The sequence below is a fragment of the Nilaparvata lugens genome, chromosome 1, assembly GCF_014356525.2.
Source record: "Nilaparvata lugens isolate BPH chromosome 1, ASM1435652v1, whole genome shotgun sequence".
In the NCBI taxonomy this organism is placed as follows: Eukaryota; Metazoa; Arthropoda; class Insecta; order Hemiptera; family Delphacidae; genus Nilaparvata; species Nilaparvata lugens.
The window spans coordinates 50,131,788-50,272,757 of NC_052504.1; the positions used below are offsets into that span (position 1 = coordinate 50,131,788).

The following is a 140,970-nucleotide window of genomic DNA, read 5'->3' on the forward strand; positions in this document are numbered from 1 at the left end:
GTGAATTCTAAACTTATAAGTTATGATTTTGTGGTGACGTGTCTGTAATGTTGGAGCGTTGTCTTCGTGACTTGCAACTTGTGGTCTCAACCTGTGTCTTCCTTCTTCTGAAAAATGGCTGGCTACAAGTATTGTCGTGGAGTTTTGCTCTAAATCATTTTCGTTTATTAATGTTTTAAATTGAGTTTTATATAAATTTTTGTGCATAATTAGCTATTAGTGTAGTAAAGCCAATAGCCACTGTGTTTCAACTGTAACTAGATAAGTATTTTAGTTCGTAATAACTCTGAAATAATTAGGCTTAATATATTTTCTCCTAGTATATTTGTGTAAATTCATCTGAAGATTATAAGTTAATTTGCTCTGAAAACTGGATTTCTCATTCATAGGCAATAGATCCATTCACAGTTTATCAAGAATCTATTTTATTGGAGCCGACAACTATTCTTAGGTTGATAGGTGTTAAATGCTATTCCAACCGTTTAAGGAAAAATTGGTAGCACGGCAATTCGAATGGCCATGGATAGGAGACAATCTACACTGGTGGTGTTGATTGACTTGAGCAAGGCATTCGATTGTATCTATCACCCGCTGCTTTTGAAAAAACTGAAAAATTATGGTTTTTCTGAGAGAAGTGTGGCATGGGTGAGGTCATACCTTCTTGACAGACAGCAGTGTGTTCGATTGGACAGCACGTCTCGATGGAGGGTGGTCAACAGGGGGTACCTCAGGGTTCAGTTTTGGGACCACTACTGTTTAGTTGTATGTAAATGATGTAACTGACCGACTCAGACACTCCAGATATCATCTTTATGCAGACGACCTACAGATTTATAGACATTTCAAGACTGATAACTTTGGTGAAGCAGTTACTCTCATGAATGAGGATCTGACTGCTGTCTCACTCTGGACAGCACAGCATGGATTGAAAATTAATGAATCAAAATCCAAAACAATCGTATAGGTAATAGGAGACTTTTGAACCAACTTGACTTTAACCATGGACCTTTCATCGAAATTAACTCTCATAGACTGGATTATAGTGAAAACATTACAAACTTAGGACTTACATTTAACAGACATCTAGACTGGACTGAACAAGTGACAAAGACTTGCAACAGGGTCTTTGCAGCATTCACTCACTGAAGAGAATTGGAGCTGTTATCCCCTTACGGGAGAGAATAATGCTTGTGAAGACCTTGATATTTCCGCATTTCCATTATGGAGATGTGGTCATACAGGACATGACAGTGACTCTTTCTGAAAGACTGCAAAGGCTCAGAACTACTGCGTGAGATTCGTCTTTGGCCTTGAAAGGGACGTCCACATAAGCCCTTACATCACTCAGATGGGTATTTTGAAGCTTCGAGACAGCAGAATTTATCATGTGCTGATGCTCCTCCACAAGGTTCTGGCAACTGGGTCTCCTCTCTACTTGAGTCAGAAATTTCAATTCCTCGCAGGAATCAACAGAAGAGATACGAGGCATGGCGCAAGCCTGTTGAGCATTCCCATCCATCACACTGTGACATATAATAGGTCGTTCTGTGTGACTGCTTGCAGACTGTGGAATAGCTTACCCGCATCTTTGAGGAGTGTGGAGAGGCGGACACTGTTCGGCGTGGAGGTCTTGGCGTGGCTGAGGGAGGACGATCGGGGCATAGGATGAGGAGGTGTGTATGCGTGGTGTGTTTGCTTGTGTGAAAGGTGTGTGTTTGCATGAAATTTTCTTGTTTCTTGCTTAAAATAAAAAAAAATTTTTTCCTATAACTCTATTTTCTAACTTTTTTTTTAATTTTATTCCAGTCCAAAATATATTCTACTAAATTAAATTAATTTTTTTTTTCAATTATTGATTTGTATATACATATATATATTTTTTTCTATCATATTACTTATTATTATATTTAAGAGATTATTTCCTTATGTTGTTTGCAATGTAGATGCATTAGAATTGTATAGGAGGGTTAAGTGGGAGAGAGGGCCGGCTGCGCCCTAACTTTGCCCTCCAGGTTAAAATAAAGGCAGCCTATCTATCTATCTATCTATCTATCCACTGATGAACATAGGAATAGGTACTACACTGCATACCTCAGACTTAAGAAAATCTATCACCAGGAAATTGCTAATGCCAAAAAATCCAGCTTGGAAAGAATCATAAGTCAAGCTACAAACCCCTCCAATTTCTCTAGAAAAATAGAGATCCTTTTTAAAATAAGTAATTTTAATGGAAGTAATTCTGAAATAACCTTTTAATTATTATTTATACCAGTACAAGTAGGTCTAACTCAAACGTGTAGGCTAACTGAAGCATGGATAAAGTCTAGGATGGTTAGTTATCAACGTTTAAAATGTAATTTCAAGTATTTCAATTTGTGTTTCTCATACGGTAATGTCTGAAAGTTATTTCATTGTTTCAAAAATACATTTTAAATCAATTATACAACTTGTCTACCAAAGTATCTTGATAGAATGAAGAAAACAAATGGCGGTTAAGAATTGTTTGTCTACTTTTGTACAGTCACTGTCAAAAGTAAAAATAAAATATTCTGGCAAACTGACAACATTACAAAACTAGAGAGAGATAGCGCTATCTATTTTGTTGTATGATAGAAAAGGGCAGCAGCAGTATTGTCAATTGTACACTGCCATTATAACGTGGACCTCACCATATTTATATAAAAGGGTCCATGTTATAATGGCAGTGGAGATTGGAGAAAGATGGAGAAAAACATTGCCGATCCTCTTTCTTCTCAATGCCTTCTATGGAGTGGAGGGTAACTTGTACCGGTTTATTGATTTAATATGACCTGTTTATTCTCGTTTAAAATGATCATTATGTTCTATAAAGCAAGAAATTATATTTTTCAAAAATTTTATAATGAATTTTCATAAATAAGATGAAATATTTTGTTAATTATCAATTCTACATTGTTAAAAGACGATCTGGCAGAAGAGCAAAACGAGAAAGAGGTAGTGCCACAGAATAAAGCTTGATTCAGACAATAATTGTTGAGTTCAAAGGGGCTCAACCAACTGACCCAACTCCCATTTGACCCAACCTACCACTAGACCCAATTTTTTAAAATAGAGAGAAACCGCGAAACCATTTGACCCAATAGACATCTGACCCAATATACCATTTGTCCCAACTCTATGAATATCAAAAAACCAACTGACCCAATTGACATCTGACCCAACCTACCACTTGACCCAACTACTGTGCTGCACTCTGGCAAAACGTCTGCAATGTTCCAGGCTTGGTTACTCTCTACCTACGGTCTACTCTTCAGGTAAAAGTCTAGAAGGCCTTGAAACCAAGCACAACTGTTTTGACAGTTCTTGCTATCTTTGAGGTTAGATTTGTGTTATTTTGTGATTTTGAGGTTAGATCTGTATTATTAAATTTGGATGAGGTTATTAGATTTGGTAAAACCACCATAAAAGCATCTTATCAATCAGTAAATGATTGATGATTATTCAATTTGATATATAGGTAACTTTTCACAACTAGATTTTACCTTACTCCAAGTATTGTAGTCTATTGTTGCTATCATAGTTTTTATTAAGTCAGAAAAAAGCTGTTGACAGGTATCCTACAGCCTACAATATAAGTTCTGTAAGACAATGGAATTGAGTTACTGTATTAGAAATAGAAATTGGAAATGAATATTTATGGACATTCCTTATAACCTAGGTTAAAACCTACAACATAAATAATTGTAGAGAATGACTTTGATGGAATCTGCCTTAAAAAATTTCCTCACAAGTTTCTTCCCTCAGTAAATTTGGATAAGTGTTTCTAGAATACATTGATTTAGAGTAGCCTACCTACATAGTTTTATGAATATTTCAGAAGCTATGTTTCTGGTTGAACTATTTATTTACTGAGAAATAAACAATTTGCACAACGAAATTTGTAAAAAAAATCAAATAATCTCCATGATATAGTACCCTACAATTCTCGGTTACCGGTACTTATGAGAGTTATGAGACTGCATTTCTCAGTTGAGTTATTTATTGAAGTTGTCGAAGGAGTACCACTCATCAAGAAGGCATTGATGTTTTGCGCACCATAAACTATGCCACGAGAGCGCAGCACAGTAGTTGGGTCTAGTGGTAGGTTGGGTCAGATATCAATTGGGTCAGATAGTTTTGTGATGTTTATAATATTGGGGCAAATGGTATATTGGGTCAGATGTCTATTGGGTCAAGTGGTTTCGCGGCTTTTCTCGAATTAAAAAAATTGGGTCAAGTGGTAGGTTGGGTCAAATGGGAATTGGGTCAGTTGGTATGCACCCGAGTTCAAAGCCACTGATCGGTGAGTGAACGATGAGATTGGTGAGTGAACGTGGCTCTGAACGAAGTACTGTTTTGTTGTTGAACGATGCATAGACTCACATGCAGCGCTTTATTATTTGGAATTGAAATCGACCATTAAGGGTACAGCCTGGAAGATTATTACATACTAAAGATCTTGAATATTTTTGTGATCTATAATATTACAAAAAATATATATTATATAATATCTAGTGCTAAAATACCTCAATGGAACCTTCAATTTCAAGTAAGAGCTAGCATTGAGAAGGCATAGGTATTGTGCGTTTATAGCCTTGTACACACGTCCGTACAGATTCGCGCGAACAATCGTATGTACATATGCCTCAACATTCACTGTACGTCCTTGTGGACGCGATCCACGTATGCCTCAGCATTCAAAAAGCTATCTGATTTGCAGAAGACACGAAGACATGGTAGATGTAGATTTTCCACAACATGACAACAATGGCGTCATTCCATCATTGAAGATAGTTATCACAAATTGCAGCAGTAACATTTTATTTTAATGACTTATATAATAAAATCAAAAATAAAACTTGACAAACAATGTTGGTGGGTTGAACGATTGTAGGTTGAAGTAAGGAAATAAATTGCTACATGACATAATATTGACAATTCAATCTTTCTTAGGTTGTCAAAACATTATGTTGTTAATATACTGAATCTAATTCAACTAGTTATCTAAACAAAAATGATATCATCATGAGGGAAGCAATAACTCCACAAGAACGATTGGCTCTAACTTTGAGATTCTTGGCATTAGGCGATTCATTTGTTGGTTTCCAATATCTATTCAGAATCTCAAAAAAAGAAAAATTCTACAATAATTCCAGAAGTTTTGATGACCTAATCAAAGCACTTAACACTGTCTCACAAAATTGACAGTCTTCTTTAAGGAAATTAGCCATAAATTGAATCAAATACTAAATTGCTGCCCATTTTAAACTAACTCTGCTCATACACATGACAAAACAAGATTCTCCAAAAGATTAGCTTCAAGATTTACCTTCAAGGGAATACTAGTTCAAAGTTTGAATAAATCTCTCTATAGATAGCCTAGCTATCTAAAACTTATAATATCATATTGAAGATTACAATTTTAATTAACAACTCTGATTGATAACATGAAACAAACACAAGATGATTTGATAGCCACAGTAAAATAATATTTGAGCTATACTTTCTTTCAGGAACCCTGTAGAGAAGCTTTTTTCACTTAAATTATGCAGTTCTAAATTTGTTAATCATGATACGAATTATATACTCCATGCATGTTTCTATTTAAATATTTGACAATCCACATATCCTACAAAATTACAAAAATCCTACAATTTACAATTAGTTATTGGATCACAATTTGATTTGTCATTCATTAACCTAATTCATTGGAATTAGGTTATGACGCCTTCAATGTTTACGTTTTGCCTCACCCGTATGGCAAAATCGCGTCCACACGTACATTCAATGCTCGCCCGAGGCGCCTTTGAGCACGCCAAAATACCGACAGGGTTCCGGTTCGCCCACATGCCTCAGCGAACAGTGTCCACACGTGCGAATGCAAGCCCATACACGTATGCTCACCCGAGGCAAACGTACGTGTGTACACCGTTTATACCTCTTCAAGGTCTTTGGTCTAACTGATAAGAAAAAAAATACATCATATCCGGTTCGTTCACTGATCAGTTAATCGTACTTTTCCACCGATGGAAAAGAACGTAAATAGAGTAGCTGAACGTAAACAGACATGGCTGAATATGAGGTTGTTTACAAATGATGGACTCCATTATAATGATTGTGTTCATGGGAGGCTGCGGTGCATGTACGGCTTCGGCGAAGTGAGCAGTAACCAGAAACCACGTGACTGGTGCACCAGTACTTGCTCCCACCGAACGAAAACCGAATTCTGGTTCACCGTTTTTGGCGCGTACTTTTGAAATTAATCGTTTACAGATTGGTGTTGACAAAATAATAAAGGTGTTATCAATATGAACATTTCAGCTATTATATATTATTGAATCAATAATAATAATTAATTTATAATTTGAAAAAAAAAATTTAATCTATTATACAAGCTTGTCCAAGCCAATATTATCTTTTATGTAGGTTGCAACAGACCTATGTTATCTTATCACAACAAAGCTGGAGTATTGATTAGTTCTTATAGAAGCACTAGGCTAATCATGTTTTTCCTTATAAAGTTTTTTTTTTAATAATTAATGATGGCTCGTGCTGTCATCAATGAAAATTTGACTACCTACTTTTTCTATGCAATTAGTGTTAATGAATAAAACGTTTTATGGAATATTAGCAAAATGTTAATACCTACGGTAATTGAAGTTTCTTGATTTATGTCTACTATCCAGACATTTATCTGGATAGATCCTAGCCTAGGAATGAATCAACAAAATAATTATAGTATTCCGACTAATAGATAATAACATAAACACATCTTAGTTTAGTAGAATAGTCGATGAAGCTAAAAAATTAATAAACTTTCCAGCCAATTAATAATGAATGAATTTCCTACTTCTCGACTGTCCTGTAATTAATTCCATCAATGGAATAAAATACTTTGTTCGCCTCATCCTTTTTTAGTCTATAGATTCTGGATGTGAAGACATAACCTAACAAAACAGCAGACAACCAACGCTTTAACTCTCGACCAATAAGAAGCATTGATCCCGGTACCGGTTTTGTGGAACATACTTTTCGAGCGGTGCAAGTGAGCATGTACGTGGTGCAAGTGAGCATGCACCACTCCACTCTGTTCCAAGATGGCGACCGGTACCTGAACTGTCAAAAGCTCCCACCGAACGCATTTTCGTGTCCTTGGTCGAAATCGTACATGTACCACAACCTCCCATGAACACAATCAATGTATTTGGGAGCAAAGAAATGCATGATTACATAAATTCAATAACATTTGAAATATTTTACAAAGCATTTAAAACTACTCCAATCACCTGATGGTTTTCCATTTTAATTGATTACAATGAAATAGGTTAAGTTCTAGTTTTGTTTACAAAATATGATCAACAGGGGAAACATCTGTCAGTCATGACTCATGAGCAACGAGCGCGCCTAAAGCCTTGTACACACGTCCGTACAGATTCGCGCGAACAATCGTATGTACATATGCCTCAACATTCACTGTACGTCCTTGTGGACGCGATCCACGTATGCCTCGGCATTCAAAAAGCTATCTGATTTGCAGACGACACGAAGACATGGTAGATGTAGATTTTCCACATGACAACAATGGCGTCATTCCATCATTGAAGATAGTTATCACAAATTGCAGCAGTATCATTTTATTTCAATGACTTATATAATAAAATCAAAAATAAAACTTGACAAACGATGTTGATGGGGTTGAACGATTGTAGGTTAAAGTAAGGAAATAAATTGCTACATGACATAAGATTGACAGTTCAAACTTTATTAGGTTGTCAAAACATTATCTTGTTAATATACTGATTCTAATTCAACTAGTTATCTAAACAATAATGATATCATCATGAGGGAATCAATAACTCCACAAGAACGATTGGCTCTAACTTTGAGATTCTTGACATTAGGCGATTCATTTGTTGGTTTCCAATATCTATTCTGAATCTCAAAAAAAGAAAATTTCTACAATAATTCCAGAAGTTTTGATGATCTAATCAAAGCACTTAACACTGTCTCACAAAATTGACAGTCTTCTTTAAGGAAATTAGCCATAAATTGAATCAAATACTAAATTGCTGCCCATTTTAAACTAACTCTGCTCATACACATGACAAAACAAGATTCTCCAAAAGATTAGCTTCAAGATTTACCTTTAAGGGAATACTAGTTCAAAGTTTGAATAAATCTCTCTATACATAGCCTAGCTATCTAAAACGTATAATATCATATTGAAGATTACAATTTTAATTAACAACTCTGATTGATAACATGAAACAAACACAAGATGATTTGATAGCCACAGTAAAATAATATTTGAGCTATACTTTCTTGTAGGAACCCTTTAGAGAATCTTTTTTCACTTGAATTATGCAGTTCTAAATTTGTTAATCATGATACAAATTATATATTCCAAGCATGTTTCTATTTAAATATTTGACAATCCACATATCCTACAAAATTACAAAAATCCTACAATTTACAATATTAGCTGTTATTGGATCACAATTTGATTTGTCATTCATTAACCCAATTCATTGGAATTAGGTTATGACGCCTTCAATGTTTACGTTTTGCCTCACCCGTATGGCAAAATCGCGTCCACACGTACATTCAATGCTCGCCCGAGGCGCCTTTGAGCACGCCAAAATACCGACAGGGTTCCGGTTCGCCCACATGCCTCAGCGAACAGCGTCCACACGTGCGAATGCAAGCCCATACACGTAAAAGTGTATTTGTATGCTCACCCGAGGCAAACGTACGTGTGTACACCGTTTAATTGTAGCAAGATTCGAAGGTGAACTTTGGTGTCACATTGTAAAAATTTCATATCAAAATCCTCAGCATAATCAATCATTCAACTTCAATTTATTTTGTCCACTCAAATAAATTTATTCAACCGTCAAAATATTAACCGTTATATTTTTATATGATTTTGTCATTGCCATCTCGATCATACTGTTAACTGTTCCAAGGAGGATAATAAACTGTTCCAATACTCTGTTACAGAATGTAGTATCTGTTCCATTTCCAATTTCCAAATAATTATTAGTATGGAAGTTTTGAATAAATATTAGCCTACAACTACAAGCACAACAGACCTTCACCTTCCAGTCTTATGTTTAGTTAGGACCTTATTATGTGATGAAAATGTAATTTTATTTAGTATTATACTGTTGAGTGTTTTTCGAATGAGTGATAATTGAGTTTCTTATCTAAAATATTGAAAAGTGAATCTAGAATTATCCTCTTATTATCAATAATTGCTGTAATAGCCAGTCTTGAACTGTTCTTGAAGCTAAAGCTAGTTTTCTTTTAATTCTCTATAATAGAATGTTTATGCAGTCTGTTGAGATTCGACGTATTTATTTTTACACTTATTCTTTCTTAAATGTATTTTTTAAGGTAGGCTAGTTTATAATACAAATACCACAGTAAAGCTAAAGTTTATCTGATAAGCTCAATTTTTATGTTGTGTGATTCAATTAAGCCTATTTAAATTGTGCCAGCAATTAAATTTTGTAGAATTTGGACAGCAAGGATTACAATTTTCAAATGAAGCTTTCAGTTGGGTACCTATTGAATTTACGTATAGAGATTTGGTGAAAGACTCCAATGTTGGCCATAAAATGTAACTTTTATTCAGAAGACAAAATATTCCAATAGAGAAGTAAAAGTAAAGAATAGAATTGATGTAATTTTTTATAATAATATACAAAAACCATTTGAAGTAAATGAAAGGTTAGTCAATTTGTAGGTTAGAATTGGAGTGCAAGGATGCTAATCTATTTAAAACTCTTATATATTTATTGGATAGAGCAAACAATACAATAGTCGGTAAAGAAAAAACAGGCTAATTTTTCAATCCAATCAAATTTTATTCACCAATTAGTCAACAACCGTTTCACATGAAAATTAATAAATAATTTGTAGTTAAATAATTGGCGTGGCTAGAAAAAGAAATCTTGTGCTCTAGCATCTATTGCCTAAAACTTCTTCAATTCCCTAATTTTGTCTAATTGTCCAAATATTATGTAGGTAAGGTATGTCCATTTCAATTTATACACTAAATGATCAATCTGAATATACAAATCAGAATAAAACAACAATTGATATGAATTCAAGTCAAGTCGCACTTCATACAACAATATTATTAATATTTTTACACGAGTAACTTGAGCATGAAGAGTAACATAAACTACATTCTACTTGGAACTGTGCTTTAGTAACTAGGCCTATATCCTGCTTAATTATAATCTTTCTATTGCTTGAAATTTATGAGAAAGTGCACTATGTGGGTGTCTATCAATAAATCTTTATGATTTAAATAGGTAGTTCTTCTTCAGATGAATATCTTTCCAAATGGCAATAAAATACGGTACACCTTTTTCCAAATGTATGAATCTACAGTAATCAATTGATCGCTTGGAAAGATCATCAAAAAATCATCTGGTTTGTTCATACTAATTTAAAACTCACGTCACTTCTAGAAAAGCTCATACACTGCAACCTATGGGAGTAAAATAATATACATAGACTTTTGTGATAAACATTGATCAGTACGGTACTGTATGGATTTTAAACCTACACAACCCATACCAAACCTAACTAACTTGAGTGTCAGAAGCTTTAAAATCATTTTATTTCAATTTACTTCCCAAAGTGCTATTCCCAACAACTTTTTTCCTCTGCGCGGCTAGAGCCGTCGCTAAGGAATTGCGCCTTTAGTGAGCAATTGTAGAAACCAATTGATTAACAACTTCTAAACTTGAATTATTCTTCTTTATAGAATGGAGTGCAAGAATATTCCGGCTAAGTTCCATCGTGAAAGAGTTGGCGTTGCATCTAGTGCAGATGCTCCATTCACCCATAACAAGATCGAAGGTAAAGGTCTAATTTGTTTTTCATTGAACATCACCATTATAACGCAAGCTACAAATGTCACGTTGAATATTATAAGATTCAGTGTAGGCTATAACAAATGTAAAAATTATTGATCACATGACGCTAGTGTTCACGCGCATCTCAAGTCTACTATCCAAAGATCTGAGCCAGCTGGGGAGAGGACAATAACGCTGGAGACACACGAGGTCTGCTATCTCTTCATAGTGAATGATTTAATAGAATCAACAGTTTGCAATTGAATAATCACATTTTCTCGAATTTCAAGCTTATTTTCAATTTTAGGTGAAAATGTTACTGAACATTAATTTTAGAGATTTTTATTCTCAATCGTTTCCATTTGAAATTTTATCTGAAGCCTGATAATTGGGAATCTAAAATCAAACTTAGCATAGATGGGCGGAGCTCCTGAAATTGCTACAGATATGGGACTTGTGGCAGTTGATAGAGCTTATCGATGACTATTTTTGGTATAAACTTGATGGCGAAATGCGAAAACCCCTGTTTTTTAAAACATTTTAGCCGCCATCTTAAATTGCAGTTGATCAAAATAATTGTTCGTGTCGGATCCTTACTTACTTGTTACTTGTTCAGTCTTCGCCACAGTCGGTGACCGGGGAATTGTCAGTATTTCCTCATTCTTGAGGAGGTCAGTGAATGTTGTCAGCCGCACGTCCTGCCAGATGCTGATAGGTGTGGTCCCGGATGTACTCTGACAGCGCATAATACGGCCTGGCTGTCAGATAATGCTTCAATGCAGCAGAGAAGAGCCTTTCGTCTTCCAGGGCCTTCAAGGTAGCTGGTAGCAGGATATAGAAGTAGGCTCCCGCATAAGCTGATGATCTTTTATATTTTTTCAGTCGGTGTTGTGGAAGGTACCTATGTTTTTGGAATTCCTTGTTCTGTATCCATGCTTGTCGCCCCGCTGTTGTGGTTTAGCTTTCCTTGCCAGAATCCTTCCAGGATGTACAGAGAGATCACGGTGAGTAGTTTGTATTTTTTGAAGAGTGGTCTACAGTGCTCTGTTATGTTCATTCCAAGAATAGTTCTAAGTGCTCTCTTTTGTAGTATTAGTATTTTGTTGAGATGTATTTGTGATGCTGAGCCCCAGGCCACTATGCCATATCTCATGTGTGAAGCGAACAGGGCATGATATGCAGTTAGTGCTGTCTTTTCACCTGTTATACTTGTCAGGCGTCAAATTACATAGATTGCAGACGATAACTTCTTACTTAGTTGTTCAATGTGGGGCTGCCATGTTAGGTTCTGGTCGATGATTATCTTGGTCTTGGTCTTGACCCTCAATTTCAGACTTTCACAGTAATCCTCCTAGCATTTTATTTTGTTTCTCATGTCGGAAGGACTGTCTGCAAGGATGACAATGTCATCCGCGTACAAGAGAATTAGAATATCAGTGGAATCATCTATAGGTATGCCAGATAAACCTTTCTCTCTAAAGTAATGTTCTATGTCTGAAATATACAAAGAGAAGAGAAGTGGACTGATAGAATCCCCCTGTAAAACGCCTCTATCTACTGGGATAGATACATTCATATGGACCAGCTCTGTCTGTCTGTAAGGCTGACTAAGGAATCTTATAATCTTACCACTCACTTCCACCCTTCCCAACTTGTACCACAGATCATAATGAGGTACTCCATCGAATGCGGCTTCATAATCCACAAATAATGCATAGATAGTCTCATGTCAGAATTCTACATTTTGAAATAGTATTGAGTGTAAGACGAAGATGTTATCAATGCAGCCTCGACCTTTTCTAAACACACTTTGTCCTTCTGGAAGAGCACCGCTATTTTCCGCCCACAACGACAAACGGATCTCAACTATTGTTGTAAGAATTTTCACAATTGAATTAATTAGGGTAATAATTCTATAGTTGCTAGGCTCATTGGGATCTCCTTTTTTGTGTAGTACAACATTAGTATCTTGCACCACTCATGTGGTATTATTTGACTTTTGAAAACCTTATTTAGAAGGTTCAACAAATATACTCTCCAACAATGTGGTAAAGCTTTATAGAACTCATTAATTACATCAGTAATTAATGAGAAGCCATGATATAAGGATTAGAATGTTCACCACGACGCCCCCCGCCAAACAACTTTAGAAATTCGTCCAATTTCAATTTAATGGAAATGAGCACATTTTTTAAAAACTTCATATTCTGAAAATGCATAACGAGCACATTCATTTGATACCTTGTTCTTAAGATTTGCTTCACTAGTAGCCATGATATTAAGCTCAGACTGTTCACCACCACCCCCCTCGTCATTATTAAACTCGGTTTCACAGTGAGGGTGATCAGCACATTTTTTTCAAAGTGCATATTCTGAGAGCACATTTTTTTGGTACCACTCTCAAATCATTCGTTTGAGTGGGTGAGGCTGGCTTGAAGCTGGCCCCTTTTCAGGGGCTTTTTTTAGGACAAGGGAATGAGCACATTTTTTTTAAAGTGCATATTCTCGTCTGAAAAACGTCTCATATGGCGTGGCTCTAAATCTTACGAACGGCCCGTTAATTCTCGGTTTCTTTCTCTCTTCAGTGATGTCGTTATGTTGGTATTAAGCGTCTACTTGATGCAGCCATTATACCTCACTACTTACCGTATTCAATACAAACGATACTTTGATTACTCACGTTTCTTCATTTAGTACTTGGTACTCAAAATAAATGCATCTGATTTCCGGTAACCACACATTATGAAAATATTTTTTAGATTTATGCTGAACTTTTGCATTTTGCGTGCAAAAACTAATAACGCTACGTAACTAGCACTTAGCAGCAGACTCAAGTTAGGCGGCCATGTCTGTGGTTCTATAACTCGACAAAAATTGACGATCCGGCTGCATCGATCACAGGGCGTTTGGTGGGAATGATATTTAACTGTTCAGCTCTGTGAAAGTTGCCCCCCTATCGCTCGTCTGTGTCTTATGATATGAGATCGGAGTTTGAAAAAGATTACCCTGGTATAATCCTGCTTACAAACAATAATAATTCATTCTCTTCAGCGACCACTCAACTTCCTATAGTGAGGTCCACGTTTTAATGGCAGTGTTTGATTAGCAATGGTATTGCTATCCTTGTCTATCATTCAACAAAACAGATAGCACTATCTTTTTCTCGCTTTGCTCTGTTGCCAGATCGTCTTTTAACAATGTTGAATTAATAATAAATTTACAAAATATTTCATCTTCATCATTAAAATTCAGTATGAAATCATTGGAAAATATAATTTCGTGCTTAATAAAATAAAATTGAATATTTTAAACAAGAATTGACAGTTAATATTATATCAATAAACCTGTATTAGCTACCGTCTATAGAAGGCATTGACAAGACAGAGGATCGGCAACGTTGTTTTGCTATCTTTATCCACTGCCATTATAACGTGGACCTCACTATAGAATGGTTGTGCATATCATAGAAAATATATGAGCAGTGATGATAAACGAAAGATGATGGGTGAGCTCATTAAGCTTACTACATCCTAACAAGAATTTCTTTCCTACTGTAATCACAACTTACAAAATTTCATTCAGTTGGCAGTGTCAAAAGGGAAATCTTTATACAGTTTTTGGATATCTCATATTGTAGTTTGGTAAGTTTTAATTGTCTGTATTGTGAATATTTCATACTTATATTGTTGAAAAATGTAATAGTGTTATATTGAGTGGATTTTATTGTAGTTGTTTTATCTGTGTATCTTATATTCTTTTGCAGGTTATTGAACTGAATGAACTTTGATTTTTACCTTGTGTTGAACCTTGAGCTTTTAGTGTGAGAATTGACCATGTTTTTATTGAATTTGCTAACTTGTTGCTTAGTTGTCGAAATTAAAGCAATTTTCGAGCATTTTTCAAATACAATTTCAATTTCATGTCGAAAAAGCTTCTGTATTTGGGAATTGTACAAACGTTGATTTTTTGCAGCTTTGGCTTTTCCACTGAAAGTTATGCTCAACGCTAGTGGAAGGGGAATAATTTTCAGTGAAAAGGCCACAGTCCGAATTGAGACGTAACCGGAAAAACATCGTGTAACGGTGTGCGAGCCTCGGTCCTCTGAATGGGTCAATTTCCCATTCAGAGGGACAATTGACAAATTTCAGTTATCAGTAATTTTTATCTATATAAATAGGAAATCAAATTTTATAGAGTTAGTAGGAGAAGAATCAGGAAATTATTTGTGCCTGTGAGTTCAAAGTGAGTTTTCTTAAATCGTATGTGAGTGTTTCTGAAGAGTCCAAGTTTGAATATTGTTAAAATGGTTAGTGCCAAACTCTTGTTGTTTTCTTATATAGCTCAAAATTCATAGAATGACCGAGGCCCAAACCTACAGTAGTTGCAGCAAGTTAGCAAGTACCCAAGTATTGAAATTAAAAATTGAATATGCCTTCTTGACCTGAATTGATTGCTGAATAACTTTGTTTTGTTTGAAAATTTGAAATGTGACATGATTTTATTTATTAGTTTTGATTAGTTTAATAAGCCTGAAGTTAAATTTTATTAATATTTTCCATTGTAGTTCCTGGCTCGTAGTTGCTAGTTGCTAAACTAGGTGACAATTGAATAATGATAATAATCTGTGCATTTGAATGAACGAACCCACTATAAGCTCCCAAACCAATCAAGGATTCAAAAGATATTTCATAGCAGTATAATTTTAGCAAATATTATTGAAGAGAAGAAACATCCCCTCGATATACCTCGCGCAGCAGTAGTATAATGTCTATCGAACCACATGTATTTTTATATATTTCATATTTTGGAAAATTAACTAAGTCATCGTATAGAGAGATTCTCGGCTACATAATTTTATGTACGGTGTGAGTTGAAGAGGCTTATAAAACCCTCCACCGGTTACAAGAAATTTCATATATTAATATTTCATATTCAATATTTAATAATTTCATCACTTATATGCCTTGTAATGAAGTAATAACAAATTTCATTGAAAGCTTATTATTCCTTGGTATTCTGCTGTTGTTTCTACTTGTTTTTTCTCCTGTTTCAGTTGAACTGGTTTGTTGCCGCTTCAACGGAACTTGCTATTATACCACACAACCTAGAACATCACCATCTAGTGATGTCCATCACCATCATCATAAACCAGGCTCCATCATAGATTACTTCTGCTCAGACTTGGATCACCATGTCAATTGATAACATCTCCGATATGTCAATAATCCTCATTTTATAGTAAACCCTTGAGATTGAAGTGCTAGATGAATTACTTGAAAAGGTGACGGTCAACCCGAATTTATGTTTCTTGAATTATCTTTGTCCGGTTGTGAATCACCCAGCATTGTGCATGGGTTTTTGCCAGATCAATGCGAATGAAGTTTACCATAAAAATATTTTAAGGGACGGTTTCCGAGCTCGGGATTTAGCAGAGTTCTAGACTTTAAACAGCTGGAATCAAAAAACTGGCTTTCTGAAACGGGGCCTCGTCGTAGTCCACGTTTAAATTAAACTTCGAAAAACTAGAAAGTTGAACACAAAATAAAATAACAAGTAAATTGTGTAAAGTTTCAGCTATTTTAATTATTTAGGAATGCTTCATTTAGTCAAGAAAAAACGTTACCAATATTTTAGAAATGAGAAAATAAATATCTTAAAAACCATGACTACGCTCCATTTCGGAAAGCCAATTTTCTGACTCCAGCTGTTTAAAGTCTAGAACTAAGCTAAATCTCGAGCTCGGAAGCCGGCCCTATAATTATGTCTCCTAGTTGCTTTACTTTCAAGTTACTTAAACATAAATTTATTCTAATAATTTTTTTTTTTATACAGTGATGAAAAATCGTTAGCGATCCATACCGATATTTCCATCAGTCAATAAATGAAATTAATATTCATGTAATAGGAAAAAAGACTTACCACTTTTGTATTAACTTATTGTTAACAAGATAGCTGACAAACAAGGCTCTCTGGGCCGCTTTTGGTAAAGTGAGGAAGTTGTTTTTCAAATTGATAATTACATTCTACTGGAAGCGGCTGGAGAGGTGTCTACACGAAGAAACTATTATTCTACACATATCATATAGTTAAGTTAGTTGAGTTGAAAATGTATTTATACAGAGTAAGTCATAATGTATGGGAACCCTTCAATAAGTTGGAGACTGTTGTAGTTATAATACTGTAACTTTCAGGATAAGTTATTGGACGAATACTCTACCTTTTGACGTACAACTGAATTTCAACCCCTCATAAGGAAGGGGGTGACTTAGGGGTTGTAACTCTAATATTGTTAACACCCATTGTGTGCTACATCATTTTAAATGTTTTTTTAAAACTAGAAAGATGGCATCAATAAAAATGTTCTATGATACTTCTACCAAAAATGGCGGCTGATTGAAGTTTTAGTTTGTAAAGAAATGATAGGTAAAGTAATGAAACTTAAATCAACACTTTTTTGAATGAATAACGAAACACATTGAAAAACATGGTTATTTATTTAGTAATCTGTCTGCTACTAACATTTCATTTTAAAAGACGCTTGAAATGACCTCCTTCTCTCGTTTGACAGTGTGCCAGTCTGTCATGAATGTAAATGAAATGAATATAGTAGTATGTAAAATAAAATGTAAATAGTAGCAGACTGATTACTAGATAAATAACCAGTTTTTCCAATGTGTTTCGTTATTCATTCAAAATGTCACTCGTAAATGTGGATCTTCTAGAGCTAGATTAACACTAATTCCACTTCTGTATTGAATTGCAACTAGCATTTCGCTTCTGGATAATCAGTGTGATTTTGACTTATTGAAAATATTGTTCCCAATAAATATCCCAATTTAGTATGGCTGATAATTTATGTTTCTTCTGATGATAAAATTAGTTCCTTATATGTGTAATGTGAACGTTGTGTTTTTACTTGAATGTTTTGTGTTGTTGTAAGATACAGAATGACCCAAAAAGGATTGTCGGTTTTTAAATTACTATAACTTGAATAATTTCCAACATACATTTAGTTTTCTATATTTCTGTGTTTGTTCAATTGTCAAATTTCAGAAAACGTCATAATTGACATACGTGATACTGTAAAGAAAGAGCGGCAAACAAAGGCCAAAAGATAATCACGCCACCTAATGGAACGTCGACGACTTTGAAGCAATTTTGTTAATTATGACGTTTTCTGAAATTAGACAATTGAACAAGCTCATAATATATAGAAATAAAATTTATGTTGGGAATTATTCAAGTTATAGTCACTTAAAAGCCGACCATTCTTTTTGGGTCATTCTGTAATAACCTAAATCTCTTGAATTGTATAACCTACAAGTTGATAAAATCTAATATTTGGGCACTCTGTTTGTTGAAGTAGTGTAATGGTGATCTTTTTTAACAATTTGATTATTTTGCCTCTAAAATAAGTGTTTTTGTTTAGAATTATATCGTAAAATTGTAATTGAGTCTATTTTTACTATTTATGAATTAAACAGCATTATTATTATAATTATTGAATTCATTTCATTTTTTCCGTTTTCTCACTCTAAGTACTCTATTGTTATTATTTAAATCCACTTTTGGCGTCTACTAGACCTGGTAGCGGCTACTGAAAATCGGTTTATTATCCCTGTGAGGAGGGATTCGGACGGGACGTTGCTAATTATATCCTGCCAAGAGGTGGAATCATATTTTTTAATGGGTCACAATTTATCAACTTCGTTAATTCACTCATACATACAGCTGAATGGAATGAACGGACTGGAATAATTATTGGAGTGATTTGAAAATATAAAATATTAGGGCCAGTTTCTGAGCTTGGGATCTAGCTAAGTTCTAGAATTTAAACAACTGGAGTCAGAAAATTGGCTTTCCGAAACGGGGCGTCGTCGTAGTCCACATTTAAATTAAATTTTGAAAAACTATAAAATTTAACACAAAATAAAATAAAGAGAAAATAGTGTAAAGTTTCAGCTATCTATTTTGAATTATTTAGAAATGTATCATTTCGTCAAGGCAATAAACGTCTCCAATAATTATAGAAATGAGAAAATGAAGATTACCATAAAAACTACCAACACCCTACGCACTTTTTCGGAAAGCCAATTTTCTGGCTCCAGCTGTTTAAAGTCTAGAACTTAGCTAAATCCCGAGCTCGGAAATGAGCCCTTAAATTTACTTGACGAACAAGTGGAAATGTGGCAGCACATCCACCAGAGACGGCACTCTTATTTTAAGGGACGTGAGTTTTTTTGTCTTATTTACAATTGCATAGATATAACTGTGATTAATTATTTTGAACTTTTTGTGTAGTTGAGAAGTTGATATTGTGGTAATTATTCATATTGAATGAAAAAAGACTAAGAAATTGTCAAAAAAACCACTGATTTATTGATAATTAGAAAGACCGGTTTCGGTTATTACACCACTGTCAATCTCTGACAAATCTCTGAGTTTATCAGAGATTGACAATGGTGTAATAACCGAACCGGTCTTTCTAATTATCAATAAATCAGTGGTTTTTTGACAATTTCTTAGTCTTTTTTCATTCAATTATTTTGAATTTGAAGTTGCAATGGGCATTGAGATTTTATTCAATAAGTAAAGAAGATGTCGATATAAAAAACTAAGATATAATTTTTTAAACAATGAATAAAGAGCGCAAATGATTTATACGTTATTAAGAATTAAAAATTTTTATGATAGTCTGTTTTTCCAATTTTTTGTGGAAGTTTTTTACTGAACGTGTTCCTTGAAAGAGCGGGTACAGTATGTGAAATGATGATGTGGACATGGAAAGGATATAATATAATTATCAATATTTTTTATGGATATGATATAATATTATTCCAAGGTGGGGTTCGATTATTAAGCAGAGCCAGTTCAAGTGCGGTCACTGGTTTAAAGGAGTACAGTAGCAGCCGTGAATCTTTCATCGTTTTGAGCGATAAGATATAATATCTTATATAATAACTGCATTCTATATTGTAGGCCCTTACAGGTAGGCTATATAATTATGTGCATAATATTTTTTTAAATAGAAATCTAAAAAAACATAGTTAATTATTTGATACTTGACACAAGAAAGTACCGGAGCTATGCTCCGGGAGGGTATGGAATGCCTCCCATGTGGAAGGGAGTATACTGTAGTCTTCCCCCGGGAAAATTTTTTCTTTATCTAATAAAATTGGCCAATTTGTATCAATTTTGATTACTATTCAAACGAAATTTTTCCTGTGTCAGGTTTAAATAAAAATCATCAGCATTAGGTCAATAGTATTTTATAAATCATGATGACGATTCATTTTCATGTTTCAGTTTTAGTTGAAAGACAGCAAACATAACATATACAGGATAGGAATACAGGATAGGAATAACATATACAGGATAGATTAGAATAGGATTTAAATTCTCTTAAATGTATTAATTGGGATAAAATTAAACTGCTGAATATATGCCTAGGTAGGTACTAATAGTGTTCCGCTCTGTTGTGCACCGGTTTGAATCTAGCCCTGCTTGGCAGTAATATTAATGAAAAAAATCCTCATAATATTACTGAAAACGGAATGAAATAAAAATTCTTATTGCAAGTAAGTTACCTATATAGCTTTCAAAAAGTTTCATCAATTTACCAGGACATGAATCGACTATTTTTCTTTGCCATTTTCAATTAATTAAGTTACTGTAATTGAAAAATTAATCAATAGGCCTATTATAATCAAACATTTCAATAAATTTCTTAAGAATTTTCATTCATTCTATCAATTTTGATGGCCATATAAGGAGAAGTGAATATATACGGTAACTTTGTTTCCATATTGCAATTAGTACTGTTGCAGGGGGACGTAGTGGGGAGTCATTGGCATCCTACACTTCCTCTCCAACAAACCAGTTCACACCACTCTCTCCCCCCAACAAAACAACTGCTGACAGGATTTATGGCTTGAGGCATGCATGCATGTCATTGTTTTGCTAATAATACATAGACTAGACATTCATTTTTCTTATTCTAATCACTTGCTACTCTCAACTCTCCAGATCGCATGAATGCTGCGTCTCCAGTGACAAAGAGGATTAATTTTTATTTCTAATCAACAAGAACTAGAAAACAATAAGTGAATGAGTAGCCATATAAACTGTTGTCCATTATAAAAATGTAATATAATCCAAACTTTATTACATTATGTACTTCAATTCAATAATTGAAAAAAATTAAATCAATCTAATTTAATCCATAATATTGCGATTTTGAACTTAAAAATTGAGAAAGAGCATGGAATAATTTTAATCATGACATGTTCTTGAGGTGCTGTGTAATGCAGCATTATATTTCTCTATTATTGTTCTAAAATGATTTTAATAAATGATGTCAAAACTGCTCATTAACAATAATATTGTTTCAGTTACTTTTTTTCATTGAATAGCCAAAGATTGTTAACCTTAATAATATTATTTCAGTTGCTTTTTGTTTTCATTGAATAGCCAATGGTTGTCAACCTTTTTCATGGACTGTACCCATAGTGGAAAGTTCTAATTTTGCATATGAACTAAATGCTGTTAGGCTAGCCGTCTAGCGGGAGATTGGGGAAGAGGGAGTAATTTGAAAATTCAATGAATTTCTCTCATTATAAACTTATAAGAGTTATAATCTTCTTAGCATTCAGTAAAATAACATCCAGTTTCATTGTATATTATAAGGAGGAAATTGATTGATACTCTTTAAAAAGATTTACCTACCCCTGTTATTATGTATGTGTATTTTTGTCGTAAATGTATTTCCTTTGCTTGATATAATACAAAATTATAAGTAGAGCAATAAAGAGCAAAACTAAAATCGTAAATCGATTTTGAAATAATCTTCATGACCTTTTAGAAGAAACTTTGTGGCTGAATCTGCTAATCAATTCCGACCGTGTTGATAAACTTGAAACGCAAAAAATGCTGTTGATTTTATCATTTTTATTCATAGTTCACTTGGACGCACGGTACGATTCAATCACTTGAAAATATCAAGAGATTGAAGATATTCTCCTCATATTCACGATCTCGGTAGTTCTAAGATGGAAAACAGTAGTTGAAGATAAATATTTAAGGTAACTGAGCTCCTATAGGATAAAATTTAGAACCAATCATGAGTTTCTATGATGTATGATCCTCGTTTAAGAGACTCTTGATTAACAGTGGAATTGCGAAAAAATGGTAAAACTTTAATCGTCACTTTTTCAATCGGTTGCAACTTTCTAATGGTATTGAAATCGAAAGTATTGTTGATTGGAGTGAGAAGAGGAGGAAATTCCTCACATCCTTGACTAGATTTTGATTTTATATCTGAATTATTTCATAAGATATGCAGCATTGAATAAATAAATTGTCATTATTTTGTTTATGGAATATGGGTTGAAGTACAGTGTACACTCAACAAAAAATTTCCCATTTCTCTTGGGAACTTGACTCATGATATATGATTTCCAACTACCTTGACAAGCCGAAAAGAAAGAGCGTACGGGAAGATCCGAACATTGTATCAAAAGTTATGAATGAAATTTCGATCCTTGAGGTGTCCTGAAAATCTTTGAGATAGAGCGTTCTACCTGTTCTCAGATTGTAGAGCACAACATTACGCCTAGTAGGATGTTGAATTATACATTTTTGAATTGTGACAGTCGGAAGATATTGTTGATTAAATACTATAAGATTTATCAAAATTGATTTTTCCATGAAATTGTACTCGTTTTGGAAAAACTGTAGGATAGAACTGATTGAAGTTAGAGAGGTCTGAATGATTTCATTTTATTCTGAATTTTATGTACAGTAAAAAAGGAGAGAGACGATTTTTTTTGTCCAATGACTGGATTTGATTGTAATAGCTCAGAACTGGAGAATGAACCAGACATATTAGGTATTTGGGCCACTCTGTACAAGAAAATTTTGCATGCGAAAATTGGTTCTGGACTTCTCTTATGCATACAAACCCTAAAAAATCAGAACTACAATGAATATAAAATATTGCCTCTTTTTCATGTCTAAATTGACTGGACTAATTATAATGTTATAACGTGAGTCACATCTATCTTCTATAGAAGGTGGCGACAGGCGCGGATCGCCCCGATCCCCCCCCCCACCTATTTCACAAGTGGTGTTTGAAAAAACTACAGTTACTATAGTTCAGTCACTATAGACATCAATAGGGGCTGTGCTTGCATTTTATATTGTAGATCTGAATTCTCAATTTGGATACATGAGAGAAGTCCAATTTTGTCATGCAAGATTTCCTTGTGCAAGATACAGAATGGCCCAAATATACCTAAAATATATGGTTCATTTTCCAGTACACAAAGAAATGGCCAATTTCTATATTCAGATAAATTATAGAAAAATACTTGATCTTGAATTTTAGAACAGAATCTCCTCTTTTAGTTGCTGAAAACGATTCATGGGAGAATATGATCCTAGTGTAAAATTAGATTGTTGAAAAAATCATGAAATCAAAGATACTTTCCCTAGTATTATTCTTTGTATTAGTATTACTCATGTTCATTCTTATAGAACATGATCTAATGAACTTATATCATGGTGCAAATTCTCAATGTTATGACAAGATTATGGAGTTGCTGGTGATGATTGAAGCTAAAAATAAGGTATTTTCCAAAATACAAGGAGCATTGTTATCAGGTGTACTTGAAAATCTATATGAGAAAGAGCGCTCTACCTTGTCTCAAATTGTAGAACACAAAACTACCCTTATACCACACACTCGAGTTTGTGCCACTGTACAAGCTCTTTATTACTGAAAGAAACCTAGTGGACATTCCCATAGATGATAATTTATAAAACAAAGCTCCTCTATTCACTGTTTCGAATGCAGCCCGGTAGTCCACAAAGAAGGCATAATTATAATTTACCACCTTTTTTGCTGTTTTCAATTCCGCCAATGAAATAAGATTAAATGAATTATCTGCTGTCGAGTACCCTTTTCGGAAACCTGCCTGATTTTCCTTCAAAATTTTATTACTGTGTACCCAGGACTCCTGTCGTGGTACTCATGATAAATTCTTCTTCTTTTGGCTTTACAGCTCGATGTGAGCTTTTGCCTCTCGCACAAGAGCCCTCCACACATCACGGTCACATGCCTTTCGTCTCCATGCTCTTATCCCCATCTTTCGGAGATCATCCTCCACTTCATCAAATCAAATTCTTTATTTACACATTGTTGTACAAAAAGTTAACTGTATCAAATAGTAAATCGTCAAAAATAAAATCAAAACATAGAACAAAAAACATATATGCCATACAGTAGGCTACCACATCAATCATTATAGTATGAGTAATTTCTTATATTATTGTAAGGTTCCATTATCAAAGAACTCGTCAACACTATAAAATGCCCCTTCCACCAAAAAAGAAAATACATCTTTTTTGAAATATCAAAATAGCCATAGGTGATTATTGGTCAGATCAGCGTTTTGTAAATGTTCAGTTTGGTTGCCCTATATAGAGACCTAGGTAGATGATAAATTAAGCTTAGTAAATATGTTTTGTTCATTTATAGTGGTTTTGAATAAAATAATGATTGAACTAGCGTTAGCGAGTTCTAACTTTTGACTTACTGAAGGACAAAGTCATTGTCCGTCTATTTGTATGACAAAACTTGTTGGTAATTTTGTAAGCTTCAATTTTGCACAGAATACAAATGTTCATAAGATTCATAGTTTCCGAGATATATGCGAAAAATGAGAAAACGGTACTTTCAAACCACCCCCACCCCATTAACACAGGGGGTAGGGGTGAGGACTTTTGATATGTTATTCCTCTAACTATCCGTAAAAGAGCTGTGCAGTTGAAAATTGTGTTCCAAACTTTTCCCTCTATAATCTTTTGTTGACTGCACTATTTTTTATTTCTCATAACGGCAAGGAAAGTTGTGTGAGTGCGCCACACCAGATTTTTCTATTTTTTCTTTCTACTGATTCACAAAATTTTGATGCAATTGATTTGCATCACAGTTTTGATTCACAAAACTTTGCATGCAATTACTACAGTTTTTCCATTCATTCATTCGTAACATCATCTGAGGTTATTTGGGAGCAAAGTTAGTAGACTGTCTACTAACGTTGATTTGGGAGCTATCACACACGCTGACATATGATTTTAGCTGGTTCTTTATACTTTACAACTTTTGTATCAACAAAATGATACGGGTTGATATAATTATCAATTTGCGGTTTTGGCTATTTATTTTCTCTTGGAACTATGTATCGAAATCATGTATCAAACATTAAAAAAAATGATTTTGGATCCATATGAGTGTCAAAGATGTTGAAGCGACAGAGTAATATTTTTAGAGTAATTTTTCATTTCAAATAACATTCCCAATGGAAACTGCTGTCAAATTATTATTGTAAGAGAAATATTTAGCAGCTTTATTAATTTTCATAAACTCTGTATAATCAAAAGTTGAGGGTTTTAAAGATTACAATGCAAAACAGTTCTTGAGCGAGTTCTCTGAACCACGGGGGTCACAAGTTCATACAGATAGAAAAAAGATAAATTCTTTTAACCGTATATTATCATAATATGCTAGAATAGTATCAGTAGTTATTAGTAATTTTTCATATAGTGATAGCTAATAGTAGGTTATAGTAATTGCAAAAATAATAGACTATTTATTATTTGATATAGCCTATTACTAAATAAGTTTCATAGAATGTGTAAATTATTTATTTTGCAGATTTTTATATAATTTGCATTCGTCAATTCCATTGAATTAAATTCAATTTTAATTCTGGGATATATTATATCACACACTGTCAACAAATTATTACTTTATATTTCTTTACTTTGAAATATATTATTGAAAGGAAATAAATTATGGAGGTTTCTGTTTTCTTCGTGATCTATTCATTATTTGAGTTTATGAATTTTGTACTCAGAAATAAATATGGCTGTCTAGCAAGTAGTCAAATAGAAAAAAGCATGAAATATTTTTTTCTGTATACCCAGTTTCCAGTAAGTTACAATTAATCCAGAAGATATAAAAAATAATTTTATTTGACTTTAATTTTTATTAATGGACTAATCATATGAATAGATGGTATGGTGATTTAATAATAAATTATTTGATTTGAAGTTTCACTTTGAATTGAAAAAAAAGTATAACAATAATTGATGGAGCCTCAATTTAATCATTGATAAAATTATTCTGGAAGGATCTCATTATCAGATTATTTGTCATGTGTAATAGAATCGACTCATTCATTTATTTATTTATGCATTCATAGAAATAAAATAATTCCAAACTTATTATGAATTACCTATATTGGAAAAGGAACAACAGCTTTTATGTTGATATCAGCAGCATGAGATAATACTGAGAGGGAAATTATGGAGTACTGTAGTATCACACAGAAAATATATTTTCCTTTCTCCTCTCTGAGAAGTTCTGTACTAGTGTGTGATTCACTGTATGGTGTGTGCATGTGTGCGTGTATGCGCTTCATAAAATTGAAAAGACAGCAGAGCAGAGCAAGCCGATCATCTACTAGTAATATTGGATAATTGCCAATCGTGACTTGTTTTTATTTTGTTGAATGTGGATGTGGAATGACAATAGCGGAGCAAGGGGAGGAGGTGACAGAGTACTACAACTGTTGGTGGGGGATTTCTGAATTAGCGGGGAAGGCCTGTCGATGGTACTGATCTCTCGTAGCGAGTTGAAGAACTAACTGTTAGTCACCCACTTTACCCCCCTCCACACCCACTCCACACTGCTGGTCACCCATTTAGCGAAACATTAGATGAGTTCTCTGTCTCTTCTCTGTGTACCAACTAAACCTGGTAACCGCTACTGTAGTAGCGGATGGATAGCGGTTCTTGTTAGCTGTTACCTTTTTATCACTTCCTATTCCTACTTAACCGCGAATTTTTAATTTCAATTACGAGTTTCATACATTGCGAATTATATTAATCTACTAGGAATAAATTGTTTGATGGATGAATTACGAGACTAAAATTTTGATAAAATATGCTGTTACGACCATGCTGAAATGAAAAAAAATATGATTTGACAGACAAAATTGATCTTTTGATAATTATTGAGATTTAGTTTTTCAAATGCCAGGTTCGATTATTATTTTTCATCAAGCTACAAAACTTAGCCTACTTCATCGAATAAAATTGAATGATGGTGGCTAATTCCTAGATAAATAATATCCTTCCTTATTCATCCAGAATATTGTTGAATGAAAATTAGAAAGATCTAAGCAAGTAGATAAATAACATTAAATTTTAAAAATAATAATTGCAATATGGAAACAAAGTTACCGTATATATTCACTTCTCCTTATATGGCCATCAAAATTGATATAATGAATGAAAATTCTTAAGTAATTTATTGAAATGTTTGATTATAATATTGATTAATTTTTCAATTACAGTAGCTTAATTAATTGAAAATGGCAAAGAAAAATAGTCGATTCATGTCCTGGTAAATTGATGAAACTTTTTGAAAGCTATATAGGTAACTTACTTGCAATGAGAATTTTTATTTCATTCCGTTTTCAGTAATATTATGAGGATTTTTTTCATTAATATTACTGTCCGTTCATTCCATTCAGCTGTATGTATGAGTGAATTAACGAAGTTGATAAATTGTGAACCATTAAAAAAATATGATTCCACCTCTTGGCAGGATATAATTAGCAACGTCCCGTCCGAATCCCTCCTCAAAGGGATAATAAACCGATTTTCAGTAGCCGCTACCAGGTCTAGTAGACGCCAAAAGTGGATTTAAATAATAACAATAGAGTATTTAAAGTGAGAAAACGGAAAAAATGACATGAATTCAATAATTATAATAATAATGCTGTTTAATTCATAAATAGTAAAAATAGACTCAATTACAATTTTACGATATAATTCTAAACAAAAACACTTATTTTAGAGGCGAAATAATCAAATTGTTAAAAAAGATCACCATTACACTACTTCAACAAACAGAGTGCTCAAATATTAGATTTTATCAACTTGTAGGTTATACAATTCAAGAGATTTAGGTTATTACAGAATGACCCAAAAAGAATGGTCGGCTTTTAAGTGACTATAACTTGAATAATTCCCAACATACATTTTATTTCTATATATTATGAGCTTGTTCAATTGTCTAATTTCAGAAAACGTCATAATTAACAAAATTGCTTCAAAGTCGTCGACGTTCCATTAGGTGGCGTGATTATCTTTTGGCCTTTGTTTGCCGCTCTTTCTTTACAGTATCACGTATGTTAATTATGACGTTTTCTGAAATTTGACAATTGAACAAACACAGAAATATAGAAAACTAAATGTATGTTGGAAATTATTCAAGTTATAGTAATTTAAAAACCGACCATCCTTTTTGGGCCATTCTGTATCTTGTAACAACACAAAACATTCAAGTAAAAACACAACGTTCACATTACACATATAAGGAACTAATTTTATCATCGGAAGAAACATGAATTATCAGCCATACTAAATTAGGGTATTTATTGAGAACAATAAGTCAAAATCACACTGATTATCCAGAAGCGAAATGCTAGTTGCAATTCAATACAGAAGTGGAATTAGTGTTAATCTAGCTCTAGAAGATCCACATTTATGAGTAACATTTTGAATGAATAACGCAACACATTGAAAAAACTGGTTATTTATATAGTAATCAGTCTGCTACTATTTACATTTTATTTTACATACTACTATATTTATTTCATTTATGACAGACTGGCACACTGTCAACACTGGCGCCGACTCCATAAGGCCTGGGTGGGCTCAAGCCCCCTCAAAAATAATTTTCGGGGGGCGGGGCCCCCCCAAAATTTCATCTTGTTAGAAATTAAAACTACTGCTGCATTACAATGCTACACTTTCTTTCAAGATGGCGGATTATGGCGTCAAGATACTAGCCGACTTTTCATTCTGTGGTTCATCTGTTATCACTAATCTGTGATCAGGTTTTTTACTGAACGTAAGAAAACCCGATGGAATTGATCAGTGGCTTTGAACTCAACCCATGTGGGACTGTGCTGCATTGCAAATGCGGTGGGACTGCGGCCAGTCGATTTTAGATGGATTTGCCAAAACGGTCTCTCCATTTGAAATGCATGGCTACAGCCTAGAGTCATTCACACATGGGGGACTGTGCTGGTAGTGTCATTGACATCAGTGTCAGCTGAGTTGAGACCCCACCAAATATCGGCGCCATTTTACCTAAATTTTCACACAGGTGCAGGTCCGGTATTTAGGAGGTCCTGACCGAACGCCCCCTCAACACGAATAGGTTTTATCATATTCTAATTCATTGCTAGGAAACCGGAAATAAAAATAAAACAAAGTAGCTTGCTTTCGACGTGACAATGTCTTATAAATTGGTTTGCCGGGTGACACTTCAAGAAACTGCGTTACGTTCCCACGTTATGCGCTCACAATGAGAGCGAGTGAGAGCGTTCGTTTCGGTTCACGGTCGTCTGGAAAGAGCACGAATAGGAGCAGTGGCAAGCAACCAGCAGCGACCCGAAGCATTCACCTGGAGAGAGAGTGAAACGGAGTTGTCAACCTGCGCAGGCGCCGCAAGCAATCTCCTGCGACTGCGCCACTACTTGCGCCACAAATATCAGTGCGAGATTCTTAGTATAAATAGATGTTTTAAATAGGCTATAATTCTTTGTATAAATAAATGTTTTAAATTGTTACTATTACTTAATCCTTCTTCCTACTATACGAATGAATATTAACATTAAAATTATTTTACCACTCTAAGTCGTTGTCACGTAAAACTTTCGCCCGTATACCGACTTTACAGGCAACCAGACTTTTTTGTTTTTATTTTAACCCGATATCATGATTATCTGTTTAAAAATCTTCCATGTCAAAATCATATGGCCAATTCATCTATGTTAGTTCTCTGAAGCATTGCTAAAAAAAATATGAAGATAAATTAAAACTCAGGGAGAATTTTTATTTTTCCATGACAATTACACAATTTTATTAATGGAGAGAAGAGATGAACTTTATGTACCATGTCTCATAATCCAAACAAATTTTCAATTCAAAAAAATAATCACTCTGAACGTCCAAAATGTTCAATTGGATTGAAAATTTTGTTGTTCAAGAAATCACATCTTACTATATTTGAACACCAGCTTTTATATTTTTTCACAAGCATGAATTGTAACAATCCAGACACAGCTGTGTTTGAGGAGAAAATACCTAATTAGATCTGTACAAATTAAAACCTGATATGTAAGAAAGCCTTATTCCTCTTCTGCAAGGAACTGAACCAAAAACGAACCAAACCGAATGAAACCGAACTGAATGGAATCAAAAGTTATGTGTTTAAAGTTTTGATCCTTCATGTATCCTTATGACATACACCCCCCTCCCACCAACTAGGAAATACTGAAATAGAATGTTTTTAACGGGTGATTCTCATAGAAAATAACCCTCGTGAGATGATGTTAGCCGGAATATGTATTTTTTGTTAGGAAAGCTTTTAAAAGGTATTATAATGAAATTTTTTTTTGTTTTTTTTTTCACGTGATGTGTGGTTTTTTATCCATACTAGAAAAATATCCAAGTTGTATAGGGTAGAAGTGTGTAATGTCATTTTTCTATAACATGTGCCCTGCTTGGCCACAGTCGGTAGAGCAAAGATTTTTGAATATATATATAATTTTCCGTGACTCCTGAAAGAACAATAGTACCAGTTTCTCAACAGCTCTTCTAGGAGCTCAAACAATTCTCTGCTTTCGCTGGCTGCAAACGTCGGCCACCTTAACAGTTCACAGTTTTTGTGACTGATTTGGTAGACTCCACAGATATAGATGCAGTAGAGGTAGACAGATATAAGTGCTCTGATTATCATACTAGACAATGCGGTATCGCCACCAATGCCACTCACCACCATTCACCAAAGTGGTCAGCAATGAAAAATGATACTGAGCGGAATCAAAGGCGACACTCTATCACAATACCTTATAAATTCTATTAATTTATATTGCTGCTGCAACTAAATACTATGACCTTTGAGTTTTTTCAAATCAGATATGCTGGTCCTGGATAATTTAAATAAATCTCGGGAATGTATTATTTCCAAAGATTTAACAATCACTGCTGTTTATTGCTGATTGATCAAACTTATTTGGTGAGGAATACAGTTGGTTGATAACTTTAATAATATATCAATAATAATAAAATAGAATATAACAAGATTGGTCATGCATGGAGATAGGATAATAAATCAAGGGTACACCATTCAATAAACATAAAATATATAATTAAATGAAAAATTCAACAAGCAATAAACAAAAAATATAGAGCAACAAATATAAAAATAATATGAGAATAAATATATATCAAAAAATATCACAGATAGCTCACGACTTTGTTTCTTAGTACGATTTATTACCATGTGCTTCTTTAATCAGCAAATATATACTTTCAAGTTATACAGCTCAGTTATCGACTTGCTGTTGCTTGTCAAATAATACTTTATAAATCTTCTTTCCAAATTAATATAAAAAATTTAATATATAACATAAATCTCAGAATATATGTATCTCTCAGGGCTTGGGTTTGGCCTCTGGTGGAAATTAGATAAATCAATTTATCTTATGAACATGAGCTTTGCAAAAATCTAATAATTTACTAACCAAACATATAATGAGTGAGCATAAAATTATAATGAATCAAATATTAATAAATTTCCCTCTGTGCATATTTAACAGTTAATCTCATTAATGTTTCTTAAAAAATATTCCCTTTATATTTAATACTTGTGCAAGTTTTGATATTATTTTTAAATATTTAAACAACATTTCGACGAGCTAGCTTTATTTAATCGTGATAATTTCGAAGCACTGAGGGCCCTCTCAATAATTTTTGCAAATTGAACTCACATGTCAAAATTCACAATTTTGATAGCGATCCGGATTAGTTTCGATGTCCTTGGCCTCCTGGTGGGCTGCTTCAAGGGGATTATTCAAATTTAATGACTCCTGTTATAATACAACTTCACTGAGTCTTATACAATTAATTTCTAATTATTTAACTTTGGATTTCTAAAAATGTTAAACAAGGGATCAAGTCTTGTGCTCTATGAATTGGTGGCTGTCCCCAGTGACCTCTAGCAAGCAAGTGGGCTTGGACCTACCCTATTCTTTTCACAACCATACTTCCGTATTTTTAAATTTGCATATATTTTGAATATCCACTCTCATTGGTGCTTTCACTAGCCTCACTACTACGCAATGATGTGATTCAAAATTGTCAAAAATAGTTCATACTAATCTGCTATGTTACAACATAAAGAGCGAATATTTTTGTTTTAAATATTTAGTTTATATTTTTGTTACAATAAATCTGGGTACTGCATAGTTTACAATTTCTTGCCGTTTATATAATAAATACATGTATATTTTGAATTAATTCGCTTTTACCGCCTGTCAATTACTGTATTCTGATTGACGTATCCTAAAACTACAAATATATTCATACTCTGAATAAAGTTACATCCCATTTCCTTATTAAATTCTTTAAATTTTCCTTAAATTTCCATTTCCTTAAATTTTTATTTATTTTATACATTTTGTTCATGCTCGTATGATATAATAAATATTTTTGTATTTTATAAAATGCTTTTTCTCTCACATTGACATGCCATGTTGTTACTAACCCTCTGATTATAGTTTAAGCGAATGCTATTTGTATGCAACTAAATTTACCACAGGTGTCTGGCTAATTCTCAATTTATATGGCTCGACTGATTATTTAGGTCGCCGACTAGTAAGTACCAAAGAACCTAACCTCAAGTATTATTATTTTATATTATTAAATAAATGGCAATAATATTTTCCTGACATTTGGCTGTTCAAAACTGTAGCCAGGAGAACCGTTATTATCCAATCTAGAGTTTGTTGACATCATATCTAGTGACAACAATACAGCCGTTTGCTCGAGACTTATCATTTCTTTTCATTCCATGATTTCGAGAACTATTCAAAAATATATTCTTACAAGTGGTAGGTTTGCATAATTTTGAAAAATCCTCAAAAAATACCCATTTTTTGAAAAATTGTAGCTCCGGAACCAAAAGTGGTAGAATATTCCTGTCAAATCCCATCGAATTCTATCCACACGTTTGGCTGAAAAAGAAAATCTGAGTTAAAACCTATACTCTGGTGTTGGCCAACATATTATCAAAACTGAAATAATTATCAATAGTACATCAAAAAATCAAACCACACATCTGTTCAGAACCTCAAGTGTTCTTTTTGATAATGTTTAGGTTTATGATATTTATTTAATCGAGATACAGGAACAATGTCATCATCATTTGTAATGTAATGTTGCTACATTAAATTTTTCAATATCAATAATACACAGATACGGAACTGTCCTCTTAATTTATTTCAAAACAACTTCATTTATGACTCAATTCAATATTATTAAGTGGAGAAAAGTGATAAAACTGATAAATAGATTCTATTTATAATCTGATTATAGTACATCTACAATAGCAGTGACATCACAGAAAAAATCCATTTTAAAAATGGTGGGTTCCAGTCTGTCACTCCATGAACTAAGCCACTAGAGTGCAGCACAGTTGTTCAATGAAGTCTTAGACCAGTTATAGAATAGACACGACCCATTGTGATTGTATATTCATCATTGATATAGAGAATAAGATTAAGAAGAGCAAAGTCCGCTATGATGCCACTGCGCTAGTGTAGCTACCAGAAATTTCGGGCAAGAAGTCGGGTATTTGTATTCGCTGGTTAGAAAAAGAGCTTTTTCAAATGATAATATTTTTTTATTGAAGCAATAAAAAATATTCAAAGTATGGTAGTTTCATGCAGTGCTTATGGATGTACGAATCTGCATGCACCAGATAAAAATATTCTTTCATACATAAGTATTTTTATATTTTCATCGGTCATGTTTCATGAAGGCTAAGCCTAGTGCCAAATGATCGTTTCAAGGAATATTGTGCTTAGGTTGATTCATTATCATTATTTGCCAAGTAATAAAATATAAGTTTTGGTAATATTATAATAAATATTTTATTTCATAGATCCAATATAGGTAACCATATTCCATTCCATTATGTGTCTTATATTGTAATATTTTGTGAACTATGAAAATATTTTATGCTAAATTTGTATTATAAAAAATATTATCTGCTAAAATTGCCTATAAATTCTTCATCATTGCTATTGTTTTATTTTTCCCGTTCTTATAATATGTAGTTATTTATTATCTTATATTAAATATAGGAGTATAGAGTATAGTTAGGTACCTATACTTAAGTTGCAAAACGAATGAGAAAACAGTTTCACGAAATATTGTGATAATGGTTAATTTATTATTTGCCATCTAATAAAATATATGATAATATAAGCGATCTATAATATTTGTTTTATTTTTCCCGTTCTTATAATATGTAGCTATTTATTATCTTATATTAAATATAGGAGTTAGAGTATAGTTAGTACCTATACTTAAGTTGCAAAACGAATGAGAAACAGTCTCACGAAATTTGTGATAATGGTTAATTTATTATTATTTGCCATCTGATAAAATATATGGTAATATTAGCGTTCTATAATAAATGTTTTATTTTCCATATTCTAAATACATAGTAATAGGAAAATATTGTAAAATGAGATTCATTTGCTAATAGAATGGATCAAAATCTGTAGTGAGGTAGGTTCACTAAATTAGATGTTGGTCGAGTTAAAAATAATGTTCAATGAACAAATCATTGTATCATATGGTAATGGAAATGACGAAAAGTTGAAAAAAAAATTATATTGAAATCCATCAAGTATGTCGAAAGATATAACGCAATGAAGTCGATGTTTTCCGTATAAGTCTGTCTGGGCGCCTGACTTCTTGCCCGATATTCAATGGCGACGAGAAATGAAGGAGGCATCATGCTTCCAAACGCTTGTAGGTATAGCTTAGTCATCTAACTATATATATATCAATGATATTCATATTGGAAGTCGATGAAGCCAACATCTACTGACATATCACCATATCGTGACGTCAGCATCGGATGGAAAACAATGTAAACTAGGGAACTATAAATAAGTCTTCCCAGCGTGTAACTGGTCTAAGGATGAAGTGGTCGTATTGGTTGGGTCAAGGTCTATAAATAAATACAGGTTATGACAGTCCTGTGATGCATTGCAAAATCGCCATTTTTTGGGGTCATAGTTCAAAAATTTTCAAATTTATCAGCTGTTATCATTATGGATTGAACAACATAATGTATTATTTTGTAATATTGTTCAAGGGATATTGCTTGGCTTTGAATTGTAAAATAAATTGTTCTGACAGAATAATAATAAATAAGATTCCAACTAGTAACTGAATTGTTGATTTTTAGATTTAATTGATAAAGAACTTGAAACTCTTTTTGAAATTGGCCTAGCATATTATTTCTGTATTGTCCCAATGCCTTTTGGATCATAATCCTTGATTTACAAAAACAAGAACAATTTTTAATGGCTGCACTTTAGTATATGAGCCGCGGAATCTAGCATTGAGACCTACATAGATCGATAGAGGAGATCAAGACGAGATCAACCATAACATTGTTGTCCATTCCCAAGGGTTAGCTGAAAAAACATGGCGGAAAGTTCAAAATTTTTATATCAATTTTTATTTTTAATAATTTTTTATGGCTACAATATGTTTAAAACTAGTGCTATCTTATGTAAAATTTGACGAGGAATCCAATAATTTAAGGTTCGTAACTTCAGTAGTTTTTGAGATATTGCAAAAAATGTGTGAAAAAGTGCAAATTTTGGTTTAAAAGAGGTGGACCTGTTTGCATGGTGATTGATAGGTATTTTAAACTACTGGATTTAGTAGAATGATAAATTCTAAAGAAAAAATGTCCAGTCACTTGACTACCTAAACTCAAAATTGTTCGAGATATTTGGGCAAATAAAAATATCACAACTCCATTTTTTGCTACCTAGGGAGAACTTAGGTTAGAAAAAGCTTAGATTGGGAAAAGCTTAGGTTAGGAGGAGCTTGGATTAGGAAAATATTAGGTTAGGGGAATCTTAGGTTAGGAAAAGCTTAGATTAGGGAAAGCTTAAGTTAGGAGAAGCTAGGGTCAGGAAAAGCTTAGGTTAGGGAAATCTTAGTTTAGGAAAAGCTTATATTGGGAAAATAAGCTTAGGTTGGGAAAAGCTTAGATTTGGAAAAGCTGAGGTTAGGAAAAGCTCAGGTTGGGAAAAAGCTAAGGTTGGGAAAAGCTTAGGTTAGGGGGAGCTGGGTCTGTGAAAAGCTTAGGTCAGGGAAAGATGGGTTAGGAAACCTTGCATTAGAAAGAGCTCAACTTAGGAAAAGCTTAGGTTAGGAAAAGCTTAGGTTAGGAAAAGCTTAGATTTGGAAAAGCTAAGGTTAGGGAAAGCATAGGTTAGGAAAGAGCTAAGGTTAAAAAAAGCTTAGGTTAGGGGAAGCTGGGTCTGGGGAAAGCTTGGGTTAGGAAAAGTTTGGATTAGAAAAAGCTTAAGTTAAGAGAAGCTTAGGTTAGAGGAAGCTGGGTCTAAGAAAAGCTTGGGTTGAGAAAACATAGATAAGGAAAAGCTTAGGTTAGGAAAAAGTTGAGGTTGGGAAAAGCTTGGGTTAGGTGAAGCTTAGGTTAGGGGAAGCTGGGTTTGGGAAAAGCTTAGGTTGGGGAAAGCTTGGGTTAGGAAAAGCTCAGATTAGAAAAAGTTTAGGTTAGGAAAAGCTTAGGTTAGAGAGGGCTGGGTCTGAAATAAACTTAGGTTAGGAAAAGCTTAGGTTCGGGGAAGCTGGGTCTGAGAAAAGCTTAGGTTGGGTGAGCTTGGGTTAGTAAAACTTAGATTAGAAAAAGCTTAGGTTAGGAAAAGCTTAGGTTAGAGAAAAGCTTAGGTTAGGAAAAGCTTAGGTTAGGAAAAGCTTAGGTTTGGAAAAGCTTAGATTAGGAAAAATCTAAGGTTAGGATAAGCTTAGATCAGGAAAAATCTAAGATTGGGAAAAGCTTAGGTTAGGAAAAACTTAGGTAAGGGGAAGCTACATTTGAGAGAAGCTTAGGTTAGGGGAAGATTAGGTTAGGAAAAGCTTAGATTAGGAAAAATCTAAGGTTAGGAAAAAAGGTAAGATTGGGAAAAGCCTAGGTTAGGGAAAGCTTGGGTTAGGAAAAGCTTACATTGGGAAAAAGTGTAGGTTAGGAAAAGCTTGATTTGATTCAATTATTTTTACAATCTTTTAAAGCTTCTGAATTGCATTGGAAGCTGAATAAAATGTGATCCTCAATATCGGTCTGCACTATGCCTATGCAAACATATTGAACTCTTCTGAAGCTAAAATACTACATTCTCTTGTATTTTTTCCAAATATCTTAATAACCTATAAAATTTTCCAACCTCAAATCTATTTTAATGAATTCCCTGCAAAAATCCCAATGAGATTTAGCCAATTTAGTAGTCACTAAAAGTAGTAAAAAAATTAAAAAAAAATTGAAGAGTATTGAGTGTGCAATTTTTTTTATTTTCCCAATATCTCGAACAATTTTGAGTTTAGGCTATCAAGGACTGGACATTTTTCTTTAGAATTATCATTCTACTGAATCCAATAGTTTAAAATACCTATTGATCATTGATATGATAAACCATATGTTTTCATTGTCATTGATTCATTCATAAATATCAAATGTTGTTGATCCATTACTAGTAGAAAGTCATGTTCAATTTTATTTGATTAAAGCTCTACAAATGAAGAGTTTACTTATTTCAATTTAATCAAATAAAATTGAACATGACTTTCTACTAGTAATGGATCAACAACATTTGATATTTATGAATGAATCAATGACAACGAAAACATATGGTTTATCATATCATTCTACCCGGCTAGATCTTCGTGTTATCTTAGGGGCAAGATGACGGAGCGACACAGTGGACTCAATCACATATTGACAAGTTTCTCAAGCCAAAGGAATTATCTATCGACCCAGATTCGCCTACAGCAGAGAGAGAGTGGAAACATTGGAAAAAGACGTTCAAAAATTCTTAGAAGGAACAACAACCAAAGACAAAATGAAAATATGGTAAACTTCTTATCACCTGCTTTATACGAAATTGTGGAAAGCTATACTCATATGAAGAAACATATCCATGTTGGAAGATATGTTCGTTAACCGAAGAACGAAATTTATGCACGATACTGCCTTGCTAATGCAAAACAACAAATAGGTGAGTCCATTGATCACTACTATTCTGAACTAAAAAGATTAAGCTTATCATGTAACTTCACTAGAGTGTTAGCCGAAGAAAACAAAAACGAGCATATTAGAGATGCTCTTGTTTCAGGGTTATGTTCTATTGAAATTAAAGAGAAACTTTTTCAACAAGGAGATTTGAGTCTAAAAGAAACCGTTTCCCAAGCACGTGTTCTTGAATCCGCAAAAACATATGCCGACTCCTTTAAAAGTACTTGTTATACAAACTCTGTTGAAGAAAATAAAAACATAAGCTTGAGTGAATCTTTCTCAGATGTTAATGCTGTAACCCAAAATCGACAGGCAATTGTAGAGAAATCCGTTCAATGCCAACGTTGCGGATATAAAAAACACTCAAATTCTCAAGAATGTCCTGCAATAGGAAAGACTTGTCATAAATGTTCCCGAATTGGACACTTTTCCCATGTGTGTAAAAGTAAAACGCTCAAAGAAAAACTAACTACGTCAACTATTACTGCAGCTGGTATAGCCAGTAATCTTCTAAAGCTACAATTATTGTTTCGGTGAATGGAATAAATACACCAGCTCTTATTGATACCGGAAGTGTTGCCAGTTTTATTGATGAAAAATTTGCAAAAACAAATAAATTTAAAACTGCATCAGATTCTTGTTTTATAAGATTTGCATCTGTTCAACATAACACCGCTACAAAAGCATGTGTTTATAGCAATATTGTGTACAAAGGAAATGAATACAACAATATTAAACTCTTGGTATTAAAAGAATGCTGTTGCAATGTGATACTTGGTCACGATTTTTTTGATGAATCACTCTACAATAAGTTTAGCATTCAATGGTAATAAACAGCCTCTTGTAATAGATAATAATTCTACAACCACACCACCCTTGAAAGATTGCCTCTTGGTGGAGGCCATGATAAAACCATGTTCCCTTTTCAATGACTTGACTCCCGATTGCCACCCAATAACTACCCGATCCAGAAGACACCCACAAGATGACTATGAATTCATGAAGAATGAGGTCAATCGCCTCCTTACAGAAGGAATAATTGAGGAAAGCCAGTCCAGTTGGCGTGCCCAGCCTTTCATTGTAACCAATGGACAGAAGAACGAATGGTCATAGACTATTCACAGACTATTAATAAATTCACAAATTTAGACGCATACCCTCTCCCATTGATCGAAGATCTTGTAAACACAATTGCCAAGTACAACTTTTTTAGTACTGTAGATTTCAAGTCAGCTTACCATCAAATACCGATTCTTGAGAATGAACGACATTACACTGCCTTTGAAGTAGGCCGAAAACTTTATCAGTTCAAACGAATACCATTCGGAGTAACCAATGGAGTAGCTGCCTTCCAACGTACAATAAACGGACTTATAGAAAGAGAGAATTTGAACGACTGCTTTGCCTATTTGGATGATGTTGTCATTTGCGGTTCAGATCAAGAAGAACATGACAGAAATCTTAAGAAATTTCAACAAGTAATGAATTGTATGGCTTGACTATAAATGAAGAAAAATGTAAATTTTCAAAAAAATCATTGAAGTTCCTTGGGTATGAGATAAAACATGGAGAAATTAAACTGACCCAGAACGCCTTGCACCACTCATGAACTTTCCACCCCCAAGAAATGCTAAAGAAATGAAACGACTCATGGGATTACTGGCTCATTACTCCCGATGGATTAAAAACTTTTCTCAAAAGATTCACCCCCTTGTCCACATACAGAAATTCCCTCTATCTCAAGATCAGATGGAAACTTTGGAATTGTTGAAAAATGAAATTGCTTCCGCGGTACTGCTCTTTGTTGATGAAAATGTACCATTCATAATTGAGACAGATGCATCAGATTTTGCAATTGGTGCAACATTAACACAAAATTCTCGACCAGTAGCCTTTTCTCACGAACTTTGTCCCAAGTGAAACCAGGCATTCAGCTGTTGAGAAAGAAGCCTATGCCATTGTGGAGTCTATAAGAAAATGGAGACACTATTTACTACGAAAACAATTCACTTTGATCACTGACCAAAAATCAGTCACATTCATGTTTGGCACTCAACACAATAGAAAAATAAAAAATGAAAAGATACAAAGGTGGCGCCTAGAATTATCTGAATACAAATTCAACATAGTCTACAGACCTGGAAAAGAAAATGCACCAGCTGATGCACTCTCTCGTATATGTATTACAGCTGGTTGTTCAACATTGAACTCAGCTTTGGCAAAATACCATGATGAACTTTGTCACCCTGGTGTAACTCGTCTCTACCACTGGCTCAGAATGAAAAATCTCCCCTATACTGTAGATGATGTAAGGAAAATTTGCTCCAATTGTGCAATTCGCTCTGAAATAAAACCACAGTATATGAAGACAAAAGGAAATCTCATAAAGGCAACAAAACCTTTTGAACGAATTAATATGGACTTCAAAGGACCATCAAAAACAAGAAATAAATACCTACTGGTGATGGTTGATGAGTACTCAAGATTCCCTTTTGTATTTCCTTGTCCAGACATGACTGCGAGAACAGTCATAAATTGCCTGGTCTCATTAATATCAATGTTTGGCCTTCCAAGCTATATTCACACAGACAGAGGAACATCCTTCATGTCAACTGAGTTGAAGAGCTTTCTTGGCTCAAAAGGGATAGCAACTAGTAGATCAACGCCTTACAATCCGAGAGGGAATGGTCAAGTAGAGCGATATAATGGAATTATATGGAAAGCAATAACACTAGCTCTAAGATCACGAGGACTTGATTCAAATCGATGGGAGGAAGTGTTGCCTGATGCACTTCACTCTATTCGATCTCTTTTGTGTTCTACAACAAATTGCACCCCTCATGAACGAATGTTCCTACACATGAGATCCTCAACAAATGGACAGTCACTACCATCTTGGCTAATGAGCCCAGGACCAGTTTGGCTGAAGAAATGAACCGAAATTCAAAGCAAGATTCATCAGTAGAAGAAGTTGAATTGATTGAGGCAAACCCAGAGTATGCTCACATTCATCGCCCTGATGGACAAGAGTCCACTGTGTCGCTCCGTCATCTTGCCCCTAAGATAACCCGAAAATCTAGCCGGGTAGAATGATATGATAAACCATATGTTTTCGTTGTCATTGATTCATTCATAAATATCAAATGTTGTTGATCCGTTACTAGTAGAAAGTCATGTTCAATTTTATTTGATTAAAGCTCTACAAATGAAGAGTTTACTTATTTCAATCATCATGAAAACAAGTTAACCTTTTTTAAAGCAAAAAATTTGCATTTTTCTGCACATTTTTTGCAATATCTCAAAAACTTCTGAAGTTACGAACCTTAAATTAATTTCATTGGATTCCTCGTCAAATTTTACATAAGATTGCACTAGTTTTAAACATATTTTAGCCATAAAAAATTATTAAAAATAAAAATTGATATAAAAATTTTGGACTTTCCGCCACGTTTTTTCAGCTAATCCTTGGAAATTGACAACAATGTTATACATGGTTGATCTCGTATTGATCTCCTCTATCAATCTATGTAGGTCTCAACGCTAGATTCCGCGGCCCATAAACTAAAGTTCCCCCTTTTTTATAATAAATAAATGAATGATTGCAGTATTTATTATTGAAATTTCATTATTAAAAAATTGAAAACCTGAATTCACATATTATCTAAACTAGAATATTGTTTTTAAAATGCATAATTCTGTTACGAGCAAAATGAATTAGATTGGATTTTCAAATGTACCGCCATAAATACCCCATAAAATGGCCGCTCCATAAGGAACATGAGTTTCATGACCTGTATTTATAGACCTTGGGTTGAGTTAGTGTTTGGATAAAAAGGCTATGGGAGAACTGTCGGTTGGATGAAGTGGATTTCAAAAAATTGGGCGACATTGTAGATTGGGTGAAAAATAAACAAACGATAGTCTGTCGTTTTTATAGGTTATAGTATAACATAGCGTATATAATATAACCTCTATATATTATATTAGATTGATTAGCAAATACATGTGTGATGTAATATCACACACATTAAGGCCTTGGTATAGCCAGTTAATTTGGTATAGCCAAGTAAGCTTAGTAAACTTGGTATACCAAGCCGGTAGCCTAATAATGCTTGTAGTGAAAAATGTAAAAAGCCTTTTCGTGCTCAATAAGCAGGAGGACGGGCTGCCAATAATTAAAAAATGTATGGAGTGGGCTATATACAGGTACGTTAAGATAGATTATTTATTCTTTTATATTTGAGCACCCTATTCTTTGAGTAGCCTATTTTGAGCATACTGTTCCTTAAATAGTCCTTTTGAATAAGGTACCGTAGTAGTTGCATGTAGTATAGCGGGTATCGACATGCGACATCAACTGAAACTGAGACTTCCTTGTTATAAAACGCTCCATCATGAGTTTTGAGAAATCATACCTACATAATATAATGATTGGGAACTTTAGTATATGATCCGCGGAGTCCAGCATTGGGGGACCTACATAGATTGATAGGGGGAGGTCAAGACGAGTTCAACCATGTATCTATCACATAGTTGTCGATTTCGAAGGATACCTACATGGATAAATTCCTCTTGACCTCCCCTTTCGATTTATTTAGGTCTCAATGCTGGACTCCGTGGCCCAATACACTAAGGTGCAGTAATAATGAATTTCATAGATAAAATGAGATTGAAAAGATGAAAGCTGAAATTCACACACAAAGTAGGCCTACTGATCTGAATGAAATTTTTAGAACGCTTAGAGAGGAGAATAGACATTTGTCTGGAATAGTTACGTCAATTTCTGTTTCTATTGAAGCACTAGAGGCAGCAACTTAGCATTAAGATATGAAAAGATTATGGTTGGAGAAGAGAGAGATAAGTTGAGAACAATTTCACCTAAAAGGCGTCCTAGGCAGCCCGATGATAGATGCGAGACTCTCGGCGATGGTGATGTTGCTGCACTTGAGTGTGAATCCAACTCACCCCTCCCAATATCAAGGTACATCACTATGCAGACAGAGTAGAAATGTTGCACTAGAGTTCATGAGGAATTGCAACTATAATTTCACTTTGTTCGTGAAACCAGGAGCCAAGTTATGTGATTTCATGCCGGATAGACTTGCGGATTTTGGCAGTAATGATGTACTGGTGATCCAGGCTGGGTCCAATGACGTCAGCAAAAATGAAGCGAAAGACGTCCTGACAGCTCTAAGAAGAAGTTTAGCGTCATAGTTTTCTTATTCCACACCGTTTTGACTTGGCGGACTGGTCTTGTGTAAATAGATTGATAAAAGAGACTAATATAGCATTACGTAAATTGTGTAATCCGTTTCCTAATTGTAAATTTATTGAGATAAGTAATTTGGGGAGAAGATTCCATACAACTCACGGCCTTCATCTCATAAGTTGGGCAAAAAAAATTTAGCGATAGTATATCAGGTGCGTGAAATATATTGTAAGTAATGTAAAATCGTCTCCGGCAATTCCGCTCCACTCTTCTTTTTTTGCTTAGACGGTCTCCAATTGGAGCCAACAGGTTTTCATTTAGGTATTAAGCAGACAGGCATTTTTAATGTTGACTTATCGCATACTTCATTTGTAACTTTTCGTAATGACAATGACTATGACAATCTTGAATACAGCAATGTAAATAATACTTACGTTGGAATGGCAAGTAAGAGCTCCACTCATAACTGCCGTGATAAATTGAATTTTCTATTTTGGAATGTTCAGGGGATTTGTAATAAATTTGATTACTTATCGATTGTTTGGAAAAAGTATAACATCAAGGTTCTTGCAGTCGCTGAGCATTGGATTGGAAAATCGGATTTAAACTTTGCAAACTTACCCGGTTATAGAGCTAGTGTCTATTGTAGAACAAATCAAATAAGAGGAGGTGCAGCAATATTGTGGAGGATGGACTGGCATACAGGGTGCTTGAGCATATTAAAGGTAGTCTATTGAAATGATCTGTGATATTGCAGCCATTGAATTGATTGAGGAAAGAGTGATAATTTTATCTGTCTATTGACCATAATAGGAATGAATATTAATTAATTTAAGAGTTTTATAGACTGTTTATATATGTTCTAAGTGCAATTTCCACTAGTAAGAGTAGTTTAATCATATGTGGTGTTTTTAATGTCAATTTTATTGGAATGATTGTTGAAAAAAAGATTTATTGATGTTTTCGCTGTTTGCCTTGAGTATTACTGTTATGGACGTTACCAGACCTTGTTATAATGAAACTATTGTCGGGTCGTATATTGATAATAATATTCACTGACATCCACAAGAGCAGATGGTCATCTGAGATTGTACATACTGTGTTTCCTGATCATGACGCTATTTTGTTTAGGTTCAATTGTATTGTTAAGTTTGAGAATAATTGTAAGGAAGGCACTGTAAGTAAAATTATGTACAGATTACTAAATAATGATAATATAAGATACTTCGATTGTCTTGTCAAGTCGATTAACTGGATATATACCTATAAATATATATTTTATAAATTGAAACAGGATACACACGACACGGATGGATTAAAAACACTTAAAAACTTACATTTAAACGAAAATGTTCGGGAGCTGGGCCCTCTTTGTCAATCAAAGAATCAAACAGGAAGTGAAGTGGTGCAGATTTGAATATTCCAACGGTCGTGACCACAGAGACGCGGTAGAGATGTTGTGTAGACCATAGAGCACAGACGAATGGTGGCGTACTGATTGAAGGAGTATTATGGGATTAGTTGGTGGGCCATTATGGGTTACAAGCGGGAGATTTCAAATTTGAGTGGGTTATGGATAAGGAAAGGTGTAGATTATCAATTGATAGAAAAAAGGAGATTTAAAATTAGAAATCCGAAATGAAGTAGAATAAAATTAGAAAATGGAATTATAGAATTGAATTGGAATGAAAATTATTTTTATTTTTATTGAAAATTTATTATATATTTGATATCTGTGAATTCTTTTATATATGATGAAATTTATTTCAATTTAATTGAACAGTTGGTGTAGAGTTGACAGCTATGGTACTATTGCTGTCTGTTGAGACCAGGACTGGAAGCAGCTCCAAGCACCCAAATAAAAGCCAATTCTTTTGTCTTGACATCATGGAGGGGGCTGTGGGAGGGAGGGTGACAAGGACTTTGACTTTGAAGCATTGGTCAAAGTTCTTGTTCTGCTCAGAGCCATGGGTGGGAATGGGTAGGGAAGTATTACCTTTAAAGGAAGCCCTGTGATTGTTGATCCGGAGACCCGGAGGTTTAGGGCAGTGGTGGTTTCACCTATGTAGAAGGCAGGACAGAAGTTGCAGGAAAGGAGGTAGATGCAATTATTGGATTGATGGATTTGATGGGTGTAGTTGGTGATAGGACTGGTAAAGTAAATGGAAGGATCAGTGATAGGGCAGGTTTTACAGCGGGGCGTTTGCAGGGTAGGGTACCAGGTGGAGTTCGAATTTCATCAGAGGTGAGTGATTGGTTTTTATTAAAAATTCTTTTGAGGTTAGGAGGCTGCTTGTAAATGAGGGTGGGTGGTTGCTGGAAAAGGTGTTTGGTAGAGGGATTGGAGGAGACAACATGGAACAGATCTTTAAGGACAGGTATGAGGTTTTCGATTCCAGGGAAGTAGGTGGTACAGAGCTTTGGAGTTTGTGGGATTTGGGAATTTTTTGTGGTTGGATTAGTGTCTGTTTTGGAGGAGATTTGTTTCTGTAACAACATTTCAGGATAGTTACATTTCAGGAGGGATTGGTGGAGTTTTTTGAGGTACTGGTCAAGATGGTGGGGATCACTGCAAATTTTTTTGCCTCGGATATATATTTTCATATAGATGTGAAATTTAGATTTAAAAAATTCATGGAATTATTCCTAGCTGCTGTGAATGGTACTTTTGAATCAAAAACTAGAAAATCTAATGATCTCAACTGGAATAACAAGTGGTATAGTAATGAATTGATGAATTTGAAAAATGAGTGTGATAAAATGTATCATTTGTACAAAACATACCATGAGCCTGAAATTCTTGCTACTTATAAAGAGTTCAAGAAGTTGTATAGGATGAAAACTAAGGATAAAAGAATGAAATATTATAGCGATTTGATTAGTGGTTCAATTAATAAGAGTAAAACCTTGTGGAAAATTGTTGATAATCTCACAATGTAAAAAGTTGTGCTAGGGTATATAATAATGATATAACGTCGGAAGACTTCAACAATTTTTTTGTGGAGAGTGTTTCTCAAATAGCAATGAGCATTCCTGCTAGTATCAATTATACCTCCTATCCTATTACATATGTAAACTAGCAGGGTACCGTGCTTCGCTACGGGAATTAAATGTTCAGATTATTTTTGTAAAATATTTATAACCTGAATTCTACCAAAGCCGTTATAATCGTTTTTGAGATCCATCATACAAACAAAAATTGCTTGCTGAATATAACTTGAATAATAAATTAATATAGTCTCGTCACTGTCATAGAATTTTGTATCTGAAAAGGTGCTCTCCCTTTATGAAAATGTTATTATATATAGGACCGTTTCAAGTTTCATACGAATACATTTCTATAATACTTAGTTACCCAAAAATCGTTTTCAGTAAGTGTGATGATTAGTTGCGTTGCTATCTCCTCAATTTGAACAACACATTCAACTCTGTTGAAATATACATTCAACTGCGTATTTTAAAAGCAATCAAAAGTTAGTGATGTCTTATGGTGTCACCCAGTTGCTCTTATGCACTCATCTTGACATCAGGAAATATTTTTATTGAATCATGTAATGTTTTCAAATTATATTGCTAAATGTTATAACCACAGCTGTTAATTTTCTCTCTTCCTCTCTTTAGTTTTCAACAAACAATGGAAATTTCTGTTTCAATAAGCTGCCACTTGCATGATCAATTTTTCCTTCAAGTTATCTCAGAGATGAGACTCAGCTCAAATTTTTGTATCACGGACATACTATTTGCTAGGAGCATCTTATGATCTGCCCTCTATCGGTAATAAATAGAGAAATTGGGCCACAGCTTGGCATGAAAATTATTGAGTCTAATCATTTGAATTATTAATTGATGTATTGGAAGTGCTCTGTAGAATAGTAGACTAATTGCAGCAAATTTTGTAGAATATTGGGCGGGGCTTAAGAGTCGACCTCGACTTTATCCATTGGCAATTAATATTTCTCGTTGACAGTTATCTAATTAGCAGTGATCATGTTATTTTTGCTTTTGCTTGATGCAATTGAAAATAGAACTCCAATTCAAGTTTATTTGGAATTGGTTGACTCTGGTATCCATGGATCTCTTGCTTATTCTGGAATTTCTGGCATAGTCTATCGCTTAAGCTGGTTTACACCGAAGCTATTGACAAAATGTTGATAACTTAATCCTTATGGATTCTATTAGATTGAACGGAACTTGACTAACACATATGTTCATCAAATGTTTACATTTTGTTAATAACTTTGGTGTAAACACAACTTTATTCTTCGTTTCACTTATTCAAAAGTGCAAAAGCAGCCAATCCACTGATTCTTTCTTCCATGGAAGTCCATTTATATAAGAGTCCATTCATAATAATTAGTTAAACATTTAATGTGGCTGGTTTCTCATGTCCTAAACTTTACTACTGTACCATAAATATTGAAGTGGGAATTTCCAAGTGGACATTTTAATGTTAATTTGAATAATTGTGAATTATTACAAAATAAAACAATTATTACAAAAGAAGAAATTATTATATAATTCATAGATCATACAGAAATGTTCTATCTAATCACAGTAAATTGAGATTAATTCCAGAGGAATACAAAAATTTCCCTCACAAAGGCCCGGTTGCACAAAAGCCGGTTGAATTTTAATCCTGATTAATTTCACGTGAACCAAATCAGAGAAGACCATTTCAAAAAGATGGATCTACTGGAATTTATCAGGATTGAAAATAATCCAGCTTTTTTGCAACCGGCACTAAGTACCTGATTGAATGATTACAAAAGTTCAACAGCTGAGTCATAATTTTGACACAGTCCCACACACATGAACTCGCTCACTCACTTCCATCATCAACAGACGACAAAATAATTATTATCAGCTGTTTTTCCAAGGATAAATAATAATTACCCTTTCAATGTCCTTCAGCGAGTTTTCCCAGGGATGAGACCTAGTGCAATCGAATTTTTATATTATAAACCCACTATGCTCTGAATTTCGTGAGAATCGTTAGAGCCGTTTTTGAGATCCGGTGAAATACAAACATATAAACATCTAAATATCTAAACATCCAAACATCTGAACATCTAAACATATAAACAGAAATTGCTCGTTTTATAGTATAGGATGAAAGGAAATAGGACCAGATGATGGAATATTATGTTTTTTTTATATAGTTTTTAGCTGATTTTGAAACATGAATATATAAGGTCCAGTAGCTCAAAAGCCTGTTCAATTTCAATCATGATTAAATTCCATGAGAACTAATCAGAGCAGGGGTTTTCTTCAATAGAAGGCTTCTCTGATTGGTTATCGTGGTATTTAGTCCGGATTAGGAATTAACAGACAGGACAACTGGCTCTCTCAAGGCCATGGCTGCATAGAAACATAGAGCAACAGAGGAACCAATACAACAGAAGCTGAAGAAATTAGTCGCATTTCTATCACCTCACAATAAACATCAATTCAACTACCATATGTTTGGAGAGATCGATTTTAAATTTATTTTGCTATCATCCGGTCACTTTCTCTACCTATTCTTCCAGATGTTCCATGAATACTGCAATGTTTTAAAATAAGATCGCTAAATTTGGTAACTCAACTACAGCTATTATAAAATTTTTCATTTGCTCACACTTTCTTTCTCACGTTTTCAACAGAGTATGGCAACTTTTTTTGATCAGCTGCTACTTGAGGACCAATAATCCTTTCCGAAAGAGCTTCAGCGATTTTTCCCAGAGTTGAGACCTATTCCAAAATATTTTTTTTATCGCAAACGTACTCTATTCCTGATTTAATATAAAAATGTTAGAGGCGTTTTCGAAATCCGTCAGACATACATACATATCTGCAAACACACATATTTGAACAGAAATTGTTCGCTTAGTATAATTGACTTCAATGATTATGATTTCATTTAATGAGAGCTTATTTCACATAATAATAACAACGGGTATAAAAAGTGAAAATGTCAAACATGATAAATTGAAATTGAAACTAATAACAGCTGGCATAAGAAGCAAAAATGGCAATCATAATTTTGAAATCGAAACAGTAGCTATCATCTTATCTCCATCTGATCTAATGTAAACAAATCATAGTAAGATTCGCATCAATGTGTCAGCATTATTTGAATGGGGAGCATTGATGTTATTAATGAGGTATACTGACAGTTTCAAGTGAATATCAATGAACTATTATGCATATTCTCCAATATTTTTATCGAAAGCTACCTTCTATTTTCTTTGGTAACACAACTAATGTTTGGGAATAATTGATTCATGGGAAAAGTGCCTTACTTCTATTGAAGATATTTTTACATTAGGAAAAGCAACAACAGCTATTTGGCCGTTTTATTAAATAACCCCTTTCTTTCGTCAAGTTAAATTCTGGCCGAATTTCCTCATTTTTTGCACACAGATTCCACAACGGACACTTCTGAAGTTTTAAAAATAAACTCCATTCATCATACTGAATAATTAAAATTTCATCGAATTTTTTTAAGCTGTTCACGCAATCTGTCAGATATACAAACAAAATTAGTCTTGATAGAATAGGATCAATTGATAGAACTTCCGTCATAAAAGTTTGTTTTATGAAACATAAAAATTATCTATACTCCCAGGAATAGAAATAAAAATATTTATTCTTATTATTATATTCTAATATTTATAAATCTGATTACCCTCTTTAAAATTATTCAACACAACATGTTTCGGCTATAAATAATGCCATTATCAAGTGATTGGAAAATAAATAATAATATAATATTCTCAGGAATAGCTCTGATTGACGTAGCAGTGCCCAATCAATTTTTCCGCGATAAATGCATTTTAATCTTCAACTTGGTGCCAACCTAAGAAAGTACTATTATTTTTTGTTTACAATTACTGTACCTGTATGACTGTATCTAATATAAACTATTAAATTTTAAACTCTAATTTATTTGTCAAATCAAACAATTACAATTAAGTTACAATTAAATGAAATATATTACACTTATCCAAACTTCCTCACACAAAATATTGAAATAAAATGTAATGACATGTGAATAGTATATCAGAATGTATACATAACAACATAAATACTAATAATATTGTAAATGATTTAACAAATATTACTAAGCGGAAAAATATAACATTTTTGTCCGCGCCTGAGTGTTAGGATAAGTTTTCATGCCAAAAATTCTAAGAACCTGAACATTTGGTTTTAATCAATCAAAATCCAAAATTTCTTATTTTTAAGTGTTTGCACTAAAAATTGGTCTCAAATTCAAGAGTGAATAGAAAATAGCTTACTTTTTGGACTTGATGTATCAATGAAAAATCGGCGAAGGAAAAGTTTTGAGCTGTGCCTGTTGATCCTTCCCCAATCATTTAATGATTTGTGAATAAATACATAATTAAATAAACGAAGATCGAATAATTATCAAGAAGTAGGAAAAATAAAAGTGAGTGAAATCTGAGAACTCTGTTAGAAAAAGTAGAATAATACAGATAAAAATAGGCATTCATACTCTGTTCAACCAGTAATTTAAGGAAAATTCAATTATTTAGGAGTTATTACATTCTTTAGAGAAAACTGTAAGTCAATTTAAATATTTTCTGAAAAAAATGTTGTAAAACACAATCCAAGCAGAATAATAATACGGTACCCAAAATGCTCTGTTTTACTTTTTTAAAAATAAAATTCATAGTTGCATAGAGCCATTTGTAACACCATTCATATTCGTATCATGGTACACATATCTTATCATACACCTGTATCAGACAAGTAAATATGATTAAATGGAAGTCTGAATTCTCCAATCTCAAGTGACTATCCTGATTAATGAAATCAGTTCAGTTCAATCATACTTGGTAGTATAAAAAATATTTTTTTTCTATAATATTTATCCAGATTCAGGATCACACTTAATTATATTTATTCTTATAACACTTGATAATATCTACATTGAAAAAATATGTTTTTGTTGCTTTTTCAGATGCTACATCTTGTTATTCATTATTTGCCATGATATCATGAATGAATAAATTTTTATAATTATCACAAATTACTATTATGAAGTTGCAACGAAATCAATTCTCACTGTCATCAATCAAGGTATCATTAGATTGAGAACCGTGACAATACTAAATATAGGCCTAATGTGTTCAATGGAGAATAATATTTTATTCAATATAATATTATGTTTCATGTTTTGTTGTTTTATTAGACGGCACCGCTTGATATTCATGTTATAATGAATGAATATATTATTTGTATAATTATTGCAAATCACTAATATCAACTTCTCTCAATCATCAATCAAGGTACAATTGTTCAAAAGTTTCATTAAAAAAAGAAATATTCCAATCAAATCTATCATCAGACTATGGCAGAAGAAAATACTTTATTGTGAATACGATCAATTGAGAACTCTTTTCAATCAATCAATAATTTTATTCAACACAAACACACAATAAAGATCAAAAGACAAAAACAATACAATCAAAATACAAATTTCTAATGAAAATTCAAAAACAGGCTTCATGTTGGAATTCTTCTTATCAAGATTTCTGTTAGAATTTTACCTTAAATATCTAATTCTTCTACAGACGGACCTTATATGTACATCGACAGGCTGCCCTATTTTATTTACTGAGAAGGTGATGTGGCTATATTCAAATGTATTTTTATCTAGCCAATTCTTAATTTGTAATATATTTGTTCAGCTTTAGTGTAAACTTCATTCCAAGTTTTAATGTGGAAAATAGCTGCAGTATCATATGCAAAGGATATCACAGATGAATTAGAAGCCTTAAACTTAGAAGTTCGTTGACATAAAGAATAAAGAGGATGGGTGATAGCACATTATCTTGAGGAAAACCATATGTAGTTACTAGAATGATCATTAATGATTAAAGACTGGGTTCTTCAACTCCGGTACGGTAGCTTTTAAAAAAGTCATTGGGGACTCTCCTTAACCTATAGTACTCAATTTTATTCCCTACCTAGGTTCAAAAGGGTTTCCAGCATATGTGTGAATGTAAAACTACTTGATGATCTAATCATCCAGATAGATTGTTCTAAATATCTGTTATTGAATATTTTTTATTTCTCTACCTATTGGTTTTTTCAGATTGACATAACGGCAGGACCGCACATAATGAAGCTTCCGTTCAATAATTCTGTTCCATGAACAAATACTCTCTATTATACCTCACAATATCTGCAAACCTCAAATTTTGAGGTGAGTTAATTTATGAATCAATTTCATTGATAATTATAAAAACTCCAATCATCAAAATATTATGTTTTGACTTTTTAAAATTTCTAAAAAGTCTATTCATAGAAAATATATTCATAATATATATATAAAAGTCCTGACCGGCCAGGTTAGCCGAGTCGACTAAGGCGTTGCACTCTTCAGTCTGCTAGTGCTACCTGGTCGTGGGTTCGAATACCGCAGAATCCCATCGAATAGGCATGGACGTTTGAAAATTTCATTAAATCACGATCGCACTTTCTCATTACCCATGCACAAGCAAAAAGCTCACGTGAAAATTAATAAAAAAATCTGGTGTGGCGCACTCTCCATCATTCTGATTGAATTTAACTGATGTATGAAAACTACAGTATTCCTCTTAATTTGTTATATTCTCATCAAGACTCAACCAGGTTTCTGTCAGTATAATTATAACAAATTTGTGTTTAAGACATTCCAAAAGAATGATAAAATCAAAATTTTTCCGATAACTCCTAATATTTAAATGTATAATACTTGAAGCATTCATGCCGTTCTCTCTCAAATAGTCGGCATACACACCACATTCATCAAACTCCTCACATCCAACGCGTCTGTAATCACTCAATTCATCCAACACATTCATTCAGTTACTGTACTCCGGCTGGTAGCCTAATAATTATACCAATACTAATAATGATGATAGTGAACAATACTACATAATATTGTAAATGCAGTAATAATTTGAGAAGAATGCATGACAATAATGTACCAGTCCAAGAGTTATTTAGTGAAATCAATAAACCCAAACTACGAAAAAATAATTGTTTGAATTATCAAAGAATGAAAATAAAATAATTAAAAAAAATATAGTGCTTCAAAATTCAGCTCAAAAAAAGATAATAGCGATTGAAAAAAGGTAGCATTCCTTTTCTAGAGAAAATAAAGTAATACATAAGAATATATTGAACATTTTTTGCCAATTAGTTCTTGAAAAAGCTAAGCAAACGCAGAAAAACGCTGGGAAAACGCAGATTTTGAGTGTATCTTTGATTTTTTTTTTCAAATCTGTTCTTAATAATAAAAATAATAATTCCTATAAAAATAATAATAATAATAATAAAATGTATTCCTCTAAGTATACAGAATATACAATAAATTGGAAATGTCAGCCATGAATTAAATGAAGATCTAAACAAATAATCACGTCAATTCCTCAAATTCTATGTACTATAATACAATAATATTACTTTCAAGTATAATGTCAATAGGAAATATGAATATATATTCAGAAATAATTGTTAAATATCCCTTCATCCATATTAAAATACTCAGCTAGTGAATAAAGAGGATTTTCCATTAGAAGTATTTTTGATCTATTCTTGAAAGCATTTATTGGGGTACGCGCCCCCTTAATCCTCCGACACACCCAGAACCTGACAGGAGTAAACAGCGACTATCTCATCCATCGACACCGTACGCCAGCGACAGGGAAAGACTGTTTTGAAAGAGTCTGGAATTGGCGTGTGCGTTAGGCGACAAAACCGGACACTTTTACATTCGTACAGAAACGACAAAGTCACACACATCGAATCTCTGACACTTCCAAAACAAGACGGTTAGGTTACACTTCTTGGACGGACTGTACTATGCAGAGCTGTCTTGTTTTATTCAAACAATGGTCATTGTTTGATGAATCCCCATGTGTAGGCTATTCTTAACAAGACCATTGACAATTTATTTCTGAAACCTATCACTCATTTCTATCTCTCTTAGTAGTTATATAAGGCAATGACTTATCTTGTAACTGTATAATTCGTTATATATCATTCCTATTTTGTGCAGTTGTCTCTCTTTTCTGCAGTTATTTGGAGCATAAATAATAGAGCTGTTAGTGAATTTCTTGACACAAAACCAAAATAACTTCACTTCATAGTTAAATTATCAAGATTAGTGAGTACACTGAAACCTCTCGATAACTCTATAATTCGTAGTTTTGCCATCAAAAACACTGTAATTAGTATTCCCATAATGATAAATACACTAATATGCAATTTTAACTGATAACTCCAGTTATGAGTTCATTGAAAGCTCTATCGAATCAGGGGTGCCAGCCCCCCCAAGGGCAATGGCGCATGCCCCCCCCAATCCAAGTGTAATGCCCCCCCCAATCCAAGTGTAATGCCCCCCCCCAAAGTATCCCAATTCGCAACCCGTTAGTTTTTAAAATTAGTCAGTGTATGACAGTAAAATTCACATCTTACATTCTAATCTTCCAAAGGACATTATTCACCTTTGTTCTTGTGGGGAATTCTTTCTGTTTTCATTATATTATGAAAATATATACCATCGTTTCTTATCTCTTTTAAAATAGGAATAAAGTATCTTTTTGATATTATTTTTGAGACTAGCAGTGCACCCGTTCTTGTTCGGGAGGACTAAAAAGTACTACATTACATCAGGAAAACTACATGACAAATATTTTAATAGGATATTAAAAGATAAGTAAGGGAGGCTTTGCTTTTTAAATGTAAAGGTTACTTATAAAAAGTTGAATAATAATATCATTGATATTCTTTTATTGCAAAAGAATATTGCATAGCAATTTTGGTGAACATTCATACAAATTTGGAACGATTTTATTCATACAATATATAATGTCGGCAAGTTTAGGTATTCTAAATCCTATACTATTAAACGAGCAATTTCTGTTTAGATGTTTAAATGTTTATAATCATATTATGTTTGTATTTCACCGGATCTCGAAAACGGCTCTAACGATTCTCACGAAATTCAGAAAATAGTAGGTTTATCATATAAAAATCCGATTGCACTAGTTCTCATCCCTGGGGAAACTCGCTGATGGACATTAAAAGAATTTATTCATCCTTGGAAAAACAGCTGATAATTTCGTCGTCTGTTGATGATGGAAGTGAGTGAGCGAGTGCATGTGTGTGGGACTGAGACAAAATTATGACTCAGCTGTTGAACTTTTGTACCTAATTCAATCAGGAACTTAGTGGCAGTTGTACAAAAGCCGGTTAAATTTTAATCCTGATTAATTCCAGTAGAACCAATCAGATAAGCTATCTTTTTGAGATGGTCTTCTGTGATTTGGTTCACGTGAAATTAATCAGGATTAAAATTAAACATGTTTTGTGAAAGAAATTTTTGCATTCCTCTGCGAATTAATCTCAATCCACTGTGATTAGATAGAACCATTCTGTATGAACTATGAATATTTATTATAATTCTTCTCTCGTAATAATTTTTATATGCTTTTGTAGTTTTGTAGGTACTCCAGAACGGAGCTAGGTGCCCCGATATTTATCATAAATTGGAACAGGTTGTCACTGATGTTGTGTTGTTGGTAGTATTTACTTTTTAACATTACAGGAGTAAATAACACAAGTCGAACAAAATGTATCTTTAAATGGTTTGATTTTTGGAATGAAGATATCATCTGAACAAATACATCTTGTATATTCTATCTATTAATACCAAATATCGGGGCACCGAGCTTTGCTCGTTATTCATTCATTGATAAACAGAACTCAATTCTTTGAAATGATTGGGAAAGGACTAACAGGCACAGCCCAAAACTGTTTCTTCCCCGAATTTTGATTTATACACTATAAAATTTATAGTTGGAATATTTAATATTCCAAAAAGTAGGTTTTGTTTCATACACTTGAATTCAAGTGAAATTTTCAGTCCAAATATTCGAAAACATAAAATTTCTAATTTAGTTTGTTTACATACCAAATTGAATAACAAAATAACACTCACTAATCACTTAGAACTGTAAAATAATGATTAACTTTGAATATTATGATATATACCATCTCATGTCAACAAATCAGATTACTGTATTTTGATCGAGTCAATTAAAATTTCTAGATTTCTCGCGAGATACGATAAGCTAATTGATTACATAGCTGATCTCCCACACAGGCACACGCATCTTCTGTTATCGACAGACGACGAAATCATCATCTGTTTTTCCAAGGATGAATAATTATCATTTTCATGTCCTTCAGGGAGTTTTCTCAGGGATGAGACCTAGTGCAATCGAATTCTGATATCATAAACCTACCATATTCCGAATTTCGTGAAAATCGTTAGAGCCGTTTCCGAGATCCGTTGAACATAAATAACCATATAACGAGATAGCCAGATAAAAAATAGAAAAATATGAACAGATATACAGAAATTGCTCGCTTAATATAATAGGATAACAGCTTCTAGTCCAGTCAAATGATCGTTTTTCAGGAAACAGCCCCGAAAGAATTTTTTTTGATGGTTCTATCTGTATTTTGGGGCGCTAAATTCTAATCTGAAATTTGCTGACACGCCAGAGGGCGACTTCACCCCAAAAATTTTGGACTTTTTTAAGTTTTCCATTTAATCTCGAGAACCTTGAATTTATCGAGAAAAAGCATTCTCTTATAATATTAAAGATAATAAAATTTACAATGAATTGACTGGTCGCGCTGGACTACTCTTTGGATTTTTTATCTGAAGTGTTCCACAAGATACACAACTTTGAATGTGCGAGAAATTTGTGATATTTCCCCCATTTTCACAGTCTCGCATATGCAACGTTGCGTATCTTGTGGACCACTTCAGATAAAAAATCCAAAAAGTAGTCGAGGTTGTGATGAATTTTCTCCTCTTTTCACTCCCATGAATTATACTTCTGTTTTCAATACCGTTAAAAAGTTACAGCCATTTGAATGATGATCTTTATTTTCTCATTTTTCTTGCGATTTTACTGTTATTAAAGAGTCTCTAAAATGAGTACAATACATGATAGAAACTTGCGATTGGTCTTAAATGAGAGAAAATTCATGCTTTATAAGCTGAGTTGTCTTAAATTGATCTTGCATCACTGTTTATATCGAAAAACTGTCGAGACTGTGAAAATGATAAAAATATCGAAAATTTATTGATTTTTTTAATCAAACGTATCTTACTTCACGATTATATTTTTATAAAAATCATTCACCTCACATATAAGAGGAGATTCTTTACTTCAAATCAAGACCAAGTATTATTTTGAGTTACCAAGACACACAGTTTTGAATATAGAAATCGGTCATTTTTCTATGCATTGAAATATGGGCTAAAATATACTAAAGGAGGAATTTCCTATTTTTTTAACAAATTTTAGTGAGATGATACATGATTTTCAACCGCCTTGACGAGCTGATATGAACGAGCTGTAGTACGAGGAGATGTGATCATTCAGTCAAAAGTTATAAGTGCTTAAAAATTCTTTCGGGCTGTTTCCTGAAAAACGACCATTTGACTAGACTATTATACAAAACAGAAAAAAGTAATGAAGTATTACAATAATTACTTGATTACTGTGTGGTAAATAGGGTGTAAATTTGAAAGATTGAAATTGGCTTCATTTGATATTTTTGACAAAAGAAGTTTTTTCTTCTGTCAAATTCACTAGAGTTTGCGATGTTGTTTATAATTGCATTTTCATTTCAGAGACATTAATATCATCATGAAACGCCTTCGAAATTAAAATAATTATTAGATTAAAATGTACATTACAATACAACTTATCATTGTGCTTTTAATGTAAATTAGGTTGCAACAGCAAGGAAACTCAAACACATGACCATTAACAATTAAAATTAAGCAAAGGAAATCAGAATAATAGTGGATGATGAAGTTATAATTTATTTTTGTCAAAGATTTACCTTCAAACTCATAGGCTTAAAATTACTAAAATTCCTGCATACAACATATTATCAATTGTATTTCTCATGCTTTATATTGAGTTACACTTTGCAAAATATAACATTGTAAAGGTGGGAAAAAGTATTAAAATTAACTACATTAGGATATATCTATTTAATACCTTGATTTTTTAGCCATGATTCAAAATGTTGACATAAAATGTAAAAAAAATCGTGCCCCCCCAAAAATGTTGATGGCGCAAATTGCGCCATGCCCCCCCCCCTTGTGGGCACCCCTTATTATCGATTCACGTATAATAATATAACTAGAGACACACTGGGTTAAAGAACTCGCTCATGAAAAGGTATTGATCTCTGAAATCTTTTACAAGTTTGTCAAATTAATATTTATAACAATATTTTCTAATATCCATTCATAGAGGCTATATTATGAATTATATGGGTAATGATGGGATCAGTATCTATGATACAATTTTTTCGTATTTTGTTCTATCAGCCACGATATTGCAGAACCTGATATATAATATATATTGATATTGCAGAGCTTGATATATATTCGTCACCCACCAAAATTTGTATTCAACGCTTGGTCCCGTAGGCTACAAATTATAGAGGTTCTACTGTGTTGAATGTAGTCTACTGGAGGGTGAATATACTCGAACATTGAGTATTTTGAAGATAATAATTTTTTTTTAGTATTGTTTTTCATTTTGAATTTCCTTTTATTTGAAAACCAGCAATAGAACTTTGAGATAATTGGTCTATCTTTTCATATTCCCTAAAAACTACCTGATTGTTATAAGCTAATTTTAGTATGTGCTTCCTCAACATAGAAATACCATTTTCTTGGAATACGGGGATGTAGAGGCATATTTCTATAAGATAGAATCCCTGGAAGATTGGATATGAGAGCATGTTGTCAATGGAAATGAGTAGAATACAAAAACTTTGAAAAGTATAATAAAGTTGAATGAAATCAGCTTCAATTATTGTATGGTAATTGTATGGCAAGATTACGATACCTACTCATGAATTCTACATAGAAATCCTATTATATTTAGCGAGCAATTTCTGTATATATTTTTATATTTATCTGGCTATTTTTATATCTGGTTATTTATGTCCAACGGATCTCGAAAACGACTCTAACGATTTTCACGAAATTTGGAATATAGTAGGTTTATGATATAAAAATTTGATTGCACTAGGTCTCATCCCTGGTAAAACTCGCTGAAGGACATTAAAAAGATCATTCATCCTTGGAAAAATAGCTGAGATTTTCGTCGTCTGTGGATAATAAAGTGAGTGAGCGAGTGCATCTGTGGAAAATCAAAATATCTCATCCCCGAAATTCGTAAACTGACGTATAGCCAGCTGTAAAATATAAATACGACCTCAAAATAAAAATTCAGGGAAGAAACAGTTTTGGGCTGTGCCTGTTAGTCCTTCCCCAATCATTTTTTTCTGTTTATCAATAAATAAAATAATAACGAGGGAAGCTCGGTGCCCTGATATTGGATTGTGAAACAAGATAATTTTACTGGAATGTATTTAGTAGTTCTGTGAACAGTAGACCCCACGCATTTTTCTCATCCACAAGTATCCAATGTCACCTGTTTGAAAAGAAACTCAGTTCACGTTTGAATTTGTATTCCATATGATATAATTCATCCAGTTCTGTGATAATCTTTCTATCTGATGAGAATTATTTTTTTACAATAAAAAATATCATAATTTCTTCAGCATTATTAAGTTTATTTGATTATTTTTAATCAACTATTAAATTAGTTTTTTCAAAAGTGAGAATATTGATAATGATGGGCACGCATAATAATACCAATATCGGGGCACCGAGCTTCCCTCGTTATTTATTTATAAACTATTGATAAACAGAACACAATTATTCTTTAAAATGATTGGGGAAGGACTAACAGGCACAGCCCAAAACTGTTTCTTCCCCGAATTTTTATTTATAAATTAATTTTTTTGTATACTATAAATAGTCCAGAAAGTAGGCTATGCTACATACACTTCCATTCAGGTTCAATTTTCAGTCCAAAAATTTAAAAACAAAAAAGGTCTAATTTAGATTATTTACAAACAAATTGAATAACACTCACTAATCACTTAAAATTGTCAAATAATGAATAACTTTGAAAATTATGATATACTCTAGTTTAGAATGATTATCATGTCATTTCAACAAATCAGATTATTTTGATCAAGTCGATTAAAATTTCTAGATAATATTTCTCGCCGATTGATTACACAGCTGGAAATAATTCTGTCTCTCTCCCACACACGCATCTTCTGTTTCGACAGACGACAAAATTATCATCTGTTTTTCCAAGGATGAATTATTGTTATCCTTTTCATGTCCTTCAGTGAGTTTTCCCAGGGTTGAGACCTAGTGCAATCAAATTTTTTTATCATAAACCTTCTACGGTATATGTTCCAAATTTCGTGAAAATTGTTAGAGCCGTTTTGTAGATCCGTTGAACATGAATAACCAGATATAAAAATATAAACAGATATACAGAAATTGCTTGCTTAATGTAATTGGATGACTGCAAAACAAGTTAATAAAGCCAAAGACCTTAAAGATGCATATCTCTTTAAGGTCTTTGATTGAAACTGTAGACCTTATAGAAATTGACACGGTTTTTCCAGACATCTGTGTAATCCACTTGTCAGCTGATTGTTATGAATAATTATTCTATAGTCTGATTAATCCTATCTTCAGAGTAGATGATATATACACAGTGATACCAGAGCATGGAGGAATTCCTTTTCTTTTCATATTATCCTTAACATTCAAAATTTCAAAGAACCTTGTGTATACATCGACGCGCAGTTGAAAAAGGAATATCTCATCGAATTCTATCAACGCGTTTGGCCGTAATTGCGTTACATATAGACAGATAAAAGAAAATCCTAGTTAAAACATAGACCTCACTACGTTCGGTCAATAAACTGTGATATTTTTATAATTATTTAAAAGCAATCAAGCCGTCCATTACAATCATTGAGAGAAAAACCAATAAGTTTCTCATATTATCTTCTCAAATCTTAATACATTAACAATACGCTACCGGTAATTGATGAGTAAATACTGATGTTGAATGAAAAAGACTAAGAAATTGTCAAAAAACCACAGATTAATCTGGTTAAGAAAAATCTGTGGTTTTTTGACAATTTCTTAGTCTTTTTCATTCAATATGAATAATTACCACAATATCTACTTCTCAACTACACAAAAAGTGAAATACTGATGTGATCGATTTCAATGAACATTAAATGAAATGGTTGTTTTTTCTAAATCTCTGTATTTGAGCATTCTGTTAATTTCGAACAGAGCTCACTTTCATGGGGTTTCCTCAGATGATGCAGCAATCACTGAGGAATCTCCAACACAGGTTTCAATAACCCAGGAGAGAGTACTAAAATTAAAACTATTAGTGCTATATTGCTGAATTATTATTGCAAATTATTAATGTTTTTCAGAAAATTATTAATGCCATAAATGTCTCTTAATTAAATGATAAGTTCTGGAGTTTCAATTATTATAATATTTTTCGCATTCCCATTTTTCATTTTTTTATATTTTGAATCCCTTCATTTGGGTCTCTCGTTGTTTAGTTGAATATAGTACGATTATAAAGTATTTATATAGTATTATTCGGTTATATATCTATCACAGAAATCTCTCTCAGCAGCGACTATATAAACGCTTAACATAGGTTGTTAGGGAACGATAATAATAAGAATATGTGATGAATAATTTATCCTGTTCTAGGCGAGCAATATTTCTGTATCACAGATATCCAAAAACTTCAACACTAGAATGTGAATATTCTTTGAAACGGTTTGATATAAATTGATGGGCGATTTCCACCATTCATTATCTCTTGAAATTCTATATTTGAATCTTGCATTAAAACCTTCCCATAAAAAATGTTAGATTCAATGACCAATGAACCAAGATGGGAGACCAAAATTTTGAAGCTACCTACAGATTTTTTTTAAAATTTGAATAGGATTTCCCAGTGGAGCCCACTGTCAAATTATCTTTCGAAAAGGAGCATTAAGTTGTTTTCCTATCAATATTAAGCTGTAGGCCTATATGAATCCATAGAACTTCATAGATTTCTCCGTATGGGTGAATGATTCAGAATCAAAATTCAAATTCGTAAAATTAATAATACAAACGTCAGAGCAAACTTCCTTCAGAATTTGTATTATTAATATTACGCGTATGTTATTGAAGGATAATATAAGGCAGACATGTTACTTTTGTTTCCTGAAAAAGGTGAGTAAAATATTTTGTTGTTCAACGAACTTGACCTGTAAAAAGGTTTGAAGTGTGAGTATTGAAAATTTTAAGCTGATCGATCAACTCTTTCCAGAATCGGTCGAGAGAATGGATGTGTCATCTGCATAGCAAACTATTCTTGAATCAGTACTTAAACCTGTATCATTCATCATCACAAGAAATAGCAATGGTCCTAATATTGAACCTTGTGGTACTCCCTGAGGTACATGGCAAGGCTTGTAAAATTCTTTATTGACATTTACAATTTGTTTACGCTCACTCAAATACGACTTTATCAGCTTGAGGGACCTTTCATGCACGCCTAGATGATGAAATTTTTTCAGCAAAATGTCATGGCTTACAACATCATATGCTTTACTTAAGTCATAAAGCACTAGGACTGCATAACGTTTAGAATTGAAGCAGTCCATAATTAATATATTTGACAATGGAGCTAACCGCGTCAATAGTTGATCTGCTCGCCCTATAACCAAACTGGGTATCTGAGAGTAGGCCATTACTCTTCAAATATTCATATAGTTGAGTCCCAATTTTATATTCAAAAATTTTGCTAAAAATTGGAGGGATAGATATTGGTCTAAAATTCTCAGGTTGATCCTTGCAACCTTTTTTTATAGATGGGCACAGTTCTAGAATGTTTGAGAACTGCCGGAAAGACTGACTCATTCATACAAGCATTAAAACATGATGTTAAGGGGTCCGCAATTGAATGAATAACCTCTTTGATCAATGAGCTAGATATATTATAGATATCATTACTAGTTGTAGATTTCATTTTCGAAACAATGACAAGAACCTGTTCCACTGATACCTCTCTTGAATCAGATTTAGGGGAAAACTCCAAAAAGTTGATTGCTGATATTTCTGATGCAGTAATACTACATCTATTGCTTCAAAAAAATATTTACTGAACGCATCAGGCGAGACTGATGTTTTCCATTGTTGATATGGATTTGAACTTTTTCTAATGATTTTCCAAGCAGCTGAGCATTTGTTGCTTGCCATCTCGTTAAACCTAACATTGGTATTCAGTTTAGATGCTTTCAATTCAGATCTATAGATTCTCCTCAAAATTCCGATAGTTAAGTTTTTCATTTTCCGACCCAAAATTCTTGTATTTATTGTAAGCGATGAGTAACGCATTCCTCAGACCACTTAAAGCAGGCGATAGTTTCATCTTACTAATTTTGTGATTGTTGGGCTTCCTACTTTTCAAAGGAAAAGAACGCTTGAAAAATTCATAAAATGTATTGAAAAAGGTTTGAAAATTGTCTTCAGCTGATTTGTGAATGAGAATACTAGACCAATTTCTACCATAGAGTTGAGAACGCAGATGATTGGTTCCCTCCGTTAGGAGTGCGCCTCTAGAAGGCAAACTGAACAAACCTGCCAAATTTTAACGTATTTGTTCCAGTAGATTTTTAGTTCTGTTGAGGATGAATGAATGAGTGAGTAGGCCTATAATTGAATCAGTGCTTCAGTCTTGCTTCTACAGGCCTAGATGGAAAAAGTGGCTCCTCAGGACCCATGCTCATGACTAACGCCAGAAAAATTTAGTTCACATCTAGAAGGTTATATTATGTTATTCAAATTCATTTTCTACTCTAAAGTTATGGTAGCTACACTACCGTAATCATTGGACACAAAAAATATTTGCAATATATTTATCCTCATTCATAAATAGGCTTTTATGTACTTCGCTCCTATAATAATATTTTTTTAAATTGTGACCTAGTTGACGAATTTAATTCTGATGATTATCCAACAGAGAACATCTACTGATCGCTCATAGCCAAGCTCTATGAAACCCTACTATAAAATAGGTCTATAAAAGGTCTATAAAACCTATTGTAGTTTCTATAGACCTTATTGAGAACTTGTATTTTTTCTATTGTTTCTGAGTTTCTACACATTGGTTGATCTGAATCAAGTTTTCTACTTATTGATAATTTTCCATAACTAAAGCACACAAGTAAAATACAAAACGAATTGTTTATTCAGAAGTTCCAGTATCAAGTTAAAAATCATTGGTAATTCGATTGCATAAGATCGATTGCCTGAAGCCCCAACTTTTGATTTCCAGCTTCCAGACTCGACAATCAAACATGATCAACCTAAATAGCAGTAAAATAGTTGAGACAGGCAGTGACAGAAGAGGCACACGATAAAACACTATTAAAACAAAAAAAGGATTTATTGTCTATTAACAATACAATACTATAACAATAGACTGTGATTCTGCTACCAGTGAGAGGTGTTCCACTTTGTTACCATAAAATTCAATTTCAGAGAAGAATAATTGGAAATATGAAATAGCCAATTGACTCTATATGAAGGTGATGGATAAAAATATTTGGATTTAATATGTCAATTGCAAATGGATGGAAGGTTATCAACCCCAAGTAGCTCCAAAGCTACCAGAAGTTGCAGAACTCAAAGCATTACTCACACCTAGGCCCAGACCACCTTGAGCACCACCCAAAGAGGCTGAACCTGAATAGGCACCGGCTCCTGAACCAGACCCATTGTAGCCTGCAGGACGAGATCCACTACCACTCAGTGAACCAGCTGAGGCACCCGATCCTGAATAACTTCCTGAGCCACCATATCCTCCTGAACCACTTCCTGCTAGTGCTCCTGCTGAAGACCCTGCTCCAGAATATCCTCCAGAGCCTCCATAGCCACCAGATCCAGCACCTGCTGAAGCCCCAGCAGTAGAACCTGCTCCAGAATATCCTCCAGAGCCTCCATAGCCACCAGATCCAGCACCTGCTAGAGCCCCAGCAGCAGAACCAGCTCCAGAATATCCTCCAGAGCCTCCATAGCCACCAGCTCCACCACCTGCAAGAGATCCAGCTGTTGAGCCTGCACCTGAATAGCCACCAGATCCAGTATATCCAGTGGGCCGAGATCCACCAGCTGCAGATCCAGCAGCTGCACTTGCTGCAGAACCAGCACCAGAGTACCCTCCAGAACCTCCATAGCCACCTGATCCACTGCCTGAAAGTGATCCTGCTATTGACCCTGCTGTTGACCCTGCTCCAGAATAGCCACCAGAACCAGTATATCCAGTTGGCCGTGCTCCACCAGCTGAGATTGATCCAGCAGCAGCATTTGCAGCTGAACCAGCTCCAGAATATCCACCTGATCCACCATATCCTCCTGATCCCCCACCTGCAACTGAGCCAGCTGCTGCATTTGCTCCAGCAGCTGAACCTGCTCCTGAATAGCCTCCTGATCCACCATAACCTCCTGTGCCACTTCCAGTAAGTGATCCAGCGGCTGCCCCAGCTGTGGATCCAGATCCTGCATAACCCCCAGAGCCAGTATATCCTGTTGGGCGTGATCCACTAGCTGAGATAGATCCAGCTGCTGAATTTGCAGCAGAACCAGCTCCAGAGTATCCACCTGATCCTCCATAACCACCAGTTCCACTGCCTGCTACTGATCCAGCTGTTGAACCAGCCCCTGAATAGCCACCTGATCCTCCATACCCTCCTGATCCACTTCCTGCAAGAGATCCAGCTGCAGAATTTGCAGCAGAACCAGCTCCAGAGTATCCTCCAGATCCTCCATAACCACCAGCTCCACTGCCTGCTACTGAACCAGCTGCAGAACCAGCACCTGAGTAGCCACCTGATCCTCCATAACTACCAGTTCCACTACCGGCTAGTGATCCAGCTGTTGCTCCAGCAGTTGAACCTACACCAGAATATCCACCTGATCCACCATAACCTCCTGTACCACTCCCTGCAATGGACCCAGCAGCTGACCCAGCTGAGGATCCAGATCCTGCATAACCTCCAGTGCCAGTATATCCTGTTGGTCGTGATCCACCAGCTGAGATAGATCCAGCAGCAGCATTCGCAGCAGAGCCTGCTCCAGAGTATCCACCCGATCCTCCATAACCTCCAGCTCCACTGCCTGCTACTGATCCAGCTGTTGAACCAGCCCCTGAGTAGCCACCTGATCCTCCATAACCACCAGTTCCACTACCTGCTAGTGATCCAGCTGATGCTCCAGCAACTGACCCTGCACCAGAATATCCTCCTGATCCACCATAACCTCCTGCACCACTTCCTGCAAGGGATCCAGCAGTTGATCCAGATCCTGCATAGCCACCAGAGCTAGTATATCCTGTTGGGCGTGATCCACCAGCTGAGATAGATCCAGCTGCTGAATTCGCAGCAGAACCAGCTCCAGAGTATCCACCTGATCCTCCATAACCACCAGATCCACTGCCTGCTACTGATCCAGCTGTTGAACCAGCCCCTGAATAGCCACCTGATCCTCCATATCCTCCAGCTCCACTTCCTGTAAGTGCTCCAGCTGTAGAACCTGCACCAGAGTATCCTCCTGATCCTCCATATCCTCCAGCTCCACTTCCCGAAAGTGCTCCAGCTGTAGAACCTGCACCAGAGTATCCTCCTGATCCTCCATATCCTCCAGCTCCACTACCTGCAAGTGATCCAGCTGAAGCTCCTGCAGCTGATCCTGCACCAGAATATCCTCCTGATCCTCCATATCCTCCAGCTCCACTGCCTGAAAGTGCTCCAGCTGTAGAACCTGCACCCGAGTATCCTCCTGATCCTCCATATCCTCCACCTCCACTACCTGCTACTGACCCAGCTGATGCTCCAGCTCCAGCTCCAGAGTATCCTCCAGAACCTCCATAGCCACCAGCTCCACTTCCTGCTGCTGATCCAGCCAATGAACCTGATGCTCCAAATCCTCCTAGAGTTGCTCCCAGTACCCCAGTTAGGATGGGTTTTGTCACTTGATATGTGACTGATGGAGCTAATGATGCCAGTGCTGTTGATGCTGTTAGAGCAGACGTTAATGGATCAAATTGACCTGAAAAAATTAATTGATCACTTTCAACATTGTCAAAATCGAAGTGTATCTATTTAAAGCAATATTAATCTCATTAACTATGTTAATTATGCGAGTTTTCAGGTAAAATAATATCTACACTGATAGTGAAAACCAAATGTTTCATAAATTTATCTTATTTGGTGGCCTGTTAATGAAAATTGGTGACATGATTTGTGAAACATTTAGCCAATTTCAAACATTAAACATTTGAAACATTAGCCAATTTCCAATTATTATTCAAGTATACATTGAAAATCATGACTGGTTTCGGTTGACGTATTGTTAATATATGAGCGTGGAAGCAAAAAGCTGAAAATGCAACTTTTAAACCACCCTCATCCCCCTAGCACATGAGTTAGGGATGGGGACTTTTGATATGTTCTCCTACTTAATAGTCTCAACAAAGCTGCAAAGTCAAAAATTGTGTACAAAACATTCCCTCAAGCTCTTTAGTCAATTGGTATATTGTTATAAACTGAAGATTTCACACTCAACACTAAAGTTGCTGCAACAGTTGTAGGGAAATGCGTAAAAGTGTGAAATTATACATCAAATTGAAAATAATTTAATTCTCTATAAGCTCATAATCAGCATGGATTTTCCGATCGATGTTAAAAATGTTATAAGAGCAAAAATAGAAAAAAATTGGAGGCAAACGTGTTTTCTCAAAAATGATACACCTTCAAGAGCGGATATCTCGAAAACTAGAGACGATATAGAAAAAGTTGTGAGATGAATATTGTGGGAAATTATCTAAGCTTCAATTTTGTAGGCTATATATCAGTTATATCCGTAAGATACATAGTTTTCGAGTTATATGCGAGAAACCAAAAAATGGTACCTTTGAACCACCCTTCTGATATATTTACCTCCTTACTACCCTGAACAGAACTGCGGGGTCAAAAATTGTCTTCCAAAATTTTCCCTCTAAACCCTCTTTTGAGCATTCATTGCCTGGACTAGATATGGGCTATTCTATTCAAAAATATTATTAATTGAATCTATTACTCACGTATTAGGCCTAGCATCATACCTAGATTACCATAATTTATAATGTTTTTCAAGAAGTCAGTAAAAATTATTCACTTTCCAATCTCCTAGAGACCCAATTACTTACGTTTAGCTATATTTCCAAATTTCGCTTCTATCTTGGATGTAGATATTTGGCTTTATTTTCGCTTGGTACATCTTGGAGTAATAGCTCCGGCATTTTCAAATCACCAATATTCATGAAAATGGTTTCCTTTTTCTTAAAATGATGGACTGTGTTACCAGTATTTATGATCATAATAAACTATTATGATTATACTGAGTTTCAGAATAGAATTTATCACAAATTTATTTATTTATTAAATAATCAATGATGATGATTTATGCTCATATCATTCATCATTATTATAGTTTTCAATTTTTACAACCATTTGTATTGTGTATTATCATGGTGATATGCAGAATATGAATAACATGAATAACAATAAATAAAATGAATTATAAAATAAATTAATCATATGTGAATATCAGAATAATAATATTGATAAATATTTGTTTCATTCTCATTATTCATTTCTATGTAAAATATTGTTCAATTCTTTGTACAATATTGTTTAATTTTCAATCAAACAAATTTATAATTCATTTTCAGATGTTTTATATTTGGTTCTATTCAAAACAGAACCCATTTGTGAGTAATAATCTAAAAATAAATTTTGGAATATATTCTCTTTATTATAGTCTATAGAGTTATTTCTTTCCAATGCTAATAAATTTTGCTCCTCATCTACCCATCAAAAACTCAGTAAACTTCATAGGAAACCTGAATTCTTACAAAAATAGGATTCAAAAAATGTCTAAAGCTGCGTTTACACCAAAGCTATTAACAAAATGTGAATAACTTAATCCTTATAGATTCTATTAGATTGAACATAACTTATCATACACATGATGATCATATGTGTTTGTCAAGTTCCGTTCAATCTAATATACAATCTATAAGGATTAAATTATTAACATTTTGTTGATAACTTTGGTGTAAACGCGGCTTAACTATTTTTTCAAATTCTTCCTGAAATTACTTTATTACGTATGTGGCATTAATTATGAGAATTTTGTTGAATCATCATTATTTATTGATTACTACATTGTATAATATAGCTTCATATGCTACATTATAGCATAAACAACTCTAAACTATAAACAAGGGACTAGAAAAGTACAGTAATTATTCTATTTTTCCAATCCAAAAGGCCTATGTGTTATATTCCACCTGTATAAGAGTGTCATATTGTTCTAATATATGTGTTATGTTGAGTCCGAACGCATTTCAAGCTTATCTACAGCGTACGATACCAAAACGTTCAGTAGTGAGCTACTGTAATATAGGTAGGCTACCGTACTGAAAGATGGGACCCAAAGTGTGTTAGAACTTGTCTAAACCCAACTGATCATCCAAGTAGGTAGCCTACTGTATAGAGAACTGTTGTAAAATTAAAATACGATACCGGTGATTATTAAATTACTAACCAAACGTTCAAGTTGAACTTGGAAGAATTTGAATTTTAGTTCTAATGTAATTAGGCTCGATATATTTATTCAGAATCTGTTTCTAGTTGAATCTACTATAATTCTATAAAAATTCTGATCAGAAAAATTATGAAATAACTGATGTACATAGTACATAAGTAATGTTAAATTATTATAACAGTGAAATGAAATATAGCATTAATGACAACTGTACAATTCGGATTGAAAAATTGAAATTGTTCTTATAATTTAGTTCGGCATACTTATTTTAAATCAGCAGCTAACCCGTGCTCCGCGAGGGTTTAATTAAAAACTTGACGAACTGAAAACTTGACATACTGAAATCTTGAAAAATTTTGAATTAGGCCTATACCAACCTCGGTAAATTAAGAATCTAAACGCAAAATTTCAAGTTAATCAGTTCCAAAGGCCTTAAAGATGCATAGATTCACATGCAGCGCTAGTGTCGTACTTGAAATTGAAATCGGCCATTGAGGGGGCAACCTATAAGATTATTACATACCAATGCCTTTGTAATCTATAATATTACAAATATATAGATATAATATCTCGTGCTAAAATACCCCAATGGCGGTCTTCAATTTCAAGTAAGAATTATCATTGGGAAGACATAGGCATTGTGGGTCTATATCTCTTTAAGGTCTTTGATCAGTTCAGTAGTTCAGGCGTGATTCGTGAATTTCCTATCCCGTACATGTATAAGCCGATTCTTCCCTTTATTATATTAGGCTAAAGATAATCAAAAGAGGAGTATTTTACCATTGGATAAAGCTATGAGAGATCCCAGACAGAGAAGATGTAGAGAGGAAGCCATGATGCGATGCCAGTAGCTTCTCAGGTGCCACACCATTGTTCAGCCTCATGTGATTCAACTATTTATGCAACTCTAATCAAGCACACGCTGTTCCTTGTCAATGAGATAACTAGAACTCTTCATTAGGGACATGACGAAATCTTCTCACAAGCTCCCTAATATCCAATAATAGAACACGGAAGCTCCACAGAAGGTGAAAAACCTGCAGTATCTTATTGTAATTAACATTTACAGTATCTACTCTGATACAGGCCTGATTTCCTTAATACTGTATGAATTTGTCCTGACATTGTATTACTTTTTGACTAATATTGGAGTATTGATTCATCAATGAATTGTTGATTAACGGTAATCTCTACTGTAAATGTATGTTAATAACTAGTTTATCAATATACATTCTACAACATATAAACATATATGTATATAGGGCCTATGTGGAAATAAGAATGGATTCACAAGATAATAATACTGTATTAAGTTTATTCAAATCCTACCACAGCCTACATGTGTTGTACTAATATATCCATTAAAACAAAGTGATTCTGAAAAATGATTGATATTTAATTTATTATTATTAAATAATCGATTAAATGATAACTATTATATTTTTCATGATTCCTGGACATAGAAAGCCCCCCTCTAAGCAGTTTTGTTAAATGGCGTTGCCACCCCCCCCCTCCAACAGTTTGATGAAACTGTGTTGCCCTTCCCCCAACAGTTTGGTGAAATGGCGTCACAGATATAGGGCCTCAGCCCCCCAATCAATTTTCATTTTTATCAGAAATGTCGAGACAGGGGCTCAGTCAACCTTCATTTCTAGTAGAAAAATAAAGATTGATTGGGAGGCTGAGCCTCTACCTCGCCAATGTTGGGGGGGGGGGGGGCTTCAGCCCCCAAATCCCCAGTAGTCGGCGCCCATGTTTAGTATCACACATTAGCATTATTTGATACACATTATGTAATAAAATAAGCTACTTTCGGTTTAATTGGTTCCTTGACTCTTCATTTTATTGTAAGTCTGTATACGTAGTTAATTAAGCTTATTATCACAAAGAGATTTATATTGCTACCATTATCTTTCAAATAAAGAATAAGATATGCATACTATTATATACTATGATAAGAATATATATGTATAGCCTAGGCCTACATAATAATTATGTGTATGGTACTCCAAGACTGAGATTGATGTACGGGTTTGAGGCATCAAAAAATTAGACATAGCACATATATAGTAGGCCTGGGCTTGTTGAGTCGAAACTTTCTATGACTTGTTCTGTAAAAGTAGCTTATCTTTTATTTTTAATAGTTGAACCATTTCTAAACCGTCCAATCTGAAAATTCAGTTGATTCTTATGATGAAAACCATGCAAGCATACTTTCAGAAAAAGTAAGAAAATCGTTAAGGCTTTTAGTTTTTTCATTTTCACTCTTGTAATTACAATTGAAACAAGTAGAATAAGAAATTGAATTGATAACATTGAAAGCTAAAATAATGTGGGTTCATTGAAAATGGATAATTGAAAAAGAATCACGTACAGCGCAGCATGATGAATATGAAGTATCAGATTGATATTATTATCATTATTGAATGATTATTCATCTTTTATTATTCGTTCACACATCCATTTCTCTATTCCACCCATCTCGTCATTCATTACACAAGAGCCCTCAGTGAAAAGTTCACATATGAAAGTAAAGCATTAGCAGAATTAGACAGAAACTGAAGTCTGAGGCAATACTGTAATGTCCGTCCCATCCGAATCCCATCCTTCTGTTCATTTGAACAACAGAAAGAATTAAATAAAGTACAGGTACCATTCAAAGTGATTCTCGCATGACAATTAGGAAGCAACGCTGCCTCATGATACAAATACAAATTTTACACAGAAGTTGGAAGCTCACCATTTTTGGACGTTTGTCTGTTTATCAAAGGTGGAAAAGAATAATCCAGACAAATTCCCCTGAAAAATATCTTACAGAGATAAGTTGATGTATTTTTAAGGGGAAAATATTCAAGATTCTCCACTAGAAAGTTAATTTGGCTATAGAGTACTCTAATGTAGGAACTGTGAGGTTGTTTGAAAGTTGTATCTCATCAATATAATAGTTTTCAGTTTTTCACAGCATTCTGGCTTATTGTGATCGTTGAAGGGTTGAAAGAAGTAAATTCAAGTGTAATCGTAGTTTGTTGCAATATAATTGCTACGTCTTTATTTTCTTTATTGGTGTTCTGCTCCAATAGAGGAACTTAACAATGTTGGCTTTACGTCATTTATAAGTTTTCAAGGTAATATAAATTGGATAAGTTCAGTATTTAATAAATTTATTGATGTTTTTTTTCTTTGTACAGTATCACTCTACTTTCTATTACGGTTTTCTCGAGAATCAATTGCTATGAATTTCATGATCTGATAATTCACATTTAAATGTTATTTGAATTATATAATTTATCGGTAAACATATATTTCTCCATATTTTTTAGCATCTGGTTTATTTGATATACGGTAACTTATGTTTAAAAGAATAATATTTTCCAACATCTGGTCTACTTTATATATGTATTATTGAATGAGCGTCAGCGAGTTCTCACTTTTGACTGAAGGCCATACAGTAGTCGTTGTCCGTCTGTCCGACAATAACTTTTGAAAGATATGATCAATCAGCTTCAAAATTTTGAACACATTCTTCGACCCTTTTTACAGATCAAATTCGTTGGATAACAAAATTTACCGACTTCTTCGTCCTTTCTCAGGATATTAACTTAACAAATAACATTGAAAGTGCATAAGAAAAAAAGTGATTTATCAGTTAGTCAGCTGGAGTATTCATTGCTTGCAATTACTAGACCCTCTACAGTTTTTCCATTCATTCTTCATAACATCAGCTGAGGCTATTTGGGAGCTATCACACAGACAGTCCTCTATGCGCTGACACACATGATTTCAGCTGGCTAATATACAACATAATTTACATCTTTTACATCAACAAACTGAAATGGTTTGATATATCAATGTGCGGTTTTCGCCATTATTCATTTTCTTTATTGAGCTCATCGAAAAGAAGTGACTTATCTCTATTTTTTGTAGGTAGTGTATTTCAATTTCAAGTTGAAGGCCATCTATACAACTCTGCTGCTGAGGAAAGTGATCCAAGCCAAGGAAGACCCAAAGCTGATCGATGATTGAGATTACTATGGGAACAAAAGACTAGAGCCGGCTGGATCTCTTCTCTCACTCATGTTCGAAGACTGCGTCAAGACATTCAACAGTGAAGTAAGTTGATCATCTCCTTTCTTTATACAATATCTTACGTAGATGTCACGTAGAAAGTGTGTGATGAATGAAATTATTTCCATTAACTATGCTAATGCTTCTTACAGAACAGTTTTCAAGAAACTTGTACGATGTTATTATACAAAATTCATTTATTTCATAGAAAATATATACAATTGGGGTTAAAACAACAGCATTACCCAAAATTATTTTACAAGGAATTCGCTGGGACTATACTTATGAGTATTTATCACAAGATTGTTTCTGAAATCCCTTAGAATGTTAGAAACATGAACATTTCAAATATTTCATTATTAGGTACTCAGAAAATTGTAGTTTCCACTGTATTAGCTAATATCTCGTCATTTTCAAAACCACTACTGAAATTTCAAACGTTTTCAACATTAGTGAATATTCTTAATTACAATAGGCCTATTCATGGTCCAGGGAAATTTAATGTGAATAGACATAAATATTATGTAATTATCTAGTCATTTTAAATGCATTTTTTAATGTATTACCTACTTGATTCATAGTTGAAGATGATTGCTGAGATCAAAGCAGCTCAATTCGACATTGTCAGACATATGCGACAGGATTCGATAACAAAGACATATTGGTGCATGCCATTTTAACGGTATCGGTAAGTTGTTTTATTTAATCAGCTAGGACCAAAATAATTCATATAAGTAGAGATATAAGAGATGTATACGCGAAATTATTTAGTTATAAATAATTTATTTCATTCATCCTCAATTCAAAAGCTTAGGTATTGAACGAGCGTTAAGCTGCGTTTACACCAAAGTTAATAACTTAATCCCTATAGATTCTATTTGATTGAACATAACTTATCATACACATGATGAACATATGTGTTTGTCAAGCTCCGTTCAATCTAATAGAATCTATAAGGATTAAGTTATTGACCGAGCGAAGTGAGGTCTAAGATTCAAGTTGAAGGTTTGGCATTTCTCTTAATGTTTAAATGTTTAAATGTTTAAATGTTTAAATGTTTAAATGTTAAATGTTTAATGTTTAAATGTTTAAATGTTTAAATGTTTAAATGTTTAAATTTTAAATGTTTAAATGTTTAATGTTTAAATGTTTAAATGTTTAAATGTTTAAATGTTTAAATGTTTAAATGTTTAAATGTTTAAATGTTAATGTTTAAATGTTTAAATGTTTAAATGTTTAAATGTTTAAATGTTTAAATGTTTAAATGTTTAAATGTTAATGTTTAAATGTTTAAATGTTTAAATGTTTAAATGTTTAAATGTTTAAATGTTTAAATGTTTAATGTTTAAATGTTTAAATGTTTAAATGTTTAAATGTTTAAATGTTTAAATGTTTAAATGTTTAAATGTTTAAATGTTTGAATGTTTAAATGTTTATAATTTGTAAAGTATCGAATTTGGGTAGATAAAAATCCCTAACCGAAATAGTAATAGGTCTGAAAATAAAGTAACTGGCTAATATCGCCAAATAGATAATAACTAAGATTAGATAGCATCAGCTTGTTCTGGCTAAACGGTACAAAAACCTAAAAAGGATTTGAAGGAATTTGTTGCTAATAAATAGATTATTATATAAATATTTTGAAGATTGAGGTTAGGTACATATATTCACGGATCGGTGACCTAGAGATCGATCAAATCGAGCAACGTAGAATCTGACCAAAACCCCTTGGCAGAGCTCTATTGCAATCAAACGGTATGCAATGTGAAAAAACACATGATCACGTGGCTAATTATTAGGTAGCATGAAATTAATATTAATGTATAGAATATTAGCTAGCATGTAAAGAGCATAACCAATAAACCAAATAAAATAATTAAGTGTATTCAGGAAATAGGAGGTACCAGGCGCATGAATACCGAATAAAATTTGCATGCACCAATAGCAAAACGGCAGTTAATAGGCGGCAACTGTAGGCCAATTCAAAAATATTTCTATATATTATATAAATGTACTGGATTTGTGTTTAAACTTTGTATAGTCTATGTTATCGATATGGCTCGAAAGCAAAGAAATTATTAATCATACAATCTAAGTAATATTTTGGTATTTTTTGTAAGATCTATTTGAACCTAAATGGCGGAGGACTAAGATATTCAAATTTTATGTTAATTTGAAAGTCGGAAATGAGATTTGTAAAAATTGAGAAAGGAGAACCAGCACTCGCCAACCAAATGCCACCATAAGAGGACCCCAAATATTTTAGAGCGTAGTACCTTGCTAATAAATTTGTAAAAGTTAAAGTTAAATCACATTATTAAATTTCTTAAAGGACTTCGTGATGTTATTGTAAAGCAGAAGTCATTTTCATTTTAAAATAAATTTATAACCCTTTGGAAGAGACGATTCCGGAGAAGATTTTCGACACGTGAGTGATAAATATTGAATTAGTGATGGGCGCCCTAGTGCTTCGAATTAATCTAATAAGCAAAGCTAGCTCATCGAAAGGGTTTTTATTATAAATTAAGAAATTAATAAGAGTAATACTTGCGCAAGTAAAAAGTAGTATTAAAGGTATTTTATTAAAAGGAAAAAGATAGATCAATACATTTCAGAAATTTCTATTGAATCAAAGAAGTATAAAATCTAGGCTATTAAAACATATGCATATGATATTAATTTTTGCAATATAATTTGCGATAGTTTATTATAGCTCTAATTCACTAGATGAATGGCTCTACCTATTCCATCAGGTGCCGAATCTTGCACCCTGAGATAAAAATATATATTCGATATAAAGAAATCTACTAAGTACTAGAGATTTTAATATATATATATATTTGGATTATTAGTGGCTAATTTATCAAGCTGATCTTAAAGCACATATTTTTAGTTGAATTGTCCAAGTCGACAAGTATTAGCAAGTGCATATCGCAGCTACATGCAAAAGAATCCATATGAATTTTAAGATAAAGGCACATGGTAATGATTCGTGCCATAAATCTAGAATATAAAATTTAGCCTGTGATATTTTACTGATTTCAATTATTGTTCTATTTTTATATTATATTTTTTATCGCTCTTTATATATTTTTTGCCTCGATCTATTTTCTTTTGCATTATTGTTTAATATATGTATGAAATGTTTATGGTGTGCAATTTATTTTTATTCCTCAACACTATAGTATAAGTATCATATTTATATATATTTATTTTTATTGAATTATAAGAGTTATAGGAGAGGCCCATACCGAGGCCTAGAAAGATTTTTATGAGACTGAATCCTATTAAAAAACCACGACCTAAATATATGATTATATCGAATATCTCATGCTTTACCGACTGATGCCAAGCAGGAGGCTAATCGTTATTTAAATATAAAGAATAACGTGACATAAAACATGGCGCCCAACGTGATAGGCCACGGATACGGCATAAAACATGCCGTACCAACGTGGGACTGATGATGAGAGCCGAGCTCATTGAATAATTATTTGAAATTAAGTCAATAATCATATTGAAAATTATAGATAACTTATACGAGTATTGAGGAAAACGGGCGAAGTAAAATTTGTATTACTTTTTGGGGAACCAAATAGCTTTAAATAAAAAGAAATTATATGTTTTAAAGAAAATTTTATATCATTATTACTGTAAAAAATATATTTTATAGAGAGAGCTATTATATTTTATGGGCCTAAACTGCTAGTCAGAAATCAATGAATAGTATTATATATTATAAGAGCTAAGTAATAAATAGGTTACCTGGCTTGTAATGTCCATAGGCCTATCCTCATTTGTGTCCTTATTAATGCCTTGTTGGCCAAAACTTTCACTTTTTTAACAAACACTTGACACTTAATCCATTTTTAAAATATGAGTCTCTTTTCGTCCACGCAAAGTAAGGTAGCAGACACACTGCAGACGGCGATAGTAGCGGAGATCGACGCTGAGGGGGGCGTGATGGAGTCCAACGCCCAGATCTCTTCAATCACCGCCAAGAATCCTGTGAACAGTAATAAACCGTTAAATGTCTCCCAAGAAGCAATAAGAAGGGTTATAGTAGAGGGGATGATCAAGTCATTTTCTAATAGTTTAGAAAAAACAATGACCATGGTAATGAAGGACTTGAAGGCGGAAATGAAGGAAATGCGGGAATCATTGAAGGATACATCGGTAAGAACGGGTAAGGAAACTGCGGACACAATACCAGCATCTACCGCTGAAAATCAAGAACTAATTACAACCGATTTAACAGCAAAAATAGATACTGTCACTTGTGAGTTAAACGAAAGAATAGATAACCTACCAGCACAAAACACTTCGCAAATTCATGAAATAGCTCACCAAATTCTGATATAAATCAAAACATAGTACAACATAATTCATTGGAGACAGCCGTTGGAGAACAGCAATTATTTTCATCTGAATTAAATGCCGAAGTAGTAGATAATGAAACAGAAGCTTCTAGTCATTGGAAACAGGCCCAAGAGAAGTTAGTACAACTTGAAAGTCAAATACATCAATTTCCGCACGAGAATATAGAGCCTATTCCCATAGCAACGTTTGATTCACTACACAGTTTCAATGAATTAGGCCGTTTTGACAATACAGACCGCTATCTCCAACCTAAAGAATTATAGATCAGATAAAACTAGTTCAATCATTAACACCCACCTCTTGGAATTTTTGGCGTCTTCGATTATCCAGTTTGTTAAGCGGTGAACCCCTGATGTTCTTTCGGAGTAGAGTCCATGAATTTACATCATTGGATGAGTTTGTAGCTGTCTTCCTGGAACAGTATTGGAGCAGAAGTAAACAGTTGGACGTGCTAGCGGACATTATATCATGCGATTTCACCCTAACTTAGACGGTGCATGTACCACTTTCGTCACTGCCCTACAGTTTAAAAATTCTCAATTGAGCGAGCCCATTAATGAATCGGCATTAGCAAGTATTATTTTAAAGAAGCTACCGTATCAAGTTAGAATGGCACTCACCACACAACCCATTACTGATTGCAAACAGCTGATAAATCATTTATATGGCATACAGTCTGTGATGGCAATATCAAACCACCGTTCAGACCAGAGATACGCACAAAATCAACATAACTCAAAATTTAATCAGTATAACAGCCAAAATTATGAACCGGTATCATATGATCGCTACCGATCCGCCCTCAATTTGAACGCCGCTATGAGCACAGGCAAAATGGTAACTGGAATAATGAAAAATTTCAAAATTGCACAACCAACCACTATGCCCAGCAGAGCAACCGTAGGAATCACTATGATGGCCGTGATCGATTAAACTCAAATAATAATCACACTCAGAACAATTACAACAGGAATTATAAACCGCCACCTCAACAAGTAAGCACAAATTATACATTAGCACATGCAATAGGATTGAATCAACAAAAAACCCAGAACCCAGCACCCAACGACCCGCCACCAGATATACAGAAAACTACACCTAAACAATTATGTCTATATGATACCCCCATATAACAATACAAGACAGCCTACCACCAAAACCAGCCGCAAACATCCACCCCTCTTGAGCCTTATATTCCCGCCGACGATCCATCACGCAGGAAGAGCAGCCCGCATATCCAGAGACCGCCACCATGTATCTGCACGTCACACCCGCGCATCAAGAGACCGTCACCATACTACCTGTTTTGACCACCACCATGCATCCACACACAGAGCCTACACCCGCGCATCATTCGACCCCACAGCAGACAAAGGACCCGGACCGAGAGGACAACATCCAGGACAAGAGGAGCGAGCACCGCAAGGCCCGGAGACGGAGGCGCCCGAAGACACACGGCCGACATCAGGACAGAGAGGAAGGCATCCAGGACAAGAGGAGCGACCACCGCAAGGCCCGGAGACGGAGGCGCCCGAGGACACCCGACCGGCATCAAGAACGAGAGGACGGCATTCGGGAGAAGAAGATGCATCGCAAGGCCTGGAGGCGAAGAAAAGGAGGAACCGCGCGCGCGCATACCGGCCGCATGCACGGTTCAAACGCCCGAAGAGGACACCGGACCGACACCGAGGAGGACAGGAGCGGACCGACGGCGTGCATCCGCGGCACATACACTTTAAAGGCTATGATCAGCGATGTGACCGAAAAAAGGAATCAAATAATTGGAACAAAAATGGAACTGGTAACAAAGCAACTATGGATTCATGCGCGGACAATAAATTGGATTATTTGTGGGAACTAATAAAGAACAGATGGTGGCTAATAAGATTGGAAGAATTAAAAAATAATACTAAGAAAGTGAAAGTACCTGGATATTATGCTATTGAAAAGATGATAAATGTTTGTATATGGTGTTTAATGTTTGTTATGATGGCTGTGATATTAATAAAATACTGTGTTGTAGATATGATGGAAAATATTGTATTGTTATTATTAATGAATCTATGATTGATAATTGGAAATTTAATATTATAAAAATGTTTATTGTTGTGAGCCTAATGAGTTATAATGAGCCGAAATCAAGAATATTAGATGAAAATAAGAGGAAAGATGAATTAAGACTACAGGATGAATCAGAAAAGAACAGATTGAAAGAAATTATTATTAAAGGAACAAGGAGTTATTTGAAGAAAGAATACACAAGATACAAGGGCTTTAAATTTATGAAGGATAGATTAATAATAGGACAGCCTCAACAATCAACAGCAGATAATCAACCGGCCTACAGCAACATCTACAAACAGAATGCAAGAAGATGCAAGTAAATCACAACATTTTCTACATGCTATATCGTCAAATTTGAAAAAATATGATAAGCAATCAAAGAAAACACCACTATCAAGCCAATTACTAACCTTTCGTAATAAATTTAATATTGGTGATGCCACCTCGTGTCAACAAATCAGATTTTTCGTTTCCTTCCAACTATCAAAACCTGCAACAAGCAAGGGAGTAATTTTTAAATATATAATTAAATTAGTTACATCAAATAAAAAAGGACACAAGCGGGGATAAAATATTTAAGAATTGTTAATTACCTTTAAAGAGGAAAAATGTAGAAGCTAGGTTACTTGGCAAGACTCAACAACCAGTTCTGACGTAAGCAATGTAAAACGTAGAACCAACAATCAGCTGGCCAAAGCCACCAGAATCAAATGAATGTAACGTCTGTTAAACACATGATTATAAAAAAGAAGCACTGTACCCAAAAAGTTATCTATTACTGTTATTTATTATATTTATTAATGTTAGTATATTTATTTATATGTTTTATATTTATTACCTTTAGTGATGCCACGTTTGTTACCTGAAAAAACCTAAAGTGAATGCAAGCTACCAAAAAACCAAAGAGCCATTAGCAAAAGAAAAGTATTGTACCTGATGTATAGAAAATTATTTATATTAAGACCTAAGAAGTACTATAAGATATAAGCCCAGAAGTTTTGTAAATTGAAATTATTGTCTGAAAAGAATCAATTGTGAGAATCATGAAATGTGTGTAGTTAGGTTGGCGGCCCTGTGAGCGGTGATTTCAAAAATTACTATGTTTAAGTGTTGTCAGGAGGAGTGCGTTTAGAAGTTTATATTTATGATATTTTATGTGTGTTGAGGAGGAGAATTTGTTATTGTATTTGATAAAGGTATAAAGGAGATGCAGCAGATATGTCTGCGAACTGTGATAGAAGTATGAGAGTATAATTTATAAATAAAGTATAGTATATATCGATGTATTGAAGGGTGGGTTTTCATTAAAAACATTGTGATTCTCAAATATTTTGAATTCAAACCCAGGGGCGCGTGTAAAGTATCGAATTTGGGTAGATAAAATCCCTAACCGAAATAGTAATAGGTCTGAAAATAAAGTAACTGGCTAATATCGCCAAATAGATAATAACTAAGATTAGATAGCATCAGCTTGTTCTGGCTAAACGGTACAAAAACCTAAAAAGGATTTGAAGGAATTTGTTGCTAATAAATAGATTATTATATAAAATATTTTGAAGATTGAGGTTAGGTACATATATTCACGGATCGGTGACCTAGAGATCGATCAAATCGAGCAACGTAGAATCTGACCAAAACCCCTTGGCAGAGCTCTATTGCAATCAAACGGTATGCAATGTGAAAAAACACATGATCACGTGGCTAATTATTAGGTAGCATGAAATTAATATTAATGTATAGAATATTAGCTAGCATGTAAAGAGCATAACCAATAAACCAAATAAAAATAATTAAGTGTATTCAGGAAATAGGAGGTACCAGGCGCATGAATACCGAATAAAATTTGCATGCACCAATAGCAAAACGGCAGTTAATAGGCGGCAACTGTAGGCCAATTCAAAAATATTTCTATATATTTATATAAATGTACTGGATTTGTGTTAAAACTTTGTATAGTCTATGTTATCGATATGGCTCGAAAGCAAAGAAATTATTAATCGTACAATCTAAGTAATATTTTGGTATTTTTTGTAAGATCTATTTGAACCTAAATGGCGGAGGACTAAGATATTCAAATTTTATGTTAATTTGAAAGTCGGAAATGAGATTTGTAAAACTTGAGAAAGGAGAACCAGCACTCGCCAACCAAATGCCACCATAAGAGGACCCCAAATATTTTAGAGCGTAGTACCTTGCTAATAAATTTGTAAAAGTTAAAGTTAAATCACATTATTAAATTTCTTAAAGGACTTCGTGATGTTATTGTAAAGCAGAAGTCATATTCATTTTCAAATAAATTTATAACCCCTTGGAAGAGACGATTCCGGCTACCATATTCCCGGACCACATGGAGTTGGATCGACATCGGCGGCTTACAAGAAGATTTTCGACACGTGAGTGATAAATATTGAATTAGTGATGGGCGCCCTAGTGCTTCGAATTAATCTAATAAGCAAAGCTAGCTCGTCGAAAGGGTTTTTATTATAAATTAAGAAATTAATAAGAGTAATACTTGCGCAAGTAAAAAGTAGTATTAAAGGTATTTTATTAAAAGGAAAAAGATAGATCAATACATTTCAGAAATTTCTATTGAATCAAAGAAGTATAAAATCTAGGCTATTAAAACATATACATATGATATTTAATTTTTGCAATATAATTTGCGATAGTTTATTATAGCTCTAATTCACTAGATGAATGGCTCTACCTATTCCGTCAGGTGCCGAATCTTGCACCCTGAGATAAAATATATATTCGATATAAAGAATCTACTAAGTACTAGAGATTTTAATATATATATATTTGGATTATTAGTGGCTAATTTATCAAGCTGATCTTAAAGCACATATTTTTAGTTGAATTGTCCAAGTCGACAAGTATTAGCAAGCGCATATCGCAGCTACATGCAAAAGAATGCATATGAATTTTAAGATAAAGGCACATGGTAATGATTCGTGCCATAAATCTAGAATATAAAATTTAGCCTGTGATATTTTACTGATTTCAATTATTGTTCTATTTCTTATATTATATTTTTTATCGCTCTTTATATATTTTTTGCCTCGATCTATTTTCTTTTGCATTATTGTTTAATATATGTATGAAATGTTTATGGTGTGCAATTTATTTTTATTCCTCAACACTATAGTATAAGTATCATATTTATATATATTTATTTTTATTGAATTATAAGAGTTATAGGAGAGGCCCATACCGAGGCCTAGAAAGATTTTTATGAGACTGAATCCTATTAAAAAACCACGACCTAAATATATGATTATATCGAATATCTCATGCTTTACCGACTGATGCCAAGCAGGAGGCTAATCGTTATTTAAATATAAAGAATAACGTGACAAATTATGTTGCGCATAATAGATTTCCATGAAATTTGACAGATATGTTCCTTTTTCAATTGCGTGTCGACTTATATACAAGGTTTTTGGAAATTTTGCATTTCAAGGATAATATAAAAGGAAAAAGGAGCCTCCTTCATACGTCAATATATTAAGAGTAAAAATCAGACTATAGAATTATTCATCATAAATCAGCTGACAAGTGATTACACAGATGTGTGGAGAAGCCAGTCTATTGTTGTATTTAACATAAGGTCTATACTTCCAATCAGGTACTTGTGGATGAGAATACTGCGTGAGGTCTACTGTTCACAGAACTACTATAGTGAGGTCCACTTTATAATGACAGTGGATAAAGATAGAAGAATTATTAATAGCGATGCCACAGTATACATACAGTACGGAAACTTGGCTAGTACGCTGACGCTAAAATCCGCCATCTTGTTAGGAAGCGCCGCATTGTAATAGTATTGATGGTAGGTTCGGATCAATTCAATGATCCGGATCAATTGATCTCGTTCACTGCTACGAGCCAATCAGAAAACCAGGATTGGAACTTCCCAAGGTCACGTGACGTGTTTAGTATTTGGGTCATGTAAAAAGCATTGGTTAGATAGGCGATTGATTTCAAGTTTGACCCACTATAGTTAACATTTTGTCAATAACTTTGGTGTAAACCCAACTTTACGGTAACGAGTTCTCACTTTTGGCTTACCAAAGGCCTAAGTCGTCCGTCTGTTTGTTCTACAATAACTTTGGAAAGAATTGATCAATCAACTTCAAATTTTGAACACGTATTCTTCAAACCTTTTTACAGGTCAAGCTCTTTGGACAACAAAATTGACTCACTCCTTGATCCTTTTTCAGAATATAAAAATAACATTGAAAGTGCATAAGAAAAAAATGTTGTGATTTAGTCAGCTGAAGAATTCATTGCATGCAATTACTACAGTTTTTCCATTTTCTCATTCATAACAGCAGCTGATGCTATTTGGGAGCTATCACACGCGCTGACACATGACTTCAGCTGGTTAATATACAACATAAATTTACAACTTTTACATCAACAAAATGATACGGGTTGATATATTATAAATGTGCGGTTTCCGCTATTTATTTTCACTTTGAACTCTGTATCGAAACCATAAGACATGACCACCATTTCATTAAAAAAAATTTGAATTCGTTTAGTAGCGATTTTCAAAAGATTACAATACAACAGTTCATGAGCGATTTCTCCAACCCTGGGGATCCCTATAGTATGTAAAAAAATGAAATAAATAAACCAGCTGCTAAAGAATATGGAATACCATGCTTGCTGATGAATAATAATTCATTTTGACACATGAAAATGGCCTGAGTTATGGCCAATCTAAAGTGTAACTAATCTAGAAAACTATAGATTGGCCATGTCTGAGTGCTCAAAACTAGTTCGTGTTTATACAGGGTGATTCTTAATTATGGTAAAATAATTTAATACGTGATAGTAGAGGTAAAAATAAGAAAAAAAGTTCTTATAAACATATATCCATAAACGCTACATTAGCGAGCTATACAGAGTGAAAGATTTTGCCCGGAACTCAGTTCCTCTGATGAAATACACAGATGCTGAATTGTTTGGGGACTAGTTTTTGAAAAAAATATGCTGGATTCATATGGAAAAATATCTGAAAAATTGAATAAAACTAGTCTGGAAGCTGTAGTGTTAGTAGTTTTTGAGAAAAAAGTTGAAATATTCAAAAAATCCAAGTATAAAAACACAGACTTCTACGTTTGATGCTCAATAACTTTCTTCAATGACCAGTAAACATATAATTTTTTGAAATAAAAACTGTAGAGAATTTAATTCTGAAAAGAATGATGTAAGCTGTGTAAACTAAATTTAAATAATAGTTGAATGAAATGTATTCTTATGTAGTACATTACACCACAAAAATTTGTTGTGTTATGAGGAGAGAACTAATAACTCATAGGTTGTAGCTGATTGCAAATAAAACATGGATTTAAATAATAGCTGTTCCAAAACAGATGATTCATTTTGTTTTAAATAAGAAATCATTTAAAAGAAATTATCAGCTGAAAATTATTTTGAGACAATTTTTTAGCTCACTGTTAGGAGTGGCCGTAGTCGAGTGGATCAGATGCTGGCTTCATGATTCAGAGGCCCGGGTTCAAATCCCGGCCCGGGCAAGATATTTATCTCGGGCCACTCCCGTGTTTCGGATGGACACGTTAAGCCGTCGGTCCCGGCTGCCTAAAAAGCAGTCGTTAGGTCATGTCAGAGGCCCTGAAATTGATCAGTTGCGACCTGAAAACTCTGACACCAGACCTGAGCCAGCCAGGTCACTCGATATTATTATTATTATAGCTCACTGTTGAACAAAACAACAAACTGTAAGTTAGGCCTACTGTAACCGCGCTGTGTTTTTTGTTTAATCTATTAACCAGTTATTTGTAACCATTTCACTTTGCTTTTGTGTAAAGTGTTAATTTTTTTTAAAAAATGGCAGGTGATTTTAGACATTATCCATACTCCGAATTAGCTGACATGCATTTAATGTATGGGTTGGTCACTGTAATATTACTGAAGCAAGACTTTTGTATCAAGAGAACTTTCCTAACCGAGTATGCCCAAGTTTAAGGTTTTTTGTCACTATTCATCAACGTCTGTCTGAAACTGGTTCTTTGATATCCAAAGAGCACATTTATGCAGGCAGACCCCGATCTACTATGACTGTTGAGTTAGAAGAACTAGTTCTTAATTAAATTTATGAGCATCCAGAGAAGAGCACGAGAGAATTGTCAGTGCAGTTTAATGTCAATCAATCTATTATTTGGAGGATACTAAAAGAGCAACAATTACATCCATACCACCTCCAGAAAGTTCATACTCTACTGCCACGAGACTGTATTCTCCGTGCTGGTATTTGCCGATGGTTTTTAGGAAAACTTGTTAACTCAAACTTTCCAACAACCGTTTTATTTACCGACGAGGCACACTTTACAAGAACAGCTATCGTTAACGTCCACAACTAACATATTTGGGCAGATGAGAATCCTCATGCCATCAATCCTAATCGTCCACAACATCAGTTTTCAGAAAACATTTGGGCAGGAATCATAGGAGATCATCTACTTCTGTTCGAGCTTCCTCCCAGGATTAATGGCATAATCAACTTAAACTTTTTGAGAGAGGAGCTATTTATCTTACTTGAAGATGTACCTCTTCAGTTGCACCAAAACATTTAGTTTATGCATGATGGAGCTCCAGCACAATTCAGTGTTGCTGTTCGTGAACACCTGAATCACAGCTTTCCAAATCAACGGATAGGCCGAGGTGGGCCAGTACCATGGCCAGCTAGGTCACCACACTTAAATCCTTTGGATTTTTATCTTTGGGGACACTTGAAAACCTTAGTATACAAAACTCCGATTGATAGCCTACCATTGAAGAACTCAGATTAAGGATTTTGAGCGGAATAGAAATGATAAAGCAGACTCCTGGAATATTTGAACGGGTCCGACAATCGATGAGAAGACGTCTGAACATATGCATTCAGATCAACGGAGGTCACTTTGAACATCACCTTTAGTCTTTTGGTATAAGTTTGATGTCATTTAGATATCTTACTCTTATATAAAAATAAAACTTTTCATAAAAAACTGAATATTTTATTTGCAATCAGCTACAACCTATGAGTTATTAGTTCTCTCCTCATAAAACAGCAAATTTTTGTGGTGTAATGTACTACATAAGAATACATTTCATTCAACTTTTATTTAAATTCAGTTTACACAGCTTACATCATTCTTTTCACAATTAAATTCTCTACAATTTTTATTTCAAAAAAAATATTTGTTTACTAGTCATTAAAGAAAGTTATTGAGCATCAAACGTAGAAGTCTGTGTTTTTATACTTAGATTTTTTGAATATTTCAACTTTTTTCTCAAAAACTACTAACACTACAGCTTCCAGACTAGTTTTATTCAATTTTTCAGATATTTTTCCATATGAATCCAGCATATTTTTTTCAAAAACTAGTCCCCAAACAATTCAGCATCTGTGTATTTCATCAGAGGAACTGAGTTCCGGGCGAAATCTTTCACTCTGTATAGCTCGCTAATGTAGCGTTTATGGATATATGTTTATAAGTACTTCTTTTCTTATTTTTACCTCTACTATCACGTATTAAATTATTTTACCATAATTAAGAATCACCCTGTATAAAAAATTGTATTTGTATTTTCCATAATAATTGAAGTTATTTAATAGTTATCTGATCAACACAAACAATATCAAGTGTGGATGGAGAAATCGAAGAAGATTCTTCACAAATCTCTTTCAGTACCATACCGTACCGTAACTTATATACTCATATAGAATCTACTGCTGAACGAATTAACTTTTCACTTATAAATTTTTTCCTACTATTTGTTCTATTTTTCAATCTCAGAATATTTTTTCATCCACACCTTGACATTTATATTTCTTGAAACCTTGAGTAGGCGACATCATACAGCAGCAGACAGACTGAAGAAAAAATCAAACATCTGCATGCAGACGTCAGTAGACATAATTGAATAAAATACATTTTTGATGACGTGGCGAAGTTTGGACGGACGGCTGTGTGCATTGCAACATTCAAACTCCTGGGAAGGGATTCCTCCTCTGTCTATCTGCATACATCTGTCTGATGCTGCTGTGTGCGTTTGCGTTTATAGTGAGTGCCTTGAGGCAGGTCTTTGGATTATCCGTTGCATTTGTAGCCACCTTTTACTGTTGGCTTCTGTAATTGCTATAATAACTTACACTATTGATAACATTATTATGAATCTGCTAGACAATCATCATTTAATATATAGGTTGTAAATCATCTACGTTGAAACAGGTCAAATCAAATATTGAATACTGTATAAAACTGCATAGCTGATTGAGAATGCCATTTTTAATAAGAAAATACAGATTCCCACAAAATTCATAGACAAACATAATATATAATAAATAATACATATAACAATTAACATATAGAAAATAATAAACTTACTATGATACTATTAAACATCATTTAGTAATGTGCTATTAGTCTTCAGAGAATGGTTCACAATATAGAGCCATCATAAATATCTCATATTATTCATAGAAGAAGGTATTTTATAAATTATTAAACAGAAATATTTATTTTATTGTGGGTGATGACCACATGAGCTTTTCACTTGCGCGTAGGTAATGGAAAGTGCGTTGGTGAATTGGTGAGATGATCAAACCATCCATTCGTCCATACGATCGGTGGGATTCGAACCCAAGAACTAGGCGGTGCCAGCAGACCGAAGTTTGTAACGCTCCTTACCTAGAAACATCCAAACTTTGTTTGGATCAGACCAAAACAAAGGCTTGGTCTGAAATAAGACTAGTAGACCAACCCGGCCCGCAGAGTATTAAATTTATTCAAATTATTTAAACATTTTAAATAAAGTAAAAATACTGTAGGCCTACTAAAACATTGCGCAAAAAGTCTACGGCTTTCAAGATTGGAGAATTTAAAGTCGATTAAAGGCCGCCCTTTGTTTGCACAGTGTAGGCCTACGTTGAAAATTAATCCGAACATCCGACAGATTAGAGCAATCTATGGAATCATTCATAATTTATAATAATTAATGTGTTCCATTCTATGTTCAAACTACCAGCAACTGATCATTTCAGTTTAAACTTACACCATGCAGAATGCCTGAGTGTTAATGGTCAACCCACGAGCATAGCGACTGAATTTAATATGATGAAGCAGTGTGCAGTGAGAATATATTGCATGGTAGCATTGAGAAGGAAACATTGAACCACAAAAAAACATTATAAGACTCTAGCGAATTCGCTAAAATATTTTTCTCCCAATAGAGTTCTATACAGGGTGTTTCAGGATTAGTGTCGAACATTTTAAGGTATTGTTCCTGGATGATAGGATACTAGAAATGTCGTATTTGAAGTGTTCGAAACTCAACGGTTATCTTTATAGCTGCCATTTTGTTTTTTTCACTTGGGAATTTTTATCTCAAGAACGAAATGTTGTATTGATCTGAAATTTGGCATGAATATTCATGCTATAAAGACTCAACTTTACATTCATTACTTCTACACTTAAAATAGGATTCGAGTTACAACCCCTAAGTCATCCCATTATGAGGGGTTGAAATTCAGTTGTATGTCAAAAGGTAGAGTATTTGTCCAATAACTTATCCTGAAAGTTACAGTATTATATCTACAATAGTCTCCAATTTATTGAAGGGTTCCCATACATATGACCCACTCTGTATAATATCCTTTTCTAGATATGAAGAGCTTTCGAAGGCGGTTGTTTAAGATGTTCGAAATGTCTCACAAAAATCAATCACATTTCTGTCAAGATAGGAATAATCTTTCTTAACGACGACCATAACTCAGTGCATTGGCATTAGCTGTGGCTATAGCGCCGCCTCCGCCACCCCCAAAGGGACCAGTGCCGCCCCCGACTGCAAAACTGTTGGCCTGAGCCATACTGAAACCGCCTCCAAAACCTCCACCTCCATAAGGATAACCTGGACGCCTTTTCGTCACTCTCTTTTTCCTTATCAACTTTTTCTGCTTCTTCAATGCTTGCTCTGGTTGTGATGTCTGTCTCCTCAATGTTTCATCTAGGCTTTCCGGCTGCAATGCTTGGACAAAGATGCGAACGGGAATTGTCCTCTTACGTGCCACATTCTCACGCAAGTTTCGTGTAACATTCACTTCAGTGCACAGGAAGAATGGCAGATTCAGAGCTGTCTTTGATTCGGGTGTGCATTCGAAAATTGTCTTCGCCGTTGTCACTGCAAAACAAGTTTGAAATAGAGTGTTCAAATAATTTGTGTGTTGAGCCTTCCAGAAAATAATCACTATAGATTGAAATTCTATCTTTATGGGTTAAAGTTCTCAAATAATTTGAGTGGAGTCTTGCAAATAATCATTAGTCTGGAATTGTATGTTTATGGGGGCTGGTGTAGGCCTACTGTTCGATTATTCATCCAGCTTACAACATTTATTATCAACATCATCTTTATGAGTTTTTGATTTTTAAAAATAATAAAAAATCAGATAGCTACCCACCTATCGGTACTTAGGCCTAGCCTATATTGGTCTATATTTTTCTATTTTGGTCTTACAGAATAAAAGACGGTATTTTTAGAAAATCGTAGATCTATGTGTGAATAGTTTCAATGATGTCCATTATTATGACACAAATTTTATTCAATAGGTGAGTAATTATTGTATTAATTGAGTGTCTTAGAAAATCGTGGTACGGGTAACTACAGTTTGTAGGTATTCAAAAAATTAAAGAATTTGATAAATAGCTCTGTTGAAATATGGACACTTAGCAAAACGTGAAAAATAATTAGATTAATACGTAAATAAAATGACTGTACAGAGAATTTTAGCAATAAAATTATATTTTTTTTCAATATTAAAATTCTGGAAAAATATACATCACTGTGAAGATTCCTAAACGTTAACTCTGTATGATTGATTTAAACCGTGTAATAGTTTAGCTCTAGATGACCAAAGCTATTTTCTAAAAAAAATCATTCTAATAGATTTGAAATATAATAGCTTGCCTGATGCGACGACTAGTAGGCCTAAAGTTAGGACTGCCAAAACTATCATCGTGGCTCTCCAATAAATCCCCAGCCAGCGCAATATAGCCTATGTCGATATCCACCCATATTTAACCAGCCCTCATTCTCTAATGGTGTTATGAATTAATGTCTTTTTCGTTATGGTTGAATTTATCCACAGACGATGTTATTCTCTTGCTAATTAAGACTTATCTGGAACTGCGAAGATTCATTCAGACTGTTGGTGACAAGCTTTCACTAGATTTAATAGTCGAGTTGTAGAAAGCCAATATTTTCTCAATAGGCCTATATAGTCTAGGTTATTCAATAATACTGTTTCGATGAAGCCAATCTAAAGGGTATTGATTCAATAAAACTGTATACGCGAATGAGAAAGGCTCAACTTAATATTAATTCATACAATTAAAATGCTCTAGACTTGTTAGGGTTTTGCATCGGCCTTATAGTAAAACTTTTTCTCGTGACATATTTTAAAGTTTTTCAATTTTGATACTATCAAGTTACGGTACCAAAATGAAATACATTTCTAAAGAAATACTTTTTCATTATCTACACTTTTTGAGTCAGGAGCGTCTAAAGTTTAAATCTTAAGTCATTTCAGAATTGGCAGCAAATAAATTTATGAAATTTTGAAGATAGATGCTTCAAAATATTGTTATTTCAATAACATAGGTACTTGATTTTTCAGAATATCATTTTTAGATGAATTCTTTCCAGTTTTAAATAATTAGGTACAATTTTTTTTCTCAAACTATAATAAATTTTCCTAGAATAACAATTCCTACAATAATTCTGAGAAATCAAGTATCCATATCATACGATAAACAATATCTTGGAGAATGTAGTATAGGTACTCAAAATCCCATAAATTTTATTGCTACCAATCCGGAATAACTTTAGGTGCTTGTTTATCAAGAATTGAAAATTATAAAAAAATTCTCTTTTTATTGAATTAACAATTTAAAATAAATTAAATAAAAATCCAAATTGAAATACTACCTATGAGAAATATCACCAGTATATAAACTTTTCATAAATCCAATGCACACAACCCTAATGAGATTGCAGAATTTTTATTGTATGAAATAAATAATTGATTAGCTTCATACTATTCGTTTTTTATGACAATTGAAAATATAAACACTGACTCCCGAATCTATTCAGGATATTCTACTGTATGACTGTGTCCCTATATTTGAAAAAATCCTTATTACAGCCAAGCTATTTCAATAGTTTTGAAAAATTTGATTTATAATAGCCTGGCTATATTTATTTATTTATTTTCTTTTTACAAAAACACAAATCGGGAGGAAAACTAAGTATATCATATTTATTATGATATACTTAGCGGAATATCGAGAATAAGGAGATTCCTTGGCTATCCTTTGATTTTAAATTGATATGTGTAGGAACCTCAATATTTTCAACAATAATTGTTTTACTAGAAGGTAAATTGCCCCTGAATCATTTCGACAGACGGAATTTGTAGTGTTACATGGACCCACCATTAATTAAAGAATTATTGACCGAACATAGTGAGGTCCAGGTTTTAACCGGGATTCTCTTTTGTCTGTCTGTATGTAACGCGATTACGTATGTAACGCGTTGATAGAATTTGATGATATTTGACAGGAATATTCTTTTTTCAACTGCGCGTCGATGTATACACAAGGTTTTTTGAAATTTTGCATTTTAAGGATAATGTGAAAAGAAAAGGAATTCCTCCATACTCTGATATCACTATATATATCATCTACTTCGAAGATAGGATAAATCAGACTATAGAATTATTCATAATCAATCAGCTGACGAGTGAATTATTCATTGCATGCATTACACAGATGTCTGGCCGTGTCTATTTCTATAAGGTAGGGTTTCAATATCTTTTATGATGCGTGACCATCAGTATCAATATTCTCACATTTGAAAAACAAATTTAATAGGTGATTGAAAATAAAATAAAAAATGATTAAATGAATTAAATAATTGATGTTGCTTTCCATGACGAAACACTATATAATAACTCTGCTGTAGTTCTGACACTGTGTTACTTGTAAATATTTGAAAAACACTTACTTTTCTTGGAGTATTGAGGAATGCATTTCACTCCTGAAGAGGAGCTTCATCAGCCTGACACCAGGGACGCTTGCTCTTATGGGTTGGACTGTGTGGCCAAAATGTGGGAAAATATTACATTTGATTTGAAGTTGAGTTGATCATTTAATAAGTTGGATTTGTCATAGTGGAGGTGTTTAAAAATTTCGTATTGTTCTAGTGTGTTGAGCACACAAAAGCACAATGAACACAATGAGCACATAAAAGCAGTAAATTCAAATTCAGAATCTACATATGCAGAACATTCAATAGCCACAGGACACAATCACAAAAACATTCAAACAGATATTGAAATCCTACACATTCTTAAAAAAAGCCAGAGACTCAACACACTAGAACAATACGAAATTTTCAAACACCTCCACTACGACAAATCCAACTTATTAAATGATCAACTCAACTTCAAATCAAATGTAATATTTTCCCACATTTTGACCACACAGTCCAACCCATAAGAGCAAGCGTCCCTGGTGTCAGGCTGATGAAGCTCCTCTTCAGGAGTGAAATGCATTCCTCAATACTCCAAGAAAAGTAAGTGTTTTTCAAATATTTACAAGTAACACAGTGTCAGAACTACAACAGAACTAAATAATGATGAAGAAATTATAATATTCTTGATTGAAAAAAATTAATTTTAAAATAGTTGAGTAATATTTTTATCAGATGGAAAGATTATCACGGAACTGGATAAATTATCATAATTAAGGGATAAAAATTCAATCGTAAATTGAGTTCATTAACATAAGTGAGTTTTTGATCTTGGAGAAAACAAATAACAGTTTTTAAGAGTAAATTAGGATTCAACTGTGAATTGTGATTGAACTGAATCAACTAGAACAGGTGACATCAGATACTTGTGGATGAGAAACTGCGTAAGGTCTACTGTTCACAGAACTACTAGTACAGGATATTACCTATCCTCGTAGAGGAAATCTATGTACGTTAAAAGACTTCTGAAAACAAATTAAATATCGTATAAAAATCATTAATGAAATGGGGTCACAATAAAGATTAGAGGCGGCACTATTTAGGCTATGTGTATTTTCTATTTGTATTATGAAAAAGTGATTTTGATTTTGTCGGGAATTTTAATTAATGGAGAAGAATGTGATCTTGTTCGCGAACATTAAATGTTTGAAATAAGTCTTTGAACGGAGTATTTGTATAACAGAACTGCTTAAACTTATGATCAAAGCAAGCAGCGGGTTGTGGTAGTTGAATTTGAAACCTATTTTGCGGCAAATGTCGAACAACTTCCTGTTGTTATAGATTTGAAGATCATTGACGTCAAAGGAATCTCCATATCATAGAAAAGCCAATAGAGGTCTGCAACAACATTCATCGCTATGATAGTCTTTACTGAGATCCACTTCAAACTGTCAGCATTCCTTATGAGTAACATCCATGATTCCAATCCAACCAATTCTGACAGTTAGAAGAGTATCTGACTATGGCTCTCATTAGTAAGGAGTGATAATGAATTGTGATTTCATCGCTCAGCGCTCAGCGCTCAGGCCTTCCCCAAAGCTGGACTCAATCAACATCACCTATAAAACGGACCTACTGAGAAAGATCAAGTCAGAAGTTGAATCGAGTTGGGGCACAGCTTCTTCTCCACACAGAGATGTTCTTGCAATTCATCTTATTTGCCCTGGCAGCGGCCGTTTCAGCCGCACCGTTTGGTAAGTAGGCCTAGCAGGCCTGCCTATATTTGCACTGTTCATCAACAGACATTTCAATAACTTTATCAGGCCTCTCAATATCATAATAATTATGACAAGGATTTTAATAGAAATAATCAGGCATCTACCTCAATTATTGAAGCTGTCCAGCAGCTGCTGAATATTTTGCACAAAAAGTGTATTATTCTATTACATTTTAAAATCTAAAATGTTGTATTATGCTTTGGGATGTACTGTAATAGAAAGTATAAATGTAATAAATTGATATATTTAATCAGTTAATAGTGAGGAGCACATATTATATCCATCATATACGGTACTAATAAGGAGCTACTAACTACTATTAATAGTACCTAAGCACATTAATCATAAAACATTCTTTAACTGTATTTCCCTTAACTAGTTCTGGATTTTACACCCCCATTATCAAACTCCAAACTGAAGTTTACTGGATAAAAAGCTAAATCACAGGAGATAAACAGTTTGGCATTATAAAATAACCAATATCAAAATTACCTGCTTCTGTAAAAGTTGAAAAATATTTATGCTTCGGTAGCTAGAAAAATAAAAATGGGCCTAGGCCTATTTATTTAAAAATGATAAAAATGTACAAACATTTAATAGGGATAAAAAAGTAATAAATAACATATTAATGATAAGATATTATCATACGTAGATAATGCTGAGAAATGAATAAGTTACAGTATTAAAGATTGAAATGAAAAATTAGAATAATGAAAGGGTAATGAAAACATTATTATACATGAAAATACTACACAGTTTTGAAGATTGTGAAGAAAAATGGGATATGAACACTAATAAATATATATAAAAAAAATTTACATAGAAATAAAGTGAAAGAAATCAGTTGAAAATTAAGAATGGAAAGTTTAATTAAAATAAATACGGGAGTGGAACTTGACACTTGACAATAACAATCAAACAAAAAAAGTAATTCATAGAAAATTGGAATACAGATGGAAATTACAGCATTTAATTTGGATTTTCGTTTAATAATAATAAAAATTGGAATAGGTAGGCCTACCTGTAATACTTGTGCTTCTTTCATTTATGATAAAACTTCTATCCATTTCATTGAACAAAGTAGGTCCGCTGCAAAGTGTGGGTGCATATACTATGAAATAATGTGCTTTCAATTTTTTTCTCGCAGATGCCGAGCCACCAATCAAGTTCGCCTGTCATCTGAGCCATGAGCCGGGCAAGCAGATCTGTCGCCGCGATGGTCTGACACTATCCGTCTTCACCAGCAACGCCCTCCCCATCGACCTTGAGATCGAGAAGGCCGAACTAGCCGCCCTCATCAAGAGCTGGGCTCCCGACCACATTCCTGCATCAACTGACCATATTGCCGCTGTCGGCCGACCCAAAAGGCAAATAGGCTACGGAGGCGGTCTTTCAGGTGCCTCAGCCATGTCAGCGGCTGGAGCCTTCGGAGGCGGCTACGGAGGCGGTGGTGGATTCCCTGGCGGTGGATTTGGCGGCTTCCCAGGAGGCGGCTTCGGAGGTGGCGGTGGATTCGCGTCCTCGCAGGCTAATGCGGGTGCCTATGGAGGTGGACTTGGGTTTGGACGTTAATAAACCCTCCTACACTATGCCCCTCAATACAGAGGATCCAAATTTCGCCCACAAGAAACAAGAAAACAAATTCGACATCCATTACTGTCCTTATCGTTGGATCAGTCCGAATACACAAATGTCAATTACAGAAGAAAGGTTGTTGACTGACTTTTAAAGTATCAGGTGTAATTCAACATCTATTGTTAAAGCTCAACTCAATATTATGATGAAATATTAATTGATGAAATTCAATTACTAAAATAAAGTGACTTTTAGTAAACATATGCCGCTTGTTCATTACTCCCTTCGAGAAAAATTCCCTTTCAATCTCAACCACATATTCTTGTAACCTATAGATTTACAAAAATAAATAATAGTTAAATTTTATATCCATATAGTGTTCTATGTTAAGCTTTTATTTATTTAACAACATATTCATTATAAAGTTCAATAATGTAATATTATAACAGTGAGAAGTTGTTGACAGATGGGCTACATCCTACATGAATATGGTAAAGTCCATATTCCTCATTTAATAATAAGGCCGATCATTTGGCAAAAATCAACTCAGTTATGATGAAATATTGATTGATTCCTAGAATAAAAAGACCCCCTTTGAATAAAATGCCTTTTTCATTAATCACTTGTAATCAATATTATCATTCTCAACCTCAATCCTGCAGAATCAGGTCAAATCCATAATTCGATGAAAACTATTTATAAAGCTCAATACTTCGTAATTATTCCACTTATTTGTCTTATTTTTTATCAATTATTGTTTATTGGTATGTCTTAAAAACGAATGATCATTCTCATTACCGAGAATATGAATAAGGTAGGTAGGATGCTGTTTTATGTGTAAGGTACGTTACTGTATTAAGGAAAGCAATATCGTATGTCAAAAGGTGGTTCCTGAATACTTCGAACTTTTCATTCATCAACCAATTAGGCTACAGAAGAAATTCATTTTATGATTAACAAATATCAGAAATAATTCCCATTTGAGAATAATTTTTCTAATTTCAACTCAATCATCAAATCATTCAATAATTAAGAAGATCTGGATAAGAACCTTTAAGTTTGGATAAGAACATCATTATTATTTTCTCGTCCTGAAAGGGTATATACTTATTGACCGAGCGAAGTGAGGTCTAAGATTCAAGTCGATGGTTTGGCATTTTTCTTAATGTTTAAATGTTTGAATGGTTATACGAGGGCTATTTTTTTTTCAACTTCCGATCGTGCCGCTAGATGGCAATGCGAGCAGCATTGCCAACAATGCGCGGCAGCTGACTAGTCACATCTCACACTATAACCTCACTCGTTTTCGGCCATCTGTCGTCATTACCAGTTCATCTAGCGACACATAAACATGGTCAATATGATAGAATCTCCCGCCAAGTGTGAGTTGTGAAGTGTAATTCGTTTTTTGCAAGCTGAAGGGTTATCCACAGCAGAAATTCACCATAGAATGAAACGAGTATATGGTGAAAGCTTTATGAGTGACAGTGCAGTGCGTGATTGGAGAGGAACTGTGCAGAACAAAAGGAGAGGAACGCTCACATCGGGAGTGATGCTCATTCATGACAACGCCCGTCCTCACAGTGCTGCTGTGATGAAGCGTCTTCTTAACGGGTTTAAATGGGACGTTTTTGACCATCCGGCGTATAGCCCAGACTTAGCACCAAGCGACTATCACCTTTTCCCGGAACTGAAGAAAATGCTAGGAGGGCAGAGCTTCCGAACAGACGATGCGCTGCAAGATGCTGTGAAAAACCACCTCAAATCACTGGCGGCTAAATTCTATGAACAAGGTATTAAGAAGCTTGTACCCAGGTATGAAAAATGCCTCAATCTGAATGGTGACTATGTTAAGAAGTAACTAATAATGTAAATAACTTTTGATAATAAATTCATTCAATTACTCTCACTCGTTTCTTTTTATACCACATCGGAAGTTGAAAAAAAATAGCCCTCGTATGTTTATATGTTGTGCATTTACGGCGAAACATGGTAATAAATTTTCATGAAATTTGACAGGCATGCTCCTTTTTTAATTGCGCGTCAACATATATACAAGGTTTTTGGAAAGTTTGCATTTCAAGGATAATATAAAAGGAAAATGAGCCTCTTTCATACGCCAATATTAGAGTAAAAATCAGACTATAGAATTATTCATCATAAATCAGCTGACAAGTGATTACACAGATGTGTGGAGAAGCCAGTCTATTACTGTATTTCCGCAACTGGGCGCAATTATTGTATTCGTTCTAGCTCAGAAGTTCTTTTCTCCAAGTAACATCTTCAACATCTTTTATAGAAGCTAGAAGCGCCTCCACGTGGTGCGCCTGGATACCCAAATGCAGGATGGAGACCGGCATTTGGGGAACTAAATTTAATACATGACTGCCATAGCGGACAGGCAAGAACATCTGCCATTGGAATGTCTGTTCCTGGGACACATCCTTTTAACCCCTGGGCGGGAGGTTTGGTGAAGGTTTTTGGTTGGCGGTGATCAGCAATATATGAGCATTTAATTTTTGTTTGTTGACTGCTGCGTTTTTTGTGGTGCAATCTAGATCGCGTCCGTGACATTGTTACACGTGCATCCTTGGTTCATACTAAATGAGCTAGAACTGCTGGCGGCCAGACTTATCTTAAGATCTCCTGGCCAGTTTGACACATCAAATGGAAAATTTCAATTCAAATGGTCCTTCTCAGGACCACTCAACTAGAACTATAGGTAATATTATTAGAATTTGTCAAATTAATGTAGAAGGAATAAGCTATGCTAAGAGTCAGTACCTATCCAAACTTCTAAGTAAGTACAAAATAGACGTGGCTGTCATTCAGGAGACTCACGCAGATAGTGAGCAGCAGCTTGGGGCAAGGGGAAGGATACCGGGCTATGAGGTTTTAGGGGCAACTTACAACAAGCATCATGGATGTGCAACTTATATACGAAATAACGTAGAAAATGCTTATCTTGTGTCAGCAAAGTCAAGCAATACCATTGAAACAGTGATAGTGATGGTGGAGGATACAAGTATAGTTAATGTATATAAGCCCCCTCCAGCAGCCTGGTCACCTGAGGTGCTGCCAGATATGCCTCACCCTGCTGTATACATTGGAGACTTCAACAGTCACCACACCATGTGGCATTATAATCAGAGTGATGTGAATGGTGAAGCTCTTGTGGGCTGGGCTGAGAGGAGCAACATGAGCCTCATATTCAATGCCAAAGATAGAGTAACGTTCAAATCAGCTGCATGGAATAGGGAATACAGTCCAGATTTGTGCTTTGTTACCCATAACAGATACAATCTGCCATTGCAAACATCTCGTAGAGTACTGGGCAATTTTCCACACAGTCAACACCACCCAGTAGTGGTTGAGCTGGGAATTCAAATTCCAATAATTTGATCCATTCCACGACCTAGATGGAACCTTAAGAGAGCAAACTGGAAAGAATTCACTCACGGGCTTGATGCAGTGGTAAGGGCGATACCCCCTGTATGCAAGAATTATGATCGGTTTGGGAAAGCTGTAATTGCAACTGCTAAAAGGAAAGTTCTTAGGGGTTATCGAAAAGAATACATCCCTGGATGGAGTAGTGAATGTAAACAGCTATATGAGGCTTATCTGGAGACTGAGAACCCAAATGTAGCTACAGAGCTCCTCCATACCTTGGACTCTGAGAGGCGGGAAAAATGGATGGAAACTACTAAATCTCTTGATTTTAAGAAATCCAGCAGAAAAGCCTGGAGTCTACTAAGAAAGCTGGGTGGAGGGAGTGCTGTCATTCATAAGACCCCCATGGTTACTCCAAATAAATTGCAAGCAGAATGGTTACTCTGTCCAGAGCACCTCAGGACCCTCAGCATACAAAAGAAATTAAAAAATCTCTCACTACAATGACGAAAAATGCTCCTGCCAGCTCAGAGTCTGCAAGAGACTTCACGTTGGATGAGCTCACGGAGGCTGTGAAAGAAATTAAAGTGGGCAAGGCTCCTGGGTTTGATGGAATCCATCCAGAATTCCTGATCCATTTTGGAAAGAATGATCTGCAATGATTTACTAGATTTTTCTCTGATATTTTACAAACAGGTCACTTACCAAAGGCTTTCAAGAGAACAAAAATAATTGCCATCCTCAAGCCAAATAAACCTGAGGATTAGGCTGAAAGCTACCGTCCTATAGCACTGTTGATCTGTTGCTATAAGCTGCTTGAAAGATTCATTTTGAATAGAATTGGACCAATAGTCTCAGAAGCTATCCCTGTAGAACAAGCAGGCTTTAGAACAAGTAGAAGCTGTGGTGACCAGGTTCTAGGCCTGACCAGTCATATTGAAGCTGGGTTTCAAAAGTGTTTGAAAACTTCTGTGGCATTTGTGGATTTGACTGCTGCATATGACACAGTTTGGAAACAGGGACTCTTATACAAACTGATACAGGTCATCCAATGTCAAACTATTATAAGGCTCATTGGTAATATGCTTTCTGATAGGAAATTTGAAGTTATTCTGGGCAATAAGATCAGTAAACAGAAAAAAACTTAATAATGGTCTTTCACAGGGTTCAGTCCTTGCTCCAAGTCTTTTCAATTTATACACAGCAGACTTGCCTATCACATGTTCTAAAAAGTTCATATATGCTGATGATATATGGCCCTTGCAGCTCAGCATAAAAATTTTGAAAAAACTGAGGAAGTGCTCTCTGAAGTCCTGAAGAAGATGGGGGAATACTTCCATAAATGGAGGCTTATTCCAAACCTGAAGAAAACAGAAGTCAGCTCATTCCACCTAAATAATAAAATGGCTAATAGGAAACTCCAGGTTCATTTCAATAATGTACTTCTCCAGCATCAAAATTTCCCCAAATATCTAGGTATTACACTGGATAGAACACTGTCTTTCAAAAAACACCTGGAGACCACTTCAAAGAAAATTCAAACCCACAATAACATCATTCAAAAATTGTGTGGTTCTACTTGGGGTGCCTCAGCCCATATCCTGCGGTGCTCCACTCTGTCTCTTGTTTATTCTGTAGCAGAATACTGTGCACCTGTGTGGATCAATAGCCCATACACTAAGAAAATTGATGCACAGCTCAACATGGCTATGAGAATGATTACTGGGTGTATCAAGTCAACTCCTGTAAATTGGCTTCCAATACTGAGCAATATTGCTCCATCTCCCTTACGGAGAAAAATGCCCTGTTAAAGGAGTTCAAAAAGATTTCCGATAACCCAATGCTGCCAATTCATGAAGACCTTCCCGACCTAGAAATAGGTCGCCTCAGATCTAGAAGGCCTTCATTGACATCTGCAAAGGATTTGGTTAGAACCAATTTCAACATAGACTCAGAGTGGAATGCTGCTTGGAATTTGCAAGCACCTGACCAATTAGCATGGCTTATCAAGCCAAATAAAGAGCCAGAAGGTTTCAGCCTTCCTCGTCACCTTTGGAAGGGATTAAACAGGGTGCGAACAGGGCATGGTGTATGTGGGGACAGTCTGCATAAATGGGGGATCATTCCATGATGTGACTGTGGAGCTCCAAAACAAACTTTGAAACATATAACTGAGGTCTGTCCTGTCAGGTTGTATCCCTATGCCGTTGAGGATTTTGTGAATGCTGCACCAGCAGCTCTTGAATAGTTGGCTGATTTGGACTTAGCTTTATAAATGTCTAGTTTTATCTTTTAATAATTATGTTATTAAAACTACTGGTTCTCATCTCCATGTGCATAGTTTCATATTTTGATGTTTTTAATTTAATGACAATCAATTATTATAATTGAGCGCATAATTCATATTTGAGAGGTAAATGTGTCAAAATGCCATACGCTATATAATAATATACTGTATTTCCATTAGGTCTATAGTTTCAATCAGGTACTTGTGGATGAGAATACTGCGTGAGCTCTACTGTTCACAGAACTACTAGTGGATAACAAGTTAGCTGAATGTTGAGGCTGTACGCCTCACAAATTACAACTTTAGGAGTCCTAAATACAAAATATTGTAGCTCAAGTACGTACCGTCGTCCGGTGTGACTTAGTCTACCTTGGGGTGACTTCGTCCCACCTCGCGGAAAAATATTCAAATCAGTTTATCTCAGATCTCTGTTATTTGAAATCGATGTTCAACATTGATACCCGTAGCCCTGATCATTATCGACGTTCTACAGTCGATATCTTGTCGAATCTCGACATATTAGTTGAATTATTGATATAAAACCTCACTGCTTGCTTCATCTTGTGATTTTGTTGTCGGAAAACTTTGTATTAGAAAACTTATTCCTAAAAGACTTATGATATTGGCGAGCACCATTTATGTTCGCCTTTTTATTATATTTCAATTGGTATATTCATAATATCTACAGTTGGACAGGTTAGGGTTCTGTTACTAGTTAAATACAATGAGGTCATTTTCAGGATAAACTTGGGGTGACTTTGTCCCAGTATGAAAATTGTGATATCATGCAGGATATGATGCAAATACAATTCAAAATATGATAAATATCATGTATTCTACCTAATAAAACAAAATATTCACCTTGCTTTCAATTAATACTACGTTTTCAGAAACTGAAATATTTTTCAATAAATAATTTGTGATTTTTTGAAGATGGGTGATACTCCAGGCACAAATGCGGGTCAAGAGGCTCAGTCGAGGGTGACCAGGTGCCCTAGAGGCAATTTGGCGGCCCCTCTCTCAGCGGAAGGACCTACAAAAAGACCAGGAGTGGAACTCACGTAGGTCATGAGTTTTGGGTGGAGAGACCAAACCTCACCACTGCTTAAAGAAGAGCGGCCATTCAGGCAAAATTTCTTGGGAGATTTGAGGCTTTTGACCCTGCAGAGTTTCGGAGGGGCAAAAAGAAAAACCCAAGAGACCAGAGTTGGGTGAAACTCCTGGCACAAATGTGAGTCGAGGGTGGCCGGGCGCCGGGCGCCTAGAGGCAGTTTGGCGTCCCCTCTCTCAGCGGAAGGACCTAGAAAAAGACCAGGAGTGGAACTCACGTGAGTCATGAGTTTTGGGTGGATGAGAGACCAAACCTCACCACTGCTCAAAGAAGGGCGGCCATTTAGGCAAATCTTCTTGGGAGAGGTGAGGCTTTTGTCCCTGCGAAGTTTCGGAGGGGCAAAAAGAACAAACTTGGGAACACAATAAGCTCCGGTTGACGTGTGGGGTTCTTTCAACCTGTGGATCCTTGAATTCGTCCTTCAAAAACAATAAATAATAAACCCCTGATTGACATTGTCTCTTATTCTCGAAAAAATATATCTTTGTTAAGTTGAGAAAAATACTAACTTTTTAAATGGAAAATACTCTTTAAACATTGCCGAGTACAATTAAAAAAATTTACAAGAGATCTGTTGCAACTTAATATTGATTACAAGCTGTTTAAAGTTTCAACTCTCCAAAATTAGAACAAAGTCACCCCGGTTGACTGGTAACTTATTTTCCCAACTGGAACTGTTATTCTCACTGTAGCCGAGCTTCTGGTTAGAATCCCTCTTGGACCCGGTGCAGGAAGGTGAGGAGACTGCTTGCTGCTTGCAAGGATGTTGTAGTTCAGCTTTTTCTTGGGCGAGGATAACACTAGAATGTTCTCGCGTTTATGCGCATGTACTGAAACGATACACTGATACGAATATTCGATCTGACTGATGTCGATCAATTAGTTGATCCATATTGACAATATTGCCGATTGATTGACAATTTTAAAGCCTGCCAGCTAATCCAAGTGCGAGAAAATCCTCAATTTAAAATTCTCGATACGATTTCCAAAAACCAGTAAGCTGGCGCTTACACTGATCATAAGTAGTTTATTTCAGTGGGAGCTCATCATTTACATCGTTGGGAAATACAAAGCAGTAATGAATAAATAAAAATAATAATAAAAGAATGAATAAAATAAAAATTATTAGAGAGAATCGGTCCACTAGGTTAAAATTATTTCCCCCCCAAAATTTCTATGATGCCGTTGGCGTCATGTCCCCCCCCTGTAGGCACCCCTGCTGGGGCCTACAGTGCCCCAGAACAAAATGGCATACATTTTGTATAAAACTATATTGAGTATCATTAATTTACGTACTGGTATGATACATATAATTGTTTCAACATAAATATCAACTCAAATTGTCTTAGTAAAATTGATTAGTGAATATCAAAATTGAATTTGAATTAAACTAGTGAATAAAAAAAAACATTTTTTTGTACTCTGACAAAAATCCACAGGAAAATATTCTTCTTTCATCAAATAAAATGTTTCATTCATTATAATCATTGAACAGCTTTCGAATATTATTTTCACAAGTGAAATTCATTAATTTGGTACATTTGATTATGGTTTGGGTGTGTAGGTGACAAGCTGGAGTTTTTAGACAGCTTGGATGAGGTTCTTGGGAAAGTTGTCCTGGATTAATTTTTTTGTTCTCTTCTTATGCCTCCCTTCACTTTTCTCTTCCATAAGTCGAATTCAGAGCAAATTAATCATCAAATAAATCTGGCTCCACAGATACCAATGATATCTGATAATAAATTCATCTTGTCATTCGAAGGCTTCTTCATCATCTAATCCATTAACTATAATTATTTTCTTGAGTCCCTAAAAAGTCTATTTTAGTATTGAAGATGAAAAACTAGTAGGCCTACAGTATTACTTATGAATAATGAGAATGACATAGCTATAAGTCTTTAGAAGACCGTAAATCATCACAAAGCTAATAAAGTTTATTATAAAAAAAATGTGACAGTGATAGGAAATGAACACTGGATTGAATCCAAACACTAAAGATTGAAACAATATCATCATCACGACAATGAAATCAGCTAATAAAGTATTGTGAGAAAGTAAAGTCACGAATGTTATTGAGGAATGTAGGGCTGAAAACATCGCAGTACTGGGGAAACCAGTGCATTTTGTACTGGGCTATAGTCCGGGCACAAATGTCATGAATAAGGCACTCCGTGGTCATTTTTGGGTAACAGCCGTGGAAGATGTCTCAATTTCTTCGTTAGGTCTAGCATAATAATAATTGTGATGATAAGTCGAAAACACAGGCACTCGATCTCTCAAGGTACAGACTTGAAAATGGTATCATTCTCTTCGTAAAGATGTGTGGAAATAGATTATCCATGATGGCAATCTCAAAAATGTTTCTCATCATAGAAAAATCCAAGAAGGCGGTCAAAAATCTTATTTCAAGAGTTTGAAATTATATTCATCTTTCAATATTGTAGTATGATTATTCTGGAGCTCCCAGATGGCTGAATTGATCCGATATCCTCGAGATTATTAGAATTATAGACGATTTCTTGAAAATTGACATATTTTTGCCGCCATCTTGTTTTTTTATGATCACAAACATTTTCGAGATTGCCATCATGGATAATCTCTTTCTATACATCATTACAAAGAGATTGATACCATTCCCAAGTCTGTACCTCCAAGGAGTCATGAGCTACACGGTTTTCTAATTGTTGGGATTGGCATTTGGTGGAAAAAGCGTGTTTTCCGGTGCAAGGATAAACCAGTAGCCTAGTTTTCTCTCTTTTTCCGATGACGCTCCAGCCTTGGAATATGGACTGACAGCCTCCAACTAGATGTCATTTCGAAGCTTTGGAAATATTCTAAAACACTGTAGCCTACCAGTAAGAGTAGTGTAGTGTATGTCTACTGCGAATATATTTACAGAGTGAAAAGTGAAATATTGTCCCCGAAAATGTGTGTTACAAGTTTTTGAAGTTGAATAAATCATGAAAAGAGTGGTCAAAATGAGACGATTCTCTCGAATATCATAGTTTGGTTAATTCTTATAACACTTCTCTGTTAATAATGACTGCCATCTTGAATTTTTCAATGATGTCGAATATTTTCGTTGTTTCCATCATTAATATTCTTATTCGGCTTGATTGAAACGATTGATTCTAACGGAGAGATTGAAACCATTTGCAAGTCTCTATCATGAAGTAGCCTAGTCATGAAAAAATCGATTCTATAGTTCTAGCTTGTTACCTCATGTGTATGGAAAACACACCAGAAATCAGGCAGGGTTTTCTTTGGAGAGCGCTGGAGAACTCATTTTTTGACGTCAGAGCATGAAGATATATCGTTCCAAAGTTGAAAAAATGCTCTGAATTTCATAGATTCAAAATTCCTCTGTATCTCTTGCACGAAAAAGTTATGATGGAATGAAATTTGGAAAAAAGTTTTTTTGGGCTTTTGAAGGGTTATAACTAAAAAAGTATGCGTTTTAGAGAAAAATTTTATGGATAAAAAATTGTAGAGGAAAATTTTAAATCTTCGTCTACCGACGGCTGTTGGATGACGCAATTATTATAACAGCTGATTTTTATTTCTGTGTGTGGCCAGCTCACAAATCTTCTCCCATAAAGGTGCCTACAGATATACGCACCGCGAACATGAGCAATTTACTTTTAATCAGCTGACTATATCTGTATTTTTACAGAAACGGTAAGATACAGATATAAAAAGCTTGGCATCAGCTGATTAAAAGTGAATTGCTCATGTTCGCGGCGCGTAAATCTGTACGCACCTCAAGGATTACATGTAAACTTTGAAGGACCGTAGGAAAGAGTCCTGAAGTCGCATTATAAATTTGATAGGCCATAAACCTGGTCTAGAACATAATGAACACAACTAAAAAAAATCATCAAATTCGGTGCACACATAAAAAAGTTATTGAATGTCAAAATTTGAGGCTCTCGATTTTTATTTATATTGATAAGATGAAACGCTTTTTGTTACATATAATTTGAGTGGATTTGAATAATTGAATGAAAAAGACTAAGAAATTGTCAAAAACCACAGATTTATTGATACTTAGAAAGACTGGTTTCGGTTATTACACAATTGTCAATCTCTGATAAACTAAAACTAAATACAAGAGCAGCAGAACAGAGCAGATTTTTTAGTTTATCAGAGATTGACAATGGTGTAATAACCGAAACCGATCTTTCTAAGTATCAATAAATCTGTGTTTTTTGACAATTTCTTAGTCTTTTTCATTCAATATGAATAATTACCACAATATCAACTTCTCAACTAGACAAAAAAAAAGGATTTGAATAATCTATTTTCACGTTTTTTTGTAATAATGAGAATTATAAATCATTATATCAATCTGTACAAGGTATAACCAGAGAAAACTTCTATAATGTATTCTGTGGTATAACCAGATACAACTGATAGTTGGGCTGTCTTTTCTCTATGGTATAACCATACAAATACCTTGAGTATTTTGAAATTTTGTCAAGGACATAATTATACAATATAAAACATTCTGCAGGCTTTGAAATAGATGATACCGCTACTGATAATTTGCATACTCCCTTTGTTAATCTTGAAGATGTAGGCCTTCTGAAACTGAATGTAATGAATAAAGTAAGTTTATCGGGATCTGGGGGCCCTGATGGGGTGCCAGCATTTATTATGAAGGGCTGCTGTAGCATAGCCTACTTGCCGGAACCTTTGAAATTCCTCTTCAAATGATAAGTTGAAGGTTTCCAGAATTGTTCCCATCTTCAAAAGGGAAGAGAAATCTTGTTTATAATTATTATCCTAAAATAGAACAATACCGTCATAAACTATAATCCATACTTTATTGTTGTGAAATTCTTGGATAATCCATATCAGGTATTTTTAGAACTTATTCTTAGGATACCTATCTGGATCGTGCTCTTATGAGGATCATTATTAAAATAATATTCTAAGATTACCTTTACGGGACTCATTCCTCATTCTATATACCTACTAAATTTCGTGAGAAAATTCCAAACCATACGAGATATAAGATATCGTCTTATTATAATTTCAAAAAAGCTAACTTCCTTGAACTCTACCGGACGCTCTGTAACTCGGATTGGCACGCACTGTATCACTTTCAGGATGTTGACTTAGCAGTTGATCATTTCTATGAAATTATATACAGAGCCTTCTCATTGCATGTACCAAAATCTAATATAATAATAAAATCTAAATTCCCCTCATGGTTTACTAGAGATATTATTCAATTAATCAAGCAGAAAAAAAATGTGCACGAAAAATGACTTTTTCTAGATATTACCGTAGTAAATTTGTTGAACTGAGAGCCACTATTAAAATTAGAATCAATAAGTCTTATAAAGACTATATAGCTAATCTACAGAGTAATATAGATTCGAATATTAAACATTTCTGGAACTATATTGGTAGTAAAAAGGAATCTAGATCAAAGGGCGATTGTTTGGAAATGGATGGGGTTAAGTATGTTGGTGCTGATGTGCCAAAGGCATTTGCGCATTATTTCTCATCCATCTATGATGTCATAGGAGGTGATCGCGATAATGCAGCTGCTCAACATGTAAACCGCAATAACAGTAATCGTAATTTCGATTTACCAGTACTGACCATTCCATACCTTTCAGCCAATCAAGTCAATTCCGCAGTTGATGGACTTAAGGCTACGCGTTCAGTTGGACCTGATGGCGTTCCTGCCTACATTATAAAGGGTTGTAAGAATATACTTATTGAACCACTGCGATTTATTTCAATTTATCTTTGAAAACTAATAAATACCCCACGAAATGGAAAACTGCCTGTATAACACCAGTTTTCAAATCAGGTCAACCAAATATAATTTCCAATTTTCGACCTATTTCTATTTTGGACTCTCCTGATAAGGTCTTTGAATCTGCTCTATACAGAATAGTTTTTTCGCCCCACTTGGATGTAATGAGCTGTTTTTCGTGCATCATATGGAGGCCGAAAGTGATTGTTTTCTGACCAGGCCGGTAAAATTTTTTCGCCCCACTTGGATGTAATGAGCTGGTTTACGTGCGTCATATGGAGGCCGAAAGTGATTGTTTTCTGACCAGGCCGGTAAAATTTTTACGGCCCTAGGGCTGTAAAATAACCTTGAAATCAGCTGATTCTGATTTGTTGTGAACGTGTTTACAAAATAGTTTATGAAACGGAATCAGTTTATGCTTCTAGAATTGAATAAAGTATTTTGCAATAAGATACTATCATTTTATTTGGATGAATGAAATACGAATGAGATATTATAAACTATTCAAATTCAATTTTCAGAGTATAATAGAATCTAACCTCAAACCTCCTAGTAGGCTACTGCGTTTATCACGGAACATGGAGGATAAACGGAATCATTTTATGCTTCTAGAATTCAATGAAGTATTCTGCAATAATATACTATCATTTTATTTGGATGAATAAAATACAGATAAGATATATATTATAAACTATTCAAATAATTCGATTTTCAGAGTAGGATAGAACTTCTAACCTGAACTTCCGTTGACATTCAGATTGGCCAAATTTCAAGTGTGCTAAAACAGCTGATCAAAAACTTTTTATTATTTGTGTTTATCATTCAATAATTAAAACATTTATAATAATATCATCTTATTGTCATTCGGAAGAATAAAAATTATAAACTCAACCTCTTACATATTGAACATAATCTTTTAGGTTATTTAGACAAATCAGAATAAAAAATAAAAATACTTGGACAATTTCCTGATATTCAGATTACCTCAGATTTGCTAGAGCTATGACCTTCCACTTTTGCTTTCGAAAGTGCTTATAATAGACAATTATTCTCATATATATATTGTTTATTTTTCTGTGTGGCGAAAAATAACGTTCTCACCATGGGCAAAAATGTTTTTCCGGCTCTCAATCTTTTCTAGTCCTCGGCCTACGGCCTCGGACTTGAAAACCGATTACGAGCCAGAAAAGTCTCATTTTCGGCCCTAGGTGCGAAATATACTATTACGGCCCTAGGGCTGTAAAATAACCTTGAAGTCAGCTGATTCTAATTTGATGTGAACATGTTTACAAAATAGATTATAAAACGGAATAAGTTTATGCTTCTAGAATTGAATAAAGTATTTTGCAATAAGATACTATCATTTTATTTGGATGAATGAAATACAAATGAGATATTATAAACTATTCAAATTCAATTTTCAGAGTATAATAGAAACTAACCTCAAACCTCCTAGTACTGCGTTTATCACGGAACATAGTGGATAAACGGAATCATTTTATGCTTCTAGAATTCAATAAAGTATTCTGCAATAATATACTATCATTCTATTTGGATGAATAAAATACAGATAAGATATATATTATTATAAACTATTCAAATAATTCGATTTTCAGAGTAGGATAGAACTTCTAACCTAAACTTCCATTGACATTCAGATTGGCCAAATTTCAAGTGTGCTAAAACAGCTGATCAAAAACTTTTCATTATTTGTGTTTATCATTCAATAATTAAAACATTTATAATAATATCATCTTATTGTCATTTGGAAGAATAAAAAGTTTAAACTCAACCTCTTACATAATTGAACATAATCTTTTAGGTTATTTAGACAAATCAGAAAAAAAAATGTGCACGAAAAATGACTTTTTCTAGATATTACCGTAGTAAATTTGTTGAACTGAGAGCCACTATTAAAATTAGAATCAATAAGTCTTATAAAGACTATATAGCTAATCTACAGAGTAATATAGATTCGAATATTAAACATTTCTGGAACTATATTGGTAGTAAAAAGGAATCTAGATCAAAGGGCGATTGTTTGGAAATGGATGGGGTTAAGTATGTTGGTGCTGATGTGCCAAAGGCATTTGCGCATTATTTCTCATCCATCTATGATGTCATAGGAGGTGATCGCGATAATGCAGCTGCTCAACATGTAAACCGCAATAACAGTAATCGTAATTTCGATTTACCAGTACTGACCATTCCATACCTTTCAGCCAATCAAGTCAATTCCGCAGTTGATGGACTTAAGGCTACGCGTTCAGTTGGACCTGATGGCGTTCCTGCCTACATTATAAAGGGTTGTAAGAATATACTTATTGAACCACTGCGATTTATTTTCAATTTATCTTTGAAAACTAATAAATACCCCACGAAATGGAAAACTGCCTGTATAACACCAGTTTTCAAATCAGGTCAACCAAATATAATTTCCAATTTTCGACCTATTTCTATTTTGGACTCTCCTGATAAGGTCTTTGAATCTGCTCTATACAGAATAGTTTTTGATCATGTGAAGCATGTAATAACCCTTTTCAACATGGCTTCATGCCCAGTAGATCAACTGTGAGTAATTTGCTGACTTTCACACAGTTTGTTTCCTCTCACCTTGACATGCAAGGTCGTGTAGATGTAATATATTTAGATTTCAAGAAAGCATTTGATTCAGTTAATTTTAATGTATTATTAGATAAATTAATTACGTACGAGTTTTCACCTGACTTAATTGAATATTTCGTAGCTATTTGGTTGATAGAGTTTCCCAAGTGAAGTACAATAATCACACATCTGAAAACTATGATAACCCCACCAGAGTCCCACAAGGATCTAATCTTGGACCTCTTTTGTTTCTTCTTTTAATTAATGATCTCCCTGATTGCATTAAAGAATCTGAAATCCTGATATTTGCAGATGATGTAAAACTTTACAGGTCAATAAAAAGCATTGATGATTGTGTCAGATTGCAGGACGATCTTGATCGAGTTAACCTTTGGTGTTGTCAGAACAGACTCAAGTTGAATGTATCTAAAACTAAATTCATGGTGTATACAAGGCAGATAAATTTTCAGCACCATTTATATACATTGGGAGGTGACAATCTTGAGTGTGTTAATAACATCCGAGATCTTGGAGTTATCATGGACCCAAGGCTTGATTTCAAGAACCACATTAACTTTACCCTAGGTAGTGCTAATAAATTACTGGGTTTTATATTTCGCAATACCAAACCATTCACTAATTGTGATGTTAGTTTAAGAATATTCAATGCACTAGTTCGCAGTAAACTTGAATATGCTGCAGTAGTTTGGGGGCCTTATAATGTGACAGACATTCATGAAATTGAAAAAATTCAAAATAGAATTCTGAGACATTTATACATAAAAAATTTAATTGCTTTTGTCCCTTTAATTTTCCAACTAGTGAGTTAAGATCGATATTTAAAGTGCACTCTCTAGAATTACGCAGATCTGTAAATGCTCTATTGCTATTATTCAACATTTTAAATCATAAAGTTCATATTCCATCATTCATAAATTTATTGAATTTCAATGTACCTTATGCTAGGCCTAGAAAAAATATATTGTTCAACATCCCTTTTGTGAGAACTACTCATCACTATAATTCATTTCTTATTAAAAGTCTAAGATTATATAATACTTTGAATGAACATATAGATCCGTTTTCGAACTCATTTAATGTCTTTAAGAAAAATTGTGAAATGCATTTATCTTGTAGCTCGTTTGAGTCATGAAAAGTTATGAGCTCTGGCTGAAACTCTTTTTGTTTTCTTTATCTTTATTATTAATTTTTATTATTATTTCAATTTTGATTTACTTTTTATCTTATTCTCTTCTTTATTTTTTTCCATAATATTTTTCATCTTTTAAGTTTTTATTATTATGTAGTATGGTTATCTATTAATTGTGTAAAAAAGGCTCTTCATGGTATTGTCTGTGAGCCTTTATATGTATATGTATATCAATAAATAAATAAAATAAATAAAGATATACCGTACTGTAATATTACGGCATTTCGTTTGAAAGAGCAAATTACATACCTAAGGGAAATTTAAAAGTTTTTTGAAATACAATTTATGATTCTGATCTATTTTCAAATTATTCCTAGTCATTACAACTTATACCCTACCGATAACAAGTTTCAATCAAATTGCCTCTACTAATGAAATAGGCATTAATAGAACCATTAACTTACGTTAGGCCTATTTATAGAATTCAAATTCATTCATTCCTCTTTGGTTCTCATTCATGTGGTTCCATATTAGACGACATCATTCCAGGGCAATTGTATTTGATTGGATTCCCGTGCAACTGGTCGGATATCATAAAAAGAAAATGTACAGAATAAACATGAAATGATCTCTCTGGACTAACTATTATTACAGACTAGTTAAGATCTTGAAACCAGGCTTTCATTTCAAAACAAATTCACAAGGACATACGAATTTTAATATAAATTTCAACTTACCTTTCAAGAATCACATTCGTATTACCAGGCCTATATTATGTCAATGAGATTAGCAGGGTCAACAGATTAGTCACGTACTGACTCACAACAAAATATTCACTCGCCAATAATTTATTAGGCTATGACGTTGACAATGAATAATAGGTACTACTAACAACGAATTGTTTCAGCTAAATGTAATTAGCTGAAGAGATTGAATGACCGAAGGGTGAAAGTTGAAAACAGGTAATTATTATTATTTTTGCAAATGGTCAATCGCAAATATCTGGAGAGATGGAAATACCAATACTTCAAGCCCAGAGTTGTTTATCAGTATAAATGTCTGTTCTCTGTAAATAAATTAGCCAGTCTTTATATCCTATTTTGGAAGAAAGGTTCAAAAATGATTCGCACATTTGTTTTACTCACCCTCGCTGCAGTTATTGTTAGTGGATTCACCAAAGGTAAGCTTAGAAAGCCACTTGAATTTTTTGAAACAGAAAAATATGAAAATAAAAAAATGTGTTCTGTGTTTGATCGAGCGTTTGTGTTCTGTGTTTGATCCAGCGTTTGTATTCTGTGTTTGATCCAGCGTTTCTAATGCTCTTACTGAAGGTTATGATACACCTGTACGGTAATCATAACTTGAAATTATTAAGTGAAAATAATAAACTATAAAATACCGGGTTTTTCAAAATTAGTAACGGGGTTTCAACATTTTATAATACTATATACATTATCAAGCCTACAGCCACAGGTGATAGACTATATCAAATGAAAGAGAAACTCAAACAGTTTTGTTTTTTTGGCATTAATGTTCACTTTTAAAAACTTTCTTAATTACGTTCAAGCACTTGAGCAATAGTTGGTGCGCCGCCTTACTGGAATAACTGTAACCGAGCGTTGGGTTGGTCGTGAGAGATCTACATGGCTTGTATTCCATGGCCTCCTCGGTCGCATGACCCAACGCCGTGTGATTTCTATCGTTGTGTGTTTATTAAGGACCGTGTGTATGTGCCTTCACTGCAAGCTGACATTCCCGAATTATGAAAAAGGATTGAAGCAGTAGCAGTTACACTCATCAAACTCTGGGAAGAACTCGCATTATCATCTTGATGAGTGCCGTGTGATGTGTGACGAATTATTGTGCTCACTTCGAACACTATTGAAGGCCATTATGCCTTAAAAACTGCTTGGGTTTCTCCTCAATTTGACATATGACTGTGAGCTGTAAGTTTTTGGCTGTAAGTAGCTGTGAGTTTGATGTAATGAAAAATATTATAACATGTTGAAACGCCGTCATTTTGAAACAATCGGTAGGTCTATTCCTATCAATAGGACCCAAGTGAGAAATTTTTGCAATTTGGAAAAAGTGATCAAATTCAAATTCAAGTTACAATGGTGCCTATTGGTACAAATAATATCAACAGGATAGGCCTATATTATTTTTGGTAGATCTTCAGTTATTAGCTCTAATCCCGTCAATGAGTGTCATTTTTTCACAAAACGATTGTGGAATATATGAAGTATAGGTAAGCCTATATGTAGTTCAAAAGTTGATGGAATTATATAATCTATATACATAAAAAATTTAATTGCTTTTGTCCCTTTAATTTTCCAACTAGTGAGTTAAGATCGATATTTAAAGTGCACTCTCTAGAATTACGCAGATCTGTAAATGCTCTATTTCTATTATTCAACATTTTAAATCATAAAGTTCATATTCCATCATTCATAAATTTATTGAATTTCAATGTACCTTATGCTAGGCCTAGAAAAAATATATTGTTCAACATCCCTTTTGTGAGAACTACTCATCACTATAATTCATTTCTTATTAAAAGTCTAAGATTATATAATACTTTGAATGAACATATAGATCCGTTTTCGAACTCATTTAATGTCTTTAAGAAAAATTGTGAAATGCATTTATCTTGTAGCTCGTTTGAGTCATGAAAAGTTATGAGCTCTGGCTGAAACTCTTTTTGTTTTCTTTATCTTTATTGTTAATTTTTATTATTATTTCAATTTTTGATTTACTTTTTATCTTATTCTCTTCTTTATTTTTTTCCATAATATTTTTCATCTTTTAAGTTTTTATTATTATGTAGTATGGTTATCTATTAATTGTGTAAAAAAGGCTCTTCATGGTATTGTCTGTGAGCCTTTATATGTATATGTATATCAATAAATAAATAAAATAAATAAAGATATACCGTACTGTAATATTACGGCATTTCGTTTGAAAGAGCAAATTACATACCTAAGGGAAATTTAAAAGTTTTTTGAAATACAATTTATGATTCTGATCTATTTTCAAATTATTCCTAGTCATTACAACTTATACCCTACCGATAACAAGTTTCAATCAAATTGCCTCTACTAATGAAATAGGCATTAATAGAACCATTAACTTACGTTAGGCCTATTTATAGAATTCAAATTCATTCATTCCTCTTTGGTTCTCATTCATGTGGTTCCATATTAGACGACATCATTCCAGGGCAATTGTATTTGATTGGATTCCCGTGCAACTGGTCGGATATCATAAAAAGAAAATGTACAGAATAAACATGAAATGATCTCTCTGGACTAACTATTATTACAGACTAGTTAAGATCTTGAAACCAGGCTTTCATTTCAAAACAAATTCACAAGGACATACGAATTTTAATATAAATTTCAACTTACCTTTCAAGAATCACATTCGTATTACCAGGCCTATATTATGTCAATGAGATTAGCAGGGTCAACAGATTAGTCACGTACTGACTCACAACAAAATATTCACTCGCCAATAATTTATTAGGCTATGACGTTGACAATGAATAATAGGTACTACTAACAACGAATTGTTTCAGCTAAATGTAATTAGCTGAAGAGATTGAATGACCGAAGGGTGAAAGTTGAAAACAGGTAATTATTATTATTTTTGCAAATGGTCAATCGCAAATATCTGGAGAGATGGAAATACCAATACTTCAAGCCCAGAGTTGTTTATCAGTATAAATGTCTGTTCTCTGTAAATAAATTAGCCAGTCTTTATATCCTATTTTGGAAGAAAGGTTCAAAAATGATTCGCACATTTGTTTTACTCACCCTCGCTGCAGTTATTGTTAGTGGATTCACCAAAGGTAAGCTTAGAAAGCCACTTGAATTTTTTGAAACAGAAAAATATGAAAATAAAAAAATGTGTTCTGTGTTTGATCGAGCGTTTGTGTTCTGTGTTTGATCCAGCGTTTGTATTCTGTGTTTGATCCAGCGTTTCTAATGCTCTTACTGAAGGTTATGATACACCTGTACGGTAATCATAACTTGAAATTATTAAGTGAAAATAATAAACTATAAAATACCGGGTTTTTCAAAATTAGTAACGGGGTTTCAACATTTTATAATACTATATACATTATCAAGCCTACAGCCACAGGTGATAGACTATATCAAATGAAAGAGAAACTCAAACAGTTTTGTTTTTTTGGCATTAATGTTCACTTTTAAAAACTTTCTTATTACGTTCAAGCACTTGAGCAATAGTTGGTGCGCCGCCTTACTGGAATAACTGTAACCGAGCGTTGGGTTGGTCGTGAGAGATCTACATGGCTTGTATTCCATGGCCTCCTCGGTCGCATGACCCAACGCCGTGTGATTTCTATCGTTGTGTGTTTATTAAGGACCGTGTGTATGTGCCTTCACTGCAAGCTGACATTCCCGAATTATGAAAAAGGATTGAAGCAGTAGCAGTTACACTCATCAAACTCTGGGAAGAACTCGCATTATCATCTTGATGAGTGTGCCGTGTGATGTGTGACGAATTATTGTGCTCACTTCGAACACTATTGAAGGCCATTATGCCTTAAAAACTGCTTGGGTTTCTCCTCAATTTGACATATGACTGTGAGCTGTAAGTTTTTGGCTGTAAGTAGCTGTGAGTTTGATGTAATGAAAAATATTATAACATGTTGAAACGCCGTCATTTTGAAACAATCGGTAGGTCTATTCCTATCAATAGGACCCAAGTGAGAAATTTTTGCAATTTGGAAAAAGTGATCAAATTCAAATTCAAGTTACAATGGTGCCTATTGGTACAAATAATATCAACAGGATAGGCCTATATTATTTTTGGTAGATCTTCAGTTATTAGCTCTAATCCCGTCAATGAGTGTCATTTTTTCACAAAACGATTGTGGAATATATGAAGTATAGGTAAGCCTATATGTAGTTCAAAAGTTGATGGAATTATATAATATTCATATATTATACTGAAAATTATTAGGATGGTGGGACATAGGATTGTTGATAGCTGGTTTATTAGAGAAATAATTTATTTTATAACATTATACAATCATAAAATTAATCCAAATAATCTGAGAACAGTTAGAATGTGAAAAATAATAAGGTATAAAAAATAATGAGTACAGAATTGATTACATCAATACTGTACTGAATTCTATTCATAACTTTATTTGAATTGAAATTCAATAAGATCTCAATTTTTTCTTCACAGAATTTCCATTTACAGCCAATTCATTTAGGTTTTTAGTTTCATTCGAGTTCTTATTCATGCAATTTCTTTTAAACTTAGTGTTATACTCTTTTATAGTGATCATTTTCTCCCTATATATACTGCATAGTAGCCTATATATATATATATAGGTCTACTTCTTGCTGTATACCTATACTATTTTATAAAAATTTGGTACCGATACCGTATAGAAAGGCTACTATGCAGTTTATATAGGGAGAAAATGATCACTATAAAAGAGTATAACACTAAGTTTAAAAGAAATTGCATGAATAAGAACTCGAATGAAACTAAAAACCTAAATGAATTGGCTGTAAATGGAAATTCTGTGAAGAAAATTGAAGAAAAAAATTGAGATCTTATTGAATTATATATATATATATATATATATATATATATATATATATATATATATATATATATTATTTAGTTACTTTTTGTATAAAATATATTTGATCTATGTTTTGTCTAACTAAATTGTTTTTATTACCGTATATGTAATCTAAATTACAGATTCAACTATCATTCTTAACGTTAACTTACTATTATATGCTGTTTGTTAATTTTTCTCAGTTTTATATGAATTTTGTAATTTGTTTCATTGTACTTCTGCAAAGGTGACTATAAAAATAATTTCACTTACCGTATTTGTGCTTGTGTAGTTGAGGTGGCTATCAGGGTAGAGTCAGGGCTGCCATACGTTTTTAATTTTATTAGCTAATAGCTGCATGCTTTGTTTGACATGAATTATCGACTGCGCTTTGTGTTTGCGTAGAGGTGGGCAGCGAGGTGCATTCCAAACTGCTGCCAGTGCTGGTGAGAGAGCGTCGTCAATTCGGCTCTTTCTTCCCGGCGGTAGGTGGTGGTGGTGCGGGGGCGGGAGCTCAGGCCAACGCACAGGCGTCCTCGTTCAGCGGTAGCTTCGGAGGCGGTGGTCCGGCCTTCGCGCCCCCGGTCGGAGGCGGTGGCTTTGGAGGCGCCAGCAGCATTAGTTCGGCACAGGCGTCGGCGATTGGGGCAGGGGGCGGTGGTCCGGCCTTCGCGCCCCCGGTCGGAGGCGGTGGTTTTGGAGGCGCCAGCAGCATTAGTTCGGCACAGGCGTCAGCGATTGGGGCAGGGGGTGGTGGTCCGGCCTTCGCGCCCCCGGTCGGAGGTGGTGGCTTTGGAGGCGGCGGCGGCATCAGTTCGGCACAGTCGACGGCGTCGGCGTTTGGGGCCGGGGGCGGACAAGGAGTGGGGTGTGGAAGATAGAATGTAGAGAGTGGAGAAACATAGAAGAACAATAGCAATCAAGTTGAAGAATCATAGCATATAGGAGATCAGCTATAAGTCATCTACTGCCATGCAGTAAGGAACAATATATTATTATGCTCTTATTTTGTGCTACTGCACTATACTCTGTCCAAACAGGCATGAGCTCTGAAGGATTATGCTGACCCTCCTACTACTCACACACACAAGCGCATTCTCTTTTTGTGTGTGTGTGAGTAAAGGGACGGTCTGCCTACCTGTATACTATATGTAGTATACATAGTATATCAATGGCGCTGGTAGGCCGAGCGTGTGTGCCTGCGTGTGGGTGAGCGAGGGTCGGCTTAATCTTTCAGGGCTCACGGCAGTTTGGACAGACTATACCTACTAAATTATCAGTAGTCACATCTCCAGCTACAAAAATATTAGATTGAAATGAAATGCTAAAGTGAACGAATCAGCCATAATCAACGTCTATTATTTCAATAAAATCATAGGATTTAATATGAATAAATTTGAAAGAAACTTTCACATGATTATGCTGATTATGTTATTTCCAAATCTGCTTCAGCTTGTAAATAAATAAAAATAATGTAAATTTCGAATGTACTGTACTTACGAAAACTCAATAGTGCCTTAATAAGGTATGCTATATCGTCATTTCCCTCAACTTGGAAAATAAAATTTCTTAGAAGCATTTCAACATCACCCATATTGTTAAAAACCCCGCTTACACAGTAATAATAATAATAATAAAAAAACAATAATTATTATAGCCACCATCTAGTCACATAAAGGTGAATCGTTACTATTTCATTAAGTTACTTTGTATAATTTGTGTTATGAAACAAAATTAGGCTACCGGTGTATATAAATTTAAATGTTATTGAGTCAAAATAGCTTATAATATTTTTATTCGTTGCAAACAGAAACCCCGCTATTGTTGACAACAGAACTTTATTGCAGTCTCATTCGACCTTTATACTTTGATTTACTATGACCCAGATTTTAGGACACCTATCGAATCTAATGAACCATTAAAAAGTGTTAGAAACCAAATCTATGCTCGGCTATTTCTTTTGATGTGAAAGTTGTATGTTTATAGAAAAATACAATTCCAATTGGAAATAAACAGTGGAATCAATTATTCAAAAAAGTAGAGGAAGCTGTCAATTATGTATAACTAGGCCTTCCTAAAATTGTATCATCTAGGCCTACCATGTTTCTTCCTTATTGTTCCATTTCTATAGAAACTGTTTACAGTATTACTATAGGATATCATCATCATAATTATATTGAACACATATTTGTCATGAATTTCATAATAAATCGAGAGCGGCTATTCATTTTTTACATACCGTAAGCTTTAATTTTTAACCAATAACGACAAAAGTTATGGTAGGCTACCTGCTTTTCTAATTTTTATGAATGTACACACCATGTAGCCTACCGTTCTGTTCCGGTACTCTGTTACTAGTAATTGTCGCTTTGGTAATAGTAGTATTTCTCGGTAGTATTAGTAATACTATATACTTTGTCCAGAAATATAGTTTAATAACCTGCTATTTTCGAAATACCCATTTGAAAATTGAAAAGTTTACATTTTTGTTTCATTATTAATATACCAGAAAATTGGTTGATTCCAAGTCGAAACACGTTTGAAATGTGACGAGTGGAATGGCTTCACGATAAGCAAACTGAAAACCTGATGTATAGTGATACATTAAATTCAAAGTCCACACATTGAATGACAATGAATTCAAAGTATGCCTTTATATTACATAGACTACATTGGAAAATTTCTCATTCATATACCTCTTTCTGCATAAATATATTGAATTGCATGTCTTTTTCATTTTTTCTAAATTATATTCTTCCTGGCTGTCTTTTTATTTCGTTTTTATTATTACTGTAGGCTGCTCATTTATAGACTTGGTGCGAATTGTATAGATGAATAAATAAATTGAAGGGGACAAAGATAAGGATGCGCATCTCAACTCTATGTCGTTCAATTGGACCTGGATCAAACATCAACATTATCTTTTTTAATAGGTTATTATGACTTAAAATAAAAAACCTATTATTATGACTTTAAAGAAAATCATATTTGACAAATTACGTAAAATATATCATTTTTAATACTATAAGTATCATATGCAATTGAAGTATAATATTTCTATGATGCGTGACTTTTCGGACATTCTGTATTATACAACCTTGATGATCTAAATGCATATTTTATTTATACAATCATGAAGATGTGCTATGATCAACCGAACACTGCAAGTGGTACTCATTTTTCCATTGAAAGGTGAGAGGAGAAATCGTTTTCAGATAAATTCAAGGCATTAAGACTCTACCAATGTTTCTTGTAAATTACAGTAGGCTACCATGCATAGTACCTACCTTGCACTCCCCTCACAAATTTGAAAACATAAATTTGCTATGCCTTGAAAGCAGAACTGTGAAGTTGTTGCATAGTTATGTGTAGTTATTACAGTTATAGCTATAATATTATGAATTAAGCAGTGATGTTTCATTAAAACTCTTTCCCCACACGCAGACCTGTTCATGTGGGGAAAATTCACAAGTAAAATTCAAATTCAAATTCAAATTTTATTCAATCCAATTCACAATATTTACAAATTATGAGAAAAAATAATACAGCTTAACAATATTAGAGTAATAAGTTAATATTTTATAAAGTACATAAAAGTCTAATTTATTAAACAAATAACAATAACATCAGACAAGAATTCGAACATGCTAAACCAGGACTAATTTGTGAATTTGGATAGAAAAATACTGCTTGCTGAGAGTACAAAACTCTACGTCTGCGAGCAGGAATGAATATCTGATAATTTATGAATTTATAGAGAAGTAGAAAAATATAAAAAGAAGAAAGAAAGAAAAATTAGCAACCAATCACTCACACATTCACACTAACCATGCTCACTCTCCAATTCCAGCTCATTTAGCCAATGCATAGCCACCATTATCAGAGTATTTTAACTAAGAAACCACATTGAATAAGGTCTCTAGATAGTCAGGCATAAGACCTCTAAGCCATCCAAGAACTTTTGTTTTAAAAACAAGTCGATTTTGTGTTCTCTTAATTTCAAGAGGAATATTGTTGAAAAACTTAGGGCCGAGAAATACAAACGATTTCTGGAAACAAGTGGTATACGATTTAGGAAGTCTTAGTAAATCAGATGTCACTCTCCTAGTTTGATAACTAGGAACATCCCTGAACAACGCATGACCACAGTTTCCAGACATAACATAAAACATATACAATACTTTGAAAACATAGATATATCTGAGAGGCAAGCATTTGAGACTCTGAAAGATAGGAAAAGAATGTTCATATCTACCCTCCTTCTTGATGGCACGAACTATGGATTTTTGTATAGTTATTAAGGGCTTCAAGTGACTAATGTAAGTGGAGCCCCAACAATTTATACCGTAGCTGATTTTTGAATCGACAAGTGCAAAATATAGCTGCCTCAGGACACTCATAGGGAGAAATTTATTCAAAAAGTAGAACTTCCTCAGCATTAACAGCAGATGGCTTTTTATATTAGTAATATGATGAGACCAAGTGAGCTTTTCATCAACAATCACACCCAAATATTTTATGAGTCAGTTTGACCAACCACCTCACAGTCACAGTCATCACTCGCACAGCTACCATGAAACTTCAGTGCAGAAGGCAATGTCCATGATGTTGATAGTGTAAACAGCATGTATTTTGTTTTTGAAAGATTGAGCTGAATCTTATTGTGTCTAAACCAGAGCAACAGCTTGTTCAAATCATCCTGCATTAATCTTACCAAATTGGGGCCATCCAGATCACAATATGCCAATGCAGTGTCATCTGCAAAAGATACAGGCATACCAGAGAACCTGAACGAATAGAGATCATTAATAAAAATGAGGAACAAGATTGGCCCAAGGACTGATCCCTGTGGTACACCACAGTCCACTACCTGAACCTCACTCTTCACACCTCCAATGGCTACATATTGTTGTCTGTCATTCAAATAGGACAAGAACCAGTCATGAGCCACGCCCCTGATGCCAGCATTATACAATTTATTCAACAAGATCGAATGGTTCACTGTGTCAAATGCCTTTTTTATATCTAGAAACAGTCCTGCGACACAGCGTGCTGGCCTGAAGTTGAGACCAGAGAAAACAACTGCCATAAACCTTTCAAGAGCCATTTCTGTATTCATACATTCACGAAAGCCAAATTGGTTACTATAGAAAAAATTACATGAATCAAGAAATTCTAGAAGTCTCCTTTTCATTATCTTCTCCAACAACTTTGAAAATACTGACAGCAGGGATATAGGTCTATAATTGTTCAACTTTAATCGAGAACCCGACTTGAAAACTGGCACCGCTCTTGCCAGCTTCATCCCAGAAGGAAACACCCCTGTAGAGAGACTACAATTGAAAATATCAACTAGAATTGGTACTATGGCCAGCGCAACATTCTTCAATAATCCAGAAGATATACAGTCACCCCCACAAGATTTACCATTTTCTAATCCTCTAATGTAAACTAAGAGCTCATCATAGGTAACAGCTTCAAGGGATATAGACTTCTGCTGATTAGTTTCCTTGAAGATATTATGATAGTCCATGTTATCAGCTCCACCATTAGAATTAGCAGCGACATCTCTGCCAATGCTAACAAAATACTCATTAAAAATATTTGACAATCTTTTTGCATCACTAACAATTTCATCCCTGTGTTCTATTTTTAATTCTTTTAGGGGTTTACATTTTTTCGGATTTCCACACAGCTTATTCAAAACTTGCCATTTTTGCCGTGGAGGCATTTGATTTAATGAAGAATAATACTTTATTTTTCAATTTTAATCCAATTTTTTATTTTTCTAGAGAAATTTTTGAAGTTATTTTTTAATCTTAAGTTATCAGGGTTTCTTTTCATTATTTTAAATAATCTATCACGCGAGTGGATTGCTGCACACAGACCATCAGTTATCCATGGTTTGAGTTTCTTCAAATTCATTGATTTTATTTTGCATTCGACTCTCACCTTTGAACAATCAATATAATTTTTAAATACCTCAATAAATTTATCAAACTTATAGTTAACATTATTACTTAAGAAAACATCACCACAATCATGAGACAGGAGGAAATTATTCAGTTTGTCCAAATCGATTTTGTATTTTTCTTTACAAGAATTCCTTCTACTATTATCTAGGTTAGCGCGAATTGTCAATCTTATAGCTCTATGATCACCAATTAAATCCTCAATAACTGCACATTTTTCAAAATGTGAAAAATTTTGTGATCTCATAAATACGTGATCAATGCAGGTTGATGTTGTCTCCGTTACTCTAGTAGGTATGTCTATAATCGATTCAAAACCGTAGTAGCTGAGAACTTCTAAGTAATCATCAACTTTATTATCACCAGTCGCCAAAATGTTGATATTAATATCTCCTATTATGACAGTATCACAAGACGAAGGAATGTTTAAAATAGTGTCAAGACTGGTAAGAAATCTATCGCATTCGAAGCCATGCCATCTATAAAGAACGATTAGATTGAATTTATAGTTCGATAAGGTGCACTGAAGATAAAGAGCGTCCGCACCATCCAACTCACATTCCTTTACACTGCAGTTGAAACCAACTAATTCAGTGGAAAAATAAACAATCAAGCCGGTGGCTCTTGTGAAAGAGGAAATACTTGAACAAGATTCATAGCCATCAATATAATACTGGGACACCTGCTCATCTGTATCCAACCACACCTCAGTCAACGCTATAATAGCTGGCCTCACTTTCCAGCAACTAATATAATTATGTGACAAACTTATCAAAATTGCTGCTTATACTTTGTATGTTTTGATGGAAGATCATAAAACTATGACTTGATGAAATATGAGAAATATTAACTTCATCAATAGAACTCAACAAGACACAACTATTTTCATCCTCCATCATAACTCATAGAATTTAAACAATATTTGATATTAGAGATTTGGTGGTACACCAGAAATTCAAAATGAATATCGAATTCATTTACCTTCATTGGAATTTCATTCACACACACACTCACACACTTAAATAAAATAAGAAATAGCATATAGAAAAAGAAAAAGAAATGATCAAAAGACACAAAGGAGGTGAAAGAGAGAAAAACTTGATTCTCTTCAACATGTGTGTCAGCACCCACAATAGAATATAGGTAAAATACAAAGCTATTCATAGATTCAAATAATACATCAACTCATAATAAATCTATATAAGATAAGAATTAAATATTCAAACGGAAGTAGTGTTGTATATTCTTTTATTCATGTTCTGCGTGTACTAAATTTGTGAATAAAAATTTATTTCATATGATTTGAAAAAAATCTATGGTACCGTCACCTGTTCTTTTTCAGTATCTTGCAATTCTTACTGGCTGCATAAATGTCTGTTGACTTCCAATCCCGATCGAATTCCACGAGAAACAATCAGAAAAGCATTCCTCTCAGAAAACCCTTCACTGATTGGTTATTGTGGAATTGAATCATGATTAAAATTTAACAGGCCTTTGTGCAAGCCGGCCCTAGTATTGCACCACCGTACCCTCAAAAATGCCAATACATCAAGCTCTTCTGATATCTTGGAAACAGAATGATGTTAAGAGGTTGAACTTCTTCAGATCAACATACTGTAAGAAGGTCTTTCATATTATCAAAGTCATTAGTGAAAGAATTTATCAGCTACACTGTAAAGTGGTCTATAGTTTTTGATAACTATACAGGCTTAATTATAGCTGAGAGTATTTATAATGATAATGGTCAATGTCCAATAAACACAAATAGAAACTAATAACGATCATTGACAAACATTGAAAATCATTGTTACTAGGTACCTATATCATGTTGTTTATAGTGGTTCTAACTGTTTTAGCAGCTCTTGTTAATGCTGAAGGTTGGTAAAATCTATGTTTTCGATTATATGCTTGGTGAGAAAATAATGTAAAATCCTCCTCCTTTCATACTTTTTTAGGCTCTTCCAAGTATTTGAATTTTTATTTCACTGGTAGATAAGAACATATTTCCACATTCTATAACTTAGAAAAATATATATTTTCATAAAGATTTGGGTGGTGAATGATACCGTATTTTTCTGAATTACTAGGTTTTTGTTGAGGCTTATAACAATTTAAACTTTTTTCAGGCTTCAGACTGATTTCATGAATGACATTTTTGAGAGTAACTATCAAAAATTACTAAAGCAACACGCATATTTGAGAAGAAACTTAGAGTTGAAAACGAATGAAAATTCACAAGTTTTATGAGAAATTAAGAAAAGTTCTATTAGAGAAGTGTGATGGAGAATGAATTTATATTAATAGGAGCTTTCCGAAACTCAATGAATAATTTATAAAACAATATTCTCTTTTAATTAATTTAATTCTCTTTACGGTATATTATCAAACTTTAATACTCACAATGCATTTTTCATTCACTCAATAATTAAAACCCAAACTTTCAATATTCATCTTATTTTCAATAAAATTATCTGATCCAAAACATTTTTCAACAATATTCAATCAAATTGTGTGACTGTCTAATCATATACCACAAATTCAGGGCATCTTAGATTTAATTGTCTGTAATAAATTATAGGCTACTTAAATTACCGTATTTTGTCATAGCTTGTAATTACAATACATTTTATATTCATCATGACAAGTCATGAATAAAATTCATTTATCCAACCTTATATAGTGTTATTTTTCCAATATAAATCAAAAATATGTCTAATCATTACTATTATCATGATAATCTTCAAGTTATAAGAAACTTATCGTACGGTATTGTGTTCTTCAAGTCAGTCTTGAATTGAGTTCTTTCAAATAATTCTGACGTTACATACAATTTTTTCTGCAAAATGCAGGAAATAAATCTTCCCCTTTTCCCGTGTGAAACGGACTATATTTTGTGATGATATGTATTCTGATTACATCCTTGTACCATAATAAAATACCTTTCTGAATATTCTATTCATATTCGACATCCTATAAATTAATAGCTTCTAGTAAGTTACATTCCACGCATACTATTATTTTTAAATCTCTTCAATTTGTCTAATTATTGACTGTTACAGTGGAGCAAAAAGATGTGATGAATTTCTATTGCAAACCAACCCACAAGGGAGTCCAAACATGTAAATCAGAGCTGATCGACTTATTTGTTTACACAACTATTGACACGCCGTTTGATGCAGCTATTACAAAATCGGAAATGGCCAAAGTCTGTTCAACTTTACCCAAATAATCTCAACCCTCAACACTGATGTTTAGATTTTTAAACCTATCGATAATCACTCATACTCAATAATTTTCAGTAGATATGACCTGTAATAATAAGGCACACATTTTCAAACCTGAATACGCTACAGACTATAACTTATTGTTTTGGTTAAGTAAAAATGCAAGGTTGAAAATCTCAGTAAAAATCCATGCATGATACTCATGAAATACATAGAACCCACATACGTATGTAATGCACATTGAAAAAATGCATTTTGGACATATTGAATTTTAAGTTCCTCCACACAAGGATTTTTTGCTTGATTTTATCTGGTTTGTATTGAATTTGTCATACAGATTAGTTATCAATAGCCTATTTGTTCAGAAACTAATAAGCTATTTTATTTTGGTTGTATCCAATAATGTAGTAAATCTGCCTTCATAAATGCATCCTACATTTCAATAAACATCTTTGTACCAAATTTTTGTTGCTGAATTTGAATTGTCTTTGTCCTTCTCTCCCATACATTTCGTTTTCATTGTTTAAATTGTTTTGTACTTTTGTAATTCTCAAATCTCTTGATACAGTACTATGTGGGATATGGCATTCAAATTGGATTACCGACCCATTCCATTGACTTGATCTATCATTAAATAAACACTGGATTATGAAATGTATGAATAGGTAATTGATGAAATTATCACATTGTAACGATTAACATAGGATCTATTTGTTTATTAACAGAATCACGTAGCCTGTAATCCAGGCATTGAATGTTCAAAAAATAGCATAGGAGGAAAAGTCTGGAAGTATAATAACCAGAAATTGAAGAATGCAACTTTTAAACCACCCTTTTATCTATAGCAAGGAGTAGGGATGGGGACTTTTGATATGTACACCTCCCAACTGGTCCCAACAAAGTCAAAAATTGTGTTTAAACATTCTTTCCAAATTCCTTTGTTAATTGGTCCATTGTTGCAAAACTAATGATTTGCAATATCATAATATATAGGTATCATAAGCTCAACATCATCATAATCACACTCAACACTAAAGCTGCTGCAAAAGTCGTGAGGAACTTTCCCTTCTATGCTTTTTTTTGAGTATTCAATGCCTGGTCTATATCTATACATGATATCTGTTCGTAAACAAATAAATCCTTTGTTAATCGTGATAAATGTGATAATTTCTTCAATTATTATCTATTAATACATTTGATAATCCAGTGTTTATTCTAAAATAGATTTACCTTTATATAAGAAATTATTATTTTTGATAATTATAAGACATGTTATTTACATATAAGACATGAGACATAAGTGTTATTTATTTATTTATTCATTCATACGCACACTGGTCTAAGAGAAAGAGTAATTCTATTTTCAAAACTGGCACCCTATCATAATGATGTGAATTTACAAAGACTCTTCCAAAACATGGAATTCATGGAAGGGATGGGTTCAAAAGGATCCAAAGGTTCAAAGAACCTCACACGACGACCGGAGCTTATTGTGTATCCCAAGTACATTTTTTTAGCAAACCAATAAACCTGTGTCCTTTAAGAGATCCAGGAGTTTTTCCCTATACTAACGATCAATTCATCACCTGGTTGATTGTAGCCAAACATAGCCCTTCTCCTTGCCCCTAGTCTCTCGCAATCCAGTATGATATGCTTGGCATTCTCTTCAGACTGATTGGTTGGTTGAAAGCTGGGCTGATGTTTACAACATCCCCAATATCGATGCAATATGGTTAGCAACTTCATAGAAAAATTAACACAACTTACAATAAAAGAAAAAACAATTAGACTAAGTGAAAAAAATAATCCAGTAAAAAAATGGATTAAGTTACACCCAGTCTAGTCAATGCAATCCGAGAAAGAGACAAATTACACAGGAAACTCTCTCGGCAGCCAAACAATATTGAATTGCAAACTCACTACAAGAACTACCGAAATACTTTAAATAATTTAATAAAAAAGCGAAAATAGATTATTTTAATGAGAAGTTTGACGAAAATAGGAATAATGCCAAGAAAACTTGGGAATACATTCACGAACTGCTTGAAATGGAGAAAAACACAAAAGAAATAAGCCTAGATGCAGATATACTTAACAATTACTTTGCTAATGTAGGTGTATCATTTTCCAGGAAATGCTAATGATATCCCAGTTCCTTTATCACTATCAAATTCATGTCGACACAGTATCTTTCTGAACCCCACAAACACATACGAAATAATTACAATTATAAATCAGTTGAAAAACAAATCTACACCAGGACCCGATAACTTCACAGGACCTTTCATAAAAAATCTCTCACTACATAACTGGACCCTTAGAACATATATTCAACAAGTGTTTAAATGAAGGATATTTCCCAAAAAAATTCAGAGAAGCCAGAATCATCCCAATACCTAAATCCGGAGATTTGAATAAACCAGAAAATTATAGACCTATAAGTCTAATAAGCAACCTTTCAAAAATATTGGAAAAATAATAAAAAACAGAATTATGTGTTTTTTTGGATAAAGAGAATATTATAAATGAAAAGCAATTTGGTTTTCAAAAAAATAAGTCTACTAAAGATGCAGTCATCCACCTGAACAAAATAATTTTTGACAATTTTAATAGCAATAGAAAAACTGTTGCAGTATTCATGGATCTATCAAAGGCTTTTGATACCATACCTCACAATATATTATTAAACAAATTAGACAGATCTGGAATTAGAGGCATAGCAAATGATTTATTTTCTTCGTACCCAACTGAACGGAAACAATACCTAAATCTCCATGGTCAAACTGATATTAATTATACATCAGGGTTCGGCTTGCCCCAAGGTTCTGTGTTATCACCAATTCTTTTTCTGTTGTATGTGAATGACCTACTTGAACTAAACCTCCAAGATTGCACCACCCTGTCTTTTGCAGATGACACTGTATTGATCTTCAGTAGCAAAAGCTGGGAAGAAACCTTCAATATGGCAAATAGAAACTTAATAATAGTAAAAAAAATGGCTGCAAGATCATATCTTGACTTTAAATGCTGACAAAACTTAGTATATCACCTTTTCACCCAGTATAACTGGACAACCAGCAACAGATTCAAATCTTACAATACGAACAACAAATAATCGCAATGAAAACACTACGGATAATACAGAAGTACATAAAAAATAAGAAAGGGTGCGTACACTTAAATATCTTGGTATACTCTTAGATCAACATATAAAATGGAACAAACACATTGACTATCTGTGCTCAAAGTTGAAATACCTCATTTACATTTTTTACAAAATAAATAAAATAAAAAACAAAGACATTATACGGAAAATTTACTTTGCTACGCTCACTCATTATTTCAATACATTAATGAAGTATGGGGAGCTGCATATGATACATATTTAAAAAAATTATTTATCCTACAAAAACATATTATAAGAGCTGCATTAGGAAAGCCACGACTCTATCCTAGTAGGGAAATTTTTCTTGAATTTAAGGTCCCGACAATAAGACTAATCCCGACTATATTTATAAGGATAAATCGAATTTTGCTACACATATTTCACCCTATAATACACGTCCTAACAATAGATTTAACACAGAACTCATCAAGCTAACCATATGCAGGCACCAATTTACATATTATTGTAACTACATTATAAATAAGATTCCAAACGATTTTATAGATAAAAATCTCACGTGATTTACTTAAAAGTATAGAATATTGGATTGAGCAGAATATATTCTTCAAAATAGTTGTATGAAGTATAGTATTGTAGAGACGCTGTTCTTCGTAGAGTCAAACGCTCAAAATCTGTGGTGGATTGGGCGGAGTATAAGCGGCTTCGAAACAAAACCCAGCAGGAGATTAGAAATGCCAAGGTCAGGTTCTATTACCACTCTCTTTCTGGCAAGCAGCCTACTAGAACGGTATGGTCGAAATTGAAAAACTTGGGTATTGGAAAATCACATGTTCATCATAATATACCTTTCAATTTGGATGATATCAATGATAACTTTACTGATAATCCTGTTGACCTGTCTGGTGCTCATGACCACTTGAACAGGCTAAGAGCGGCGCCTCATGTAGCTCCTGCTCAGCAGCTCTCCTTTTCTCCTGTGACTGAAGCTGATGTAATGAGGATAATCATGGGAATGACAAGCAATGCAGTTGGAGTTGATTGCATACCTATCAAATTCATCAAAGATACTCTTCCCTTCACCTTGCCTATTCTTACGATAATTTTCAATAAATCTTTGGAATCGTCCTTTTTCCCCTCAATTTGGAAATCAGCCTTAGTCTCACCTCTGCCCAAATGCTCTTCAGTTAAATCATTATCAGATCTGAGGCCTATCAGTATTCTCCAGCTCTGTCTAAATGTCTCGAGAAACTTGTTCATCAGCAGTTTTCTGTTTTTCTAGAACGTTTCCATCTTCTGTCTACCTTTCAGTCTGGGTTCCGAACACGTCACAGTACGACCACTGCTCTGCTCAAAGTTACTGAGGATATCAGGTCAGCTATGGATAGTAGTCAGGGTACTATTCTGACACTATTCGATTTTTCAAAGGCATTCGACTGTGTTCATCATCCACTCCTCCTTCTGAAATTAAGAAATCTTGGTTTTGGAGAGGGTTGTGTAAGATGGATCGAGTCTTACTTGTCGAATCGCCAACAGTGTGTCAGGGCCAATAATGAGGTCTCTTCATGGAGAAATGTAACCCGAGGAGTCCCCCAAGGCTCTGTTCTTGGGCCTCTTCTGTTCTCTCTCTACATCGATGACATCGCAAAATGCATTAAAACACTGCAAATTTCATCTGTATGCTGATGATCTTCAGATCTATAAACATTTTTCTGCAGGTGAGTCTGATGCATGTGTCGAGCAGATGAATTCTGATATTGATGCTATTAGTGGCTGGGCATATAATCATGCATTGAGATTGAATGAAGGTAAGACACAGAGTATCATTGTGACTCATAACCGATTCAGAGCTCAGAATGTTCCAAGGTTGAGGTTGAATGGCATTGAGTTGGAGTATTCTGAGAGTGTTAAAAACCTGGTCTTGTTATCTCTAAAACACTCTCATGGCTCAATCAGGTTGAGATTGTTTGTAAGAGGGTGTTTGCTTGCATCCATAGCTTGAAACGATTTGCCCTGTTTCTTCCACTCAACATCAAGATCATGCTGGTCAAGACTCTTGTGCTGCCTCACTTCAGCTACTGCGACACTGTCATGAACGACATGACTGTTGAGCTCTCTAACCGACTGCAGCGTACACAGAACTATTGTATTCGATTTATTTTCAATGCTAGACGATTTGATCATGTTACACCTTTTTATGTACAACTATCTCTCCTAAAATTGAATGATCTTCGTACTTTGCACATATTGACTCTGCTTCACTCAATAATCAAAACCAAGTCTCCATCTTATCTGTCTGAGAGCTTCAGATTCCTGTCTGAGATCGGTGAACGTGCAACAAGGCATGGCAACTTGCTGCTAGCTTTTCCCATTCATAGAACGACGACTTTTGAGAGATCTTTCACTGTCACTGGTTGTAGGCTGTGGAATAATCTTCCTGCTTCTGTCCGGGCCATTGATGGGCGTGCTCGCTTTGGGGTGGAGGTCAAGCGGATTTTGTTGGCGGGTCTGCGGGGGTAGCGTGTGGTTGGCGCTTGGAACTGGTCTGGTGGGCTGTGTGAATGTTGTATGAATGATTCTATTAATAATTCATTTTTTTTACTATTGTTTCTTGAATTATATCATTGATTTTTTTTAGTCTAAATGCAGATTGACTGTTTTGTTCCAACTATGTTTCTATTTTGTAGCTATATTATTTAATGTATTTCTATTTATATATTAAGTTACACTGTATTTTTTTTTCAATTGCATTTGTTATGTTGAGGTTGAGTGGTAGAGAGGACTTAAAAGTCCTAACTCCGCCTAATAAAGAATTTTTCATTTCATTTCATTTCATTTCATTTCATTTCATTTCATTTATTGTACCCAACAAGCATTGTTACGGTACTAGAAACTGTGAACGATGGTTTTTCAGTTTCAGGTTCTTATACCAGGTATGTAATTGTCCCACGTCATCTTGCAGGAGTTTAGTTTTAATACTCTCTTTAACATCTGTTTTCTGGTTTTCAACAAAATCTCGAGTCCGATGTTCGACTCAAAGCTATCCCAACCCACTAGGGAGTTGAATACTCAATAGAAACTGTATCTTATATGGAGAAAAAATTCGAACACGTGATGAACATCAATGCTCAAGACCACGTATGCTCAAATAACTGATATTGAATTTTAGGGAATTTTATCTTGTATAAGCCCTGTAGTCTCAATTTCATCCTCATCCACTCCGTTTGATTGAAAAATGACTTGAATTCTGCGGAGGAGCGGGAATGTCTTGACATCTTCCACTTTTTTGAACTCTCCAACTAATTTCAAAACTATTCATTTTTATTTTAATTTAATGCACGTGAAAGGCAGAATCGTGGTCCACAATTTGAGATCAGATGGGCTTCCGAGGTGGAGTGCATTGAGAACAGAGAAAAACATCTTTAATAATAGTTTTCCCGGAAACACCTGCTGGTGGTAGGTAGTATTACTCAAATGAGCATCTAGCGCAAAAAAGGTTACACTGTGCAGATCAACTGGTCAATAATTAAGGTTATATGTCATCAAAAGAGTTCAACTTATGATACATCATTTTAAAGGTCTTAAGGCAAGCAATAACTTTTATACTAAACATTTTTCTCGAAAATGGAAGCGTAAACTTTTATTAGACAAAATATAAAATAATAAGGTGAAAATTTCCTAATTTTCTGGCTTTGTAAGGGAATAACTTTCTGGAGAAATAGCCTACATATACGATGGAGTGTTATTATGACACTAAGTTTTAGATATATTTATCCTTCAAATGAATAAATCTAAGTCTGATCGATATCTTGATTCTGAGCCGAGATATACTAGTTTCAAGAAACCATTGAAGTTTTAAACTTTGGGGGGGGGTGTCCTGGGGAAGAAGCAAGCCGAGTAACATGTACCCCCCACCATCGCCCCTGTGGTAGTACCCTGTACACAAGTACGGTAGGCCTATCCAAGAATAATATTGAAGTAGGCCTACTCAAGCTATTATAAAACATTGAACTACAACATCGTACATACAAATGTAAATTCCATAAGCAGACTCACTTGATACTTCAAAATCAAAATCTTATTAATTTAAATCTACCAATTTCCTACTCAGTAATTTTACAGCTTACTATAATTATTTGAGGTGGATGGTTGAATCAGTATCGTTAGGCTAGACTCAATCTATTTAAAATATTCATTCTCGAGTCTAAAATATTTTTTTATCATCTCCTCTTTTGTCTTTTTTTATCTGAACTGGTTAAATCAGTTAGCTAGACTCAAATGTTCCATTTTCAAATCTGAAAAATTCATATCACCTCTCCTTTTGTCTTCTTTCAGATTAATACTAATGACTAGCTAGATTAACTCAGATGAGGTTGAACGCAGCCCAAATTATAGCTCCCACATCATTAATGAAAGCCCTCGGATTTTCAGGAAATTTTTCTGTGTCATAAAGTGCGAAATCAAAATTTTCAATATTTTGTTTATGTTTCCAATTCCATAGATCAAGGAGATATCGTTGAGTACGGTAAGTAAATTTATTCCATTGTGGAAACTGTTCATGAAGTCAGTCCTGATAATATAGGCTACATGTTTTGAAAAGTAAGAGTAATGATTAATTTAGCTTAATAATGAGTTATTGGGGTATGAGTATTGTATGATCGAGTATTGGTGGGTATTGGATATATTTGTGAATCTTTGCATATTGTTTTCAAATATAAAGTGTGAAAATGCTTTCAAAGAGAAAATATAAGCTATGGAGTTGGACAAAATAAAACAAAATTTCATTCAAACTTTCTTCTTATTTTGAATTTTTCTGACAACTTCCCTAATATTATTGACATGATTCAACACTATTGAAGGAAATAGGATCAATGTTTTTTATTTAAAGAAACAAAATCATTAATCATTATTGACATACCAAAAATATTTTTTCTTATTAGAGCATAGAATTCTCTTTAGATAATTGTTGATTATTACCTATTATTATTATTATTATATTATTATTATTATATTATTATTATTATTATTGGAATAAAAATCCTTCTTTTAAGCTCTATAATAATTATTATAACAAATAATTTCATTTGAGATATAGTACTACTATAAAATGCATTGTAACTAATTAGCCTATAGTAATAACTCAATTTTCTGCTTTTTTCATAGAATGGACTTTTAATGCGAATAGGTTATTATTAAGGAATACCTATTCAATAATCTAATATGAACCTTTATATAACTATAATTCTCTCTTTCCAAATAAAAATTTGTTACAGTAAGTAAGCAACTTTCACTTCATTTTTTCAAACTCCACCGATCCGAAGGACTCTGAGAAATATATTTTATGGTTAATAGTGCATGATTTAGATAGGGCTGAGTAACATAATCTTATGAAAGTAAGTACATAAATATTATTATTCTATTAACATGATTATTAAAACTGGAAACAATAAAATAATAATGCAGCAAAAGGCTTTGAGGTTTAGATAGTTGGGTGATGATTTTTGTACCTATTCAATTATTCAAAGTTTATTTTGAATATACAATTGATTGATTCATCTTGCAGTACGGTGATTATTATCAAATAAGCTACCGGTATTCCAATGCAATTTTTTTAAATAATTTTATATCAGACCTAGTCATATAAATCTTGAACATTTTTATGCCATAAATCCAATGATTCACAACTATTGACAACTATTTACAACTATTGAAAGTCGATCTAGTTTATTCATATAAAGTTTTCACATTTTGCAAACTCAACTCACATGGAAATACCGTACTTGAAATAATAGATAGGTCTTTGTTGTTCTTGGAAAAATTATGATTGAGATTCATTCATACTTTGGTATCACTACAGTGCGTTTTGCTTACTTGTTATTGTTTGTCAAAAAGCCTGATTGTTTGATTTTCATAATTACGGTTCATGTTATTACAGGATCATTTTTTATGGTGAGGACTCAGTTCTATTCAAGCGAAAGCTTGAGGTGTTGAATAAACTGAATGATGTTCTACCTATCCAACCAAGCACTTGAATGAGAGGAATACAGTAAGCATAATAATCTTCACAATAGTGAACTTTTTTGAGAAGAAGAAGAGAATGAAATTGTTCGATCTATTATTACTTTTGATTGGATCAACATTCGATACAGGTAAGCTTAATGACCTAAAAATTTAATTACCGTAGCCTAATCTTAATGGAATTTTTCTGAACCGACTAGTGAAATGCATATGTTCGCATGTAGTGAAGTTATTATTCTAGTGAAGAATCAACAAAAATTTATCTGGGTTTAATTCTTCTGGTAGACTGGTTTGATAGGATTAAAACTATTCATAAAACTAATGAGATAGGTGGACCCACTTGTTTGTATCATATATGCAATGTAATACACATGTATTTTGTTCTATTTACTCTGTATCATGAACAACAAAATCCATGATGTTTTCTGAGACAAAATAAATACATACAAAATAGCCTTGACCTATTCAATTTTAAAAATAGAATATTATTCCATCCATATTGACTGAAGAAATTAAAACTGGATGGTTGAATGGTTGGTTTATAGGAATGGATAATTTTAATGGGTAGTATTTTCTGAATAGGATAGGTACCGTATTCCGTAATATTTCTTCAGAAAGTGATTACCATGACTTCCTGTATCCAGAATAATTATCAGAGTTAATATTAAAATGGAATGTTCTAGCTAATAAATCAAATCAAATAAAATTGGTTTTTATTATCCATGATGACAGGGTACAAAAAATTCATATCATACAACAACTTTACATCTTCTGCAAACAAAAATAATCATAAATAAAACTTACAGATGAAATTTGATAATTAATCGTAATAACTAAATCTAACTGTAATATATCGTAGTTACAGAAAATACAACATTATTCTTTTAATAAATTTCATGAAAACTCCCCACAAAGGCAAAGCCTGTGTGTGGAAGAGGGTCTCGACGATTATTATTGGCTAACGTTGGATTGTCCTCGCACTTGCATCTATCAGATACTTGGGTAAACCAGATACTCATATCAGAAAAGATTTAAAGTCTCAAGAGTTTAAAGTATAAAAGATGTAAAGATTTAGAGTTAAACTTGGACCATCATTACACGACATTTGCTTTATCTATACAATGTAATATCTACTACATAGGCCCTATTCAAGTGCTATTTTGAAAAATAGATGTAAGCATGTAATATGCATTTTACAATATTCACTACGAATCTGATAGTCAATACCGGTACTTTTATATGTGACTTGTTATTTCTACTCATATGTTGAGTTAAGATAGATATTTTTAAACATTTAGGTAGCCAAATATATGCATCTATGCAAAAACCATTAACATTATGCTGGCCACTAACGGTAGGACATGCATGATAAACATGCATGTACATGCATTCTATCATGCACATACATACATGTACATCATGCATGCTAAGTCATCAGCGAGAGACTTCAACATAAAATAAACAAGCAATAACAATACAAAAAACCACTTAAAAAAACAAATTATAATAATACAAAAATAATCTTACCTTAAATAGAGCAGTAAAGAACAAAAATAAAGAACAAAAAATGAGAGATACAAAACCTATAATCTCAACAGATTTTGCTCGATGTCTTTTCTGTGATGACGCAGCAATGTATGACGAAATGTGTATCACGCATGTCTTTCTGTTAGTGACTTGCAAACAATATGTGAACACTTTTAAAATTAAAAACAATAATGACAAGAACTATTATTTTAATATCAACCGTTAGGCTAAATTAGCAAGTTTATTATTATTCAACATTTTAGAGAAATTGAAACATACTTGGAGAGCCAGTTAATAATCGTAGGTATAGTGGACTATTCAAGGTATGAATGTTATGGAAAAAATATTATCATTTGACAATTGGACCTATTAAATTTTATATTAATGATTAGCAGAGGTTTATTCCAAGAATAATGTCATGGGAAACATTGATTATCAAATTAATTGAAAACAAAATAGGTCCTGTTACCAATAACTTACTTTTTCATTTGTTCCAGGATTTGCTAATCCCATCAAAGAACACACATTAAATGGGATAGTTATCAATCAAGATAATGTTGATAACTCTCATCTGTTATCCGATAACGTTCATCCATTTCATGAAAATTTGAAAGTTGTAAAACATGTTGAAGAAGGTTTTTCGGATTTCAAGTATGCTGATATGATTGAAATTGATAAGATACTACAAGAAAATGAAATTATCGCAGAAAAAAATACAGAACAAATTCCAGAAGATCACATGATTCACAAGCCCAAAAAATCATTTAAAAAAACAAATTATAATAATACAAAAATAATCTTACCTTGAGAATTTTCAGAAAATTAAATAACCGATGAATAATGAATGATTCATGTAATTGTTGCCTGGATAGAGCAGCAAAGAACAAAAATAAAGAACAAAAAAATGAGAGATACAAAACCTATAATCTCAACAGATTTTGCTCGATGTTTTTTTCTGTGATGATGCAGCAATGTATGACGAAATGTGTATCACGCATGACTTTCTGTTAGTGACTTGCAAACAATATGTGAACACTATTAAAATTAAAAACAATAATGACAAGAACTATTATTTTAATATCAACCGTTAAGCTAAATTAGCAATTATTATTTAACGAAAATCCTAAATAAATGCTGCAAATCACCCCGAAGACCTCTGCTACTGCAGACATTGACAACAGGGTTAACAGCTAGATGGAAATTCGATGGAACTACTATCCAAAAATTAGTTGCCAGCCCGGGAATCGAACCCGGTACCTCCCAATGCCAGTCAGGAATGCTTGCCCTTACACCAAACTGACAATCTCTGGATAGCAGCGCTCATTTTATACGAAGCCACAGCGGCCAACCAGCTACAGATGGAATTAAATAGAGAATGCATTTATTCAAATGCTAATTAATATATAATTATTATTTAACGAAAATCCTAAATAAATGCTGCAAATCACTCCGAAGACCTCTGCTACTGCAGACATTGACAACAGGGTTAACAGCTAGATGGAAATTCGATGAGAACTACTATCCAAAAATTGTGAGGTACCGGGTTCGATTCCCGGGCTGGCAACTAATTTTTGGATAGTAGTTCACATCTAATTTCCATCTAGCTGTTAACCCTGTTGTCAATGTCTGCAGTAGCAGAGGTCTTCGGGGTGATTTGCAGGATTTTCGTTAAATACCGTAATAATTATAATATTAATTGGCGTTTGAATAAATGCATTCTCTATTTAATTCCATCTCTGAATTAGCAAGTTTAGAGAAATTGAAACATACTTGGAGAGCCAGTTAATAATCATAGGTATAGTGGACTATTCAAGGTATGAAAAGTTATGGAGAAAATATTATCATTTGACAATTGGACCTATTAAATTTTATATCAATGATTAGCAGAGGTTTATTCCAAAAATAATTTCATGGTAAACATTGATTATCAAATTTAGTTTGATTCTTTCTTGAAAAAAACTGATAAAACAAGTATTAAAAACAAAATAGTCCTGTTACCAATAACTTACTTTTTTCATTTGTTCCAGGATTTACTAATCCCATCAAAGAACACACATTAAATGGGATAGTTATCAATCAAGATAATGTTGATAACTCTCATCTGTTATCCGATAACGTTCATCCATTTCATGAAAATTTGAAAATTGAAAAACATGTTGAAGAAGGTTTCTCGGATTTCAAGTATCCTGATATGATTGAAATTGATAAGATACTACAAGAAAATGGAATTATCGCAGAAAATAATACAGAACAAATT

At 33.9% G+C, this 140,970-nt stretch overlaps 5 protein-coding genes and 1 long non-coding RNA gene across 12 annotated transcripts; 4 read left to right on the forward strand and 2 right to left on the reverse strand.

The window, feature by feature from the left end:
• Window positions 1–42,013: 42,013 nt before the first annotated feature.
• Window positions 42,014–97,188, forward strand: LOC111048890 (keratin, type II cytoskeletal 1). 6 transcript variants are annotated; one of them, XM_039435950.1, is made up of 5 exons: window positions 42,014–42,366; window positions 73,947–74,132; window positions 74,669–74,775; window positions 94,914–95,326; window positions 96,498–97,188. In XM_039435950.1, exons 4-5 carry the CDS (start codon window positions 95,269–95,271, stop codon window positions 96,920–96,922), a joined length of 483 nt encoding a protein of 160 aa, XP_039291884.1. In that variant the 5' UTR covers window positions 42,014–42,366; window positions 73,947–74,132; window positions 74,669–74,775; window positions 94,914–95,268; the 3' UTR covers window positions 96,923–97,188. The 6 variants fall into 6 exon arrangements, with proteins under 6 accessions (XP_039291884.1, XP_039291890.1, XP_039291909.1 ...); XM_039435956.1 differs by having other exon boundaries at window positions 95,145–95,326; XM_039435932.1 differs by lacking the exon at window positions 42,014–42,366 and adding an exon at window positions 52,478–52,583.
• On the reverse strand, window positions 64,803–70,954 carry LOC111045123 (fibroin heavy chain-like). Its single transcript, XM_022330430.2, has 2 exons — window positions 70,803–70,954; window positions 64,803–67,481 (listed from the first exon to the last, which is right to left on the reverse strand). Exons 1-2 carry the CDS (start codon window positions 70,891–70,893, stop codon window positions 65,020–65,022), a joined length of 2,553 nt encoding a protein of 850 aa, XP_022186122.2. The 5' UTR covers window positions 70,894–70,954; the 3' UTR covers window positions 64,803–65,019.
• On the reverse strand, window positions 88,510–91,587 carry LOC120353175. The gene is made up of 2 exons (XM_039435985.1): window positions 91,509–91,587; window positions 88,510–90,725 (listed from the first exon to the last, which is right to left on the reverse strand). Exons 1-2 carry the CDS (start codon window positions 91,555–91,557, stop codon window positions 90,301–90,303), a joined length of 474 nt encoding a protein of 157 aa, XP_039291919.1. The 5' UTR covers window positions 91,558–91,587; the 3' UTR covers window positions 88,510–90,300.
• Window positions 97,189–98,156: 968 nt separating the features above from the next.
• On the forward strand, window positions 98,157–98,829 carry LOC111048892 (histone-lysine N-methyltransferase SETMAR-like). Its single transcript, XM_022334873.2, has one exon. The coding sequence runs from the start codon at window positions 98,376–98,378 to the stop codon at window positions 98,784–98,786; it is 411 nt and encodes a 136-aa protein (XP_022190565.2). The 5' UTR covers window positions 98,157–98,375; the 3' UTR covers window positions 98,787–98,829.
• Window positions 98,830–116,295: 17,466 nt separating this feature from the next.
• On the forward strand, window positions 116,296–121,084 carry LOC120353164 (glycine-rich protein 5-like). The gene is made up of 2 exons (XM_039435920.1): window positions 116,296–117,090; window positions 119,254–121,084. Exons 1-2 carry the CDS (start codon window positions 116,895–116,897, stop codon window positions 119,727–119,729), a joined length of 672 nt encoding a protein of 223 aa, XP_039291854.1. The 5' UTR covers window positions 116,296–116,894; the 3' UTR covers window positions 119,730–121,084.
• A 14,342-nt stretch (window positions 121,085–135,426) lies between these two features.
• LOC120353191 lies at window positions 135,427–140,813 on the forward strand. Of its 2 annotated transcripts, none has more exons than XR_005572224.1 (3): window positions 135,427–135,693; window positions 137,104–137,317; window positions 140,741–140,813. It is a non-coding gene; the product is annotated as an uncharacterized LOC120353191 (long non-coding RNA). The 2 variants fall into 2 exon arrangements; XR_005572225.1 differs by lacking the exon at window positions 140,741–140,813 and adding an exon at window positions 139,211–139,473.
• The last annotated feature ends 157 nt before the right edge of the window (window positions 140,814–140,970 follow it).

What these genes read in the sequence shown, in the direction of transcription:
- LOC111045123 (XM_022330430.2), bottom strand. Translation starts at nt 70,893, where the DNA reads ATGGTGTGGCACCTGAGAAGCTACTGGCATCGCATCATGGCTTCCTCT. An exon ending in TCTCATAGCTTTATCCAATG is followed by an intron (nt 67,482 to 70,802) that starts GTAAAATACTCC and finishes TAATTTTTTCAG; the next exon opens with GTCAATTTGATCCATTAACG.
- LOC120353175 (XM_039435985.1), bottom strand. Translation starts at nt 91,557, where the DNA reads ATGATAGTTTTGGCAGTCCTAACTTTAGGCCTACTAGTCGTCGCATCA. An exon ending in CCTACTAGTCGTCGCATCAG is followed by an intron (nt 90,726 to 91,508) that starts GCAAGCTATTAT and finishes CTTGTTTTGCAG; the next exon opens with TGACAACGGCGAAGACAATT.
- LOC111048890 (XM_039435950.1), top strand. Translation starts at nt 95,269, where the DNA reads ATGTTCTTGCAATTCATCTTATTTGCCCTGGCAGCGGCCGTTTCAGCC. An exon ending in CGTTTCAGCCGCACCGTTTG is followed by an intron (nt 95,327 to 96,497) that starts GTAAGTAGGCCT and finishes TTTTTCTCGCAG; the next exon opens with ATGCCGAGCCACCAATCAAG.
- LOC111048892 (XM_022334873.2), top strand. Translation starts at nt 98,376, where the DNA reads ATGAAACGAGTATATGGTGAAAGCTTTATGAGTGACAGTGCAGTGCGT.
- LOC120353164 (XM_039435920.1), top strand. Translation starts at nt 116,895, where the DNA reads ATGGTCAATCGCAAATATCTGGAGAGATGGAAATACCAATACTTCAAG. An exon ending in TGTTAGTGGATTCACCAAAG is followed by an intron (nt 117,091 to 119,253) that starts GTAAGCTTAGAA and finishes GTGTTTGCGTAG; the next exon opens with AGGTGGGCAGCGAGGTGCAT.